The sequence below is a fragment of the Barbus barbus genome (assembly GCF_936440315.1).
Source record: "Barbus barbus genome assembly, chromosome: 10".
Classification (NCBI taxonomy): Eukaryota; Metazoa; Chordata; class Actinopteri; order Cypriniformes; family Cyprinidae; genus Barbus; species Barbus barbus.
In genome coordinates this window covers 22441636-22585814 of record NC_136738.1, presented here as the reverse complement: position 1 = coordinate 22585814, position 144179 = coordinate 22441636, and the positions used below count along the sequence as shown (strand labels likewise).

At 38.0% G+C, this 144179-nt stretch overlaps 4 protein-coding genes, 2 long non-coding RNA genes and 1 pseudogene across 9 annotated transcripts; 5 read left to right on the top strand and 2 right to left on the bottom strand.

The window, feature by feature from the left end:
• The first annotated feature begins 26518 nt into the window (after window positions 1-26518).
• Window positions 26519-31748, top strand: LOC306875778. Its single transcript, XR_013784765.1, has 3 exons — window positions 26519-26694; window positions 31007-31249; window positions 31340-31748. It is a non-coding gene; the product is annotated as an uncharacterized lncRNA (long non-coding RNA).
• Window positions 30863-32608, bottom strand: LOC306875779. Its single transcript, XR_013784766.1, has 5 exons — window positions 32553-32608; window positions 31785-31840; window positions 31618-31657; window positions 31335-31476; window positions 30863-31247 (listed from the first exon to the last, which is right to left on the bottom strand). It is a non-coding gene; the product is annotated as an uncharacterized lncRNA (long non-coding RNA).
• An 880-nt stretch (window positions 32609-33488) lies between these two features.
• On the top strand, window positions 33489-38494 carry LOC306876372 (divergent protein kinase domain 2B-like; annotated as a pseudogene). Its single transcript has 5 exons — window positions 33489-33672; window positions 34055-34308; window positions 34728-34901; window positions 37631-37916; window positions 38181-38494. The product of its transcript is annotated as a divergent protein kinase domain 2B-like (transcript).
• A 137-nt stretch (window positions 38495-38631) lies between these two features.
• Window positions 38632-99431, bottom strand: kdm6a (lysine (K)-specific demethylase 6A; the record flags this gene model as incomplete). Of its 3 annotated transcripts, XM_079427475.1 has the most annotated exons (31): window positions 98996-99431; window positions 98795-98858; window positions 95017-95125; window positions 94878-94927; window positions 89118-89176; window positions 87445-87489; window positions 80352-80472; window positions 69302-69356; window positions 68828-68862; window positions 65937-66030; window positions 64215-64341; window positions 63812-63910; window positions 63048-63267; window positions 62633-62767; window positions 61075-61215; window positions 60907-60984; window positions 59949-60053; window positions 59452-59835; window positions 56107-56876; window positions 54347-54476; window positions 53974-54079; window positions 52783-52988; window positions 50133-50194; window positions 49970-50044; window positions 47958-48106; window positions 47718-47832; window positions 47397-47584; window positions 42456-42597; window positions 42204-42330; window positions 40085-40255; window positions 38632-39974 (listed from the first exon to the last, which is right to left on the bottom strand). In XM_079427475.1, exons 1-31 carry the CDS (start codon window positions 99148-99150, stop codon window positions 39942-39944), a joined length of 4350 nt encoding a protein of 1449 aa, XP_079283601.1. In that variant the 5' UTR covers window positions 99151-99431. The 3 variants fall into 3 exon arrangements, with proteins under 3 accessions (XP_079283601.1, XP_079283602.1, XP_079283603.1); XM_079427476.1 differs by lacking the exon at window positions 87445-87489; XM_079427477.1 differs by lacking the exons at window positions 38632-39974; window positions 40085-40255; window positions 42204-42330 and having other exon boundaries at window positions 42452-42597.
• Window positions 99432-103210: 3779 nt separating this feature from the next.
• On the top strand, window positions 103211-105668 carry LOC306875707 (FUN14 domain-containing protein 1-like). The gene is made up of 5 exons (XM_079426411.1): window positions 103211-103286; window positions 103851-104013; window positions 104157-104232; window positions 104771-104899; window positions 105065-105668. The coding sequence occupies exons 1-5, from the start codon at window positions 103268-103270 to the stop codon at window positions 105140-105142; spliced, it is 465 nt and encodes a 154-aa protein (XP_079282537.1). The 5' UTR covers window positions 103211-103267; the 3' UTR covers window positions 105143-105668.
• A 419-nt stretch (window positions 105669-106087) lies between these two features.
• Window positions 106088-118472, top strand: efhc2 (EF-hand domain (C-terminal) containing 2). Its single transcript, XM_079426908.1, has 15 exons — window positions 106088-106238; window positions 106607-106795; window positions 106890-107040; window positions 107138-107361; window positions 107438-107689; window positions 108330-108437; window positions 108591-108729; window positions 109734-109899; window positions 111169-111311; window positions 111401-111597; window positions 111698-111831; window positions 112448-112642; window positions 116031-116123; window positions 116218-116320; window positions 118254-118472. Exons 1-15 carry the CDS (start codon window positions 106197-106199, stop codon window positions 118362-118364), a joined length of 2247 nt encoding a protein of 748 aa, XP_079283034.1. The 5' UTR covers window positions 106088-106196; the 3' UTR covers window positions 118365-118472.
• A 7170-nt stretch (window positions 118473-125642) lies between these two features.
• On the top strand, window positions 125643-138817 carry ndp (norrin cystine knot growth factor NDP). Its single transcript, XM_079426919.1, has 3 exons — window positions 125643-125782; window positions 132537-132892; window positions 137726-138817. Exons 2-3 carry the CDS (start codon window positions 132701-132703, stop codon window positions 137948-137950), a joined length of 417 nt encoding a protein of 138 aa, XP_079283045.1. The 5' UTR covers window positions 125643-125782; window positions 132537-132700; the 3' UTR covers window positions 137951-138817.
• The last annotated feature ends 5362 nt before the right edge of the window (window positions 138818-144179 follow it).

Below are 144179 nucleotides of genomic sequence, written 5' to 3'. Positions count from 1 at the left end.
TGCATTAAATAGATAAAAAACAGAGTAAAGAGTAAACAGTAAATATATTTGTAATGCTACAAAAGATTTCTGTTTCGATTAAATGCTATTTTTTTTTACATTTCTATTCATCAAATAATCCTGAAAATATTTATCAGCACCTCTGTTTTCAACATTTATGGTAATGAAAAGTTTTTACATGTTAGAATGATTTCTGAGGGATCATGTGACCTCTGAAGACTGGAGTAATGTCTGCTGAAAATTCACATTTTAAAATATAAAGCAGTTATTTGAACTTATATAATCATATTTTGCATTATTTAAAATATTGAATATATTATTTTTTATCAGTAAGCTAAACGTTTACAGGTAGGAGAAATAAAGATTTGATCTGTGAAAATTTTATTTTACACTCTCGACTTACATAGCATGCCACTAACTCTTTCTCCCAGTCTATCTAGTTTGCTGCAGACACAGGAAGTGCAGTTAAAATCCCTTAAATCGTACCCTCATACACTAACCTAATTATTTTTATTGCTGACTATACACAGGCGCCTTCCGGAAACTCCAGCAAAAAATAGCTACCCTAAAATTAAATTTCAAGGTTACCTGCCATCATGTAAGGCCCTGACAGGAAGTGAAGTCGAAGGATGTTAGGCGTTGGGTGTGGAGAGGGTGTGTGTGTGCATGCGAGACTGACGCCTCATACAGCTGAAGGAATGTGCCGGTCACACATTGACCCCCGTGCTTGCAGAAGGGTGCGGTGGTAGAACCTACGCCCACCAACGTGCTCACGCATCCTCCGTGTCTTTGTGTTCCTAAAACTATACAAAATCTACCACTCCCTCCAGTCCAGCTCACAACGGGCGAGTTCTCATGCCCACCCAAGGAAGTCTGGCTTAAAGGGATTGTTCACCTAAAAATGAAAATTATGGCATCGTTTACTCACTCTCATGTCATTCCAAACCTGTATGGCTTTCTTTTTTTCCTGCAGAACACAAAAGATGTTTTGAACAATGTTTTTGTCCATGTAGCCTAATGAAAGTCAGTGGGGTCAAACTAAGACATTTTTCAAAATATTTTATTTCGTTTGCATACAATGAATGCCATACAAGTCTGGAACATAAATGATGGCAGAATTTGATTTTTTTTTGGGTGAACTCTCCCTTTAAGCTTTATTATTACTTTTTAAAATTCTTCGCGAGGTAGGAATTTTGTCCTTGTATTCACCAGCATGATCCTCGTGAAAGACCTGGGTTTATCATATCACAGGGCTTCCGTTGTCTCTGAAATATGCATGATAGTGTAGTGCAATGCCCACAAGGTATTTAGATGAGATGATAAAGTGTTAGTTTATCAAGACGTCTTGCCGGCTTTTGCTCAAACGCTGTCTCAAGGCTGAAATTAACATGATGATGCTGCTCTGATTTCTAGGTCATGCTTTTTCAAACAGTTAGAGTTTCAGTGGCAGTTGTGAATCATCAGGTGGCTTTTTAGAGGAAGAATTGTCAGACTTACACTCCCTGTAGAGGGAGTGGTGGGAGTGTCTAGTGTGGGGAGCCGCTGGCACGTTCCACCCATGTAGAGTGCTTTCGTATCCATGGGTGTGTACCGGCAACATTTATGTCACCGTGAACGACACAACTTTGACATACCTGCCGTAAATGTGCCACAGGGTCAGTTTTGTCAGCTTACGTAAGCATTCTTACTCTACATACTCTCTTGCACTTATCTGTTTAAGCAACAGCACAATTCTCTGTCAAACTCAAAATCTGGTCTTCATAAGGCAGGCTTCCCGTAAGAGACTTGCTTTTGTTCCCAGCTCTGTCTCCATGCCTCCCTGCTCCTGATGTAATGAAAGTTGCAAAGAGACGCAATAGAGGGAGGCAGACAGAGAGAAGGTGTGTGAGTGACGTACACACTCAGGTAACGGCACAACACGCACGCCCAGCCCTTTGTATACCGTGCCCATATATGGGCAGTGTTTCCCCACCTGGGCAGAGTGCAGGCAATGCATTGAATTCCAATAAGCGACGAGCATAGGACATGCGGCAACACGTCATGGAAAATGAGAATCGATGACGATCACGGCGTTTCCTCTCTCTCTTTCTTGTTCGGTGTTTCCAGTGCCCAATCAAAGTAAATTATGAAGCAGGTAGAAGATTGTCCACAGCTAAATGCAAACCATTCTGTTAGCAAGGTTGTGCACCATTAAAGCAGCACTGAAAATTCTAGTTAAATCCTGAATACATATGACACATTGCACATTGTTTCTTTTCTTTAAAAAATTAAATCAAAATCTGTGTTGTATAATGAATTTTTAATAATATAAATGACCCATAATTACACAAAATGTTTATTTACAGAAACATTAGATGTTAACTAATAACTAATCATCGAAATGAAACAAAAAATGAAGTGTTAAATGTATATCTCATTATACTTAAGAAATTAACTTTAATTTCAGTAGACCACCATGGAACACCTCATTTTCTAATTTATTTCTAATTTAATTTACTCAATACATTATAGTATAAATGTAAAATAAATATAATAGATACAGTTTTATATATTTTTTTTTTTTTCAACAGCATGGTGGACATTTTGTGTTGCTGCATTGCAATATTCAAGTTTTCACTGTTTTGGCAGTATTGAACTTTCTGTCTGATCCTATTCTGCAACAGTTTTAATAACAAATTGTAGAAAAATAAGACCACTGGCAGCATGTAAAGCAGAAAAGCAGAGCAGCCCAGCTTCATGCCCTGGAAGACCTGGATCCAAACTCTTTATGGCCTCTGCGATCTGTGCTCCAGGGTTGAGGTGGTTCGCATATCAGCGGCAGGGTTAGTGCACTCTCAAACAGAGCGAGTATTATAGCTATTTTAAGAGCGTTGTGTTGCCTTAATGGAGAAGAATTTATCAGCCCTCATTTAGGTGTAATGCTATACGCTTCACTGTGCTTCGAGAGCGGGACCGGGCCCAGGGCAGCGCTGGGAGTTGTTCGCGTTGGGGAATAGAAGGCTTTTGCTCTCCAGGCCAGCGTGTGAGTGGGTGTGCTGTGGGCCAGACTTCTTCATTCTCTCTCGATCTTTCTCTCCCTTCTCGTTCGAGCCTGCGCTTCTGCCAAGGCCTTGTAAAGGGACTGTAGGTTCTGTTGTGTGCCAGCTCTTTCCCATCAATACAGCCCTCTGGAAACAGTCTCTCGCTTCTCCTTACCGAGAGTCCAGTGCAGAGCTTCCAGTAGCTGGTCTCCGAATGGCAGGAAAGCGTATGCATGCGGCTTTTCGTGCGTATGGTAGTTTGGCGTGAGACTTCACCATCCTCCTCAGAGTGCTAAGGGATCGCCTTTCACTTCAAACCTGACCCATCTGTAGGGCTTCACTCTAATGGGACCCACATTACAAGCCATAAAGCAAATGGACTTCCCGCCTCTGGAGTCGGTCAGGTCTTGGCAAAAAGGGAAACTCCCAGTGCAATGGCAGCATGGCAGAAACCTCTCACCTTCCCTGAACTCTTCAGGGAAATGAAGCCTCTTTCTCTGATCCAGTCTCTCACTGGTTAGCGATGATTTAGAAGCCAGTCGGAACCAATTACGCTCACTCTCCCGATGACAGATTGAGCGCCCTTATCTGATCTATCGTCAGGCTAATGGAATTACACGTTGATTCGTAGAAAGTTGGTAGAAAGCAGAGATCTGACTCTTCCCTCCCCCCGTAAGGGGCAAGTGGGCTTAGGGGAAATTAAATGAATCTCCCTTACACCTTTCACAGAGCCAGGGCCAAACTCTCCACGTACGATCGTATCACCGAAACCCTATCGAGGTTGATTATCAACACTAGGCTACCCAGACGCAATCCCTCATCAAGCCTGGTACGGCACAGTTACTTACTCTAAATCAAATTAGACTTTAAAACCAACCCTCCCGCTTTCTCAATGACAGGAGACCACCTCTTTGTGAAAGCGATATCTTTTTTGTTTTGAATGAAGCCGAGACCTGCTTGTTTTCAATACGACCACGTTCATAGCAAACAGCCGGTATTGACAGAAAGCAGTCCAGACTTCTTTAGAAGCATTGACCCGTGTAGGTAGGAAGTCAAAGGCGGCGAGGACTAAACACAGCCAGAGCCTTCAGTAGAAAATTTATTTTTGCCGTAAGCTATGAGCGCCGGCTGTTAGACAGATCACCTCGAAGATCGAAAATAGTTCTGCTAGTAAACTAGGCAGCCTTATAAGTGATACTGTGTACCTCAGAAATGTAAGGTTCAACAAAGTAGTCTTAAATGTTACAATGGTGATTCTAAGAGGTTTGAATCATTCATCACTTATTGATTCTCTTGTGCTCTCCTACAAACACACTGGTATGTACAAATATAAACACACACACACACACACACACCCCATCCAACACTTGCCTGGGTTCCCGTCCTTCCTCCTGTGCTCAGGGCTGCTGCGGGTAATGATTCAGTTCCTGTTTGGTTGTCGACCACGTTGACAGCATTCTGGTCAGGGGCTCGGCTGCTGCTCCTCTCAAAATCTGGATGTGGTCAGGCCAGTCATCTCCCAGGCAGCCAGGAGGAAACCCACATCAACTGAAACTCGCTGGAATAGCCCAGCTCAGGGAGGTTACCCTGGCAGCTTCCTCTCTTCCCTTTCTCCTCCCCTCCAATCTTCAGCCTCCCCCTAAAAAGACAGCCCTGGCCCACGTCTCGTAAATAGTGAGTAGTACAAGTAGAGGCTCATCAGTTCTGGTTTTGGACCTGCCCCGGTATCTGGATTTGCATCAATAAACACAAAGCCTGCTATGATCTGGGCTCTGCCTGCAGTGAAAGTCTTCATTAGAGATGATTGATCATTATCATTAACGTTGCTGAACATTTTTCATCAAAAGCGGCGCTTTATAAATCACATTCGCTATTTGATTTGGTTTTCATTATGGAGCCGAGAGAGACATGGCTCGCTCTCCTTGAAATATCACTCTGGAGTTCCCCTCAAGGCTTTGACGAGTTGTAACTTTGATGTCTGTTCATAAGGCCACCTAAAGGCCCTCACTTTTTAAGAAACATCATGAATTTTCCTGTCATGTTTTGTGCATTTCTCTCTTTGATCAATAGCAAAAATAATTCCAGTGCTGTTAGAGGGTGGCGTGTAGGAGTCAAAAGCAAGAGGTCTTTGGCTCAATCTACAGATGGGTTTTTATGGACATTTTACGTTAAGTGCAGTGACAAGGAAGGTGGTATCTCATCTTTTAGTGCTTTGGAAAAGCCTTTTGTTTGTGTGCTCAAAGAATAGCCAGTGTGGGGTAAAAAGTGGGCCTCACTCTTTCAGTAAGGGGCCTATGTTGGTTTGGGTCCCTCTGAAGATCCACTTTTGAGATTTCTTAGTGTTATTGATGTTAGAGGACTTGCATGGCATTTGAGATATGTTTAGCTATGTGGTTTTTAATTCAAATAATTTATTGTTTCTCTCTTTTTTCTTACAGGGCTATTCAGACAGGCTCAATCTATTCAGATCACATGATGCTCCATGTCTTCATTTCAATTTAGGTGAGCACATGCTTATATTTAATTTATATATCATTGAATATTGCAGCTAATTTTCTGCCTCACTGCATTTGCCAACTTCTTCAGTATCTTCAGTCTTGCGGACGCATAAATGTATAATGAAAAAAATGCAATAAAATAACAAATTCAGAGTGTTCGGATTGAATAGAAATTTTTCATAGACCGTCAGCTTTCACTTCAGTGTCTGCTGCAAAGCTATTACGCTTTAACTTGCCATCACATTTTATCTGAAATGTGCAGAAATGTCTGCTGCAGCACTTTGAAAAGAACCTTAGCTCAGAACTTTAGTATATACAATACAAGCCGTGTCTTATGTGCTGACTAGCAGGGCCCTGGGCTGAGCAGTGACTGTGGAAGGTTATGAATGGAATGTGGCGAAATTCTCCTAATGTTTACAGGTCATTCATGTGAAGTGGCGGGCTGGGGCTTCTCCTTGGGGGCAGACAATAGTGTTGCAGCAGGAAGCACATACTTCCCTTGAGAGCCTCACGGCACACTCCCCCACCCTGTTATAGTGCCATACACAAAAAAATTAAAAACGGAGCAAATTAGGAACGCTTAATGGGCCGGTAGATGCATGTATATTTGTAACTTCACCACATGAATTGTTTAGTTTGCTTAAAGCATGGCTTTTGTGATTCACATCTTTACAAAGTGTCTGTTCGTGCATTTAATTTTCAGAGCCTGTTGTTGGTGCTGCCAGAAAAAATACAATTGGAATGTAAATGGAACAGAATGAAACAATATAGCTGTCAACATCAGCTGTCACTCTGGAAATGAAACAGCAAATTTTGACAAAATTTTTAAACCCAAGAATCCAAAGCACTTTACGGTCAACAAGGCAGACAGTCAGTTTTTCATTTAAACCGCATAATCATAACTCTAGCATAGCATAAACTAAAAACCCACATTTACAAGACACAACAACACAGAGATCCATTCTACAAGCACCATTCTATTAAGGCCACTCTCACATGACAGTTCACTGCTCACTAAATGGCCTTAACTGTTTCATAAACACTCTCTTACAAAAGAGTACTGTGTCCGTACCATGGTACAGTGATAGTATCTTGTCGTACTTTGATATATGGGTCAATGGTGTGATGCTAAATTTTTGTTTTTATCTTTCATTTATCTTTTTGTCTATCTACTCTGCTGTTCAAAAGTTTGGGTTGGTAATATTTTTAATGTTTTTTAAAAAATCTATTTGTTATATGTTAATCAAGGCTGCATCTATATGATCAAGAAAATACAGTAAAACAGCAATATGAACATATTAGTGAAATAATAGTGAAATATGAATATATTTTAAAATGTAAATCATTCCTGTGATGGTAAAGCAGAATTTTAGCAGCTATTACTCCAGTCTTCAGTGCCACATGATCCTTCATAAATTATTGTAATATGCTGAATTGGTGCTCAAGAAACAGCTGTGCTGCTTAATATTTTTGTGGACACTGAAATAATTTTTTTTCCTTCTAGCATTTATTTGGAGCAGAAATCTTTTGTAACAACGTAATCGTCTTTGCTGTCACTTTTGATTTAATGCATCTTAGCTGAATAAATCAAATGCATCTTTGCTGAATAAAATTATTATTTTGCCGTTGAATTAAATTAATTTTGATATTTTGGTAACACTTTAGATTAGGGAACACATATTCACTTTTAACTAAGAGTTTTCCCTCAATAAACTCCTAATATGCTGCTTATTAATACTTAGTCAGGTAATTGTTAAGTTTAGGAATGGAGTCGGGTAAAAGGATTTAGAATATGGTCATGCAGAATAAAGCATTTATATGTGGCAAATAAGTACAAATATACAGCCAATATGCTAGTAATATGCACGCTAATAAGCTAGTTAATATTGAGAATTGGTCCTTAAATTAAAGTGTTACCGAATAGCCTATTTTTAGGGTTATTAAAACTTAACAATATTTATATTTTTGGGAAAGAAATTATGCTTTATTTGTTTGATTTTTTTTATGTGGGCAGAATTATTGGCATTCATTGACCCATATACCTTGATACTGCATGATTACCATATTAATTTACTATACCTTAAGGTACTTGATAGATAATTATTTGCAGGCAAGGTTCCCATTGCTCAAATTTACCCCTAAATGTCCATCCTTTTACCATTCTAGGATCAACCAGACACAATTAGTCAATCCATTGTCTCTTTTTCCATAAAAACCATCAGTAATTCTGTCACTGTCCCACAGTCAAATCAGACTGCTTATAGAAGGCCGAACGTTGACAGCGGGCAGGGACAGAGCACTGGAATTCAGGTTAGGAATGAACTCCCTAATGGAGAAAAATTGGAGTCAAGTGACCATCAGCTGGTCAAAGTATGTTTGATCAATACAGTCACAAGGTCTCAGGTATGCAGAGCTGGAGCCTTTACAGAAGGGGGAAAGAAAGCCTACAATCTCTGTGTGCTCCTGTCAGTCAAACGGCTTTATTGTTAACCAGTACAATAATCTTGTACACTCTCAGTATCCTTGCCAACAGGAAGTATTTAGCGCTATGTGAGTCACTCTCTTTTGTTTGCCTAGCTGAGGATGATTTAATTAGTCGACGACCCAATCAAAGTGCACCTTTGGCAGCTAACAAGCTCCCACTTCTAATTAATAAGACTTGAATTGAGCGCTCTGACTGATGTAGCCTAATGCGTGCCAAACCACTAAGTGGATTCGGGAAATAATAGTCGCAAAACCAGGCTTACATTTTCATGATATCTAACAGCCTTTACACAATGCTCAGGTCAAAGAAAAAGGTTTATGGTGCCGTCTGTTATGAGAAAAATGCCCAGCTCAGGTCTGGTTAGGTTAAAAGGGTGTGATGAGCACCTTTAAAACATGCCGGAGCCATGGCCTCGGTCTGCCTGCCTGCTGTCCTGCCTCCAGGCTAATGGGAAAGAATGAGAAATATTTGCGAGAGTGCTAACGCCATGCTTAAAAATGCCCATCGGGAGATTAGCTCCCCCTCCCTGGTGCTGCCTGTCTGTGTGCTGCGAGCAAAAAGGAGGGCGGTTGTTGTACTCTGGAGATGCAGACACTTTGATTTGGGGTTGTCTAACCATTGGCTTCTTTGTCTCTGTCTTCCTCAGGCACTGGGGACGGCTCAAGTGGACGAGTGCTGCCAGCGGTTTGTTAGGGTGCTCATGAGGTGCTCAGTAGTCAGTGTAGATCCTGTGTTGCAATCAGCAGCTACATCTGGCTACTGGGTCTCTGATGGCATTTTCTGCTTCCTGTTGGCACATTCCTTTCAGATTGTGTGGTATGTTATCACAATGTGTGCCTCATCCTGTCAGAATAGGACTCGCTCTTTCATGGATGTTAAAGAGGGTTCTTATCACAACAGCCTGTCTCTTCAACCAGAGCGATTTGGTGGTGCTTTTGCACTTTTAGCCTAGTTTATTGTGGGTTTTTCTTATTTTTTTTCCTCAAAAAATTTGATCAAGGTGAGTGAACTGTCAAAGTGTAGCTAAAAGTCTCGGGAACCCATTTCAGACGGCTTCGAAAGAAGGATTGAGACTGTTTCTCGTTTGACTGCTGAAGATTCAGTTTAAGTGATTAGGTAACAAAGGACAAGGCGACATGTGACATTCTCTTTGTGATTTGCCTGTCACAAGGGGCTGTCTTTGTGCAAATGTTTTTGAGTTGTTGAAGGCTGACAAATAATGAGAGTTAAACGAGCAGACATGCTGAATCGCACTGGTTTCAGAGAGCGAAGGATGAATTCTTTTGTGTTGTCGTGAACCTGGCATACAATGTAGATTTCTGTGTGGTACAATCTACAGCTACATTGTCTGCTGGGTTTCAGGCCAGCAGAAAAATCCTGCTCTGCTCAGAAATTGAAAAGGTGAGTCATTAAGTCGTTATGCATGCTTGAAAAAGACTTATTCCTACTATGAGAATAAAATACAATAAAAGTACTGAAAGTATAAAAACGGTGATGTGTCCAATTATTTCTCTTCGTTTTTATTCTTACCGTGGGTTCAGCTTGATATTTGTAGAGCTGCACGGATTCTGTCCAATGACAGACTGTCAAATTTCACCAGGGATTAAAAAGGCATCCAAGATATTTCAGCCGTACACCCAGAAGAGCTTCTTATCACTATTACCCATCTGCATCTGAATACACCCACCCACAACACACACACACACACACACACACACACACACACACAAGGAAAGTTAGAAGAAAAATTCAGCATTCATGCAATATAAAATCACATTCTGAAATCTACGTATATTGCATACTGTTATGTCTTTAGGGATTCGGTGCATAGAAAAACTAATGAAGAACTGAAAAAAGCCTGAAGCCTCCAGAGAACTAGGTTCATTAAGTCCTCACACAATCTTACTACGATATTGACAGAAATGCCTTGCAGGAACGCTGTAGCACATCTCTCACAGTCCTCACTTTGTGTTATGTGTCTTTTTGTAATGCATTCAAACAGCAGCGAATACCAGCATATTCTATATTACTGCATAATATAAAAGCAGTCCAGAGAATTTATGACACTGCAAGAAAATGCAATTTCATAAAACAAAATACCTCTTAAAGAGCACTTGTGGTTTGCTATGATTAGGTTCTTGTGAGTTTTTAAGAGAACCACATTCCAAAAGTTCCATTTGAAATTCCTTTTGTAGTCTCTGGGTGTTTCCTGCAACAAGCAATTCGTTTGTTCACACTGATGAAAATATGCCCAATCAGAACATATTTGATGTTAAATGTAGTTATGACATTGTCATTTAATCATTTAGTAAATGCTTTTATCAAAACAACTTGAGAAACATCTCAAACAATTTGTCATAGAAGAACTTAGTACATTCACAATGCCAAGTTTCCACAGTAAGCAGACATCAGAAGTGAGATTTTGGAGATGAGATTTCTACCAAGCATGACACATTTAACAAAATGTCCTGGCACTCGTCATTTTCGCACCTGTTTAGGTCACGGTGTTAAGGTGCAATCACACTTAGACTTTGAGCGCCATTGACTTCCATCCATATGTATGTGAGTGGGAAAGCGGAAACGCAAGCACATACAAAGAAGTTTTGCAAACTTGTACCAAAGTTCAAATTTGGTAAACTCTGACCTAGATATTTACATAAAGTTGTTTAACCAATAGCAGAGCTAAAAGTCACAGACTGACCTCTTGGGTGAAATAAAAAGAACAAATCTCAGAGCTGCATGCTGTTTGCAAAGTTCCGAAGTGTATTTAAAAAAAGTTTTAAAATTATTTTTATTTTACATTAATTTTTTTAAAAGTGCAACATTGCTATCGTGACATTCATCATGATGTAACGACACATGCTCAAAGCCTGAGCATGTACAAAAAAATGAACAGAGAAATGAAAGTGGAGGGGGGGTCTGAATGCAATGGGCCATTATGGCAGTCGGGCACAGGTGTTTCCAATGATGCCATTTCCCCTTGCACTACTGTTTGTACAACAGGAATATGGAGGCAGGTGGTCATGAGCCTCTGTATGCGCTCTATACTGCGAGCCACTGCTTAGCCAGCGGATACTGGAACCACTTCAATAAAACAACAGGAACAGGGAAAACACACCTGGGCTGCTCCAGGAACAGCCACTTCCCATCTGTCTGCTCACCCCAACAGACACAGCCGTCATGTGACTGTATTCCCTTCGTGAAGCACTAAATTCACACAACCTCAGACGAGGGACAAAACTGTTTCACAGTGATTAAAATGTCTGACAACTGTTACATTTTAATTGAAATACAAAATATGAATAATGACAAAAGCTGTTTTTTGCTTAAACTTATTTATGTTTTACATTAAATTCCTGCTATTGACAACCCATAAACTATGACTTTTGCCTCAATAAACTCCTGATTTGCTACTTATTAATACTTATGTAGCTAAGTTTAGGTATTATGGATGTAGAATATGGTCATGCAGCATATGTGCTTTATAAGTACTAATAAACACCCAGTACCGTATGTTAATAATAAGCAACTAGTTAATAGTGAGAATTGGTCCCTATACTAAAGTGTTATCTTTACATTTTCTGAATCAAACAGATGACGCTACATTGCTAACACCTGTTGCTCTACACAGGAAGTCTCATATCTGCTAACTAAATCACAAATCATAAATGGGCACCACTTTCTTTTCAGACAAGAACATTTCTGTTCTTTGTGAGCTAAAACTCTGACGTTGCAGTTATCCAACTGTCCGTAGCAACAAGTTTTTTCGCTCTAACATTCCCAGAGGGGAAAGTGTCCAGGGTGAAAGTATTCCAGTAATGTAAATCTCTGAATAGCATGTAATGGAAGTAAATCACTCCTTTGATATCTTGTGCAGCAAGAGCTGTGTGATGACATCAGCTGCGGTCCTCCGGGGCCATGGTTGGGCTTGTGTGGAATGCTAATTGATGCCCTGTCAGGACTTCCCTTGGGTAACTGCGAGGACTGATAGAGGCAGATTAACTGCAGAGAAACGTCCACGCATTTATCTGACCAGCGAGACACCTCTGACGTCATTTGTTCAGAATATCTGCACGGTGAGCTGCGCTGTTGTCAACACCGCATGCAGTTTTCCACCTCTTGCTTTATTTTCTCTCAGCATAAATCAGATACGAATGAAGTCATGGTCGCACAAAACACACACACACACACACACATGTTGGTTTTTGTGGTTTATGGGGACTCTCCATAGGCGTAATGGTTTTTATACTGAACAAACTGTGTGTGCTATTGCCCTACACCTAACTTAGCCCTCACAGGAGACTTTGTGCATTTTTAGATTTTCAAAAAAACACCAGTTAGTATGTTTTTTAAGCCTTTTGAATTATACGGGGACATAGGCAGTGTCCTCATAAACCACCTTCATATTGTAATACCTCTGTCATACCCATGTCATTATACAAATTTGTGTCCTCATAAACCACATAAACATGCACACACACACACACACACACACCGTAGTGTAGTTGGTTTGGATGTTGTGTAATACCCAGATAACCTGCAAAAGTCATATAGCGACATTAATCTCTGTCAGCCCTGACCTTTTCCCACCCCACACAAGACTAGATCTATTCAAATATATTATAGATATACTTTCTACCTCCTACAGTCCTTGTAGCACATTATAATATTGGACTGTAATGCAATACAATATGGAAACGCTGCATATAAAACACTAGGCAAAGCAGGGGATCCCGAGCATGCACTTTACATGTCTTTTATATGGGGCTATTAGTTTGCGTGCTTGGATGTGTCTTTGCATAAGGCATTAAAAGGCACTGTGGAAATTTTCTTTGGCGCATAAATGCATTTGATAATAAAACCCCACATTAAAAGAGTGCTCACAGGAGCATTGTATTTTCTCTTAATACCTGAGTGACTCATAGAGAATCTCTTAATATCAGCGCAGTTTACGTGGACCTCAGTGCCAAGGGCAGATTAAAAACTGACGAAAGTTTCTGCATTTCACTTAGCTGCATAGACTCCATTCCATCTGCTCGCTCGGGTACCATGGAGACGAGGCCTTGTCTCGACTGTGAAGATTTCTGGACGGAGAGCGCCTGGTGCGAAAACGGCCTCTGTCCAAATGCTCTGAAAGATGAGCCAATAATTATATAGGCAAATAAATCCTTTTTATTAAAAACTGCGTTAATAGTCCCAAACGTTGTTGTTCAAAAGCAAACAAGTTCCCTTAAGACACCACTAAAAGGTCTAAGAAAAACAATATGTATTTTGCATAATGCTCATTACATAAACTGAATCAGTAATACTTTAAAATAAGGTTCCATTTTTTTTAACAATATAGTTAATGCACTATATTCATAGTACATGTTCATAGTATCACGACCTAATAAAAGACAACATTTTACAGCATTTATTAATCTAGATTAATGTATTTTATAACTTAAAATGTTAAAAATGTATTATATGTACATATTACTGTATTTTTATAAACTATGAATTAACTGTAAACTAATAATATCAATCATTTATTCATATTATTAACATTATTATTAGTAGTAGTATCAGTATTTATTTATTTATGTTCTCCAGGTGCTTTTGGTATAGTTATACTTCATTTCCATGTCAAATTCTCGCTAATAACAAACCATTAACAATGACTTTTGCCTCAATAAACTCCTAATTTCCTGCTTATTAATATTAAGGTAGATGTTAAGTTTAGGTATTGGGTATGATTAAGGATGTAGAATATGGTCATGCAGAATATGTGCTTTATAAGTAGTAATAAACAGCCACATCCACATGTCTCACATCCGAACCCTGATATGACTCATAGCTGGGCCTAACGCCTGTGTTATGGGTTTGGTGTGACCATTTGGCTTCTCTTGGCTGCCCCCTGTGTGGGTGGGAATGCATTCTGTCTGCATTACTCAGTACTAAGTACCTGTGAAGCTTTAACAACATGATACACTTCATCAACATGCTGCAAGTCTTGTCCTGCTGTAGGGGTTCATACGTTTATCCTGTAGGTAACGCTGGCACAATACACATGTGCTGGTCTCATGACCACGGCAGACTGGGCGGGAAGACGGTGGAGGGTGGGAATGTGATAAGTGTATACATAGAGACCAAGGAGTTCAGGGTCATAACGGTGTGTGTGTGTGACATGACGTTGACCAGGAGCCACCTCAACGAGCAGATTATAGGAACATTTTGTTTGATGCTTCCAAGGTTATTGATACCAAAAAGCAGTAAAGTAATCTTTAATAAACTTAAAAATATGAGTTTGAAATTTAAATGCGCAATAAAAAATGACTAAAAACTAATTCGATGTTAGTTAGATGTTAACTGGGCTACTAGAAGTGAGTTAATCTGATCAAATCAAAGACCTAGATAACCAATAAAATGATGTACCATTAAACTAACTAAAACTTAACTGAGATTCAAAAACAACATAAAAAATTCAATTAAAAAAGTCGGTAACATTTTAAAATATGTATACATTAATAAAGTACTTAAAAATCATTTGCAAACTATTAGTTTAGTTCATTCATAGCTGTAGTTAATACATTAACAGACTTATAGAGAGTTATTCATTCGTTAGTACTGTGATTAACACAATTATTATTGAATTAAAAGATAAAGCCTATATTAACTACAGTTTATAAACTATGAATTAACTGTAAACTAATATTTGTAAGTACTTTATTAGTGTATACTTATTGTAAAGGGTCAACAATTAGTCAAATATGCTTCATGATTTTTGATGTGCTTGTGTTGGATATTAGTTAATGCATTACAATCATGAGCTAACAATAAACATTTTTTAAACAACATTTATTTATTTATTTAGTTATTGAAAATGTATACACTACAGTTCAAAAGTTTGGGGACGCATTTATTTATAATTTAAAATACAGTAAATCAATTTTAAATAAAAATATTTTAAATTGTAAAATGTTTTAAAATGTAATTTATTCATGTGGTGGCTGATTTGGATATCAAAAGCAATTATTATTTATTACAATTATTATGTTGTAACCCGTTATGCTGATTAATATTTTTTGTGGAAACCATAAAGCTTTTTTTCAGAATTATTTGATTATTTTATTTAATTCATTCTTTAATTAATTAAAAGTTTAAAAAATCACTTTTTTAAATAGAAAACGTTTAAATAGAAATATTTTGTAACATTTTAAATGTCCATAATCTCACTCAATTTACTTACTCTTTTTTGCTGAATAAAAACATTAATTTAAAAAAGAAAACATTTAAAAAAAATAGACAACTTACAGACCCCAAATTTTGAACAGTAGTGTACATAATACACTATTGTTCATTCATAAAACATTAACTATTAATTTGTCAAAAATGTATATGAAAAAATGAACCTTAACTATATTAACCATACTGTTAATTGTTATTTCATGCCAGCTATTGAGTTATCAGTTACATTAGATGAAAGATGAACAATATGTCCCACATGTAAAGTCAGAATCATAGGATTTTAATTAGGCCAATTCTGCAGCGTGATTCTTCAGTGAGCATCCTGGTCCTTTCTACATGTAGACCAGCAGCCAAGGAAGAGGATCCCCCTAAGCCCAGATGCATGCGGCGGATGTGCTTCACTTCCTCTTTCCCTCCCTTCCTTCCTTCTCTCTCTCTGTCATGATACAAGGTGTGCACATTCCACACTGCATCCTGCCACTGGAACAAGAGGAGGTTTAACAGACAAGCATAAATCACAAGAGACATGATCACTGCATGCATTCAAATATTTGGACTGCAGACAGTTCTGGGCATCCTTATCCTCTTTGTTGGCATAGTCGACTCCAGTATGTTCATACATTAATTTTACATCCAATAGTGGAAGAGGGGCCCATGCGTGATGATGATGGCAATCATCTTTCTAGAGAACATTTTTGAAATGGATTACTAAAAATACAAATGTTTCCACAAGCAGTAATCCATGACCCGGCAGGTTAGGGGTGATGGAAGCAAATATGTGTACAGACAGGACTAGCTGCTAGACATCTGAGAAGAGGTCAACAGTCAAGGGTTAATTGTCTCTTTCCACTTCTGAACTGTGACATCGCTGCCTTGCTATGCTGAGGCTAAACATGGTGCATCAGTTGACTGTGAATTAAACTCAATAAAAAGCATACAGTTTGATAGCTGACTTATCCTTTTGAGATTTGTTTATGCATATATTATATTTTTCTTATATTATTATTTTTGATGATTATAAAAGATGCTTATTTATAGCATTTGCATGCTATTTTCTATATGGATTAGCAGTGCCTGCATGTAATAGTTGTTTGCAACATTTACATAGTGTGTGTATTTTTACGTTAATATAGTTTTGGACAACTCATTAAAAAATGCAGTGCTGAGCGCATTAAATCATTTCATTTTCATAGAAATATCAGATATTTCATAGAGTTTTAAATTTTTCATTTTCCCATATTTGCCTGAAGTGTTTTCCCTACAAAACAGCAATATCTCACTAAACTAAGATCACACTTATAGAAGGTCACTGCAAAATTTCAGAAAATGTGTATTTACAAGAAACTCTATATTATAGTTACAAAAAAAAAGAAAGGAAGATAAAAAGGTGATGTCAGCCATTTTTAAAAACCAATAAGAGGAAGTTGCGAGTTCCTTATTAAAGGGTTAGTTCATTCAAAAATGAAAATGCTGTCATCATTTCCTCACTCTCAAATGCTGTTTTTCTGTATAACATTAAATGGTGAATTTCTATAATCTTTTAATCACACATTTTCTTGTTTCTATACATCAACAGTTCATTACCATGTTTGTCAGTCATCCATATGACCACTTGTATTTCTTATATTTATATTTTCAAAAATCTTGCCTTGCTTTTCAAATCAATATTTGTAATATGGCACCATGCAGGCATCATGAGTGATAATTATTACATTGTAAGCTCAAATTTGACTAACAAGAGTCATCCTGGATGTCTTGCCATTGACATCATGTTACATTTGACCCTGATGTAGCAGGATATAAACTGTCATTGCCTTGTTCTTTCATCAGATCCACTGCTCTTAAAGGGACAGTGCAACCAAATCTCTCATGTTGTTCCAACACAGTATGCTTTTAATTTTGAATAATGTACAACACAAACAACTCATACTGATTTGGACAATATGAGTCTAAATACAGTAAACAAGAACATTTGCATTTTTGTGGGAACTATTTCTTTAAATGGCTGACATTTTTGTGTCATGGTTCCACAGCAGCAGACTAAAGGCCATTGCACACTGAGTCCGAAATTTTCGCATGCGATTTTCCATTTTTTCGTATTCCCCATCCTTTCCTATCAAAATGCATGCTATGGATGCGAAAACGCAGAAAATCGAACCTGATCTGATTTTTTTCTTGACGGACGAAAATTTCAGACTGCGCAGAGACCTTAAGTAAAAAAGGTAATGTCTGGCTGTCAACTGTGCACTGCTGTTGCTCATTACTGTATCTGACCACATGACCCTGGTACAATCTCTGATGCCCTACAGAGCAGGACAGTAGCTTACAAAGTCTGGCGAGGCAGCACAACTCAGCAGTCAGGGAGCATCTGACCCTAGCCAGTGGCATGTGACATGGGTTAGATTTTCATTCATACCCTGAGCCCTGTAGAAAGGAAGCTGTTGTGCAATATGAGGAGGAGGGGAGAGAAGCCATCATTGATGGATGAAAAAGAGGAAGAAGGCATGACAGAAATGAACACCACATGACAGGAGGCCACTGTACAGAGATTACAAGTTTTCTCTCTCTCTCTCTCTCTCTCTCTGAAAGACTTTTTACCATCTATAGAGTTCATCTGGTAAATCTTTCCTTGTTGGTGCACTCGCTTATCTAATTATACTAAAAAGGCAGCTGATGGCAAAATTTAGACATCTCACTAAAAATGAGATGGTTCATCCAAAAATAAAATTTTGTCACTGTTTACTCACCCTTATATCGTTCCAAACCTGCATGATTTGATATGACCCGTATGAAGAGATATTCAGCACAGTGTACTTTTCCATACAATGAATCACTTTTTCCACATTCAGTGTATTAAAAACAGCAGTATGAACATTGTGATAAATATCTGCTGTTTCACAGTAATGTTGGGGAGTAACTAGTTACATGTAACTGACAAAATAATAAGGTTACCCTTTATTTGAAGGTTTCCTTGTTTCAGCGTAATTATACATTTAAGTACTGAGTAATATTATTTAACTACATGCACTAGGTTAGGATAAGGATTAGGGTTTGTCTTAGGGTTACTTGCAGGTAATTTTGCATAATTTATTGTTATTACAATAGTACGTACATGTAACATGTGTAACAAGGACACATTCAAATAAAATGTAACCCAAAATAAATGCAATGTAATCTGTTACAGTTACTGAGAAAAAAATGTGGGGGGTTACAAGGGGGTTACATTTAAATTTTCACACACATATTTGGTTGATTTCTTTCCCAAATTGCATTGCTCTGAAATATGAGAATAGGTACAGAATAGGACACATGATTATTTGATAACTGTTTTATCTCCTATTTGGATTTATGTATATGTTTTTTTTTATTTTTTTTTTATTTATCTGTTTTTTTCAAAAGAATTGTTAGATGGCAGTGTTTCCTGTCACAGCAATTTGATTTCAAAAACAGTATCTTAACTACTAAACTACATCATTTTAAATCTGTATTTAACCTCAGAACGATCTCAAAGTAAAAAGAGGTGCTAAAGTCTGATTTTGTGGCGGCTGTGCTTTAAAATTAAATTATTATAATCTTATGATAAAGAATTTGGAAAGTCTGATGCTAATCAGTGTTGAACACTACTGTAAGGTTTCAAATTGATTAAGAGTTCAACACATTCGTTAGAAATTTTAAAAGGTAATCACATGCAGTCAGTTACATTACATAGTTACACTACTTATTACATTTTAAATAGGGTAACTTGTACATTTCCAAAGTAACCTTCCCAGCACTGTTTCACAGTCAGCTGGGTTTGGAACATGATGAGGGCAAGTACATGACAGAATTTTCAGTAATGTTTTAGATTAGAGAACAAATATTCACTATATTCACCTCAATGAAGTCCTAATTTGCTGCTTATGGGTTGTAAGTAAGGTAATTTGGTTTCGGCATTGAGTAGGATTACAGAATAGACAATAGATTCCAGAATGCATTAATGTGCTTTATTCTGTAACTACTAATAAACAGCCAATATGCTAGTAATATGCATGCTAATAAGCAATTAGTTAATAGTGAATAGTGTTCCCTAATTTTAATTTTTGGAGGAACTATCCCTTTAATGGCTGCTCCAGTGACAGCTCTACAAAAGCTGAATCTGTGATTTCGAGCTTCTCACTCTCCTTTATTTGAAGATCCTCTACAACTCGACACACAGCAAGATTTTGAGTGTGTGCTTTTGTTTCGAGTAGCTTAAGAGTAAGACTGTTGCCTAGCGACTACCCTGCATTACAGCATTACAACACGTACTTCAGGGTATAAGTGTGTGCGTGTTTTTTGTGTGTGTATCAACTGAGAGCCTGTTTTCCAGTACAGGGGATATCCTAAGGGTTAATCTTTAGATAAAACATCTTCCCCCTCAACAAATGTATGGATGCCAGGCTCTGGGACAGTAAAACACATCCTAAAGGGAAGCATCATTCCATTGCTGAAATGATCTGTTGGAGGTTTTGGCTGTGTGAGATGAAACACTTTGAATGACTTACACACCCTGTAGCAGGTGCCTTCGGGATCAAGTATTGACAGTAAACTCTGCACATTAATATTTGATGTATTTTCTGTATTTTTACTGAATGCAATATTTTCTTTCTTTCTTTCTTTCTTTCTTTCTTTCTTTCTTTCTTATCTATCTATCTATCTATCTATCTATCTATCTATCTATCTATCTATCTATCTATCTATCTATCTATCTATCTATCTATCTATCTATCTATCTATCTATCTATCCATCCATCACACACAAGTACCAAGTCTGAGGTCAGCAAACTTTTTTTTTTTTTTTAAATAAGTCTCTTATGCTCACTATAGTTGTATTTATTTACAGTAATATTGTGAATTTTATTGTTAATATCATCATGTTTTTGTTACGTTTTTAAAATATTATTTATTCCTGATGGCAAAGCCATTACTTCAGACTTCACATGATACTTAAGAAATTATTTTAATATGTTGATCTGAAACATTTCTTATTATTATCAATGTTGAAGACCGTTGTGCTGCTTAATATTTTTTGTGGAAATGATACATGATACATTTTTTCAGGATTCTTTGATGAATAGAAAGTTCAAAAAATTATAGAAATGTCTTTACTGTCACTTTTGACAAATTTAAAGCATCCTTCCCGAATAAAAGTTAAGTTTCTTAAAAAAAAATCTTCCCTCAAACTTGGTAGAATGTTATAGTGTATATATACAATTATAACAAAATGAATAATATATAAATTCCAAGCTATTTCCTCACTTTCTCACCAATGAGATTTATTATGCTTCATATCACAAAGTTCTGGTTTAAGTGCAAGGGCTCTAAAGAGTTAAATGCAATGCTAAAGCACTGAAACACGAGAGCTGATGAGGAAGAGGAAAGCAAGAGAGGGCATGAGGGGAATTTCAGGGAACCAGGGTGAACAGTCGGAGAACGGTCTTTCTCCGTTTCTCTCGTCTCAGCGCAGACTTTCAGATGCTGAACTCCACAGAAGTGACAGCTCTGTTCCTTAGCAGCCATTAACAGCATCGCTGGACTGACGCTGCAACGGCTGCTATATGCCACCCGGCACAATGTGACCACAAAAGGGATTGGTGTCACTTTCTTGGCGCTCAAACTACTTTGAAGACCCCATTTCCTTGGCAAAGCTGAATCAGCCTCGAAAAATCCAACACGGCTGAGTCATACTTCCTCCTGGATATGACAGCACTTCCTCCACAAACTGATCTGTCCTCCCTCCCCTCCCCACATTTTAAAAACCGTTAAAGGGACGGAACATGGAAGAAGTGAGAAGGCAATGAGTCCACTCTGGTCTCAAACGTAATAAACCTACATGGAAATATAAGACAGGCAAGCTCAAAATAAATGACTCAGAATGCATGTGATATATATGGTCTTGATTTAAATCTGTTTATGTATTATACAGCTTTTTTTTCTCTTTTTTTAAGGAAATGTATAATTTTATTCAGCAAGGGTGATGATTCTGATCAAAAGTAACAGTAAAGACATTTGCATTACCAACTATTCTATATTTTATTTCTTTTGAGCTTTCTATTCATCAAAGAATCCTGAAAAAAATGTATCACAGTTTCCACAAAAATATTAAGCAGCACAAGTGTTTTCAACAATGACAATAAGAAATACTTCTAGAGATTTCTGAAGGATCTGAAGACTGGAGTAATGGCTGCTAAAAAAAATTGCTTTGCCATTACAGCAACAGATTAAACTATAAAATACACACATATATAAAATAGACAACAGCTGTTTTAAATTGCAATAATATTTCACAATATTTTACTGTATTTTTGATCAAAGAAATGCTTCCTTGGTGAGCATAAGACATTTTGCTCAAATCATACATAAATCTGTATAAATCTATACATAAAACTTCTAAACAGAGGTGTATAATATACACATTTTATGAGTAATTTATTAGCTTTGATTTTGTATTTTATTGACTTTTTAAAATCATTTCTACATTTATTATTATTTTGCAATTATAAATTTATATTAGAATATATTATATTATAAATACATATATCATATTAAAATAAATATATAAGAGTAAATAACACTTCTGTCCATATGTGATAGCCAGTGCAAGGGAAATTCCAGAGACTGGTGAAAAACCTGTTGCACTTCTGCAAATACAGCATCAAGCATGGCTACTGAACTACGAATAATCATTTAGGTGATTTGAGTAATTGCTTAAATTTAATATAAAACAAAGAAGGGAAAGTTTTGCTAACAACACGTATGTCACACGAGTGAACAAACACAGTCCCATACGCCTAACAAACACACACCCTGCTCAAATGGTACGTCATTTCTACAGGTGTCACTTGTTAGAAGCAGGATCTTTCCTCTCTGCTTTGTTGACACATAACAGCACAGCCATAAAAGACAACGACAATCGTCAGATGAGTGACGCCAACATAGGGAATCAACCTCTGCCAGATTGTCCCTGTGATGTCATTACCAGCTTGCTGCCTCAAACACGGACTGATTACTTAATAAATGATGTAGATAGAAAACATTTAGTTTTCCATTGACACAAGCATACAGGGTCACAGGTACCGGGACCATCATGAACACCACTAACTAAAGTCATAAAAGAATTCAGTCCTTTCAGTGTAAAACCTAAAGCTTTCGTTTTCCTTGAACTCTGTTGAGGGGGTATTCTAGACGGAGTGAAAAAGACGTGACTCAGAGGGAGTAAATGGTAGTAGGAAGAGAGCGGACAAATATGGGCTCTGTGCTCTACTTCACTGAAGACAGATCCGCCAGGGCTGGACGAAAGCGTGTGGACCGGATCGAGAGCGGTTGAAACCACACTGGAGCCCACAGGGACCCTGAAGGTGTTCTGTCAGCATGCCAGCATTGCCATGTGATTCATTCACCATGTAGCTACCGCAACCCAAACCCTCCTACAAGCCCCAGCATTTAACTCGTGGCGGCAGCCGTCACCCTACAGATCCGATTCCTCACAGCTGACAAATCAACCCAGAGAAACATAACAGATCTCAAAACTCTTCCTAAACATCACCTTATATTTGCAGTATGAATATGAGTTGAAATTGCACAAATGCTTCTTTTCTCCAGCAGTGGTTTAGTAAGTAGCTCTCAAATAAAAAATGTTCCAAAAGGGCTTTCGCAGAGAATGCCGTAGAAGAACCATTTTGTGTTTCTCAAATAATTTTTTTTCTAAGTCTGAAGGACATTCTAATAAACTAAAGAACCTTATTCCACTATAAAGTGGAATGGAAATGTGCCATGGATTTTTAAGGTTCTTCATGGAACTTTTATTTATAAGAGTGTGGTTAGTTCTCATATCCTTATTAAATTACAATATCTTTGTGATATCTTTATGGCCTTCAAACTAAAATTACAATGTTATCATATTTTACTACAGCTGTTGGGTAAACAAATGAACATTTTAAACATAAGATTGAACTGTGTTCTCAGTACAAGGGAGTTTTTCTAAATGTCAGGTTGGGAGAGTTGTCATGTGTTTTAGGTGTTCTACATTTGTACAGTTTATCAGTTGCAGTAATAGGCTATTTGTTGGGCAAAATAATTGTCTGATATTTCTGCATGCTATATTTCTGTTTCATTTTTGCTATTTTAAAAAGCAAACAAACAAATTAGCTATTTGTATTTACTAATGGACTGTTTAAAGAATATTTTCTGGACAATACCAATGGAAACGTTCAAGAGCACTTTATTTTAGCAACAGACTTTAGAACATGCTTTGAAAACTAATGCACTGAAAACTAACTCCGGTTTCCCTTTATTATTCTCTGAATACGAGTGCTACAAAAGTATTGAACTACCAGAGAGTCAATGTAGTAATTACAGTAAGAAGCTGTCATAAACAATTACAGCACTTTAAGTGTAAGATGCTTGAAAATATTCCTTCTCGTTAAACTTGACCATCCGCATCTTCCTGTCGGTTTACTCATGGATGACACATCGAAGAAATTATCAATAAATACATTAAACTATATATAGTTTATATAATTTAAAATGTTATTATATAATGTTTAAGGTAAAAAATATGGTATTTAATCTACTAACGTACTCTGCATCATTCTTAATTTGATCCAAACTATTAAATTGCAATATCATTGTGATGAATAAGCATCCAAATTTCCTCAAAGCCAGTTCGCATGCTGCTAGTTGTTTGTACAGCTGTCTAAATTCAGTTGGAGTTGTAAACACCGCCATCGCGTGGTTTTTATGTCGACAAACCCCAATGTTATCTTTACAGTGTCTGAAAGGCGAATAGCCTACTGAATTTAATTTAAATGTTAGATATTAGTTCATATTAGTAATGCATAACCCGTATCAAAGATTTGCATTAGGCCTACAATCCGTTTTGGTTTATGATAATATGTGCACTTTGTCATAATAGCGGAAATATAATGATGCCACACATGAGTAAGATCATCAGCATGAACACTAAAGCAATTGGTATTTGGGGGAATTTTGTGCTTAGGGCCATAACAACGGACCAGTCCATTTCCGAGGTCAGGGATGTAGGTCATTCTGCTTTAAAGGTGCATATTTACACAGTAAAAACACAGTAAAGTTGACCTTGGCATAGATTTATCAAGTATACCATCGCTATAGTGAATAATAATTAATATGGCAGCTAGTTCATATAGTTTGGACATTTTTTATTAGTGCTGATAATGCCACAGTCTCATTTATTAACAATAACCCTAGTGAGTACAGAATTATGACCTGGACTGATACAATGGGTTTGCAAAACTAGATTAAATATAGCCTACTATAGGCTAATAAATTATAATTAGGCCATTAAATTATTAAGAGTTTAACGTCTTTAATAGATACCATATTGTCTACAATAAATTTGGCACAGTCGTATGCAACCATGAGGTCTTTATTTGTCATAAGAAAGCTTGCAAGTGCAACCGTTTCATTTAGTGGGATTTGGATCAGTCACTTAGTCAATAAACTCAGTTTCCGCTCGTCCAGAGACTCGACTGAAACACTGATGATTAATACTAGAGGGTGACACGGGAGTGGATTTTCAAACCTCGCCCGTCCCACTCCCACAAAAAAAAAAAAAAAAAAAAAAAAAAATCTCGTCCAGTCCCAATCCCCGAAGAATGACTCCCATTGCCTCCCACTCCCGTGTTTTTTTGTTTTTTTTTTGTTTTGCCGGAATCTGTCAGTTACATTAAAAATACAGTAAGATAACAGCGTGCCCACCTTAGTTGAATACAAATCCAAAATGTAGTTTTTTGTTATTGAACAAAGCCAGTTTAAACAATGCACACAGACATTAAATTTCATGTAAATCATCCATGCTAACATACACGTTTTCTAGGCTATTTGATTTTTTTTTCATTTGAAAGTAGACATTTCACATTATTTTCCATACAGAGTTTCGCGCTCAAGTTCACAGAGACCTAGACGGTAGAAGCGCATCCTGTTTGCTTTAATTACTTTACAGAAGCGTTTCGAGTGCACACAAATAAACGTAGAGTCTTCACAGATTAGAAATATGTATTAGGCTACTTTTATCTGTATGACCAAAAATGTCGGAGATTTTAAGAGCAAGTGAGCGCACCGGCGCCTGTCCTGCAGTGAGCGCGCTATTCAGCTTCCACACACACACACACACACACACACACTTCAATAGCGCACATTTCTCTAGGTCAACATCATATTGAGCGGCCATGTAAAGTTACTACTACATACATCTTACAGATGAAAAGCCATAATATTTGAGGTCGATGAATGATAGGTGATCGTTTGGATATCCTGCCCACATAGATCACGGACTGCCACACCAAAGCAAACAGGAGGAGAGCATAAAGAGACAGGGCAACTAGAATTGAATTCAGAATTAAAATATACAGTTTATAGTTTATTTATATAAAAGGTATATTTGTGTATAAAGTTCGGTATCATTACTATTCCCGGTCCCGCCCACTCCTGCAGACATGAGGTGTGTTTGACTTCATGGGGCGCCGCACAGACCGATCGGCGACAGCAGCCGCTTGCAGTCGGACTCTTTCTGCTCCTGGCAGTCATGCTCTCGCGGTGTTTGGATACTGGTATCACAGATGAAGTAAATAGCATGCAATATTTGTCAAAGGCACGGACGTTTCAGAAATGTTTTCACGAGCAACAGAAACACTTTTTATATAGCTACTGCTTAATACAGGGCCATCTGTTCAAGAATAAAGTTCAACATAAACATATACTATTTACAATAAAGTGGGGGTATATTTGCTTTTATCAGTTTTTTTTTTTTTTTATTAACTGTAACTCAATATTACATTGTGACTATACAGTAAAAAAGCTTTTACTGTTCTAAAAATAGTATTTTTGTATTACTATGCAAAATTTATACAAGGGTTTGTACAAGCAAGTATACAAAAACAAATAAACATTCATAAGAATAAGTGAAACAATTCATGCCAGGGGTACAATTACAACAATTTTAACAAAAAGCTTGATAGGTCTTTCTTGCTTTTTTGTTCTTAATTTAATCAAATGTAGTACCATATTGTTTAATCTCTTTTATAAAATGTTCAAAGTTTGGTTTAGCTTTAGTCCATTTTTTCACATGAATGTGATATTTTCCAAGTAAAATAAGATTTGTGAGCTGTATTGGATTTGAAGATGTTAGAAACACACGTCATTGTTGTCATGTGGTGAGTTTGGCCAATCGTGAAACAGCTGTGTCGTCATCAGGGCTCTCTCGAAACGCTTTCGAGGTACTTTGATGCCACACGTGACAGTGACGTGGCGTCGGCGCCGGTTCAAGTCGGTCAAAGTTTCTAATCGGCATGCACTGCTTCAAGTCAGACGCCGATCGGTTTTTACGGCGCTGCATGAAGTCGAACACACATTTTGTTTCCCATCCCGCGGGATTCCCGAAAAAAAGTCAGCCTCTAATTAACAGACGGTGAGTCAAACGCGCAGCTAGTGGACTATTTATGTCCCCTATATATAGAGCCACGATCCGTTCACTCTCAGTGCAGTGCAGGTCACTGCTTTACTTCACTTCTAGGCACAAACAGACATTGTGTTTATATTCCATTTATTTTATTTTACTTTTTAAACTATGCCTTACAATAACGCTTAGCGGTAATTGATCGGGGTGGTACGTTTTAACACATATCATGAACTAACAGGAGATTGCTGTAGTGTAGCCTTATTGAACTGTATATCATTTTGGGTAAAAATGTCAGTTATATGACTGTAATGAATAGCATCCAATACAACAACAAAAAAAGAAGAAATAAAATCCCGAAAATGGAGAAGGAAAAACCTAAGTATATAGAATTATATTCAACATTTTAACAACGTATGTCTGATAAGACATGGGCTGTGTTCGAAATGCCATACTATCATACTACTCTTACTATTTCTGCAGTATGTATGCTGCGCATAGTATGCACATTTTCTGTATGCAAGAAATATAACTCAAATACACTGAAATCAGTAAGCTATGTTCCAAATGGCATACTATCATACAACTCCGGCTGCATCCGAAAACTTAGGCAGCTGACTTGCTGCCTCGATGCCTTATTAGGCAATGACTTTGAAGGCAGGGTTTTTGCACGAAGGCACCTCACGAAATTGATTTCGGACATATAGGCTTCTGGGGCAGCGTAATGGTTTAATGATCTACAACAAAATAGAACGAGTTTTGGTGATAACTAAAGGCAGCATTTTTCAGTTTTCGGATGCAGCCTCTTACTATACTGCAGTATGCTGTGTGTATACTGTGAATTTTCTGTATGCATGGAATGCCCGGATAACCTGCTACGTTTGGCTGAAATTTGATGTATGCATCTGAAGACTCTGCATGGGATACTGTTTCCCAGAACGCAACGCGCTACATGTAACGTTTCATCTTCAAACGTGTGAGTGAACTGGAGGCGGGGAATAATAATTATAAATGTTACACTTGTATATTACGTATATGCATATACATGTAAACTACAAACTATCGCTGTGCATCTAAAAACTATCATTATTGGGACATAAATTCTACTTTAATCTCTACGGCACTTTTCCGATCGAGTCAAATGACGTCACCTTTATCTCTATAGCGCTTTATACATTGTTTCAAAGATATTACATAATAATATTAATATTGCAGTAATATATAAATAAAATATACAAATAGAATTAATATTTCAATTAAGCAAACAGAATTCAATTCCGATGTCAAGCAGCTCTAAAAAGAAACAGAGTGTATTGTTACTCTAAGGACAAATAGATCAATTTGTTAGAAAAGGCTATTTAGGTTAACTCTGCCCATCGATGCCTGGCTACGTATTTCTGTGGAGCCAGTGGCGCAGTGAGTTAAAGACGCGAGATGCGTGCTGTTGATACGAGCGATCCGAGTTCGACTCCGGCTTTTGTCAAACTCGTGCAACTCCTTTTTCCATCACATACCAGATCAGAAAGGCATTCATTTTCAATAAAAAAATAAGTAAATATTTGAAAAATGGAGATTAGACGCCTTATTAATAATGCAGTGTGTTTAGCTGTAGGTAGGTTTTTGTCCCAATAAAGTGGCGTTCATTAAATACAATTTAGGGTAATTTACACTCAAATATGTTACTGTTTTATAATGTACTACAGTATAAATATCTGCCACCTAACTACTATTTACACACCTGTTGCTAAAGAAAATGCTGCTATTTTAGTGTAAACATAATTTATCATTATTTGCACTTAGTGTAACTAGAATATATCACTTCTTCCACTTAGTGTAACTGCCAAAAATATTGTTCAGTTATAGACAGCTCATTCAGTTCAGTCCAATAGCCTATGTAAAGTTCTTTAATTATGAAATTAGTTCAATTGGCCAATATTGCTTACTAGAATGAAGCCTTATTAACAAACCTTTGTAAAAAGAATAGTTAGCACATTTGTTTGTAAGGTAACAGCCTTCATAGCTGTGCTGAATTAATATTTGTGTTTGTCATGTGACAATTAAGCATACTACTCTGAAACGTTGCTTATTGTATACTGTTTCACACACTATTCTTTAAAAAAATAGTAGGCAGTATGCACTGTGAACTGGGCAGTAAGCAAGTATGCCGTTTCGAACACAGCCATAGTTTATTTTGAAGGGCCAAAATTCATGGCTATTCATGTTTTTCAGAAAATGATTCATCGTTGACACACAGCCTCGAATAGGAGACTGTGTTACTCCACTTCCTACAATATTTTAACGTTGTTTTCCTGTGGTCGGATGACTAGACCAAAGAAAACTTCCAGAATTCACCCCCACACATTAATATTTTCCTTTTATCTTAAATAATCTCCTGTGTTCTCCATCCAGTGAATCAGCGCGAGTAAAAACACAAGCATGTTTAACGTGGACTGTGAATCACTATGACTAACAGCTTGACAGGAATAAACAAGTAGGGCTCGCTGCAGTCCACAAGATCCAGGGGGCGTGGTTGGATCCACATCTAGTGGGTGGAGATTGGTAGGTTTAGGGATGGAGATGGGTAGGTTTAGGGGTGGAGATTGGTAGGTTTAGGGGTGGAGATGGGGTGGGTTTAGGGATCAGGGGGTGGAGATGGGTAGGTTTAGGTATATGTAAGGTGGGAGGAATCGGATCTGGGTCCAACCTCGCCCCCTGGATCTTGTGGGCTGCAGCGAGATGCCCCTCGGAATAAACTTTTCAGCTTCAAACGCAGCTGAAGTCAGGAGAGGGGTCTGTCTGCGGACTGCAAGAAGGGGGCGTAACTTGAAGTTGTCCAAATCACACAGAACCACACGAGATGTCAAAACGAGATGTTGTCGGGCTGCGTCCGAAACCGCATAGACTCTGAGTAGGTACTTAATTTAGGTACTTACTTAATGAGTGCTAAAATAGTACTCTACAGCCTGAATGCGTTAAGTATGAAAGCGATTTGGATAACATCCGCCATGTTTACGTTATCATGTGACCTACGACGTTATTTCAAGCGCTACAACTTAAAAGATATGAGAGGTGACAGGTGACTATACTATGACAGGTTTAATTAATCCATCCGTAGTATCTTGATATTGATGAAACTTGCCCATGTTGTGGTCTTGTTGAAGAAACAGCTGTGCATTTATTTTGTGATTGTAGTATAGCCAATATTTTGGGTTGATTTAAGTTCTTATATTTTTAAACCCACTAATGCGATCCAGTTTTATCGTTAACCTCTTGAGATCCGAGAAAAAAAGTATTAAGCGCATTTAGAATAATGTAGTAAATAAATAAATAAATAACTCATGAATGAAATATTTATGTCATCATGACATCGGGACTCAATTTCTTTAAAAAAAAATAAAAAGACAAATGAACATGAATAGGCAAAACAATAATTTTTTTAAATAATCCAATGTATTTTTATTTTAAGATTTTATTTTACCAAACTTTGTATAATGATTCTCAACTATGTTCTAACAGAATGATTCGATATCCATTTTTTCTTTATGCAAAATGTGTGTAAAATGGCAATGGTAAAATCTCATGTTAGGCAATAAAAAAAAAGAAAAAAAGAGGGACAGGTGCACTAACACAGGGGTGTCCAAACGTGGCCCTGGAAGGCCGGTGTCCTGCAGAGTTTAGCTCCAACCCCAATTAAACACACCTGAAGCAGCTAATCAAGGTCTTACTAGGCATACTAGAAATTTCCAGGCAGGTGTACAGAGGCAAGCTGGAGCTAAACTCTGCAGGACACCGGCCCTCCAGGAGCACTAACACCTCATGGCATCACTAACTCAACAACCCTACCTAGTACAGTTTTCTTCAGCGTTTGCAATGTCTGCACAAAGTTGACGTTGGGCAACTGCTTGAAGATCTCGCCTTTGGAGAAGACTGTTGATTTTACTCTATAAATGTAAATATTAAAACTTTAAAATTAAGATTACCCCAGAATGAATTGCATCGCTAGCCAACCTCAACACTTACACGCATTAATAATGATAACCAATAATTAATTACATTACTTTTTTTTCCTAAAAATGACACATTTTAGTAAAATAAGCTAATTTTGTCATGCGACATACTATACGTGAATGTACACTAGTTGCAGTCGATGTGAATACATACATTTTCAGTCAAGCAATTAATGAATGAATAAAATATTTTATTTACTGACAACAATAAGAAACATGAATAAAAGCATCACAATAAATACATACATATACAAGTCAACAACAGATAAAACAAAGCTTCGTTCAAACTTACCGTTTTAACAATCATGTATTTATAGACAGTGAACCCACATCCTACTGCCATCTCAACACAGCTGTGCCAGTTCTGCTGCTGCACTGTGCTTCACAATCTTGCTCTTCTCAATGGGGACATCGTTGAGCCAGAGGATGAGGAAGACCATGATGACACCCCTGAACCACACAACTTTGAGGCAAGAGCAGGAGAAAACATGCGGGACATTCTGGATGCCACTGTCTGCTCCAAACATTCATGTGCCTGTTCTCCATTAACACGACTACCTGTAAAACATTTAAACATTTTACAATTCATGTTGTCAGCTTTCCATTTCTTGCCAAATTTAATTTCATGTTTACAATTACATATACCACAGCAACATCTGGCTCAGATGAGGCGGTAAAGGCAGATGGAGTGATGGCGCGTCTCATCCATGGCACTGGACCATTTCTAGGATGCTGCTGCGGACTCTCCGTCCTTGCTGCACACACCAGTCTGTGGACATTTCAGATCCTACAAAAATGCACAAACACGATACAAAAGCAGCCATTTTAACAGCACAGTGTCATTTGATTTCTATATTAGAAGTAACAAAATTATCATATTTTATATTTTTGTTTCAGGTTTTCCTCCTTTTTCTCTCACAAATGCTACCGTCACATTGTCTTGCAGGTCCTGCTCCACCACAGAAGATCTGCAGCAAAGGCACAGGAATCAAGAATAAGAAAAGTGCTGTAATAACTCTTTGAAATTACAATAATTAAAATAACCTACAACTTAAGATTTAAAAGATGTTTAATTCATTTCATTAGTATACTCACGGAGAGCCTTTGATGGCAGCATGCCTTCATCAGATAAACACACGTCTCATCTGTCCCTGTAACATCCAGACAAGAGTCAGTCACCTCTGTGATTTATCTGATCAATACTGCATTTACATGTTGAGGTAGATGCTGATTTAACTCGCATTTTATCCAAAACAAATGCTCCTCAGTTTATCAACAATACTAATAGGCAAATAAAAGAGATAACTTATGTTTATATTTACATTACTTGCATTCATATAAAGCACTGTTGACAAACAGTGAATTTTACATAATAACAAATACATCACTCACTCAGATGTCTGATTCATGTCTATTAGATGTGCTCATATGCAATATTTATTAAAAGTTTTTCCTAGTTTTCCTAGCAATCGTCTTTAAGATGAATATATGGTTTATGTAAATCCACTTTGGAGACAGTTACTGGAGCTCCCCTGTTAGCTATACATAATAAAACGTGTTTTTATAGCAAAACCACACAAAAAAAAAAAAACTATTTAGGCCTGGCTTCACAGACCAGGTCAGTTCAATTAGGCCATTTAAGTAGCTTTTATAAACTTGCCTTGGATAAAAACACTACTGATGTAAGTTATATCTTGAGAAAAAACAATCAGTCAGTCCAAGTTTCTTTCAGTTAAAACAACCCAGACATGCATTTTAGCCTTGTCTTTACACCTTAGTTTTAATAGATTATTAACTACAGAAACAATACTACAGTTTGAAAACACTTCAATTTAAACAGTTATTTAGGAAAAATATTCTCACCGTTGTCTCTGCACAAGCAGCCATCTTGCCAACAACATCTCGTTTTGACATCTCGCGTGGTTCTGTGTGATTTGGACAACGTCAAGTTACGCCCCCTGCTACAAATTACGCCCCCTTCTTGCAGTCCGCAGACAGACCTACAAGTCTCACGACTGACATCTATTGCCCGTTTTGTGTATTGCACAGCTTGTCTAAGAAAAAAGTGCAATATTAAACGGCAACAACACAATACCAACACTTGGGGTATTTTCAGAGGTGAATACTTACTGCCTACTGCACAGCCCACTATTTATTAAAATTATTATATGCCTATTATTATATACCTATTATATGTCACATAATCTTATTGCATTGCAATAAGATCTTTAGACATGATTTTAGGGCTGGAAGCCTGTTTGAAACATTTGTTTAGTACCTTACAAAAACAATGTCTGTCATACTGTGGACAGTGTACATACTGCAGACGTAGTAAGCATAATATAGTGGTACATTATTCTGAACAATGACCCAACAGTCAATTATGCTTCAGTTTTTTTAATATTAAACATTATAATGCTTTTTTTTGCAATCATTTTATATTATATATTTTTTTCTCAAATCAATTTATCCTAACTTCAAAATAAAATTTTTAAAATGTAATATTGCATTATTCAAGTTGTGCATGTGGAATCAATAATTTAGAAAAACTTTGCCTTTGCGTGTGCAGCTTTGAAATTAGGCTGTATGCAGGAGGAAGTATCACCATGACGACAAGGGTTATCTTTGTTCACCATGTGTTTCCTGTCTAAGTGAGGTGTTTAGTGCAGGGGATATAACAGATCTACTATAGTTAACACTCAGGAGGTGCCACTTCATTGTTTAATGTGCTCATGTTAAGTGTGGAGGGCTTTGGGGCTGCCACTATGCTGCTGTGATTCTGTTATTTAGGATACAGTGATGGCAGGGATATGGTCAGAGGTCTGGACATTGTACCTCATATTGGCATTTGGTACTCCAGTCCCCTCCCCTCAACAGCACCCCAAGAGAAACTTGACTTCAGAAGAGTCTTCTTGGGTTTGGATAAATGCAACGCCTGCATTGGAACATCCATTTGCAAGAAGTTTTTCAAGGATGAAATAAGGTAAACTATAGGACATTTACTATTAATACAGAAAATATTTTCTCTTTGTCCTTATGGAGAGGTTTTAAAGATATTCATACTAGGATCTCTGGAACAAGGTATCCAAATGTCCAAATATTGAAGTAAAGATGTTCTGTTTTTTTTCATATGCATACTTTCACTGACCTATACTGTATTCAGGGTTAAATAACCTTCTGCTTGTATATATAAAGTTATTCAAATAAGAACACTGCATGCCATCGGAAAACAAAACAACAATAGAAAGCTACCTTTTTCTACAACAAAATGTGCAGCTCACAATATCTAATCATTGATCTGAATGAGCATGAGCAATGAAAGCAAAAACAGGAAGCTAATGTGGACACTGATTATTTCACTGCAGGTTTGAAAGATGGCTGACTGCTCAGTCTAATCTCTCCTCAGCAGTTGTGCGCTCATATGAGGGAAACTATACAGACAGCACAGCGGGCTGGAGACCTGTGATGCTGTCCTACGTGATGTCTCCTTACCTGCACCAGATCTCAGACAATAGCATTTGCACCTCAGCAGGCAAAGGGAAATCCTGCAGCATTGAGGCTGTCCTCAGGGCCTCAGAGTTGGGTCCGCTTCAACCTACTGCTTCCCAGCACGGTGAAGGTCTGCATTCGATCTCTGTAATATATCGATGTCTATTTGAGATCAGCAGTGATTCAGGATTTAAGGTCTGAACAATTACATTTCAAAGGGTTATTCATCTGAAAACTAGAAGGTGCCAATTTAGCACTTACAATGTGGCAAATTATGTCTAAATTATCAATGGTTCTTAAAGCAAAGCTTTGGTGAAGATGAAAGTAACAAGTGTATTTCTCCCTTTGTAGCCAAACTTTAAACAGATTATGTTTTACGGGTGTTTCTTCAACTTTGGGCTCTTTTATGTTTATGTTCCATTTCTAAATTACAGCTGTAATTTTCCCCCACAACAAACCATTTTGCTTTAAATAAAGGTCAAAATGAACGAACCCACGGTTGAAGAAACACATCACATTTGAAAACTTAAATCAAAACTCCTTTTCTAGGGTCTGGTCACCCCGATGCTGCGCTGTCCATCTCAGAGGCTGCTGGACCGCATTGTGCGACGTTATTTTGAAGTGACTGATGTGGGAAGCATGCAGATGAAGCACTTCAGTGAAAAGGACAAACTCAGACTTCTTTATACCCTGGCTGTCAATCAACAACCTCTCATATTGCAGGTATAACAATAAGTGGTTGTGGCTAGAATAAAAAATACAATACACCATACAATTGTACCATACATTAAAACATACAAAACAAAAAACAAAGTCAGGATAACACAATAAAGCCCTAGGGCTTATTTCCATTGTGGTCCCATAGGGAAAAGGGAAGGGAACAAAACAAAAACCAGAAAAACAGATCAAACATCAATCATCACATCCATATATATATATATATATATATTACATAGATCTATCAAAACAAAACAATAAAAAAAACATTATCATACTAATATTGGCATCTAAGCCATTTTTTCAATGCCTTCTTAAAGCCTCCTAAACTTATAATCATCTTTAAATTTCCTGGCAACCAGTTCCACAAGCTTGTTGCTACATACATAAAGGACTCTTTGCCTAGATTACTCTTAACTCTAGGAAGTACAAAATCAGTAAGGCTGCCCCTTGTGGAGTAACTGTGAACATCTCTCACTCTATTAAAATAATTAATCAAATATTTAGGGACAACCCCATACACAGTCCTATGTACCATGCACAGGCACAACAGCGCCTACACTTTCTCCGCCGGCTGAAAAGAGCAAGTCTCCCTCCATCCATCCTCACTACATTCTGCAGAGGCACCATTGAGAGTGTGCTGACCAGCTGCATCACTGTCTGGTACGGGAACTGCAGTGCTACTGACCGCAAGACCCTCCAGCGGACAGTGAACACAGCTGCAAAGATCATCGGTGCTCCTCTCCTCTCCATCCTGGACATCTTCCTTACACGATGCTCCAGCAAAACCAACAGCATCGTGAAGGACTCCACCCATCCCTCCCACAGTCTCTTCCAGCTCCTACCATCAGGAAGATGGTACCGGAGCATCAGAGCCCGCTCCGCCAGACTGCTCAACAGCTTTTTCCCCCAGGCTGTGAGAGCCCTGAACTCAAACCACCCCTCCCCCCTCTGAAACCCCATGCAAACCCCTACCTCCTGAAACATGGACCACCCCCCACCCCAAACCTTACCACACCAAAGAAAAAACTGTATGGAACGTTTTTGTGCAATTCGAAGTGTGCTACACACAGGTGAGTGGGCCTGTACAAACCACCTGTAGTAACACACTCTCCTCTATGTGCACTAGACACTTTACACTATGTGCACTTACACACACTGCTGCGTGTATACAATCCCACAAAAGACTCAGCAATATATGTATGTTTACATGCTCAAGCACTACAAATCATCCTGCTCTGTTCCCCAACCAGCTGCTGACTCAAAATGTTCTCTTTGCACATGTACAGTATTTATGTGAAGCATTCGTATAGTTTGTATTTTTTTTAATCTTTTATTTTTTTTTAGTTTGTATAGGGTAAATATTTATGTGACGCATTCGTATAGTTTGTATTTTTTATAGATTTTTTTTTTAGTTTGTATAGGGTAAATATTTATATATAGTTTACTTATGACTAAATTTATATATAGTTTACTTAATGACTAAAATCTGTCATTAGGTTAGTTGTGTATAGGTTTATAGTGTTTTTTTACTTCATTGTTGTATGTCTGTATTTATGTAGCACCGTGGTCCTGCGAGGCACGACATTTCATTCCACTGTATGTCCCCACATGTAGCGGAATGACAATAAAGCTCAACTTGAACTTGAACTTGAATCTGAGAAACTCGATCTTCTACTTTTAACCACCCAATAGTCTCAAAATGAGAAGTATCAAGATGAGATCTCATGGGGAGGTTCAAAATAAGCCTTATAGCCCCATTTTGAGCAGTCTGAAGCCTATGTTTCAGGTGCTTTAAGACACCATTATACCAAGAGCAACATGCATAGTCAAAATATGGTTGAATTAAAGCATTTGCCAGAGTTAACATCGCTTTCTTGTCCAGAAACCTTGAGATTCTGGCCAAGAAACGTACTCTTTGATTTACCTTGGTAATAACCTTTTGCGCTTGGCCCACTCCAGACAAGTGGCAATCCAACAAACAACCAAGGTAACTAACTGATTCCTTTACATTAATCTCATTATCTCCAACTAAAACCTCTGTAAATCTAACATGACCATACCACAAAAATAACCTTTATCTACCTCCCTCCTAATATGATCAGTTAGATACAGTACACAGGTGTCAGTAGAATGAGATTTACGAAAGCCAGACTGAAACTCATATAATAGATTGCGTGATGCTAAATATTTATCAATCTGTTCAAAGATAATCTTTGACAGACTACACAGAATAGAAACAGGTCTGTAATTTCCATATTCTAATTTACTCCCTTTCTTATATAAAGGAATTACTCTGGCAAATTTAAAATCATCGGGGCAATGTCCTTGCTCAATAGACATGTTTATAATATGGGTAATACATGGGGTGATTTGTATGCCTAATATGTCCAAAACATAAGAGTGGCATGATTGGAAACATTATTATTTCCATTAATTAGTTAATTAATTCTTCTTGACAGATTAAAAACTCAGAAATAAACTTAGAATTGCAAAACTGCGATTCTTGAAAAAGTCAGAGAACTGCGAGACAAACTCGAAAACAAGTTGCAATTACTTTTTTACGAGTCCGTGAAGGAAATATCAATACTAGCTCTATTTATAAAGAACATGAAAATGTACACACTGGCATCAAAGACTATAGAAATACCCTTGAAAGGGACTTTGCTGGCATTGCCTGCTCGAGCTCCCTCGCTTCCTGTTTTCAGCCCTACTTTTGACTTTTCTGCCTACAGATGTTTCCAGGCACAGAGGGTTGGCCCTTCCTCCGCTACCATGCCTCCTGTGGAAGGTTGATGGTCTGGGCAGGGACCAAACCCCTCAGGAGCCTGTTTTCCTCTCTGCTGGAGCGCCGCACAGACATTGCCTACCAGCTTCTTCACATCACCCAGAGCTTGATCTCCAACAGCCTCCAGTTCAGACTCTACACCAGCCTCTCAGAAGACATGTTTGGTACCTTGGATGATAACAGGGTCTTCATTGTGGATGCTAGTACCATAGGGATTATTGACTTGCAGGAAGGTCAGTTTTGGCTTAGTCCCATATGCAGCAACCTGTAAACAGTTTTTAATGGTAAAATATTGCTTTTACCATGTACACAGACAAACTTGCTTCGCCATGTTTTCAGTGTAATTCAAGTCTTCTGTTCATCAAAGAATCCTGGAGAATTGAACTGTTTTCAACAGTGATCTTTTTAGCTTTTTAACTTTAGCTTTACTGGACACCGGTGCTATGTGTCATGCTGCATGTATTATACCTAATTCATTACACTCCTCCTTTCTGCAGGATATCCTCCTGATGAAGACTTGCAACCAGCACACCTCAATGTCTTCTCCTGTCTCAGTGGATCTTGTGAGATACCCCCTCCATGCAAGACTGTTCGAGCCGCAGAGTTTTATCTTAATTTGCAAACATGTCATTAACAATCTGCTCGTGCCTAATGATGTGCAGTCAGGTCTTCTTCCCAAAGAAGCCGTCAGTCTAACCAAAGAATAATTGCTGCCATCCAAACCTTAAAAGACATTTTACAGACATTAAGGCCATGCAGCGCTCTCTATGGATACAGGTATCCTGAATGCCTCTATAGTGACAGGTTCTAGAAAAACTACCCACCTAAAGGGATAGTTCACCCAGAAATGAAAATGGTCAACTTTTACACATCCTCACATCATTTCTAAACTTGTATGACTTTGTGTGGAACATAGAAAATATTGAAATTATTATTTTTTTCTTTCTCGTCCATCCGTTGGAAATCAATGGTCTCCATTTGTTTGCTTCTTCAAAATATATTTTGTGTTCAACAGGTGGTCGTACAGGTTTGGAATAAAAAAAGTGAGTAAATGACAGAATTTTATTCTTTAGGTGGACCAACCCTTTTAAGGCCCTTTACTGTCTCCATAAAGGTATGAACCTGGCAGCATGGCAATATGGAATACAGCACTTAAGTTTTCTGCTGGACAATCTTGACATGAAATGGACTATGTAATCTCATCAGTATATATCCAGTGAAGGATCTTTATGTTATCAAAGCACAGCTGGCAAACAAACCTTGAGACATATGCAAAAAAGTAAAAATAAATTAGTCTATTCTAATTGCAAAAATATTATAATTCACAGACGAGACAAGGAATTTCATCACAAAAGAAGAATATTTTAATTACAAAGACAACTCTGATTAGTAACCCATAAACCATATCAATCTTCATGTTTCTGTACAATGCTTGCTAAGCAGTTTTAATAATGTATAGAAAATGTAAAAAGAGAAATGTTCAAAATGACATTACTCGATAAAATTTAATGGCAGGAACTCTGAAAAAAATAACAGCATTCCATCAACAAATATTTTCAAGCAATAAATATTTATAAATAGTGTAAATTTACAAGATTAGAAATAACAAAAAACACAAATTAAAGTTTCTTCCTTAGTCTATGTGCAACCCATTTTTCTTTGTGACTTGGCTACCCCCCCCCCCCCACTTAACGTTTTCCTTTAAAAAAAAGACAAAAGTATAAAAAAAAAAAAAAAAAAAAAAAAAATTCACATTACAAGTCTCTCTTTTTTGTTACCTAAAGACAATGTTGAACAAAAAAGCCCAGCTACGGTAGTACTTAAAGGAAATGAGATTGAAAGAAAATCATGTATTAGCTTGTACATGAAGTACAGAAGACGACAAAAGAAAAACCAAAAAAGAGGATTAAAGCAACAGTAAAATAAAAAGGAAGAGTCAGTAGTTTTGAGTGATTTTGCCATTTGTGGTATATACACAAAACCATTTTTCCTCAGCAATTAGTCTATTTGTAGTTTGTGTTTCAAAGAAAAGTGGTGCTGAACAAGCTGAAACAGTCCTGAAGGAGACGATCCCACTTCACTCCAGTGGGCCAGAACTCCATACTTGGCAAGGTTGCATAGACAAACAGCTTAGAACCAGCAGCCTTGTGGGGTTTGCTACAGAAACCAGTGGTGTAGAACTGGGTCAGGTCTCCTGAATATCAGAAAGAGATGTGTTGCGTTCCAGGGTGTTATCCGAAGAACCGTTAATGTTAACGTCAAGTTGAGGAGGAGGAGGGCAGGGGTGGGGCCTGTGGAAACAGCCAGAGGATATTAAGCATGCCCATTTCTTGCCACCTGAGACCATATGAATATGTAAATGAGATCTAGAGAAGGTCAGCGTAAGGGCTTTGAGACTTACTAATGTGAACTGGTCATACACGTGCATGAGGTCCTCTATTCTGTACTGCTCTAAAACCACAAAGTTCTCAAGGTTAGGGCTGCATCTCCGAGCACAGCCCTGGCACTGGACCACGTATGTCTTACGTGAGTTACTCTCACTGGTGACAAACAGCAGATCAAAGACCTCCACCTGCAATAACAAAAACAAACAAACAAAAAAATTCAATAAAGTATATATATATATATATATATATATATATATATATATATATATATATATATATATATATATATATATATATATATATATATATATATATATATATATATATATATATATATATAGAGAGAAAAATTGAAAAATATTAAAATGAACTGAAACATAAACTAATAAAAACCCTTAAAATGTAGTTATGTTTTTGGTAAAACCAGGTTAAGGTTAAAAATGTAAAAATATTTTATTTATAACATGAATTACCTAATGAATAATATTAATTACCTAATGGTAAACAAAGTGTCAAGAAAAACTTGGAACGTTGACTTCGCAAAGCCTTGTATAAAATTTCTAGGACAGAAATTCTAGAATCTAAAAATTTATATATTTCAACATTCAACATCACATGCATATTTCATCCAGGGTCAATGCGATCTCAACATGATGGTTATGATGAGTGGGATGTAGAACAAACACAGAGGTCTTCTCCAACCACTTTTTTTTTATGATGCTTCCAACTGTTTGTGATTAAATGATAAGAATGTTCAAAAATCACTTTAAATAGACATCACATTTGCAAAGTCAAATTTCAAGCCAAATAAATATTTGAAAGATGAGCATATAACTAGAAATATTTTAAATAATACACTTGAATACTTGACATTTTCATGATTTTTCCCATGCATTTAAAGAATTTAATTACTTTTTAATAAAGTTTTTAGGTTTGACAAAGTCCATTTTAAACATTCCCTAATATGTCAATTATAGGGCTGTCCTCGAGTCATTAAATGGTTAAAATAATCATTAGTCATTAAATAGAGTCATTCATTTTGAGCATTAGTAGACTAATCGCACGTTTATTAATAAACTATTTAAATCATTATTATGAGCCTTTAATTGCCTACATAGTCTAATAAGCGCTCAAACACACACAAAGCTTGCCACAGCGCACCGGCAGAAGTAATGATTATGAATATGTCAGTGAAAAACACTTAGGAGACTTCCTTAATATTTTAAGATTTTGATAAACTAGTGCTTTCTTTGTTCTCGGTTGAAGAGATGAAGTCGGCGACACTGACTTGTCATCTCCGCAGTAGTGATGCGCCTCTATGCATGTTTCATACAGATTACATAATCGGAGAATATTTGTTTTCCATTTGAATTGGTTCATTTGAAAGTAGACGTGTCACTTTCTATGGATATATTTTTTATGTCTGTAAGGTAAAGATATAGCCTGCACGGTGTTTCATGCTCAAGTTCACAGACCGAGATGGTAGAAAGCACATCCTGTTTACTTTATTTCACAAAAGCGCGAAATGTTTTTATTGTGAGTGCACACAAATAACAGTCTTTACAGATTCAAAAGATTTACTCTTTACTCTTATCTGTATGACCAAAAATGACCATTATTTTAAGAGCAAGTGAGCACACTGGTGCCTCCATCTGTCCTGCAGCGAGTGTGCTTACTCTTCACACTCCGTACAGACACTGTAAAGTTGCTAATACAGATTTCAGATGATAAGCCATATTTGAGGTCGATGAATGATAGGCGAGTGTTTGGATGTCCTGCCTGGTGTAGGCTACTGTATTACCATAGACTAGCCGTTAACGATCTGTTAGTCACGGACTGTGTGACTTCGCCTGTGGATTTTTTTTCTTCTCTTTTCTGCGACTAATAACATTTTGGTCGACCAAGCCTAGTTATTAATTGACTATTAGGGGGCAGCCCTAGTCAATTATGAAAATGTAAAAAGAGCTTTTTCTAGACCACTGATATGACTGAAGTCTTCAACTCGTGATGATTATGTAATTTCAAAAATATGTACCAAAGCAAACATTTAATTCTCGAGTGTAAAACTATTGTCTATTATTTACAACTCACAGACAATTCAAATCTAAAGAACCTTCGGTGAAGAATACACACCTCACAGATACTACAGTAGTGAGCAGGTTCGTCCTTGGTCCTTCCATGCCAAACTAGTTCTTTTCCAGCAGCTATAAGTGCCTCCCTCAACGTCTGACACTGCTTTAGTGTCCTCAACAAACAATACCTGAGGGGGAGGAACAGACCTTATTAAACACTTTCATTAATCTGCTTGAAATTTCAGTCACGCTAAACTTCATCCTTTTGACCTCTCAAAGAACCGCAATCATAAATGTCGTGAAGTAGACTCACTTGATCATCTCAAAGAGTTTGTGGTCTGACACTTTGATGTTCCTGGCCATGTTCCAAGAGAGGTGAATCATGGGAACGATGGATTTGACACACTGGAGTTTGTTCCACTCATAGCGTTCCACAGCTAACTTGTACTGATGCACTGAGGAAGAACAGATAAGAATGAAACACTCTGAACAGTTAAAGAGATAAACAACATTTTAACTTAAGGTTTAAGGCTTTATCAAATATACTGATATTATGTTTCACTTTTATTATTTTACTTTATAAGACTGCAAAACATCACCTTCTTCAAAACTGATATGCATAACAGTTTAAACCAAGTGAGCTGCCTACCAAGACAGCATTTTGTTGTCGTTTTATTCATGGCCTTTTAAAAACAGCCAGAGACTCAGCGCGCCTTCAAAACAATCCAACAGATGTGCGTAGACCAAAAAAAGTTTCCCAAAGAGTAAAATACTTGAAAAAAGCCCACTCTCAAAAATCAAAAGTCACAAGCGAGATGAAAGCAGTGCAAGCAATTTACTGAAAACAAGGCAAACTCCTCCTTGAACTGCCACCTTAACGTGGTGGAGGGGTTTGAGTACCCGAATGAACCTAGGAGCCATGTTGTCCGGGGCTATATCCCCCTGGTAGGGTCTCCCAAGGCAAACAGGTCCTAGGCGACGGGTCAGACTAAGAGCGGTTCAAAAAGCCCTTTATGATGGACAATATTCAGAGGACCGTGACGTCGCCCGGTATGGCGCAGCCGGGGCCCCACCCTGGAGCCAGGCCCGGGGTTGGGGATCGTATGCGAGCGCCTGGTGGCCGGGCCTCCCCCCATGGGGTCCGGCCGGGCTCAGCCCGAAGGAGCGACGTGGGGCCGCCTTCCCGTGGGCTCACCACCTACAGGAGGGACCGTAAGGGGCCGGTGCAAAGAGGATCGGGCAGCAGTCGAAGGCGGGGGCCTCGACGACCCGATCCCTGGACACAGAAGCTAGCTCTAGGGACGTGGAATGTCACCTCGCTGGCGGGGAAGGAGCCTGAGATTGTGCGTGAGGTTGAGAGGTTCCGACTAGAGATAGTCGGGATCACCTCTACGCACGGCTTGGGCTCTGGAACCACACTCCTCGAGAGAGGATGGACTCTTCACCACTCTGGAGTTGCCCATGGTGAGAGGCGGCGGGCTGGTGTGGGTTTGCTTATAGCCCCCCAGCTCAGCCGCCATGTGTTGGAGTTCACCCCGGTGAACGAGAGGGTCGTTTCCCTGCGCCTACGGGTAGGGGGATCTCCTCAATCCCGCCGTCACGTCTTCCATTGAGGAACCCGAGTGGTGTTCAGTTATTGGACTTCTGTGCTAGTTACAGTTTGTCCATAACGAACACCATGTTCAAGCATAAGGGTGTCCATCAGTGCACGTGGCACCAGGACACCCTAGGCCGTAGGTCGATGATCGACTTTGTGGTCGTTTCATCTGACCTGCGGCCGTATGTCTTGGACACTCGGGTAAAGAGAGGGGCGGAGCTGTCAACTGATCACCACCTGGTGGTGAGTTGGATCCGATGGCGGGGGAGGAAGCTGGACAGACTTGGCAGACCCAAGCGTACTGTGAGGGTCTGCTGGGAACGTTTGGCCGAGTCTCCTGTCAGAGAGATCTTCAACTCCCACCTCCGGCAGAGCTTCGACCGGATCCCGAGGGAGGCTGGAGATATTGAGTCCGAGTGGACCATGTTCTCCACCTCCATTGTCGAAGCGGCCGCTCGGAGCTGTGGTCGTAAGGTCTCCGGTGCCTGTCGAGGCGGCAATCCCCGAACCAGGTGGTGGACACCGGAAGTAAGGGATGCCGTCAAGCTGAAGAAGGAGTCCTATCGGGCCTGGCTGGCTTGTGGGATTCCTGAGGCAGCTGACGGGTACCGACAGGCCAAGCGAACTGCAGCCCGGGTGGTTGTGGGGGCAAAAACTCGGGCCTGGGAGGAGTTCGGTGAGGCCATGGAGAAGGACTATCGGCTGGCCTCGAAGAGATTCTGGCAAACCGTCCGGCGCCTCAGGAGAGGGAAGCAGTGCCCTACCAACGCTGTTTACAGTAGAGGTGGGGAGCTGCTGACCTCGACTGGGGATATCGTTGGACGGTGGAAGGAATACTTTGAGGATCTCCTCAATCCCGCCGTCACGTCTTCCATTGAGGAAGCAGAGGCTGAGGGCTCAGAGGTGGACTCGTCCATCACCCAAGCTGAAGTCACCGAGGTAGTCAAGAAACTCCTCGGTGGCAGGGCACCGGGGTTGGATGAGATCCGCCCTGAGTACCTCAAGTCTATGGATGTTGTGGGGCTGTCTTGGATGACACGCCTCTGCAGCATCGCGTGGCGGTCGGGGACAGTGCCTCTGGGGTGGCAGACCGGGGTGGTGGTCCCTCTTTTTAAGAAGGGGGACCGGAGGGTGTGTTCCAACTACAGGGGGATCACACTTCTCAGCCTCCCTGGGAAAGTCTATGCCAGGGTACTGGAGAGGAGAATACGGCCGATAGCAGAACCTCGGATTCAGGAGGAACAGTGTGGTTTTCGTCCGGGCCGTGGAACACTGGACCAGCTCTATACCCTCTACAGGGTGCTGGAGGGTTCATGGGAGTTTGCCCAACCAGTCCACATGTGTTTTGTGGATTTGGAGAAGGCATTCGACTGTGTCCCTCGCGGCGGCCTGTGGAGGGTGCTCCGGGAGTATGGGGTCCGGGGTCCTTTACTAAGGGCTGTCCGGTCCCTGTATGACCGAAGCAGGAGCTTGGTTCGCATTGCCGGCAGTAAGTCAGACTTGTTCCCGGTGCATGTTGGACTCCGGCAGGGCTGCCCTTTGTCGCCGGTTCTGTTCATAAGTTTTATGGACAGAATTTCTAGGCGCAGCCAGGGGCCGGAGGGTGTCAGGTTTGGTGACCACACGATTTCGTCTCTGCTTTTTGCAGATGACGTTGTCGTGTTGGCTTCATCAAGCCAGGACCTTCAGTAGGCACTGGGACGGTTTGCAGCCGAGTGTGAAGCGGCTGGGATGAGAATCAGCACCTCCAAATCCGAGGCCATGGTCCTCAGTCGGAAAAGGGTGGTTTGCCCACTTCAGGTTGGTGGAGAGTTCCTGCCTCAAGTGGAGGAGTTTAAGTATCTTGGGGTTTTGTTCACGAGTGAGGGAAGGATGGAACGGGAGATTGACAGACGGATCGGTGCATCTTCTGCAGTAATGCGGTCGATGTACCGGTCTGTCGTGGTGAAGAAAGAGCTGAGCCGCAAGGCGAAGCTCTCGATTTACCGGTCAATCTACGTTCCTACTCTCACCTATGGTCATGAGCTTTGGGTCATGACCGAAAGGACAAGATCCCGGATACAGGCGGCTGAAATGAGCTTTCTCCGCAGGGTGGCTGGGCGATCCCTTAGAGATAGGGTGAGAAGCTCGGTCACTCGGGAGGAGCTCAGAGTAGAGCCGCTGCTCCTTCACATTGAGAGGGGTCAGCTGAGGTGGCTCGGGCATCTGTTCCGGATGCCTCCTGGACGCCTTCCCGGGAAGGTGTTCCGGGCGCGTCCCACTGGGAGGAGACCCCGGGGAAGACCTAGGACACGCTGGAGAGACTATGCTGGCCTGGGAACGCCTCGGGACACCGGAAGAGCTGGAGGAAGTGTCTAGGGAGAGAGAAGTCTGGGCATCCCTGCTTAGACTGCTGTCCCCGCGACCCGGCCCCGGATAAGCGGAAGAAGATGGATGGATGGACAAGGCAAACGTTTCGGTCACATGTTGACCATTTTCAATGCCAAGTTAACAATTATTGAGTGTGCGGGCTTTTTTCAAGTATTTTATTCATGGCCTTTTAAAATTAAATGTATGTATCCTTCTTTGATAAAATGGTCTCAAAATACAAAATAATTAAATAATTAACTGGCAGACTCCGGTCCGAATACGGACTGCAAGATGCGTCCATGCAGACCGTGAAGGCTTTTGACAATTAAATAAATGCTAAATGCTAATTTCTAATAAATCAAATATATATGAAGCACATTAAGGTGAGCTCAGTGGAGCCGTTTGGGTGCAGTCGTGCATGCAGTGATGAGAGAGGAGAGCAGCTCGCTGCGTGCAGAAAATTTCAGTGAGTGAAAAACAATGGCATTTTCAAAATTTAGGAAAGTTGACAGGTCCTTAAAAAGTCTTAAAATGGTACAAGAAAGTCTTAATTAGGATTTCAGGAGGGGGACAGAAAGACAACAATTGCGATTTAACTTCAAAAGGCTATTCATTGTATAAATATGAGCGTTGCAAGTTTCAACGTCAGCTGCTGTGCTGCTTTATGTACTGCCGTTCCAAAAGCGCCACCTGCTGGAAGAGAATGATTTTCCATTTTCAATTAGCTCTTCTGCTGTTTTCAAAGACCAATGTGAAAATTAACCTATGTTTTTAAGCAGCAAAAACACAAGAGTTGTAATTGTGAACTGGTGGATCGACAAGATAAAGTAGCCTATTATAAAAATGTAAACAATTAAGACTGTAAAATATATTTATGTTACACTTAATACTTGATAATAATTGTTTAAATTATATGAATTGATTCTTTTGACTCTTAAAGGCTGAAATGTGAAGTTTATCATTTTATAAAACCTTTTGTTTTTGTGAAAACCTGCATCTGAACTGTAAATCATGCTTTTTACAGTCTTTTTTTTTTTTATTTGTGCAGGTCTTGAAAAGGTCTTTAAAAGTCTTGAATTTAAGCTTAAATATCCTGCAGATACCCTGGTCTGGCAAAAACCATCAATTGTTTTTATATATAACTTTCCGGACCTCGGCTGGTGAGGAGAGTTCATTACTGGCCCTCAAGCAATTTTAGTTGAAGACCCCTGGTCTAGAGTGTCCGTACGGTGTGCACCTATTTTCATTTCTAGGCCCTTTTGGCCCCTGGTGGTGCAATATCAGTAATAAGCAATTTGACATATTTACCAGTGAGTGGTCCTACATTCCAGGCAATGTTGTTGCACCAGCCAATAGCCTGAACCCAATGCACAGTGCCTGTATTGAGCCAGACCAGATCACCTGGTCGTTGGATAAAGCGATACACTGGAACATTGGCCTCATACAAGTCCTCTAGATTTGGCCACCATGAGCCCATTAGGTAATTTATATTATTCCTGCATAAAGAATGTTTCAGTCAGTAAGACATAGACTTACAAACATGCTTAAATTCCTATTTTATACTAAACTTACTTTAAAACACAAAATAGGGTGTTTCAGCAGAAGTAAAGTATTTTTGATTGTGCTTACTTTTCACAGAAGTCATTCATGACACCCCAGTACGGCTCAGGAACAGCAAACCATTCACAATCTCCAGGGCCGATGTTAATGTTCACAGAGCAGAAGTTGTTATTTTCTTGATGCCCTGAATGGAAAAAAGAAATAGTTTTTATTAACATTCCGACTTTCAACTCTGTAACGTCTGTATTTGAATAATGTCTCGGTAAAGCACGGTGAGATGTGCATCTGCTTGCATGCCATTAAGCTGACCTGGTGTCCTGCTGCCTGGGACCTTCATATAGAGCTGGACTGTGTTCATGCCGAGAATGGTGTGGCCCACATGACTGAGCAGATTCCCTGCAGACACCACCCGCACGAAGGCAGGCAGCTTACTCAACTCAGCCATCTGCAGCTTCCACCTGCAAGGCCAAAGAGCGATGAGGTCAGATGCAGCGACCTAACATGTCCCCTGTTCCATCATAACTCTAGGAGTCTGTCTGAACACTGCAAGAGGTCTGAAAAGGACCCATTTAACACTCGCAATCCTCTTTTAGACATCAATTAAACTCTCTAGAGCATCTTGATTAAGCACTAAACCACATGAGGCATGCATTAAAGTGATTTTATTATCGTTAAAGGTTATTAAGCACAACGTGAAGTGGAGTGCCTTTTCACCATGGTAAAAAACTCTTCATGAACTCAAGTGGCTTACTTCTTTTATAAAAAGACATTTGACCATTAAAGAAACAAGTGTTTAAAAGATTACAGTTATTTCAGATTCTGCTAGGTGACAATTATCCTAGAATTCATCAAATTGAGCAAGAATTATTGTTAAGACATTTGTTACAAATTATTGTAACTACTTCTATTATAAAAGACAAAAAACAAGTTACAAGAAATAAAAGTGAAATCAACACTTCAGAAAAAGAAAACGGCACTGTAGCTGTTCCACACTTCTTGAAGCTGCAATCATTTTCTACTAAGAAAGATTTCTCATATTTACCAAGAAAAGTAATAAGAAACTTTCTCAATAACAAAATGAGCACATTAGGAAGCTCTCTTCAACACTAACAGTCTACTATCACAGCTAAAATGTTAAATTTTCAAATGTCTAAAAATAGAAAAAGCCTATTTTAACCTTTGTGCTGAAAATCCTTTACCCAATTTAGCGTTACTGGTCAAAAATTACAGGCCTTTTAAAAATTGCTTGTTTTCTTTCAAATAGTCGTGGGCCTCACTGATCTAAGCTTATTCACCTCAGAGTCGGCAAGTTTAGACCAACGTGTTAACAATGACTAGAATTTTTAGGAAAATTAAAATCTAAAGTGGGTCAAAACGACAGGAACAACATGAAGGTTAAACAGTAATAATTTACATTGTTACTGTTTTTGATAGTATTCGGCTTAATTTAATTATCTGGTTGAATGGCAGAGTCTGTACACTGTCATACTGGCCTTACTGATGCTTTATCACAGTTACCCCACCTACAATCCCTGCTAGCCCGAGACTTGAACCCACAACCTTTGGATTACGAGTCCGACTCTCTAACCATTAGGCCACGACTGCCAATTGTGCCTATATCTGCAATTTTACGAACAAATGTTGTGCCTGCAAATGCATTTTTTTCATAAAAAAAGTTGCGACTGAGGAAAATGACAGGATTTTTCTTATAAGCTCCAAATTGCAGGTTCAACGCAGCTTCAAAGGGCACTACACAATCCCAGTCGAGGAATAAGGGTCTTATCTAATGAAACATTCAGCAATTTTCTGAATAAAAAAATATGTTTACACTTTTTTTTTTTTAACCGCTATGAAAAATTATGACCTTTCCAACGTGATTATGTAATGTGTGAAGTTGTGGACGTGCATCGCAGAGCTAGTCCAAGACTAGCATTTGTGATTAAAAAAGTATATAAATGTTTATTTATTTTAGAAAATGTCAGCTCGTTTCACTAGATAAGCCTTTTATTCCTCGGCTGGGATCGTGTAGAGCACTTTGAAGCTGCATCGAAACTGCATTCTGGACCTTCAACCCATTGGCCACCATTAGAGTCCACTATATGGAGAAAAATCCTGGAACATTCTCCTCAAAAACCTTTATTTCTTTTTGACTGAAGAACGAAAGACATTAACATCTTGGATGACATGGGGGTCAAAATTAGAAGTTGAAATTATCAAAAATTTTATTCTGAAGTGAACTAATCCTTTAATGCGCAAGCAGATCCGCAACTTTGTATTCCGCTTGAATGCTTAGAAGGGGAACAAAGCCAGTGAGCACTTACTTTTTCTCATCTGACAAGTCAATGTTGGTCCCAAACTTGATGTGCTTAAAGGGACCTCTTCTTCTGTGGACCACACTGAAACAAAACACAGGCTCCAGTTACAGACTATGGTTCTGTCAAAAGTCTCTAAAACATTTAAGACTTTAATTGAACATGGACTTACTTTTCTGATGGAGCAGATTCTGTGTCTGAGTGGTCTTTCTGCCCTTTCTTTTCATTTTCCTCCTGTTAGATAAAAAAAGTGAAAAAGCAACCATTAGAATCCAAGCACCAATCATGAAGTGTTTCACAGCATCAACAGCATTCAATGTCTGTCTGTATCTCCTAACACAGCTGGCTGAGAGTAAACGCTTCAAGTTTTTGGATTGCTTCAGAAACTGCTAATGCATCTTTGTCAAAAATCTCAGTGAAAAAACAACAACTCCCAAATGGCATGACAGTCACACAAAAACATGCATACACCCAGGGCTTGCAAAATCGCTAGCCCGACGTCCCGGGGCTACTGTGTTTTCCAGTCGGGCTACCAAAATGTATCACTGCCCTGCCCGATGGGCTACCTTAAATACAGGGCTCCCATGCAGTGTTCCCTCTAAGCGGAGCGCGGCCGCGCAGAACAAATAATGTGCCTCGCGTGCACAAAAATGAGTTGGGAAGCCATTTGATTGAATGCCGCCAGTAAAAGGGAAAGAATAGCAATGCTCGGGCAAACCGCTATAGAGCTGATGTCACGACAGAGTTAGAACCGGTTTTATAGAAAGAACGATATGCACCAAATGAGTCGCTGTAGAAACTGAATACTTCAATAGTTGCAGTGCGCTCAACACGAGAGACAACGCAAACACAATGACGTGTGAAATAAAACGTCCTCATGTATTAAAGAAGAGTGGCTTGATTAAGTGCTGGAAATAGCGGAGGATGGGCAAAGAACGGTAACAAAGACATGTACAGTCACACACAAGAGTATTGTACAAACTGTACTTCATAACGATGTTTAGACAGCTATAGAAGAATTCATATGTTCACGTTTTTTTATATTTAACTTACAGATCTCAGCTTAAGTTTTGCTTCAGTTTCTATTCTATCAGTTTAAATAGTTTGTTTTGATAATATATTATGATAGGGCTATATTATAAACCTGATAAATAATTGACCTTGTTTTTGAGTCTTTGACTTGGAGTCTCTTGCTCATCAAGGCTGTATTCATTTCAAAAATACAGAAAAAACTGTGATAAAGTGAAATATTGCAATTTCTAATATTGGTTTCCTATTTTAATACCTATACTTTAAAATAGTATTCCTGTGATCAAAGCTGAATTTTCAGCATCATTACTCTTCAGAGTCACATGATCCTTCAGAAATCATTCTAATATGTTGATTTATTATCAGTGTTGAAACTGTTGTGCTGCTTAATATTTTTTTGTAACCTGTTACTTTTTTCTTTGATTAATAAAAAGTTTAGAAGAACAGCATTTATTCAAAATATAAATATTTTCTTACAATATAAAAGTCTTTGCTATCAATTTTATCCATTTAACACATCCTTGCTGAATAAAGTTAATTTAACTTTCTTTAAACTTTTTTGAAGTATCTTTAAAAAAGAAAAAAAAATTCTGACCCCAAACTTTTGAATAGTTTATATTGTAACTCACAATCTCTATTTTGACTAAACACTGTTCTTTTTAACTTTTTATTTAAAAAAATAAATAAATAAATAAAAAAAAAAAAAAAAAAATCACAGGTCCCAAAAAATACAGTATAAAAAAATAAAAAAGCAGTACAACTCTTTCCAACACTGATTAAAAATCAGCATATTAGAATCATTTCTAAAGGATCATGTGACACTAAAATTTTATTTATTCCTGTGAAGCAAAGCAGTATTTTCAAAGTATATTAAAATAGAAAACATTTTTCAAATTGCAATAATATTTCACAATATTATTTTGTGAAATAATATTCAGTATTTTTTATCAAATAGATACAGCCTTGATGAGCATAAGAAACTTCTTTAAAAAACTTTATTGATCCAAACTTTTGAACAGCAGTGTATTGTACAGTAAAAATGTTTTCTCAGGTAACCTAAAATGTTCATCATTTAGTTACATCAATCAGTATTTAGTTACATCAAGGGTCAAATCAAATATAAATAGCACATTGAAGTTCAAAGTTACACACTTTTTTGTGTGCATGCTGTACAGGTCTGGTATAAAGAATGCTTTTGCTCAGGTGCCCGAAATGTCCGCCCAATAGAGAAAAGTTTTGCTCAGCAAGAAAAACAATTAGAGGGAACATTGCTCCCACGGGTCCTTAAATTTGATACAACTAAATTGAAGAGTTTAAGGTTTTTAAATGCGTTAAAATGGTATAAGAAATAATTTTTCAAATTGCCTTAGATTAAGAATTCTGCAAATACCTTGTAAATAGTCAAATAAAACTCTTTCCTTGATATTCGTTGATATTTGTGTATTGAAAATGTTTTTGATTGACATTTATGGTCTTTATTTTATTTGGGCTAGTTAAATTATTTTCGGGCTACCAAAATCTAAAGAGCACCTGCCCGAAGGGCTACCAGGGATTTAGAAATTTTGCGACCCCTGCTTACACCCGAATGCTTGGCATGAGGAGGAAATGTACTGAGCCAATGGACAATCAAGAGTTGAAAATTGTGGCAATTATTTTTAAGTAGAGAGTTGAATTTTTTTTGTTCCAAACAAAATATCCACATTAAACTGAATCCACTAATAAAATATTAAGCTAATCTCCCGACATCTTGGGATTGCATGTTTTTCCTTAATGTGGGAATTATGACGACTCACCCGCAACGATTCCTGGAAAGACGAGGCCTGGTACTGAGCGTATCTGGCGATGGTGGTGTGAGACCGGCTGCTTTCAAAACGCCACATCTTTCTGCTTCCCGTCACATCCCAGTTCTCATCAGTGGGCTGAGATAACTGAGTCCTCACCTCCACCAGGTGCTCTGGGTTGGCCTCCACCAGAGTCTTGGTAGAGAACAATCCTAGATCTGACATGAAGAGAAAGACACCAAAATGTCAACTGATGAAAACAAAGCGTGAAAACAGAAATAAATATTAATTAAATATCTAATTATTAACTACAATAATAATCATTTCAAAAGGTGATTACTTTTTTTGCATGTTTAAGGTATGGTTTTGGAGAGAATGTTTTTATAAAAAAAAATTAATTGGCAAAAAAAAAAAAGTGCTGGAATCCAAGCCACACCTGCATATAAACCTTCATTACACTGAAGAATGCAACCAAACTGCCACAACCATTTATACAACTCGAACATGAATATGAGGTTAACATATCAAACCCTTACACAAAGATTGAGGCCATATGTAGAAAAATATGGACAAACAACACTTTATTTTTGCCATTTGACATCACAGGCAGTATACACATTTTGTCCAAATGGCCCAAATTTCCCAAATAGCAACTTGCCAGACAGTAATGATGAAATATATATATATATATATATATATATATATATATAATATATCTAACATTGATAGTCCATGACAACACAATAACAAGCATACAATATCAGTCAGAATCAAAATTAAAAATTTTAATGTCAATTTCCCCTAAAATACTTCTACTTTCTGTAGAAAGGTGACCATTAGAGCCCATTTGAAAGCAAAAGTATATATTCTATCATGTCATTTATGAGGTTTGAAGAGCAGGTACATAAAAACTCCATTTAAGAAGAACCCTGCTGGAGTTTTTTTTTTGTGGTGGGGATGCTCCCATGTAATGCCACTTTCAACATGCAGATGGTGCTGTTGTCATTTATACCCAAGTCATCCTGAAACGTGTGCCAAAACTCACTTTTTGCTATTTAAATGTCTCCTGACCGATTGCTAATATGCAACAAAACCCATAAAAGGGTAAATCAAAATAATACAGACCACAGATCATCGCTCATACATACACAGTGCTTTGGCAAGCACTCAAATGCGCACAAGCGCCCAGAAACGCACTCTCACCTAGCTTGAGTGCTCCAGCCAGGCCACGGATCACTGTAACGGGGTTGGATGTGTTTGTGCAGAACTGGTGTAGCGGCGGAAAGAAAGCATCCCTCTTGTTCTCCAACTGCCAAGGATTAAAAAAAAAAGAAAAAAGGTTTATTTGACTGAAGAAACTAAAAGCTTGGAATTAAAAATAAATAAATGTGCAAGCATAAATTAAGGTCAAACAAAATTGACTTCTTTTCCATGGCAACAAATGTCTTTAATCGGTGCAACTGGAACTTTGTGCCTTGTATTTTGACTTGTAAATAGTATGACGGCAGTAATACTAGAAAGAGTAGATAAAGAGCAACCAGGCTGCACTGTGTAAGATGATGGATGTTTTACTCACATAAATACTAGGGGTGGGAGGATTGAGCTTGTCCTTTGGCAGAGGAGGGAAGGGTGCAGGTGGTAACCGTGGAGGGGGACACTTGTCCAGCAAGATGCTGTTACTGGACAAACCATTCTTCATCAGGTTTCTGCAAAATAATTTTCATGAAATATTCATTAGCACGTCCAAATGGCTGTTTGTAACATTAGAATAGAATAGAATACAATACAATTTATTTGATCAAAAACTCATTTTAATTGACTGCATGCTACGGTGAAGACTGTCATCTCTGATGTATTCTCATCAGCATGACAGGGACATTGAGGGTCAGTACATGTGCCGTTGCTTTCTAGACACAGGTGGAGCCATAAGCCAGATCACTAGAGACGGAGAGACATACTGGCAATGCCCTTCCCCATCAAAACAAAACAAACAGTGCAATGAAACTGTAAGCACTGAAGAAATGTCCCACATTAAACAACACGGCAGAGGGTCAAAAGTTCAGTAACTAAAATTTCTCTAAATAATTACAGCTGTGAGGCTGAAGCGTAGTCATGCAGGCTTTTGTTTGGAAGCAGAACCTTGCTGATTGTGAAAACTGACAACTTGGACACTGCCTGACATTTTCTGCAGCTTAGTCTCTGTGTTGTTGGGTAGTGTGGCACTTTCGCTGTCATTTTTAATGATGCAATAGCTTTTTTTTAACATGCTGCGGCATAAAATATTTTGCAAGCAGGGATTTATCCGTTTTGCTTACTACTAGGCACTAGATGGGTTAACAAATGCATATGAAATTAGCACTCCAATACACACACAAAAAAATCTGTGCATATGAAATCAGCACTCCAATTAAAAAAAAATAAAAATAAATAAACCTGTGCATATACTGCTGTTTAAAAGTTTAGGATCTCCAAGTTTTTTTCGGGCTCTTAAGGCTACATTTACTTGATCAAAAATAAAATAAATGCATTAATATTGTAAAATACTGTTGTTTTAAATGTAGTGTCACAAAACATTTCTAATAATTACCAATTTTGAAAACTTGCACTGCATAATATTTTTGTGGAAACCTTGATACATTTTTTCTCCAAGATTCTTTGAATAGAAAGTTCAAAAGAACGTTCAAATAGAAACGTTTGCAATATTATAAATGTCTTTACTGTTACTTTTGCTCAATTTAGTGCGTCCTCACTGAATACATTTTTGCAAACCAAAAAACATACTGACCCCAAACTTTTAAACAGTAGTGTACATATAACTATATTGACAGTGTATTGAAAGCAATCAAAGACCATCTTGAAGAGAACCACACACAGCTGTATATTTTACATACACATCCCTAACATAATTAGAAGACACATCCCCATGACGTTTCCCCATCAATGCTTGTACAATGACAAAATATATATAACACTAATCAACAAGTATTTAGCTTCCAATAATCAACAAGTAACTACCTTCCAAATAATTAACAGCTCAACAGCTCACCCCTGCAAAACATTTTCTAGCACAAATCAAAACAATACATCAAATCATCAGCCTAAACCATTTTACAGCAGATTGAAACCAAATCAACTAGGATGGATTTGTATTATAACCGAAAAGGTGATAATATGGTCTAGCTACGTAATCTATATGCACACACAAAAAAAAGCTTATAATCCTGTTAAGGTAGCTTGGTATAACCCAACCAAAAAAAACAGCACAAAACCCATCAAGAAATCTGTTTGGAATTTTGCACAACTAGGCCCAAATGCATACAAGAATGAGTAACTCACCTGCATGCTTTGAGCACATCACTGGAGCTGGGGTAGATGGAGACAGAAGACCAGGGGGCGAAAGAGGGAGGCTTGGGTTTATGACAAATCAGTGGAGATGCCACCTTCAAGGGGCTCTGAGAGTCCTCCAGGCCTTTGCCATTGAGCGTAGGGCTGTTAAGGCTGTTAACACTGTTCTGAGTGCTGTGATGGTCTGCTGATTTGGGTGAGGATGTAGCCGTGGACATGGCAGAACATGGGGAGGAGGCCACCGAGTTCTCCTGCGCCTTAAGCCCCTGGTGCAAACTCGAGTGAACGTTGTTAACCTTTGTGTCGGCAGCCGTCAACCCACTGCCATTACTATTATTACTATCATTGGCTTTTCCAATCAAGGCAGAGAGCTGAGGATTGTCTGAACTAAGTACACCTGGTGAGCAGGGTTTCGCTCCAGCAGCGTCTGCCTGGCCCTGATGGACGTGATTAGGCAGTCCTTCTGCAGTGGCAGTGCTGTTAGGCGTCCCTGCGGAATGCCCGTTTCCTGAAGGCTTGCTCTCTTTGGTGTGCACCGTGTCTTTCTGTCCACCTGAGGTAGCAGAGTGAGGGGAGCTAGGGGAGGGGAGGTGATTGTGACTGGCCTCCTGCGCTAACGTGTCGCTGGCTGTGGCCGAACATCCGACCTGATTTGGAACGCCAGTGCCGGCTGCCGGGGTAGGCTGGGACGTCCCAGCGGAAGAGAAAGGCTGCTTGCCATTGGGACCTGCTGAATATGAACCTGGACTCTTCTGAAGCCCCTGCAATAAAGATAAAGTGCAAGGAATGCAGGGTTAAGCAGTGAAATTGTTATTCTTTCATCCTAACTTAAAGCTGCAGTCCGTAACTTTTTTTGGTTAAAAATGATCTGAAATCAATATTTGAGCAACCACGTAGTGTTCAAAACTATCGCCTTACTTTAGCCCGATTCACAACAGTTAGCATATAATGTTTTCAAATTTGAGTGGTACAGGTAGGTTTTCATGGGAAATTCGAACATGGCACTGCATCATTACGTCACGTCTGTAAACATAGAAGTTGTCCCGGCTACTAGGCTACCGCATGTGAGGATGCTGCAGGTGGCGGATTGTTTATAGCCTTTTCTCACAGCAGCTAGAATAATTAAATGAATCATTTTGATGGCGGATTGTAATCCAGAGAGGATTGTGTGTTTATGAAACACGTTAATAATTTAAAACTGGAATATAATTTAATTTAAATTAAAAAAAAAAAACACTAGCTTTTCTAATCTTTTTATATTTTATCTATTTGTTTTCTTTTTATATATTATACAATTAACAAAAGCAAAACACTAGTTTGCTCTATTCTTTTTCTATAATTTTTTTAATTTTTTTAAACTTGCTACGTATAATGCATTAAGCTAATTTAAGAGACTTGTTGTAGCACTTGCATATTATTGCTCTTTTGTTGATTTTGATTGCTTCCATTGTCTTCATTTGTTTGTCGCTTCGGATAAAAGCATCTGCTAAATGACTAAATGTGCTTCTGATTACAGATAGCCCTATTACACAAGATTTGTATTTATATAGATAGATCTATCTATCTATATCTATCTATCTATCTATCGGATGGACGAAATAAAAAAATCTATCATTTCATATTATGCTCTATCGTTTGTTTCGTGGTGTCGCAAAATACATTGTTTACGGTAATACATTTTCATCATTTTGATGACTGCAATCTTACACGCCACCACAGGCGTGAAGTGGAGACAGAAGGTGGCTCCGAGCAGGAGAAAGTCCAGCCAGGACAAAATGATCGAGGAGCTCGTTTCTAAACGAGGGACTACGTCTGTAGCATGGACACAGCATGGATGTTTTGAAGCACTGTTTTAAAACAACCGATTTTAAGCCGTTGAAACACAAACAACAAAGCTATATGCGTGCGCCGTCTTGGTTTCTGTGAGAGGAGCGTGCATTTTTTGCCACTTTATTGGCTTTGAACATTACAAACCCTTATATGCGTCATAATCCCCATCTTTGCAAGTATCCTCATAAACACAGTAATTTAGGTCTTAAAGAGAGAGAGAGTAAACAGCTGAAAAAAGATCCAAAGTATCAAAGATTTTAATAAGCCTATCATAAAAACCTTTTTAAAAGAAAAAAATAACTAAATCGTGATATCGTTATCGTGAAATAAAATTACTTACCTCAGAAAAGATTTTTATTTCTTCATTTTATTTTTCCTAAGAGGTGGTGGGGAGAAGTTAGCGCTTTGTAATTTCAACAGATGTATAGGTGTGGTCGCGAGAGTGATTCGAAAGCACGCGGAGCGTCTGCTCTCTGTAGCTCTCGCGGTGCTGCATTAGATGACGTCATATACGGTTAAAGCCGGAGCAAGAAGCAAAACCATGACGGAGGCAGAGGATCAAACCTCTCCCAGAATTCGTTCTGCATCTTCACGTTTTGAATCCAAAGTGGAAACACTTTGGATTTCACACACTGCCGGGAAGACATGACTAAAACGGTATGCAAAGTAACATAGCATTTTATTTTATTTCAGAAAGGACTTTTTCTGCTCATTTTGTTGAACATTTGACTACCATATTAATGTGCAAGTTCAGGGTTTTGGTACTTTAAAGTTTCATGGTTGAAGGTACTTTAAATATCCACTGTGAATGTGTATGATCCTGAAATAAAAGTTTAGAAAAATGTGATGCGTTGTTTTTGTTAATATGACTCATCATATACAGTCTCTTTTAAGGGTATAATCAACTATTTTCCATTGTCTAGTCTTTAAACAAAAATCACAATAAATTGAAATATCGAATCACAATAGTGACTGCTAAGATGTGTTTTTTTTTTTATTGAGACTTATACCCCCGGTTTCACAGACAAGGCTTAAACCTAGTCCTAGACTAAAATGTAAATCTGAGCTGTTTCAACTGAAAGAAATTTGCACTGACTGATCTTAAAACATGTCAGTGTCTTTGTTTTGTCTTAAGATGCACACCAGTAATGTTTTTTTCTAAGGCATGTTTATAAACATTACTTAAATGTCCTAATTGAACTATGGCCTAATCCTGGTTTAGGCTAAGCCCTGTCTATGAAACTGGGCCATAGTCTTATATTAAGTGTATCATTCAACTTTTTCCACATGGTCTAAAGTTGAAAACAAAAAACAAAATCGCAATACTGGTAAAATCGAAATTCTTAAAAAAAATATATATATATATAAAAATTCCCAATACAGAACGTATCGGCACCCAAGTATCGTGATAGTATCGAATCGGGAGGTAGGTGTATCGTCCCATCCTGATCATACATAACATGATAATTATGATCTTATCATATTGGCCAGGACATTTAATCTCACCTGAGTGGAGTTGATGTGTTGGCTTTTCCACGGTTCATCATCCATGCTGCTGCTGGTGGGGGTTGTGCAGTTATGAGGTAGTGCGTTTTGCCGCAAGTAAGGCACGTTTCCGTTGCTCCCCGATCCTGGGGGATGATTATTACCCACAGAGACGGCACCTGTGTTACCCAGGGTTCCAGCCGTGCATGGGGCGGGGCTTGCAGGGACAGGTCCGTTGGTTATTGGCTGAGCAGCGCATCGTGAGTGGGCAGAGGGTGTGCGGGAAAGAGCGATGTGTGGATGGTGAGAGGAGGATGTGGAATTAGAGTTCACAGGCAGTGAGGGGTCGGCTGTAGGACCGTTGGACACACTGGGTCGTATCTGACTCATAGCATTCAGCCTCATCTGTTGGGGAAAACAAGACCATCGGTATCAAAAACTCAGTAAGTTAATTTAGGCTACCTCTGGCCTGTCTAAAAGTTTGCAGTCTGTTATGCACAACTATACATGACACATACCTGCTGATTCTGTTGCATTAGACTGAGCTGCTTTTCCAACTGTTCCAGCATCTGCAGCTGCACTGGCTTCAGATTAGACCTGTTGGTCCGTAACTGTTCCAGAAGCTGAGTTAAAAAAAAAAAAAAAAAAAATACATCACAAAACCAGAATAGCAGAATAGTTTGCTTTGCACCAACTCCAGTACAATATCTGGATAAAAATGCACTACTAGTCAAAAGTTCAAATTAAGATTTTCTTTTTAAGTTTTTGAAAGAATTCTCTCAGGCTCACCAAGGCTGCTTGTATGCAATCAAAAATACAGTAAAAACCGTAATATTGTGAAATACTATTGCAATTTAAAACAATGGTTATCTGTTGTCATATATTTTAAAAAACTATTTATTTCTATGATAACACAGCTGATTTTCAGCAGCCATTACTTCAGCCTTCAGTGTCACATGATCTTTGACGTTCTAAAAGAACAGCATTTATTTGAAATATAAATATTTTGTAACAAATTCCTATACTGTGACTTCTGATGATTTTAATGCATCGCAAATTAATTTTAATCTAGAAATGGTAGTGTATCACAGTTTCAAAAAAGCAAATACCGTTTTCATCATTGATAATAGCAAACACTTCTATTTCCACACCTATAGCAAATAATTCACATATTAGAATTATTTCTGAAAATCATTAGACACTGACAAATGGCATAATGACTGCTGAAAATTCAGCTGTCATCACAGGAATAAATAATGTTTTAAAATATATAAAATAGAAAATGAATTTTTAATTATAATATTTCACAATATTAGTGTTTTTATCATACTTTTTGGTCAAATAAATGCAGCCTTGGTAAAACTGAGAAACTTATTTCAAAAACAAAAGGAAAAAGTTGCCTGTTAGTGTACATAAATCATTAATATTCAACAATTTACAGATGTGGAAACCACCATAAAAATTGAATCTACCAACCTGAAGCTTCTGTGGGGTTAAACTCCAGTTGGGGACTTGATGATGACCTGGATCATTTTCCCAGGAATCTGGTGAATTCTGATGGGGAGATGAGAAACCAGTAAATAAAACAAACATTGCTTGATAGTTGTAACAGATTAAACAAACTAAAATGCTGTCCTTCAGTACCCTGGTTGGACTTGCGGTCCTCTTCCTTTTGGCTGCGCTGGACTGGTCATCAGTCTGGCCAGAGACCATATGAAGGGGAAGAGACTGGCCTGGGATTTGGGACTGGGCTTCATTGCTCTGATGAGCTTTGCAGGTGGTCTGCTATTGGCAACAAATACAAAATTGCAGCTAGGACAGTTGCATGAACATTTCACTAAAGTAACCAAAAGTGCATTTATGCACCACTGATTGACAAAATCAATACTGACGTTTCAGTGTCAAACTGCTCCCTTACACAATAAGCAAAAGGATTATGTTTATGCCAACTTTCTTGCTCTTAATTTTATCAATTAAATATATGAAAAATATATAATAATTTGCAGATTTAAATGGTTCCCCAAAATTAGTGACCAATATGTTGAAACAAAGGATGATGTGTGCTGATGAGTGCTATGGTCTAATGAACTAGAGGAAATAACTTTAAACCTTAGCAGTTTAAGATTATTCTCCAGAATCAATGTTAACAACAACATTGTTCTGTATGACTGGAAATTAAGGACCATTTAGTGGCACTTAATCATGAAGTCAGGCCTTACCACACACTTTGATGTTTCGTTAAAGGAATGTCACAAGTTCAATACAGGCTAAGCTCATTCGACAGCATTTGTTATACAAGAATCTGTGGTTATGGGGCTTCTGCTGATTCAAAACAACATGCGGATATACTGCAAGATTTTATGTTTTTAAGAGAAGTCTCTTTTGCTCACCAAGGTGTCATTTATTTGACCAAAAATACAGTAAAAACAGTATAACTGTAAAATTGTTATAATATAAAAAAAAGTTTTTCATTATATTATAAAATCCAATAACTTCATTTCAGTTTCACATAATCCTTCATAAATCATTCTAATAAGCTGATATAGTGGCTCAAGAAACATTTTTGAATATAAACGCTGACAGTTGTGCTATTTAATATTCTTTTGGAAACTGTGATAATTTTTTTTCTCCAGGACTCTGATAAATTTTTAAATAAATTAATTAATTAGTGACCCCAAACTTTTTATGATAGTATGCATGTATAATATGGTGTTGTCAAAAGTACCGACTTCAGTACCAGTCAAGATTCAAGAGATTCAGTCGGTACTGTAATTTTAAAAACGTCAATTTCCCGCTAACGTTTGAGCACTGTTGAGCTGATTCTTAAACACTGCTGATTGGCCAATGTGTTCACGCACTCAACAGATATGACTTTGATTAGCTACAATGACCAATCAACATTTTGCATTGCATGCATTTTAAATGTTTATTTCCTGACTCAGTTTACTTTCATTGTACAGTAAATACTTTATTGTAACTAACATTTACTTAAAAAAATAAATAAAATAAAGGGTCAAGTTCAAATTGTTTTCTGTAGTAAACCACAATGCCAGCAATAGCATCAAGCTCAACCTGTACTGAACCCAAAACATTTCTTTAAAGTCACAATGTCCAAGCTACCACTACCAAATCATTTTTTAGAGTCTTAACCATCAGATGGTGTAAGAGTTTCTACTGGCTTGTCTAGCTGATCTGTTCTCACCTGTTGTGTTGTGTTGAGCGCTCCCTGTCTGGAGGTGAGCTCTGCTGGGATTGGTAGGCTCCATGCCTCCTCAATACTAGGGAGCATTTTACTTTTACTTGGTAAACTACCTTGCTGAAGATTACACAACTCAGCCTAGAAAAAGATTGCGCAGAAAACATGTTCAGTGCCGGATTCAGCTAAGCTTGAGTCAATGCAATGGTGGTATGCATCAAGTCACAGATGAAAATGACACTCATATCATCCTCAGTGTATAGTATGTCAGACAAGGGGACGTGATTCAACTCAAACAGGAAGGAACTCAAAAACGAACAATGTTTACAATCATCCCAAAAGAAAAACACAATGATAGGCACATTAAAATGAAACATGTACACTTCCTCTCCCGATAACGCCATGCGCAAGCACTCTCTACCTGGAGGCATTTAATTCGAGCGGTTAGAGCTGGGATGTTACTGCAGGACTTGCTGCACGTGGCATTGATGTAGCACTTGATGGCATCCTGCGGCTGGTTGCAGGACTCGTAGAGTGTGCCCAGGTCCATCCAGGCGGCCGCATGGCTGTGGTCCAGTTGCACTGCACAGATATATGCTTGCAGTGCATCCATTGGCTGGTTCTGCTGCTGATACAACACACTGGAGAAGCAAGCACAGCAGAGAGGAGTGGTTTAAAAAGGGAAAGCTAAATAAACAGACGGATAATATCTAGCTACCACAGGTTAAAGCATCAAGAAACTATTCATATCTTGCACATAAAATTGTGCGATGACAACCCATGGATGACAAACATTTCAAAACATTTCATAACTATATACAAATGTACCATTTTTTTTTTTCATGATTAGATTTGCTGACATTTTGGGAGGTTCCTTGTGGTCTAATTAGATAAAAGGGTTTCCACAACTTGTGATAGTACAAAAGTTGTTTGTAAATGGTTTCTTTCAGTGTTAGGATGGTGACAAGAAGGTGATTACACAGATCTGAGGTGAATGCTATAGCGTAAATGTCTTGAGCATTTCTGTCTCCCCCCTGAGAGCAATATAGATCAAACCTAAGGCAACATCAGTCCCAAATGACCCGATTTACACCCAGCTACCAAAAAAACAAAAAAGAATGTCTCATTTTAATGTGCAAGACCTTACAAACCTAACCTCACAAACAACGATCATTAAGAGCTTACCCAATTGAGCACCATGTATCTGCACTGGCCTCAGACTTATCAATAGACTGTCGGTAAGATATGAAGGCATCTTGGACCTTCCCAATGCTTGAGTAGCACCTGCATGACAAGTGAAACCACATCAAATCCAGACACTTTCAAGCACGAGTTGTATAGCTTAAATGTGAAAATTATTCTCATATGATTCTACATTTTTACAGACACTTTCAACAAATTACAGTGGATTCAAGATACATTTCAGTCCATGCATCACTCAAAAGTTTGAGCTACACAAACTAAAAAGAAACTCAGGGTTAAGAAAAAAAAAAAAAAAAAAAGTCAAATATATATTCAAACATAATATAAAATAAAATAAAAAAGTGGAAGAGGAATTTGATTTAAAGTGGGGTAAATTTTTGCTTACCTGCCCAAGAAATACCAAGACTGTCCTGAATTGGGGTCTGCTTCTAGGGACTTCTGCAGACATTGAATAGCATAGCTGTTCTTGTTGGCTTTATCTCCCAACTGTTCAACCGTGTGATGCATCCAGCCTGAGGGAGCGATGGGAAACATGAGGAATAAATAAGAAACTGCATTCTCAACAAAACAACTAGAACAATCTCTGCCACAACACTAAGTCATGGTGTGCACTGTGGAGGCTGTTACACTGGTACTCGTAAAGGGAGCAAATGGTTCGCTCTTGTTATCTTCAGGGTAGGGTGGGGAGATGAGGTGGAGTGGGGGGGGGGGGGGGGGGGGGGGGTTCTACTACCACCAGCAGCTTCAAAAGGTCCCAGCAGAGATGGCTGTGTCCAAACAGCCCCTCTCCTCTCCATTCCCAGCCAGCCAGAAGTTGTTAAGGAGAACGAGACAGTGTGCAGACAAAGAACTTCCCCCCATGTGGCCTGGCTTCTCCTAGGCACTGATCCCAGCCGAGCTCTTAACACCTGTGGCAAGCGCCTGCACCCGGGACACGTTACTACAGCAACCACACCATTGCCGACAATTGCAGGGGAAACGTGGCAATGGTTTTATGGTAGCTGCTTTTTTTGCGCTTTCTTTTTGGACTAGAAGCTTGGTGTGAGGAAGAGCTGGGGTTTGAGGATTCAAAATTCATAACTGTGTCAATTATTCAAATGATTTCATTACTTATTGATGCTTTAAACCCAAAGTACCTTGCAGACAGCTCCATCCTGGAGTGCTTTGCTCTGGTGCCACTTTCCCAGTTTATGAATTGCCCTTTGCTCAGATTTCGAACCACTCCAAAGTATCCCATTAGCAATCTGCACATTTATTAACAATCGCATCTGGCAAAATTGCAAACCCTAGAGAACTGGAACATATCTTAGAAAACCTAGACTGTACATTCGAGGATGCTGTTTTTAAGAATCCTACTAACATTATTTGGGGATATGGCATGATGCAATATATTAGTGAGGACTGTCTGAATGCTGAATGGATGAATGATGATGAACAATTACCTAATCTGAAAAAATAAAAAAAAATAAAAAATAAAAAAATGACTGAAAAACCTAAATTAAATATTTCTTAAAGTATTTCAAAATACACCGCAGTACACATCTGTGGAATTTGTGGCAGTAGAATTCCAAACAGCTGTGCAGAATTCCAAACATTTAAATGCCAGTCAACATTAACAACCCCACCCTCTTGCAAGCTCTTTTTCACCCCAACAAGACTGAAATATTTACTATATTTTGCCACATATTCCTTATTACCACATTGAGATCCATATCTTGTATGCAAAATCTTTGCAGAAAGTGTGCAGATTCCATTCTTTGACTACTCAAGATTAAAATCGCACAGCAAACAATCATCTATATAGGAACACCATTTAAAATAAAGCCCGGTTTCCCACACATTTTGACCAATTAATTTTCATAACTTCTTCCAGCTGGTTGCGATTACTGGATGGATTTTTCAGATCATTTTATGAACACTGTACTGCAGTTGATGAAATATTTAATAGCTGAGCATAACTAGACATATCTGATGACAGAAATCAGGATTTTCCATGACTTGTTTTATTAACTTCCATGACTTTTCCAAGCAGACATCACAAATTCTGATATTTCCAGGTTTTTCATGACTGTGGGAAGCAGGAAGCAAGTAAAACACACACACTCACCTAATTGTTGGAGCGTAGTTGCCTTCACCTGTGCAGGGAGATTCTCTGTTTGTAACAGACTCTCGTAAGCTTCCTTTGCGATGCGGTATTTCTTCTGCAGACAGACAGAGAAGGGGAGAGATGTTTTAACAGACAAAAGGGTCAGCGCTTTTACGGCCCCTCCGGGTGGACACAAAGGGCCTCGTCAGACAGACCACAATGTACGGTCTCAGGAAGAGAGGAAACACACTGGACACTGACCAGGCCAGACACAGGGACGCAGGAGGAGACAGACAAACACACAGACAGACGCAGGGGGAGGGTCAGTCTAGACCAGACTAGACTTAACAAGTCAGACAAACAGAGACATGCTCTGTATCAGTGTAACTTGAGAAGCCCTCTCAGAATAAGTATTTGTTTTTCTTAGTGACCTTGACACAGATCTGTTGGAGCTGATGGCTGACCACCATAGCTGACCAACCAGAGCAACACGACTCCAAACACACTTAAAAGCAATCTCATCTGTGTGTGGTGGACAATAAAATTGACCTATTGTAAAACTTTGTTGGCTGATTAGCGGCAGTCATCATTCCTTACAGCAAAGTTTTGATAGAAAGGGTATGGAAATTTGTATGAGATTTAATACAACTGCATTCAATTTTAATTTAATATAATGCGAGGTAGATAAGAACTATGTTTGTTGAACAGAAAAGACTGACTTAGTAACAAGAGTCTATCGCTCATCACAAAGACTAAATAAAGGTAAGTTGAAGCAAAACCAAGAGGGCAAGAGATCGGTTGGTTGAACACACACAACATCAAGGAGGCGCCCCAGAAACACATCCATCAATCAAGAGTGTATGTTTGAGCAGGAGCAGTAAACTGTGAGCAAAAGAAACTCCACGACCAACAACACTGCCCTGTAACCTCTAGAATCTGCTTCCTTTACAAACAGTCATTGCAATGCCAATAGAACACAACAGTAGGGTTTTGGCCGTTTTTAAAATCACTTTAAGTACTAGTGAAATTACAAGATTCACCCATCAGAAAAGCTGATGGTAGCATGAAAATGATGATCGTGGCAAGTAGTAACTGCAGTTTCTGCAGGGTATTGGAGGTATTGAAAGTAATGGCAAGTAGTGTTCCCTAAAACTAATAGCGTCTCATTTGAAAACACAAACACAGCGCAAAGCACTGCTAATGTAGTCAATAAAAAAAAAAAAACCGCTGTGAAATACCTAAAACTATTTAAATTAATGCATTGTTAAATTGATAGTTAATCAAAAATTATTTTATTCACCCTCATGTTGTACCTGCAGGAGTTTCTTTCTTCTGTTGAACACAAAAGAATATGAAGAATGATGCTAACCAAACAGTTGCTGGTACTCATTGACTTCCATAGTAAGGAAAACAAAAAACAAATACAATGGCAACCAGTATCTATTTGGTTACCAACATTCTTCAATATCTTCTTTTGTGTTCAACAGAGGAAAGAAATGCATACAGGTTTGGAACAACAAGCAAAGTTTCATTTTGGGGGGAACTACTCCTTTAATAGATTAAAAATAACTACATTTAAATACTAAAAGCACACACATGCACACACACAGAAAATAATACTTCTGCAATTCTTCCCCTTCCCCCTTACTCAAAACTGTACTCAATACAATACTGAACGTATGGTTCTTAAATTCTGGAATCATGTAACGAATCATGTTTAAAGTGTCATAACCCCCCGTTTCAGCACTGGTCTTTTACACCTTAGAGCTGAAAAAGACTACAGAAATGGGCGTGTAAAACTGGAAAAGTGGGAGAGATGAGCGCAGAAAAACAGACAAATGATATACAGACAATATTAAAATATCTTTAAAACAGAAAGAATAAAGGCAGTTACTTTGTTTACTCTTCTTTGAATTTTCGTTCTGTATTGTTTCCTGTGTATCACAATAATCTGTCGTGTCATCGCGTTCATGAGCGCACTTATTTGCACATATTTCATTTGAAGATGATGTGAAATGTGCGCATACACAGTGTTGGTTCATGTTCGGAGCACAAGTGAATATGAAATATGTTGACAAACTTGAAACACGCTTGCTCCGGTCCGGATATTAACTATGATCCGCCCAGCGAGTGTTGTTAAACTCCGCGTTCCTCGCAGAAACCGCTCTCTCATGCGCGCTCCACGTGTTGTTACATTAAATACTGTAACAGTTGTGTTTACAGAAATAACTGACAGCTCTGAAGCGCTTTCATCTGATTTGAATCTTCCGCTGTAAGATGACCTCATGCATAATACAGCACAGTGATTGGATCATAAGACTTCATTCTCATGAATAATACTTAGAAAAGCTCGGAAAACTAATGACTGACATGTACTCTTCAGCCACCACTGCAAATTATCGCATATACATCACTTTGTGACGTTGGTTCAACTTTGCTTTTTCAACCGGAAGAACGAAATTGCTCCAAAAAATGAAAAAAAAATAACCACTTATCTTGATAATATACATAATGAGTGCTAAAGTTGTTTTCACTGATGTGCAACCTGTTCGTATATGTTAACCTCTCAAAAAATGTGTTTTAGGGTTTCATGACACTTTAAGTTAATGTATCAATACCATTTCTACTAATAAAAAAAGTTTCAGATTTATCATCTAAATGTTTGACATCACGGATTCAACATCCTTTGTCTATCCCACATAGCCTTATCTTCATTGCATCAAATTAAACTGAATATTTATGATGATTATCTATGTATGGATTGGAATTTACTTCAAGAACCAAGGCCTGTGTAAAAGCAAACAGTCACTGTTGTCGTCTATATCATCCAGAACATTATACCCCAAAACATGAGTATCAGCGAAGCACTTCATATTCTGATATAATGTTACAAAAAAAAGGGGAGCACTCACCTGAATTTCATATACATGAGCGATGTGGAACTGAACTGTAGAGGCAAAAAGAGGAACTGATCAACACTGGAAAACCTTTTCTAATGGAAACACTGCATTCAAATCTGTTATCAGGCCAAATATTAAACCAGCGTTCTTTGTTTTCACTGTTTCAGCTTGAGCGTTAATAAGCTTATGGGTGTACAGACACCAGGAAGAAAGAATATTAGCTTGCCCTTTGTGCACTTCAAGCATGTCATTATTCGGTCATGCAGTTTCCCTGGCAACTGGAGTCTCAGGCAGGATGGAAATGGTAAGAGGAAAAATCTAATTGAGGAAATACTCCTTTTTCCTATAAAAACCTCTCTCAAGGAAACAAAAAACATTGCCGTTTACTGCTAAAAAAAAAAAACTACTTGTGCATAATGTGACTGAATGCAGTTTCCTAATAAACAGAAGTGTAATAAAAATGTACATGCATTGGAGGGTACTTACTTTCAGCTTTGGACAAAGTGCAGGGTGTGGAGTCAATCAATGCCAGCTGAAAATGCTGCAAGACAAGGTGAAATTTGATTAGACTGGATATAGTTAGTAACAGAAACAGGGTATTTTTTATTGCCTAAATTGTCATTCTGAAATTAGATCTGCCCAAATGATTTTGGCATCAAATAACCATACCGACATAATCATCCATCTAAAGAAATTGGTTATGGCGAAAGGACCATTTCTTCTCCAACCAATGCATTTATGTCCAAAAATAAATCTGTTTCCTCTAATAATATGCAACGAGCCATATGGGACTAATAACACAAACTTCCATTGTTACAACACCATTAAAAACAGATTCATCTAAATTCTAAACTATATCCTAATAAAATGTAATTATGAAAAAGAGACAGAAATTTAGGAAATGCATATGTTTTCCCAAAACAACCTCAACCACAATTCCATCCATCAAACTATCCCATGACTCCATATCTGTTGAGACACTGATCACTGGACATTTGGATGTTGACCACAGACTTTTATGAACCCCAGCTGTGTTAAATAAGTGCAATTTGTAACCATTCAGAAAATGCACAAGTACTACGCATTCACCAGCTGCCAAGGTCCTATTAATTTTTATGAGTGAATCTAATGAAGCCTGTCATACTTCTGCAGGCTATGATACAATGTTATGCAATACTGGCCAAAACAATCATGCAGTCACTAATTCTTTCCAATCAAATCCCAGTGTACACTTTTCAATCACTTAAACTTAGAAAGACAAATGAAGTAAAACAGAAAAAGCAATTCTTGCTTCATTCATTCCTTCTATAATTGCCTTTAGTAAATATGTCTACACGTATACAGCTACTAAATGATTCTGATTCATTGAGAGATGAAACACAGCAAGGTCATGAGGATGCAGTCAGACACAGCTAGTTTTGTACATGTTGTGCGCAGGGCATAGAAACACTAATCACAAACCTTTTAATAACCCCAGACATAAAGAACCACCAGCTGCTCAGGTTACCAAGAAACCAGTCCAAAAGCAAAGCCTTTAATAAAGCACTGAACCTTACCCAGCATAGAGGTACTATCGAGAAAACCCATCCACCTGCATAGCAACAACTGAGGAACATGGCCATGCATTACAATGTCCTGATGACCAGCGTACAGAACTCAAAGATACGACTTTAAATATAATACTATCACTGGAGTCAAATCAACAGACAATACCCAAAATGGATACCGAATTCATATATCTTAGAATAATGGAAATATAAAATGGTGTGCAACCAAGAATTAATTTAGCCACGAACTTGCATTAAAAGTCAAACATTTAAAAATCTCAGCACTTGCACGCCAACAAATCATCACTACCTTCTGCCAAAACAAGAAAACATACAAACACACACCTATCTGCTTCATATAGATATCCTCCAACAAACAGAAACATGGATTACTAACCATAGAAAGCTCTTTGTGCTGAGCTGATCTCCACTGACCAACTGCTTCCTACATGCTCGCCTGCTCTCTATTGCTCTCGACTGGCAAGTAGATAATGCAGCAGGATTACCAGTGTCTCTCTCTCTCTAATACTGATTACTATTCAAGAGAGAGCAGCGGCAGCAGCAGCTGAGAGATGACACGCTGCTCTCTCCTCTCTCTCTCGCTCTCACTCCATACCTCCAGGCATTTTTCATCACGCACACAACATACGGCTGCCGTAAGCTTTCACTCGCTCACTCTCTGCAGGAAATCAGGACAGAGGGATAGTAGAGAGAACAGGGAAATAACAAGATGAGAAAAGCAGGAGGCGGCAGGCTATTCAGTGCATCATATCAGCAGGCAATACAACAGTTCTAATAATGGAACCAACACACTTTCAGGAAGCGTTCTTCATAAAAATTAAAATAATAAAAAAAGGCTAGATGGAGCATAATAGAAAGCAACACAGCTTCCACAAGACACATTTCTGAGCCATATTTAACTCATATTTATATGCTATCAGCGAAATAACAGAAACCTACCCTACAGCGCCCTACACTAGACAATTTTTTAAAATATATACATCTAGACATACAGTCATAAATACATAATTGTAAAAACAAAAATGGAGGTCAGTAAGTTTCGGGTGCATGAGGATGCATTAATTGATGAAATGATGCATTAACTTAATCATAAGTGACTGTAAAAACACTTGTTACAAAAGATAATGTTTCAAATAAATGCTGTTCTTTTGAGCTTGCTTTTCAAAGAATTCTGAAAGAAAAGGTTTCTTAATTTCCATAAAAAAATAACAAGCAGCAAAACTGTTCTTAAGATAAAAGATTCATCACAATTTCACTATCCAGTTAAGCACATCAACCATAACTCCTTAAAAAAAAAAACAGCCAGAAACCTTGGAGTTATTATTGATGATCAGCTGACTTTCTCTGACCACACTGCTAAAAGTCCCCGGTCCTGCAGATTTGCTTTATTCAACATCAAGAAGATCAGGCCCTTTCTCTCGGAACATGCTTCACAACTCCTTGTTCAGGCTCTTGTTCTGTCCAGGCTGGACTACTGCAATGCTCTCTTGGCAGGTCTTCCGGCCAATTCCATCAAACCTCTATAACTAATCCAGAACGCACCAGCAAGATTCATTTTTAATGAGCCAAAAAGAATGCACGTCACACCTCTGTTTATCAATTTGCACTGGCCATCAATGGCTGCTCGCATAAAAATCAAGGCATTAATATTTGCCTACAAAACCACCACTGGCTCTGCTCCCCTTTACCTAAATTCTTTACTTCAGACGTATGTGCCATCTAGAAGCTTACGTTCTGCAAGTGAACATCGCTTTATTTTGCCATCCCAAAGAGGCACAAAATCACTTTCACAGACTTTTAAATAAAATGTTCCCTCCTGGTGGAATGACCTGCCCAGCTCAATTTGAACAGTCCATCTTCAAGAATCGGCTAAAAACACATCTCTTCCATCTTTGTTTGACCCTCTAGCTCTAGCAATCTCTCTTCTAATTCTATACAAAAAAAAAAAAAAGTATAGAAAAAATACTAACAATAGCTTTTCTAATCTTTTTGTATTCTATCTATTGGTTTTCTTTTTATTTATTATATTAACAAAAGCAAAAAAGGCCTCTAACACTAGCTTGCTCTGTACTTTTTCTATTCTGTTGTCTTATTACATAATTAAAAAAAACTTGCTACATGCACTGCATTAAGCTAACTGAGGCTTGTTATAGCACTTGCATATTATTGCTCTTTTGTTGATTTTGATTGCTTCCATTGTGCTCATTTGTCAGTCGCTTTGGATAAAAGCATCTGCTAAATGACTAAATGTAAATGACTTTTGATGTTTCTCTGAAAATTACATTAAAGGAATAAATTACACCTTAAAATATATTAAAATTAGGGCTGTCAACGTTAACGCATGCGATTAATTTGCGTTTTTTTTTTTTTGATTAATCGTTTGATAAGGTTTGACCCCAACTTTTTGCCGTCATCACAGCGCGGAAGGTAATATTGCCTGCGTCCCAATGTGCACACTATCCATCCTAAATTGTATGTGATCTTAGTAATTTTCAATACTATTTAGGGCAGACAGGGTGAATAGTATGCACATTGGGACGCAGGGATTGTGTGATTATGAGGCGCTGGGCTAGACGAAAGTGAAGAAAACGCGGAGAGAGAGAGAGAGAGAGAGAGAGAGAGAGAGAGAATTCCTCACCGAATGCACAAAATATAAAGATATCAGAGACCACTACTACCCCAAATTTAACAAACAGCCAATAAACACACACCCATTAGATCTACACACATATGTATACAATGTTCAAATTTCAAAGTTCAGTTGTTACATGATGTCTGTAGTATAATTTTATTATAATTCTTTATTTTATTAATATTTTATTAACACTATTTTATTTATTTATTAGTATTATTATTTTTCGCTATATCTAGCCATGTGTTTATATAACAATGCCTTTATTTAGTTTCATTATTGCTATTATTTTCAATTCAATTCAACTGGAACAATCAGCAGCACCTGGCCTCACACTACATGACTCCAACATTAAGTTCTTGCTGTTTGCAGATGATCTGGTTCTGCTGTCTCCAACAGAAGAGGGTCTACAGCAGAACCTGGACATCCTGCACAAGTTCTGTCAGACCTGGGCCCTGACTATTAATCCTAACAAAACCAAAGTACTAACATTTCAGAAAAGACCCAGACTTCAGGGAAAGAGACACAATTTCACCCTTGGTACGACCAATATTGAACATGCCACAAACTACACATACCTCGGGCTGAAGATAAATGCAACTGGTAAACTAAATTTGGCTGTGAATGAACTGAACGAGAAAGCAAGAAGGGCCTTTTACGCCATCAAAAAATCTATCCAAATTCAAATACCAATTAGAATCTGGCTCAAAATATTCCAATCAGTCATAGAACCTATTGCATTATATGGCAGTGTGGGGTCCTCTCCTAAATCACCAATTTGAAAAATGGGACAAAAATCCGCTTGAAGCCCTGCATGTTGAGTTCTGTAAGAGTATCCTCGGAGTACAGAGGAGCACACCCAACAACGCATGCAGGGCAGAATTAGGCCAATACCCTCTACTAATGCACATTGAGAAACGAGCAATCAAATTCTGGAAACACTTAAAAATGAGCGACCCCAACTCTTATCATTTTAAAGCCCTTAAAAACCATGAAGTGAACCCTGAAAAAAGTCCCCTGATTCAGATGGTCCTGAAGCTGCAAACACAGACTAACATGACTAACATCCAGCAGCAGGACACTGAAATAATCATCCACAACATTTGGCCCAACCAAATTATAAAAGAACAAAAAGAAAATTATCTAACCTATTGGAAAGAAACAACAGAAAAACAAAGTAAACTTGAATGTTATTTGGCCCTAAATAGAGATTACACAACTGCAGAATATCTGAGTACAGTGAAAGACTGTAAACTAAGAAGACAGATGACGAGGTACAGACTGAGCGGTCATACTCTGACTATAGAGACGGGCAGATATCGACAGCACTGGCTGCCCAGAGAGAGCCGCATCTGTCCATACTGTACTCATGGAGAAGTGGAGACAGAGCAACACTTCCTCACCAGCTGTCCTAACTATCAACACATTAGAGAGGCATTTTATCCCAAATTTGAAACACTTTACCCTGACTTCAAAATGTTAAACAAGAAAACACAACTTCAATATTTATTAGGTGAAAAACAAGATTGTATCTCACTAGCAGCAAGATACATTGATGCCCGTCACAAAAAGAGGGAGGAGTCAACAAATCAGTGATGCGCCCACACACACACACACTTTTAAACTGTTCACAGAATTCTAGAATTGATTTGTTCTATTTTGTTTAATTATATATACACATGCATGTATTTTTTTATTTTTATTTAAATTTTTTTTTTTTACATACTTGTTCTATATTTAATAGGGCTGGGTATTGTGACCAATTCTGCGATTCGATTCTTATTTTTATGGTTTCGATTTCGATTCGATATCGATTAGCTATCAATATTTCATTTAAAATGTTAGTTTTGCAGACATGGGATCCATATTTTGATATAAATGCTGGTAACTGAAACTCTCCTACTTAAGTTTATTACTGAAATACACATCTACATTAATAATAGGGTGCACACAGTTGTTTTTTTTTAGTGGAGCAATTCGAAAGATGGTGACACCTTCAGGATGAGAGGTGAATATTCATATCCTCTTACGTGAAGCACGCGCATTAAAAATCGATTCGGGGATTTCCCGAATCGATATCGTTGCGTTAAACTGAAGATCGATTAAAATTTTATTATTAAAATTATTTTTAACCCAGCCCTAATATTTAATGTAAACACTATGCTTTGGCAATACATTGTAACAATTGTCATGCCAATAAAGCACTAATTCAATTAGTGTGAGAGAGAGAGAGAGAGAGAGAGAGAGAGAGAGAGAGAGAGAGAGAGAGAGAGAGAGAGAGAGAGAGAGAGAGAGAGAGCGAGAGCGAGAGCGAGAGCGAGAGCGAGAGCGAGAGCGAGAGAGAGAGAGAGAGAGAGAGAGAGAGAGAGCCGCACAAAGTGTATACACGTGATCGCAAAAGGAAGTTATTACAAACACTCGATGGTGGTTTAAAGTTACTTCTTTAAGTAAAAGTGAGTTCTTTGAGTAAAAGTGTACTATTAATCTCATAAATTGTCTTATGTAGCATGATGCTAATGTTAGCCTCTTATGCACCTGCAGAACAGGTCCAATTCATCTACATAATGCATTTTGTCATAATACTTCATTTAAGGTCGCAAGAAAATGTTTTGTATTTATTTAGAAATACTTTTGATAATAGTTGGGTAAATGTGTACTGGGATTGAAGCGATGTGGCTTGGTAAATGTTTTATTGCCAGTGTAAAGGCTGATAATGGCTGAATTAAAACAAAATAATAAGAAGGATTATGTCTCATACCTGGCGGAGATGTGAAAGGTTCTGTGGATTAACGCGGAAGTCCAGGACTGTGATTAATGCAATTAATTTTTTTTAATCGATTGACAGCACAAATTAAAATATTAAATAATTTTAATTTGTAAAAATATTTCACAATATTACTTTACACATACATATATTTATTTATTTTTTAAATCAAAATGTATTCTTGGTGAGTATAAGAGACTTCTTTCTAAAAATATTAAATACATACATAAAAATTGACCCAAACATTTGAACAGTACCACAGTTTTTATACTGATAATGGGCATAAAAGTACAGCTCCTATTAGCTTATAAATAAATATTTTTTAACTTGGTCTAGTCAGTCAATGTGCATACTTGAGCTGAGTGAATGGATTACCAAACTATCAAAAAGACTATTAGCCCTTTTAACTAGAAATTCTTACAGTGGCCATATACAGTGTTGTAAATTCTTCCCATTAATATTTCTACAACAGATTGGTCGCCTTTCCGTTATGCTGTAGCTGCAGTAACAATATGAATAAGGTCAGTATGCTACGCAACTAGGGATAAACAAATTTAGAAACCACTAGGGCTTATAATCATATTTATGCTATGGCTGATAAACAATATTATTTATGGTCAGTTGATTTATGGCCAACATACAGGGTATGCTTTTGTCACAGGTAAATATTAAGCTTAATATCACCTGGGATTAGTTAATAAACACTATAAACAAAAACACCGGTATATATCACGTATCTCTAAATGCAACTATGATTGAGCAAAAAATAAAAATCACACAAATGACTATGCATAAATATAAAACACAGATTCAAATACACACTACACTCCTGAACAGAGATAAAAAAATTTAAATGCAGATAGCAAAGTATAAATGTATCATTCTATATGTCAATGCGATGTCAGAAAGCATGACACCGCAAATAGGCCTAAAGCATGGCGTTTTTGCAACATTTACGACACATATCGCTACAGATGCATTGTTTTAGAATGCAGATATAATACGATCACCCCCCGTTGTCTTCTATGGCAGACACTTACCAGAGGGTTATGTTTGAGTACAGGGTTGTATGGGAGAGATTCACAGAACGCAGGGAGAGTAAAGAGAGCACTGCTGCCTGCCCTCAGAGCTGCCGCTTTGTTCCCGTAAGTGGGACACACAGGGAGCCGGTGAGCATTCAGCTGGCTGCCAACCAGCCCCTGCCACCCCTTCCCAAAAGCAGAGAGAGGACGTGCTGCACGTGCAGATCTCGCGACTTATTAGCACCCATTAAAAATACTAATATTTGTTTTCCGGGGATTCATTTTACATGTGCAAAAAGCAGCAAACAACAGAATATGAAGATTCACATGGTCATATAATCACATCATGCGCCGCGGCGCTTCTGCGTGCGGAGAAAAATATAATAATAGTATGCAGAGTTTCGGTTCATTTTTGTGCTGCGTGAAAGGAAACCAAGACGGTAGAAAGCATCCTATTTTTCTTTAGGCCTATTTTACAATAGCACATAGATCTGTTTTTATTGTGAATGTACACAAATAAAAGCAACCCTTTTACAATCCCGATTATCTTTATGACTAAAAGGAGTAATTGCTTCCACTGTTAGAGGGAAAAAAATTCAAGTGATTGCACATGCACGCACACAGTTAAGCATTGCTACCTTGACAATGCAGCCTGTTCATTATCATTATAAAATACATTCAGTCCAACATATGAAAAAAAGAAGCCGTTAAGCTTTATCACCATACCGCCGTAATGTAATGCAAAACATTTTGTTTTACGTGGATATTGTAATGCGAGTGAAGCACATAAATAATATTTTGGCAAATACGTCGCGAATATGGAACCATTTGATTTTGTGTCGAATGAGAGACCAAACGTTGGTTTCAGTTTCGTTTTAACCTTAATGAATTCGTTTTGGCTTGACGTTTGTATAGCTATAGCTTCTTATATTTTTAATTCTTGTTCTTTTCTAAATGCTGTTAAATTGATAGGATTTGTTGTCGAGTGAGGGGAACTAAAATAGCCTAGCTATGTTTACAGTATTTATTATAATGTTTGTAAATATTTTGCATCGGCATTATGTCTATATTTCTGAATTAAATAAAATGTGACTTGTTTTTTTGACCATTTTTTTTATACACGTACTGCATTTTAACCATAAACCATTCTTATGGTCGATTAATGGTTATCCGGTTAAAATGAGTATCCCTAGTTGAGGATGTTGAATGCACTGCATTCACACGTTTAGACGGTTTCATAAGAACCACCCACTCAGGAAGAGACTATCTGACTGACAAGTAAAACAACCATTCACAGCCTATTTTATGTAGTTTACATAGCTATATATCTGTACAGCTGAGGATCTGATGCCATAAACATCATGAACAAAATCAGTAAGCCCACTGGTGCTTAAGACCAGCGGTGTTGGGGAGTAACTAGTTACATATAACGGAATTGCGTAATTTAACTTCAAAATAAAATTAATTGTAATTAGTTACAGTCACTAAGAAAAAATGTGTAATTAAATTAGTTATGAAAATGTTAAAGATTAAAAAGGGGGTTACATCTGATTTTTTTCACATACACTCCCACATACAGATTTAATTGATTTCTGCAGTGACTGCTCTAAAATATGAAACAACGTTTCAGAAGTTTATACTGGAACATGCTTATCTGATAACTCTTATATTTCCTATATGGGTTTATGTATATGCTTTATTTTTTTAAGATTAACAGTTGGTTTTTTTTCTAAGGCAATGTTAGATTAACTTAATGAATTGATATAACTATATACATTTTCTGCCCCCTTATCTTGAATTGTGATCATTACTAATGCATATTAATAGACTGAATGCAGTAAAAGAACGCACTCTAAATGCGCGCATATATATATATATATATATATATATATATATATATATATATGGCCTAATTGTTAGAGAGTTGGACTCGTAACCCAAAGGTTGCGAGTTTGAGTCTCAGGTCCCGCAGGAATTGTAGATGGGGGGAGTGAATGTCCAGTGCTCTCTCCTCACCCTCAATACCACGACTGAGGTGAGACCCTTAAGCAAGACACCGAACCCCCAACTGCTCCACGGGCGCCGCAGCATAAATGCCTGCCCATTGCTCCAGGTGTGTGTTCACTGCTGTGTGTGTGCACTTTGGATGGGTTAAATACAGAGCACAAATTCCAAGTATGGGTCACCATACTTGGTCGTTTGTCACGTCACTTTCTAAAAAAAAAAAAAAAAAAAAAAAAAAAAAAATATATATATATATTATAATAATAATAATATTATTATTAATAATAATATATATATATATATATATATATATATATATATATATATATATATATATATATATATATATATATATATATATATATATATATATATATATATATATATATATATATATATATATATATATATATATAACAAAAATGATATATATAAAACACTCTCCTCTGTCCTCAAAGGCCTCAATAATAGGACAGAGATTCAGAAAAGGACAGTAAAGTTTATCCAAAACGCACTCGAAAAGCAATAAAATGTAAGCGTTTAAAAAGACTATACCAGTGGATTTACTGACAAGACTGTAAAGCTGAACAAAATCACTTGACGGAGGTCAAGAATCACTGTTGATTCACTGACCTACAAAACAGTTACGGTTTGCCAAAAACAGCCTGCAGCACTGTAATCCCTGACCAGAGTAGAAGCCAAAAGACTGGAGGAGCTTATAAGCCAGCTAATCAACCTACTACAAACAAACAAAAAAGATTTCTACAATATTGAAATGCGCAAATAAATGTTAAATGAATACCTATGACCAATAAGCTAAAATAAACATAGCGTCATGGCATGTTAACAATTAGAAGGAAATTAGATCAACTTGTTCCTTAGTTTGTAAAAAAAACTAAGGCCCTTCAGTTTAAAGTTATATTTCAAATGCTGTCACAAACATGTAAAGCTGATAAACTCTAACATTTGCATTATAAGCATTACCACTCTTTGGATAACAGAAAAAAACATCTGCCCACAGAAATGACACCTGTAATCTATATCCAAGTTAATCTACAGGTATCATACTGCTAAAAAGGCAAACTGTAAAAGGTGAGCTTCAAATAGGACATATTATGTGGCCTGCTGTTTCAAAAAGAAAACTTCTCCATTACTATCCTTGACCAATGACCTGACGACAATGCCAACAGTCTGAACTAAACTACTGACACCAGCATCACAATATTTAATAATAAACTAATTTCAAAAGGGTCCTCGCACCATCAGTGCTTGGTACCTAAAAAACATTCAGAAGGCCAATGTCTTGTATTAAGTTACATTTAATCAACATTTAAGCATTTAAGAACATTATAGAGCATGCAGCTACTGTAGCTCCAAGAATAGAGCATGGGACTAGCAATGCCAAGAATTTTAGTTCAAGGGTTTGATTCCCAGGGAATACACAAATTCAAAAATGTTATGCTAGAATGCAATGCTAGTCACATGCCAGAAGCATAAATGTTTAAATGTAATGTAGAAAAAGAGACTTAGCCGTTAAAAACCATACCTTGAGGCTCGACTCGTAGTCTGTGCTGACTTTAAACATCAGGCCGAGTCGCAGATGGATCTCCTTGGCTCTTGAGAAACTAGGGTCAATGTAAAGCACCTCCTGAAATGCTTTAATTGCCCTGTGGAAGAAAAGAAACAACAACAAAAAATCTTAAGGATAAGACATACTCATTTATAGATACAATGCGATTAATAAATAATGATTAACTTATAATTAATCAAAAATTAAACTAAATTAAATAAAAATTTGGGAAATGAATGATTTGAAGCAACAAATAGTAAAATTGTTTGGCGCATGTGATGCAAAAGCAGAAGCATTATGCATTGGAATGCAATGGAACTACAAGTGAAACTTGTGCTGCGTGGTTGATTCTGTTGTAACGCATCTATTTATATTACATATACATGCATGACATTCAAATTTATAACAGATCGAGTACCACACACACAATGGACTGTTACACTTGATCTCCACCTCTGACAGAGATTGCAACACGTGGTCGGCTCACAGCAGTGGGTTTTGCTTGCTTGCACAATGTTCGCTTATACAAACAGAGGGTGTTTTTGCTGAGCCACCGCCCACTGAACTCAATGGCCCCGATCCCCCTCCGCTCCCCTCCAAACAGTCTTTTCTGCTCTCTCTGCAGAGCACTGCAGAGAGTGCGAGCTCTGCATGACAGAACGCAAAGCTTTATCATAATTTCTTCATTCTCTGTAAATCACATTACTCTCACAAGAGCCAAAGCTATATGACACTATATAAAGGGAAATTGAAAATATCAATAAATACGCGAATGTTCATTAGATCAATTAGCATGGTGACTGGCATTATAATTCAATTTAATTCATTTTTTATTATGAATTTTAAAGGGGAAAACACAAAAGATATTGTGGCCATGAATTAGAAGTCCGTTCTAATGACTTGACTTAACTTGTTCCCTCACTTTAGTTAAATCATAGGTTAACAAGGGAACAAATGAATCAATCATGAGCAGTAGCCACAAATTAATTAGTCGTAGTAATGAATTTACAAGCTGAATGAATACATTTTTTATATCTATTTTTTCAGCAGAACACAGGAGTATTTCACATGCGCCAGTATTCAGTTTCTCTTTTCCCGGAGCTCAACATCCAATATAAATACCTCACTCATGCTGAAAATATTATTTGCTTTTCTGCCCATTTACAAATGGTGTGCGAGTTGCTGTGGAATATTAGGAGAAAACGAAGATATGGAGACAAGAGATGGGATACAACCTGCTCCCAATATTTGATGTTCAAGGACTCTGCATTGTTTATATTTTACTGTAAGTTTAAAGATTGAATCACATTAAAAGTATAATTTGTACATTGTGAATTATTTGTGCAAATGATCCAGCCCCATCAGTCACTCACAGCCCTAACGACTCGCTCGCTTCTTTAAATCTGCTGCACGTGTTTTGCACATAAGATGCACGTACCCCCAAGACTATGCACCTTCCTTAATCGACCATCAATTAGTTTTATCAATTCAATTTATCAACAATTAATCTATCGCTGATTAAGGTAAACGCACCTGCTGTAATTTTTTAAGATTTCATATTATTTTAAGGCGAGCTTAAAGGGTGCACTACAATGAAAATCACACAGCTTCAATGTGACATCAATAAGAAAAAGTATAATTTCTTAGATATTGTTAATAATAGTTGTTCATATTCACATCTTAATAAATATTACATGAAATGTATTAAAAATTGTTGCTGCTCAAATTAAGCTCAGTGTGCTCTCTTCCACATCGAACATCTATGTAAATACTTCATAAACAGACTTTAAATATTAACTGATGGTTAAGTTAATCGATTTTCTATGGATTCTGTCAACTCAAATCCACAGACTGGCTCTGATCTTTGGCAAATAGCATCAACTTCTCCAGATTGTAAATCTGTGGAAAATCAGGGCAAAAATCATGTAGTGTATTCCAGCCAAAAGAGACTATTGATAAGTTGATATACATTTAAAAAGAGGTTTCACAATGAGGCTAGTTTCTGTGTTTTATTGGTTTGTTTTATCTGATTTTTGAATACTTAGCTGAACGTGGACTAGTCTAGATGTTGCAATGTGCTTAGATGACACTTCATTAAGAATATATAAGTGATCGACTTGAATGCCTTGTTGCTTGATTTTAGTGTTGTTTTTTTGTGATTGACTTTGTACAGTCAAAAAAATATCTCCTTAAAATAAACAAGATTTTTTTTTTTTATATATATAAAAAATGATGTGAGCTTAATGGGAACAGTGTTGTGCTTACAGGGTATAAAAATGTACCCATTACACAGAGCCAAACTTATTTCCTATTTAATACTGCATCAACATCCCACTAGGGCTGGGCGATATGTCAAAAATATATTATCGATAATCGCCGTAAAAAATATTGCGATATCCGATAATATAGTCTACCCAAGCTCCACCTCCACCACGCCCCGCCCCAGCCGAGACAACATTGCCGACATGCACCATAAACACAGTTCAGTTCAGTCTTAATTATTGCCACATTAAAGTTTCGTTTTTACTTTTTCATAGTTTGTGTTTAAACTAACAGAAAACATTAGCTTTACTGTTATATTGGTGTTGCTAATAATTTCCATTCTGTTCTTATCAAGTTTGAAAAGAATTTAGTTTTTTGAGGAGAACTGTTGAGGAAAAATAATAGAACCCAATTTTAAGTTCATCATGGTGAAGTTGGACATGATAAATGCATGTTGATGTCATTAATAAATGCCTCCATTCATTCATTAATTTAATATCTTGAATAAAATGTGCCTATTTTCCGATGTCTCTCTTTCTTTTTGGCACTGTGTAGACATTTCATGATGGTAAGTATAATGTCCTTGAATACAACAATTGTTGCGTTGTTTTAAAACTTGTAGTCAAGCTATAACGTAGGCTGTTTGATATTTATCATGTATGACTAAAATCATGCAAGGATTAAAAACGAATTCTGAGCAAAAACGTTGAGGGTTTTTCTTTCTTTTCCGGTAGCCTAGTTCAGGGGTCTCTTTTGGCCCGTTTTTAACGAAATAAAAATAACTACTTTTTATTTAGAAGTGGGGTAATTTTTAAATTTAATTTTTGTATTTAAAATTTTATAATTTTTGTTTTATTATTCAAAATACAATGCCCACAATATAATTTTCAGTGTTGGGCTGCCGAAACTCCGAACGCGTGCATGCTGAGATTGGCCTAGGCTAGAACTATAATGCCTTAATCTGTTTGCAACAAAACTTTATAGTTTTGTTGCAAATGAATTAAGAATTTAAAGTGCTATATCTCAGCTTAATTATACTGTATACACCGTTTAAAAAAATCTGTAAAAATGTGCGTTGTGAAGGAATTTGCGTATTTTAATTATAACCGTCATGTTTGTGGTTTTTCATCGTTATACATCGTTTAAATAAGTATTCAGAAACACATGCAGTGCTACTATTTTTCTTTTTTCTGTTTAACTTTTATTAAACAGCAGATCAAAATAGAATAGGTCTATACCCTAAATAAGGATAGTAAATAGGATTGGAACTCATCTCCAAAATCGCATACACAGATGCACGTTGCCATGGTAGTCAGCGCTGAAAAACAACAAATAAAATATAAACCGAGGTTACAAAAGTGATTCAGTCAAGATCAGTGAGGGATTTTCTTTTCTTTTGTTCTTTGATTAACATTAATGACTGGCGGCTGCGGCTGCTGTCAATGCACGGATCCAATGCAGCCTTGTATTCTTTCTCAACTCTTTAAGTTCACTTAAGACATAACCGATTGTATTTATGGGATATTTTGATATCATTCTGTGTGTATTTGTCCATTCAAATGTGTAAGAATGCGCGAAAGAGAGCTGAGTCCAGTGTTCGTGTATATAAGAGGCGGTGTGTGTGTGTGTGTGTGTGCGCGTGGAGCACGGAAAACAGCGCCCGAGTGCAGAAGCGAGTTCTATTTCTTTGTCTTCTTGTAGTTGAATCTTTTGAAATCACAATAAAATGCGCATACAGAAATCGAGAAGCAGAATCGAAATTTAATTTTATAACAGGTAATTCGGTTCCTGACCTTCCATCTGATCTGATTTCATAAATTGGAATAGCTTTTCGATTCCCAACCCTCCTACTAAATTATTTAATTCTTGCATGCAAAAAGACCTGTATGGTAACTATGGGGCTGTGTAAAATATTTTTTGCAACCTACTAGGTTTATCATTTGTCATTTTTTTCCTGATAATGTCGATAATCGTCTGTTACCTGACTGTTGACATCAACATCGCGATACTTACGAGACATCGTCGATATACGATAATATCGTCATATCGCCCAGCCCTACATCCCACTCACTTGTTCTGCCAGTACCCCTTACACAACACATAAACCAAAAATCTAGGCAAGCCAGGACAACTGATTTGTTAAAAGGACTGGAAGCCAGTAAAGTAAATATCATAAGTTATATGTAGTACAAAACCCATGCCACAACCAAACAAGCATGTAAACACATAGCTAATCAAAAAAAACACCTGTTTTCTCTATTTCAAGACTCCACAAATAAAAAAGTTGAAATGCAAATAAGATTAAACTTTAGGATTACAAACTAGAAACAAAATCTGGCTAGATCATCCTGTTATATTATGGAAAATCGTTACATAACTGCCTGGCTATAGGCTACATCTCTTTGTCTCTCAACCTTGCTGGCTTTGAAGATCCCTGAATTACAGCGATTGGCAAGTGAGTGAACAAGAATAAGAGAGAGAATGAGAGAGAGAAAATGGGAAGCAAGGTCATCTCAGTTTCCTGAGTGTCAAACCGGAAATGTCAATTAGCTCTTCCGCATGACAACGCGTCACATGAATTTTCTGCTCAAGCTGAAATTTTTCAACTTGTGCGGAAGACGCAATTAAGGTGTATATCACATTTGTGGCAATTGCAAAGCCTGCCGCAAATTCATGTCTTTGCATTAGGGATGGTAAGATTCACTGATTCGCATTGGTGCATCGGCATAAAAGTTAACAACGTGATACATCAATTTAAAGCGTTTGCAATGGATACAAGCTGGCATTTGCATCTGTAGTTTCTAACATATTTGCATTGGTAAAAAAACATTTATACACAATTATTATAAGATGTGCTATACTTCTCTTATTTAGAAAGTGACCAATAACGTTCTCCTCTCTAAACGGTTTCTTAAGCGTGTTCTCTTATCACCACTGCAGCTACATGAGTATAATGCATACGGAGGCCATGGCATGTCCTGAGAGTCCCATAGAATATAGATTAACATGGCTGTCTGTCTGAAGCAAAGAAATAAGTTAACCATCTTTACCATATTGAATTGCATAGCATCATATTTTGTCCCATTGCATCGTTTTGCATTGAATCGCACTGTGTTGAATCGATTCAAAATCCGATCACACTGCATCGTAGTAGGGGTGAATCGTATCGCATCTCATCAGTAGCTGCTTCATATGTATCTTTAATGTATCGTATCGTTAGCTATGCATCAAGATGCGCATTGCATCGGCCTCAGTTATGAAGATGCACTCCCCTACTTTGCATTGACTTTATATGTAATCTACTCGCGTGAATAATTAAATTCGCTTTTGGTGTGCACACTATATCAACAGCATCTGTGACATTGTAAATCACCATAGGAAAAAAAAAAAAAAAAGACTCAAAAACATGCCTTTGCCGTAGTTCTCAAAAGGGAAAGACAATGTCCCAGAAAAAGTTCAAATATACAGTTTTAAAATTACAAAACTTAAAATCATATGCTTTAGCATGACGCTATGTGATAGAATTGCTAACCAACCTTCACCTTGCCTGTGCAATGATATAAATTATCCATTAGGCACTTATTACATGACGCAAACTGCCTGCAGGCATTAGAAGAATAACCATTTCATCCACCTAAACAGTAAACACTAATCAAAAGGACGATTTACAAAAGAATTTCTTTAAAAGAAGAAAAAATTTACATTTCACATATTAATGTAAGAGCTTTAACAAATACGAGCATTTGTGCCTTCAACTCCAGCTATTTATAACTGCAGCATACATTCACTTAGCAACTGTTTAACAATGCAGATGGTTTATTTCAGCTATCAACATGTCATTCTATTTTATCCATTTTACACATCAATGTACTTCTAAATGTGCCAAGTTAAAGTCCCCCTGTACTGAAAATCACGTTTTTTGTTGTTTATTTGTCTATGTGGTGTTTTTAATATGCTTTTAGACAAACCATGTGCCGATCCATTAATCAACACCATTGTTGAGTATTTTCTCCTTAAAACTGTAGTTTCCCAATGGCAATCACAGAAATGCAGTTTGAAACAGCCCTCGGGTTGCAGCGTCACAAACCAATAACCAATTACGTCAAAGGATCGATCCCTATCACTAGCATGAAAAATATACCAATACCAGCATAAAACCAAACATAAATTAGAGCAAAAAACCAATGAAGCCGTGGTTTAATGTGAATTTAAAACCGCTAACTTGCATTATAACCCACGGCAACAGTGTAAAAGTAGCCCGGAGTCAGACCCTCCTGTCCCGCATCGGCGCCTGCACTTCACACGCGTTGCTCATGCACGCGAATTAGAATCACGAACGGCTGCATTCAGTCTTAAAGGCATTTTGAGGACACAACATCGTCAAGTAAGTAACTTTAACAAATGTTACAGTATTCACTGTAGTTGTCCGCTAGTAAAAACAGTTTTATCAGTCATTATCCGTGTATCCCATTGTTTTACGTTTACTACAGTTCAGTGGATCAGGAGGCGCTGGCTGCTGCGACTGAGTGGAGGTGGGGCTAATTTGCATATTCGTAAATCCACGTATAGTAAATGAGGCAAGGGTGCGGAGTTAATTCAAGCTATTTTAAGGCATGAGAAAATTATTTTCACAAGAAAAAAAACATTTAAATGTGTCATTTTGATGATCAAAGATAAGTTTTAAGGGATAAAATATTTGATTACAGGGGGACTTTAAGGCAAATATTCTTGCTGCTTGAGCAAGCTGAACACATCTAACAGAGCATGTCTGAGGCATACCCTTACAAAACCAACATGGTATGCCTACCTTCTCTGTCCAGAATGGGCATCTGAGGGGGTGCGCTGCACTGCCCTAAGACAAGGAAAGAGGGGACCTCCAGTAGTAAATATCACAATTGCCAAATCAATACCAATATCCTATAAAAAAAATTGCGCTATGCATTAAAATATAAAATTGACCTTAAAACACTATTGGGGAGGAAAAAATTTGACTGATTCATGAATGAGGGAATGTGATGCTTTTCCCATAATCCTTTAAGACCCGACCACCATTCTGTGATGGTACAAGATAACCAACTGAACACAATATTGGTCTTTGGGAGATTTTGAATGTTAAATGTAATCTAATGTAACCTGATTAGAGATCGTATAATCCTATACATTGAAGTGAATCCTTATGAATCATCAATGTTCTGGGGGGGAAAAACCCTGTAGGCCTATAAACTAGTAAAGACAACTACACTGACCAAAAACATGACATAAAAACCTCATTCAATAAAGAAACTGTGTTCAAAATTTACAGTGACCAATTATCCCAAGCACTGTGTCAATGCTGAGAGAGACAGATATTACATGTGTCCATGTAATATATACCTAATCCATGTGTAATAAATATTGAATATTTTAAACAAATTTGACCCCGTTTTACCACTTTAGATCAAACAACATCTTTCAACTCATAACTGGACTATGTTGAACATAAATCAAATTGATGTATTTTTTATCACATCTTGCAGTAATCACCTAGTGCCAGAATGTTGCATTTTTAAGCTTCTAATGAAACAAGTGAGGACAGAGAAGGCCATTATCCGTAAATTAATCAAGTGATCCAAAAACGTTCTTTATCATTTTTTATCCATGTACCATATCAAAGAACAACAGAAATGTAAAACTGAATTTCACAATGTTCATTAAATGCTTTTGCAACAAAAGTGGATGTCTATTTGTCAACATTGTCGCCATTTCTCCAGCAGTGTTTTCTGCTTGCGCTTTGCTGCTGTAGCCAGCATTGCCAACTACCATTTTGGCTATATACTTGTAGAATGATGCAGACACACCAATACAGAACTAGGAACTACAACCACGCTCTAGGTTAATTATAACGGGCCCAGTGAACCAAATTCATATCACCTCCTGAGTGAAAGTTTGTGGATCATGTACAAATTGGAAGGCACTCTAACAACAGCCCACACACACACACACAGTAGACTACAAACAAAAGGAGAATGAAGAGTCCCTTTACTTTGAACCACACAGTGCATGCAGACCGTATATTTAACTGTCATCATTCTGTGGTTTCATCGCATCTCGCAACAATTTTAATTCAATTAATTGATCAGCCATACTTTAGACAAAGCCACCAAAAGATACAGTCTCCAAAACAACACTTCAGTTATTCATCGACAGAAAGTGGACAAAAAATAATGCACATACTTTCTGCAGTCTTTAACAACAACAACAACAACAAAGACTGAACGTAAAAAAGGGGAAAAAATAAATAAATACGAACAAGAGAATAAAATACAGAATTTCTAATTAGTCTGTAAGCTGAGAAAGCATCAACATCACGCTTCAGGTCATGAAAAATGCTATTAGGGATGATATTTCAACAATGTTACTTTACAGATGAAAAAAGAAAAAGAAACTAGAATGCATGAGAAAACAAATGCATCACAGAACACACAGTAATTGTGTACTTACCAGTGAAAAGCATTGTAATGGAAGTAAGCCAAACCAAGGCCGTATAAAAAGGCAGCATTCTGGAAAAAAAAATAAAGCTGAGAGTTAGAAACATGAGAAGAAACTATTCATTAATTCACCATAGTTGAATTAATCAGCAAAATGGCTAATAAAGGATGGCACCGTAAGCATGATGAGTAAGGATGGTTTACCCTAGGGGTGGGCGATATGGAAAAAATATAATATCACGATTTTTTTTTTAGAAATATCACGATTCTATCACGATTCTTTGTCATGTTGGTTTTAGGGCTGCCCCCAAATAGTCGACTAAACGTTAGTCGATATGAAGAGGGCTTGGTCGAATACATTTTCATTAGTCGGTTAGTCGCAAAAAAAAAAAATCACGTGAAATTACGCATTCAGGGGCTGCGCAGTTGGTGTATGACATCAAAGCAACGAGAGATCAACGCGATCTCGTGCCTCGCGGTATACCAAAGTGCACTTGTGGGAGAGGTGTCTGGCTCCATCACTCCATCAGAGCGCATCTTTTCAAAGGCCGGCTTCATTGTGAACAAGTCGAGAAGCTCCCTTCTTCCCAACAATGTGGACAAGCTGGTGTTCCTCTCACATAATATGAAAAAAAATTCAATCGAATTGAAAGCTTAGGTAAGAATGCTTAATTTCCTTTTTGTAGTGTTTCTGTTTGCTATCCGTTAGGCTATAAAAAAAAAAAAAAAAAAAAAAAAAAACGGGTATTTTTATAATGGGTAGGCTATACAAATAAATAAATACATATTTTTATTTATTCGTTTTTATATAATGCAGAAGTTGTTTTTTATTCTGTTAGAAAAATTAGTCTGATGTTTGCAATTTGTTGTTTCAGGTCAAGACTCATCCGTCGTCTTAATGACAGTTTGATATTTTTGATTTGTATTAGTGTTCTTTAAATTATTTGTTCCACATTTTGTCTTAAATATAGTTGTTCTAAACAATTTAATCAAATACTTAGGCTGTTAATTTGTTTGCCTTCTTTTTTATATAAAATATAATATAAAACAATATAAAATTATATAAATTTTCCACTGTATTTTTATACCAAACAGCGTTTTTGCTACAGTATTTATTTGTTTTTTGCCTTGTTTTGTACTAGGCCTAAGTTACTAATAAGTTTATTTGATTTATTTTAAAGAACGAATTTTAGTTTAGTTTGTTTTATTTCAAAACTGTTTTTGTTTTGTTTTGTTTGACATGTAACTGTTACAGTTTGTATTTTTTATAATAAATTATTAAAATGCACAGGCAATCTGATTGCTGTTTTTATGTTATAATTAGCCTATAACATTCTGGCCACTGATTTTTGTGTCTGTAAGCGCTGTATACTTTAAACGCTTTACTATTCTGTTTTAAGCGCTTAATTTTCATTTTGAACGCGCTAATATCATGCTTTAGCATTTTCTGTCATATGGAAGTGTTAAACTTCAACTTGGACTGTACCTTTCCTTGTATATACGCACGTTATTATATTAATATCATAAATTAGCGATTATTCGACTAATCGCTAAAATGCAGGAGTGTTAGTCGACTAGGAATATCTTTAGTCGGGGGCAGCCCTAGTTGGTTTTACTATTTTGGTTTTACAAGTTGTCTGAGCATTACAGCCAAACTAGAAAGACGAAGCCTTTCAAGGTAACAAAAAAAAAAAAAAAAAAAAAAAAAAAGACATGGCAGATATTTAGGCCAAAGTGGGCGAAGATAAAATAATGACAAATATTTTTATCTTTCTTATTAAAAAATAAGAACAAAGATACACATTACAAATACACATACAAATAAAACAAACAGTGCTTTATTTCCAGGTACAATAGGTGTATTTAGCAGAGCATTCAATGAAATTGAATGAACAAGTATAAAAATAAAACACTACATAGACTGATTCCTAAAGCAACTCTATTAAAGTTTTTCAGTCAAGAATAGGGAGTGATTTTTCTCTTTGCGTTTTGTTGTTTTGTTAACGTTAAATGAATAGTTCCCCCAAAAATAAAAATTCTGTCATAATGTTTTATTTTTATACCATCATTTACTCAAAAGTTGTTTTAAACCTGAATGAGTTTCTTTCTTCTGCTGAACATAAATGCTATTTTGAAGGTGGTGTAAAACCAAACAGTTGCTGGTCGACTTCCATAGGATTTTTTCCTGCTATCAAAGTCAATGTGGATCAGCAACTGTTTGGTGACCCTCATTCTTCAAAATATCTTCTTTTGGGTTCAGCACAAGAAATTAATAGAGGTTTGGGACAACATGTGAGTGAGTAAATAATGACAAATTTAATTTTAGGGTGAACTATCCCTTTAATGACAGTCGACAGCATGTTTAGTGTCCTGTCCCTTTAAGAGCTGCACGCATCTAATATACAGGCTCCCATCTGTTTCTCTCTTAACTATTTACTTTTATTTTAGAGATAACCAACTGAGTCTGTATGTAAACCTTGTGTGTTTTGACAGTATTAGTGCAAAAGATAAGTTAGTTGAGTAATCAGGTGCTGTTAGACAGGCTATTTAGTAGGGCTGGGTATCGTTCAAAACTTTTCGATATCGATACCGATACCTTGAGTTCGATACCGGTTCCTGAACGATACTTTTTACGATACCATTAATAAGATTACATTATCTTAAAAACTATTTTTTTTAGCTTGTTGATATTTATACAGACTCAAAGCCTCATCTCCTGAGCCACTGCACAAAGGAACAAAATATATCCAACACAATAAATAAATAAATAATTTTAATAAAGTTCAAATTGTTTTCAGTTTAACCATCTGTTAGGCTACGTTTACATTAGTGCGTGTTCATTTTAAAACACATAGCTCAGACAGAATCATCATTTCTAGGTTGTTAAAGAAATTTAAAATCTTCATCCACTTTCATAAGTGGGTGTTTTATTTTCTTTCACCACATGTTTTATTGTTATTAAATTCTGGTGTAGTATGTCTAATTATTTGAATGCATAAAAACAACCAAGTTTATTTAAATTTATTCTTAAAATAGCCTTATGAAATGTTTTATTTTTCCTCAGAAATTCTGTGTTCTGTATCTGGTTTTCAAATGAAGACATAAAACATTAATTTAATTTATCTTTAAATGATTGAAAATCAAAGTTTATTTATTTTGGCAAACAAAGGGGGGTTACTATTAAAATTAAAACATGGAATAACTGTTGTGTGATCATTACTAAAAAAAAAAATAAAGTTTTAATCATTTTAATAGTAGCCTAGTAGTAGCAGTATGTACTGTCTGCTGAACAATATTAATATATTTCTGCCGCAGTGTCTTCCGAGTTAAACCGAACTTTTATTTTGACGGGTTTCCGGGAATACCTTTACAGTTCTGTGTGTATATGATATGACGCTAGTTTTCCTGTCAGAGTAACTCTACCGCTGTATGTCGTGTTGTACAGTATATATAGAGATGGAGGTCAGAACTATATTTGACAATGTGTGCTGTAGCACGATACTACGATATTTCTTCAAAAGCAGATCGTTGAGACATTTTTATCGTCCACGATCAAAAATCGACATATCGCACACCCCTAGTTTACCCTCACAGTGGGTCGGACACATCTGCACTCAGCAGGGGACAGAAACGTCCACGGCTAATGAGCATGTGTTAAACTAAAAAAGTGCCAAAGTCTTCGTCTCCAGCAACCACAAAAATTTATATTTACATAACGGAATGTGCAAGACAATATGGATCAATGAAACATTAACGTGTCTGAACCTCTTATCTGTGCTAACAGAGGCAAAGCACGACTCAAACGGAAAGCCACTGCGGCTTGTCTTCCCCACAAATGTACTTTCGTTAGATGATAAAACTAGATGGTAAGTTGACGAAGCGAATAATTTAAGAATTAAACTAGAATTGGCCTATATGGTCAAACAAATACAAACCCCAGTCACCATTTTCATATAGACAAGGTGAGTTTCATGACAGCTTGTATGTACACCGCAAACCACAAAATTTGTAACCAATTTGAATTTTCAGTGAGTTTTCTAATTTAAAGCACTGGAAGAAAAGTCAAATAGCTAAGGTAGACAGCCAAAATATTATGAATCACTTAAATAATCAAAGATAATGTAAATATCCAATATGCAATCATAAAATGCAAGAAGGGCAAGGCGGCAGGATTATCAGTGAATAACATTTTATATTTCAGGCTGTTGCATTTTAACCAGAGTAGACCTACAGGAAAAAGTATAAATAAAGCAAGAAAAAATTTTGGATTTGCATTTATGTGACAGCCATTGCATTCAAAGTACACATTTTAGCAGTTCATGCATTCCAATGCACTCAAATGACAAGACTGTCTTAAAAGTGCAAACCAGGTTTCATAATTTAAATGAGCGCAGCTCTGTTCCAATGCAATCAGGAAGTTAACAATGATATGGGCTTACAACGACCGGCATGACAGCGCATGCTACTTATTTACAATCTAAAAAGGATGACCGTCTCACAAGCACTCGGACAGCAGTGTGAAGTCAGGACAGGCGCAGAATAAAGTGTGCAAGAGAAGCCCTAACTGCAAAGTACATGGCGCATCACTCTGACAGTTTGACGTTATGCACACGGGCCGCTCATCACACCCACACAAAGCTGTCCGAGTGCTGAGACAGCACCCTTTAACCCCTTCAGTGCAGGCACAAATTTAAAACATGCCCTGACTCTGAGAACAAAAAATAAAATCAGGGAGGGAAAAAAAAAAAACCTAAGCTTTGGCGAAAGTATGAAATCTTCAACTTCCACAGCTGCGGTCTGCAATGTTTCCATTGGCAAATTTTCCATTCAGGCATCCAAACTAAATAGTGCCAATGCAAAAATGTAATTTATAGTACGAACGGTTAGAAACTACCTAATAACTCACATAAGAACGTTTAGTCCATCTGTGCTGGAGATCAGTTTCTATTAGCTGTATACTGAGGCTTAGCGCCGGATATGTGAGAGATAACACTTCTATAGTTGACAGCCATATCTGAAGTCAAATCACATTGAAAGTTTACTCTGAAATTTCACAGTCAAAAGCGTCACTCTTGCTCTAGGAGAGAACCCAGAACTGTCAGAGGCCATTACTGACACTACTACAGGATCTCATTTCACATTCAAAAACGTTCTTACAGACAGCTACACCTAGCCAGACACATCAAACTCAACTGTTTTCACTAATAACAGACACATGGAATTACGCCTGTTACAGGCGATCCAAATGCAAGTAGCCATACTACAAATAGTCCACTGAGTTTTGTGCATGTACATTTGTTCAGTTATTATTGTATCACTATTGCTTAGCAGACTTTCAGTTTAAAACTCTTGTTTTAATGCAATGATTACACCACCTTTTGATATTTTCTATGATGCATTAGACCAGTGGTGCCCAATCCTGTTCCTGGAGATCTCAGTTCCAAACCTGCTTCAACACAACTGTCTGTAATTATAAAGTGTTCCTGAAGATCTTAATTGGCTGGTTCAGTTGTGTTTGATCAGGGTGGAGCTGAAATTTGCAGGAAGGTAAATCTCTAGGAACAGAATTGGGCACCGCTGCATTAGACAAATGAAATATTGCCACATGCATCTACAAGCACCTCCAAAAGTGGGCGTGGTCTTATCACAATGAACTCCTAAAACACACTGGACACTGTTAACACCTGTATTTAACACTGCCTATACACTGGAAGGATTTAACAACAAGAGTAAACTGCAAGTGCACAAACAATGAGAATCAAGCATCCCTCACCTTCCAGTAGTCTGACTGTAAACTGTAGTATCTCTGGTATGCAGATAATGCTGAGAAGAAAACAAAAGAAACTTATTAAGACTGATTGTGATATTTTTTAAATGAAAATAAAATAAATATTCCTTGGGTCAGAAATCACCTTTAGGATAATCTTCCAGTAAAAGGTTGAAGTGACCTAACTGGCAAAAAACCTCTGGCTCCACTTTCCCTTCAGCTTTTAAGATGTAGACGTCATAGCAGCGAACAGCCTGTGAAGCAAACGGTAAATAAAGTTAGCATGCCCACCTGGAGAAAGCAACCAGTTTGTCTTGAACTTGATAAATCATTTTCCATGACAAACCAATTGTGACTGTTACATAATTTTCCTCAATCAACAAGCATTCAATTCAACCAATTATATTGTAATTTCCCATAAAATACAGAGGTGAAGATATATAATGCAAAGAGATCTTCGTTTTATATTTCTAATGTATATAAATCATGTCTCTCAGCACTCACCAAGCATTATGAAATATTTTGTAACCTAATGACTGCATTCTATAACATCGTTGCCTAATTAAACAGCAGCCATACGCTAAAAGTTTGGGGGTCAAATTTTCTCGAAAGAAATTAACACTTTTATTTAGCAAGGGCACATTAAATTGACCAAAAGTGACAGCAAAGACTAGTATAACATTGCAAAAGATTTTTATTTCAGATGAACGTTGTTGTTTTGAACTTTCTATGCATCAAAAAATCCTGAAAAAAAAACAGTGTTTCCACAAAAATATTGATTATTATAGCAAATGTATTTTCCATCAAATAAATGCAGACCTGCTGAAAATAACAATATATATCATATATTTTGAACTGTAGTGTATATGTCGGAAATGAGTGCGTTTTCAAAGTTCAACATTAATGTTCATATACGTGCTTTATAAAACATATTACATTTACTTAACCGCAAATTAAATGTGGCAAACGAATTACTAATGCACCATTAAAGACCTCTTTTAACTGCTCTGGTAGAATGTTGGAGACAAAATAACACAGAAGTACATAAGAACCCATCAGTGTAAATATACTAATGAAGCACCCAATATCCAACCAGTAGTCTCGTTTGTTTGTCCCATCAGTACTCTTTAAAGCTCTGATACACCTACTAAGTCACCCGAGTTGAACAGAGCTGAAGGTCATAGAAAAGGTTATTTTATTTGACAAGAAGTTCAGAACACTGAGATGTGTTTTGGTTTATTTCACTTGGTGTTTTAAATTGCTAAAACATGCAAGAATATGAAATTGCAACTCATACAAGCGAAACATTCAGACTGACCAATGCAAACTTTGATATATTGAATAATCGGTTCTTGTTTATAAAGCTCAATCTACGTGAGAACTTCGTTCATTTAAATAATAAACACATATTGTAACATATCTTGCATGAACATTTTCTTTTTAGACAATATCTAGGAACCAAAATAACTTCAGAATAGTCAGTGATAAACAGATTAATACATGTTCTAGTTAAACTCATTTGCTCATTTAACCGCTGTGTTCACAGGGTATTTAAAGAGATGCTGCCTGTTTCTAGGACACTGAACGTTTTGACAGACATGGTTTGTGGGAAGAGATGCAGAGCGGCAGACAGACAGCAAGCAGCGCTCACCGACAGCACAACAGCACTGAGCAGAGCGATTGAGGGATGCGCACGTATATTTCTAAATGAATCATCTCATTCTTGCCACAGCCTCTAAATGTCTGGCCCATAACAGAGATGGTAATTAAACATTCCACAGGTTTATCTTCACTGTCTATCTACCACTGTTAAGGCCCGTTCACACTATAAAGATAATGGTAACTATAGCATCCACACTAATGCTCAATAATGTTCTGTTCATTTAAACCCTGAAAACTGAACTTTAAATGCTTTGGCTCCTTAAAATGTGTTCGATTCTGTTTGGCAAAGATTTTATCATTCATCCAATTGAAATAATGGTTCTGAAAGTTATTTTAATTATATCGTTCCTGCGTTATCGTTATAGCTTTGTTGTGGACTTCCTTATTCCGTTTTAAGCCTTGATTATAGCCAAGTACACACCACAGCCATAACAATAAGGACACAGAAGAACGATATTGTTGGAATCGCTCAAGATTTTTTTTTTTTTGCAGCTGATGAACAACAAAAACACTGACAACCAATCAGAATCCACCCAACTTTAAAGACCTTGAGACAAACCTACAGCTAGAGCTTATAATATCCAGAACATTATTGTATGTTGGTGTGGATGCAAATATACAAGTAGTTATCTTTCTTCATGTAAACAGGCCTTTAGAACAATTATTACAGCTCTATAGTTAAAATTATCGTTCTTGGTATGAGCTGTCACTATATTTTAAGACGCATCAATTATTTATGGCATTTATTGTGGCAAATTAATGTCTACGAACAATAATTCCAAGCTATTAATATAATTATTGTTCAGTATAGTTGTCCACAAGCTTACATTTAAACTTTAGATAAAAAAAAAAAATCTAAACTTTTTCTGGTACATGGACTTTTTAATCTTTTATCTTTATCACTTTACTTACTTAATGGGTCCTACAATGACAATACATTTTTAAAAACACAAATATATGCTTTCCTTATGTTATAAACAACAGACATATGTTTAAATAAAATATACAGCACTGACGTACTGTAACAAATGCTGCTGGCAAAGTCAGCTTGCTTGGCCATAATGACAAACCCCTTCAGAAGTATTCAAATCTGCAAAATGCAATGTTAAACCTCACAAGTTCTCATAAGCAACTTGATTACTGATTTACTTAAAGCCAGGATGTTGAGATGGGACTGAAAAGCGCCCAGACTCTCCTCACATGCAGTTACAGTTGGTTAGCATCATGCTAACTAGCTAACATGTAACCACTGCCTTGAGATCAGAGCTTTAACCTTCCCAGTTCATCTTGAAACACTAAAATAGCCTACAGTCTGGTCTAAGATCGGCAAAATAAGTTCAATAATTCACAAATTTGGCCTAACCAAGTATGAACAGCTCGACTAGCTAAACTTATACACTGAGAAGGTTTATCAACATCATACGACAGATGCACCTTTTGGCTCAATTTAAAAAAAACAACAAAGATATTAAGACACGTTTCTCTATAATAAAGATAATTAATTAAATCAAACAACCTTCAACTGCTTAATTGATATTCAAATGGTGGCAAACGAATAAAAACAACACCCTCGTGACCCTAAACTCATTACAGAGTCGCAGTGACAATGTGTGAACGAGGTCTTAATAGGCGAAAATGGCTTTATACAAAATAGATGTACTTCACAAAATGAAGTCTGACTGCTGTTTACATGCGCAAGAACTCGACAAAGCCAGCGCCCAAACTAATATAACACTCAGTTTAATAACTTTCAAAGCAGGCTAATATTTAAAATAATCACCGCAGAGCAACTACAAATCCCCGTCACTGACATGTCAGTTTAATGAAAAGTTAATATTTATAATATCTCCATGCAGTCGCATTTAGTGGATTAGAGCTGGCCGATAATATAGTTTAAATTTGCGACGATAAACAATCAGGCACATGTGCTATTTATTGCTTTACGTGAGTATATGTATGCGGATGAAGTTAGATGCACCATATCCAACTTTTAATATGTCGTTTTAAGTTTATCAAAGCGATATAGTACAATATAAATTTATTATTGTGCGTCTTTTTGCATTTTATAGAATGCATACGTTTACAGCATTATAAAAGTGTCACGCACACGGCATTATTCTGTACAATTGCAGCTGATTACACAGACCCCCTTGAGTGTCACTGCATATTGTGTTTTATATGCATTTTTTTCTGTGCAATGATGTTATATGATTTGCAGAGTGATGTGTCTATCTGTCTCCAGACATCCATCAGTGTCATACCTTTAACAGCAAGGCCTTCGTTCTGGCGCCATCTTCATGAAGCCTCTGAAATCCAAACAGTGTGCTGCAAATAGAGGACAACACAGGCGGTTCCGTGTTACTTCACCTGCACCGCATTCATTTGCACCGCTTTAACATGCAGGGAAGGCTCGTAAAAATGCACGGAGGGTCATCGGTGCAAGTAAAGGGGCTTTAACTGACCTGTCTATGCTGGCTACGCGCTCCCTTTCTTGCGGCGTAAGCTTCGGAAAGTCCTCCTCGGTTTCACTCGCTTTTCCCGCCGCCATTTTCTTTTCCTCATCACCAGCAGCAGCAGCGCGAGCTACAGCGGCCACTGACACTCCGCACGATTTCATAGACAAAAAACTCCAGCGAAAATATTCACGCACCGCAAGCCGAGCACCTTTTTGCGTAGATCTAAACGCAAAAAAGAATAGACGGAAAATAATTTCCTCTGAACACCCCCTTTTTCACATTGTCCTCGACATAAATGGTAGCAGGTACACTAAAATGCATGCAGAACGAGCAATGCAGGTTTTAACGGTAAATTGTTATTTAGTAATATCACAAACTTCCCCCTAGTCGCCAGCTCAAACTTGTTATAATTGTGACACTCAAGCGAACCCACGCCGCCGCCGTCGGAACGCCTTCTCTGCGGTTTTGGCCAATGGCTGCGTTCGGTGGGGACCACGTGATCGGCCTTGTCTTGGGATCCTTTTTTTCATATAAACTTTCAAGGGGGAGGATAAATAACAAACCCCTCAACTTTACGCCGCATCTTTGCCTGCTGCGATTGGCTCACCTGGATTTATTATGATTACGCAACACCAACATAAAACGGCTCATTGGCTCAAGCATCTGTCTGTTTGAAAACTCAGGGATTTGAGCATAAACATAATAAATACCTAGACGCCTCATTGGCCGCTGGACCGCACGTCAACCTCGCCGCCATATTGGTCCGGGCAACTCTCCATAAAGCTAATATCGGGACAGAAGAAAACATACCTAACTCGTCGGCAGTTTGGGGATCTACAGACCGTCGCACATGAATAAAAACAGAACTCGGGGTATTATTTTTCACAGGTAAGAATGATCAGTTGTTGCTGGATGTTTTTTTTTTACATTATTTTGGCAGTTAATTACCCACCAGTGTCAGACGATTAATAGCTAACGTTAGCGACTTTATAAGAAATCAAAGTTTTAATGAATTCTTAAGTTTTAACTTATATTGTAGCTTATATCATAAAGTAAATGAGCACAATATGTAGGCTACAGTGAGCACTTTGACGAGACAGTGTCAGACTGTCAGGATTAGAGATGGAGCTAAAGCATCTGTTTAATTTCACTACTCATGTACAGAGTAAGTTTATCATCACTAGATTATAAGGATTCAATAGCTTATCATAAAACTGTGGACTGATTATATATTTTCCCTTTCAGCCAATTGCAAACAGGACAACACAAGCCTCAAAGAAATCTGAAGAAAGCCTGTTCTCTGCATTTCCAAGAGACTAAACCTCCACAGCCTAATGTTGTATTTATACTAGTTAAAGTACAGAACAGCCCTGAATGAATGGCCAGAATGACCCCGATCATATTCATACTTCTCTCGCTCTCTCTGTCTCTCAATTTCTGCCGGGGTCAGACATGAACTTTTCCATTGTGGGGCAATATTTGCCCCCGGAATAGACTTCCAGGAGCATTGTTTACCTTTGTAAGGGCAATTTCTATAATAACATTATGTAATATAATTAAGCTTATTAAATGTTTCTGTAATTTTTGTCAAATATTTAAATATAACCAGTTTCTTCAATCACAATACTATAGACTACATTTAAAATGATTTACACATTCTGTTTAATGCTGATCGTGTACTGTAAACTGCATAATGTAAGTGAAGTGAAGTGACATACTGCCAAGTATGGTGACCCATACTCGGAATTCGTGCTCTGCATTTATCCCATCCAACGTGCACACACACAGCAGTGAACACACACACACCGTGAACACACACCCGAAGCAGTGGGCAACCATTTATGCTGCGGCGCCCGGGGAGCAGTTGGGGGTTCGGTGCCTTGCTCAAGGGCACCTCAGTCGTGGTATTGAGGGTGGAGAGAGCGCTGGACATTCACTCCCCCCACCTACAATCCCTGCCAGCCCGAGACTCGAACCCGCAACCTTTGGATTACGTGTCCTTCTCTCTAACCATTAGGCCACGACTTCCCCAGCACGACTTCCCTGGCTATGTAAATAGCCTAGCAAGGAAAAACACAGGAACTCCTTAGTGAGTGAAGCTGCAATATCATGGCAAAATCATAGTTGATTATTGCTCTTGATGCTGTAATTAATGATTATAAATTTTGATTAATAGAACGTTTTTTTTTTTGGGGGGGGGGGGGGGGGGCATCTCATATTCTGGTCTGTGTTAAACATAACTATACTTTGGCATTTTGTCCAACTTAAACTGCACACACTCACACCCCAAACATTCCTATGTAGTAACATATATCAAAAAATAAACAACATTTTCAAAATGTGTGTTTTCTGCATGGGTGAGTGTAATTTGCATTATATAGCAAAATGCCAAGCTTTGTCAAGTTGTTTACCACAGATCTTATTTTACTCATTAATTTAAAAAACCCATTATAGAATATAGGAAAATCTTGAGGGAAGCATTGGAGAATTAGTCTTTATTAGTCAGGTTTTGAAGTCACAACTAAACCACTCTATTCCCAGGGAAAGCTAGAACTGAAAACTGAAATAAAATGTCCTTGAGCTGCAGATTGATTCAGAGGATTTTATATCTATCTGTATCTGTGTGTGTGTGTGTGTGTGTGTGTGTATATATATATATATATATATATAAATATATATATATATAAAATCCTCTGAATCAATCTCAGCTCATATATTTTATGTTTTACTAAAGGAACACATTAATTAAACACAATTTGGAATTGACAACCATACATTTTTGCTTGTCTTCAGTTGTGTCTTACTTTGTTTAATAATTATTACACAAATCCTATTATAAAACTGTAGTTTTCACTATTATTTAATTTACAATTAATTTATTCTTCATTATTGTCTATTCTGTATTATTCTTGCTACTTGCTATTATTCATCTATTGTTATTCATTTATTATGGTAGTATACATATAATTGTTGCTATTATAAATCTATATAACTTATGTTATTGTACTGTTGTACTCGCTATTTCATTATATTATTCACTTTACTACAACTTGTACTACATATAATTTTTAATATTACATATCACTTTTACTTTATTTTTACTGTGCACTGTATCGGTGCATAATATTTTACCACTGTAACTGTATAGTTTTACTGGATCCATAAAGGATTATCAGTTACAATTGTTAATGTTTGTTGTGGAGTTTTTATCTGTATAGAGTGCTATGAAAATAGGAAGCAGACTACCAGTCTGTCACTTTTTGATTTGTATTTGAAAATTTACCATTTTCTCTATTATGGTAAATTATTAGTACTTAAAGATGTATTATTTTGAATTTTGTCCCCCTGTATTTCAAAGGGAATGAGCTGTGTTCTGACTGAGGCACAAGAAAAGCTAAATGTTGGGGTAGAAGACAGAGAAAGCCATGAAAAAAAACTGAATTTGATTGAATGTACATTAAAATTACATTACATGTATATATCACAGTTATACTACATTAATATTAGAATTGTTAACAGAAACAGCAGCAACGGCATGAGGCGTCTGGGTATTTTATGTGTCTATGGTTTTGAGGATGTAAGGAAAACGTTGCCTGATTTCTACAATTATTAGACAGTTTGTTAGTTACATGAACCAGTATGATTTTCATTCCTCCAGATTGTGTGGTAAATTCTTATTCTAGATTATAGAACATTTCTTTCTGTCTTTTGTTCTGTAATTTGTATTATTGTATGGTAGTGTATTGTACTGTACCGTTATGTATCTGATTTTAATGTGTTTTTCTAATGATGTAAATAATAATATCATTCTATTCTATCATATCCCATAAAGTATCATCCTGTCTTATCCTATCTTATCATATCATGCTCTTTCTTTCTTTCTTTCTTCCACTATTCTCTTTGAAGTTATTAGAGATTTCTCTGCATCCTTCAGCATATTAAGCAAGAAAGTAATAAAGAGAGAAAGATAGAAATAATCCGAATTCTTTCTTTCTCTTCTTCACTTGCTTAACCATTATTATTATGCAACTACTACAGTGTTTCTTATTATATGAAATTTAGACAGTTTCAGGCAGTATGTGTAAAGACGTCTGATATTTAAGTAAACAATATTTTTTTAAATGTTAAATTACACTTGAAATAATTTGTAGAGTGTTTTGTGAATAACGCATGGACGCGATTGTAGGAGTCTGTGGACAGTGATCGCACGTAAATTACGCAGGATTTTGCGTAGAGCTGCAAGCGGTTTTGAGCATTGTGTGAATACAGCCTCATAAAATGGCGGATCGCAGTGAAGGTAAATAAATAGGCCAACCAAACATTTGAATAAATAGCTTTGATTGACAACGTGTTTATTTAACCATATAGGTTATATGCAACGAGATTCCAATGTAGAGCAGCATAGTGATCGATTATTATAATGTCAGACTGTACAGATGTCATGTGGCTAAATCTCGGAAAATCTACTCATATTGTTTTAATTCTCATTCCTGTCTTTGTAACTGTATGTCGGTGAATACATTCTAAACATCCTCTGAAGTGCCTTGCTCTCAGTTTAATATTTCAGTGTAAGGTGCGATGGTGAGGTTTGATGATCTTATTATCAGTGTTAATATACCTAATTAACTTTCTTTGTTTTTAAATCAGATCATAAATGGGTTCATCTAAAATATTAAAGAATGTAAAACAGGGTTTGGTCCTACAGTTGGTTCTTGGGTGGAAATACAGGAATAATGTGTATACCATTTGTTTAATAATGCAAAACATCCTAATGAATTATATAAGGGTGTATTTTCAGTTGCATCCATACTTTGTGATTTTGGACGCTGTTAATATGTCTAACACTTACTTTTGTTTTCAGATGTGGATGCAGAGAGTCAAGATGAATTATATGAGGTGGTTAACATCACAGATTACGCCAGGAGGCATCAGTGGTGGAGTCGTGTTTTTGGGAACAGTACAGGACCCATTGCAGAAAAGTACTCTGTGACTTCACAGATCATGATGGGTGGAGTGACAGGATGGTTAGTGTTAATAGAGATTAAGAAACCTATGCTATTTCGTATGTGCTGTAATATTTGATTCACCAACTTCAGTATTCTATTCTACATGTATGAAATAATGCATACTAATAAATGCATGAATTAATTTGTCCTTTGTCCTCCAGGTGTGCTGGTTATCTTTTTCAGAGAGTTGGAAAAATTGTGGCTACTGCTGTTGGAGGGGGATTTCTTTTGCTACAAGTATGGATTATTAAATCGTAGCCAATACTCAAAAATTTTAATTTGCTAAATGTTTACTCGCTCTCAGGCTGTTCATGTAGATGTGAAATTTAGCATTACTTGACATGTTCACCAGTGGATCCTCAGCTGTTGTGTGCCGAAAGAAGTTCAAACAGCTGATAAAAACATGACAATAATAACAATAAAACACAACTTCAGTTCATCATTAACATCTTGTGAATTAAAAATCTGTGCGCTTGTAATAAACAAATCCATCATTATTTTATATTATTTTATTTATTCCTTCCGGCTAAAATACAAGGCCTCTATCCATATTATTGCCTTTTCATTCTGACGGCACCCATTCACTGCAGAGAATCCACTGGTAAGCAAGTGATGTAATGCTAAATTTCTCCAAATCTGTTCCAGTGATTGTTTCTCAAACTCATTGGATGGCCTGAGGGTGAGTAAATTTTCATTTTTAAGTGAACTATTCCTTTAAGGGTTTATTATGCTTCTATGTCATCTTAAGTGGGAAAAAAATCTTACTTCATTTCAGATTGCCAACCACAGTGGCTATGTGCAGGTTGACTGGAGGAAAGTGGAAAAGGATGTCAATAAAGCAAAAAAGCATTTGAAGAAAAAGGCAAACAAAGCAGCCCCTGAGCTCAATTCCTTTATAGAAGAAGTGGGTATTCTTTCATACATTCATCATAACTTCATAGTCTACTAGCTATTTTGAGCTCCCATAGTTCTATAAAGCATTTTGTATTATTATTTAGTGTGTGCACATAACAGTTTAGAAAGTTGGTACTTATCCTACATTCTATAAAATGGTGTATTTTTCTTACAGTCGACAGAATTTGTGAAGAGGAATATTGTCATCTCGGGTGGATTTGTTGGAGGATTTCTGCTGGGACTGGCATCCTAAATGAAACCTGGATCTACTGTATTGTCACTGATATAAGTAGTTTGCACATTAATATTCTCCCTAATGTCGGTATCACAGCGATACAACACTGAAACTTGATCTATTGTCTGAAGCAGTGCAATGGCCATTTGCTGAACTGTTGTTCTAAATATATTCCTCTACAATGCTGTTCTTAACTGTACATAGCTTAATCATCCTGATGAAGAGAGAGATATTGTGCCAATAACTTTATAGAAAATTATTGGTGTGGTTTTATGTTATTTTTAATTTTATTAAATCAGTAAGACATCGACATGAGGTCTGTTACATATACAACTAAAGTGTTTCTTATTGTACTTTGTTTCTGACAATACATTATTTGAGTTAGTTGTATAATTTCCATAATATTTACTTGTCCAGAAGCATGTATTGTTTTTTTGAGTGTTTTACTTTGTGATGGATTTTTTTTTAAATGTACAGAATCACCCACCAATAACATATTTGTGGAAATAATACAAAATGTTGTCTTTCTGGTTGTTTATGATCTATTCATGTTGTTTTGATTTTTGTTTTGTTTTTTACAAGGGAGAAAAAAAAAACCTCAAAACTTAATGAAGGTTTAAAAACATCTTTATATAGTTTATGGTAGACAAAAGCATGGACTTCTTTAAATGCAGTTAAAAGTGCTTTTATAAGAATTTGGCCATCCAGTCAATATTAATAGATCATGCAGTTTAAAGTAACACAACTTGGCTGAAGAGATTCAGAAATAACTTAGGTCCTACAGTATGTTCATAAGTAGTTTATAGTAATGAAACAGAGATATTAAAAACTGGCCAAAACAAGAACTTATTATTGAGATACCTGAAATATGATGTATGCATTTCAAGCGAAATCAAATTTGATTTACTGCAAACAAACAGTTGAACTGAAGACCAATGAATGTACCATCACGTGATCTGTGTTCCGTTGCCTAGCAATAATATTTGCAAACAAGTAGTTATCTTGGCAACCAGTTCTCAGCAGTCTGGGGTCGTCCTGCACTGAGAAAATCCTACATCGCTTGCTACTAATAATGGCTTTACCAATGTTGCCTGGAAATTCAGTCAATAGAAATGTAAGTGATACCAAAATTATCTATAGAACTGTGCTGTCTGTGTTGAGGAAAAATAACTTTATGTGAATAAGGGCTCTTTAAGTATCGCTAGCTATGTTAGTAGAGCGGTCTGCTAATATTTACTTATAAAAATGAAAATATTAAAGTGTGTGTGTAATTTTCTATTTAGTTAAGTAACGTTAGCGAGTTCATTTATGTGCTGCCAAATTCACAACCTTCAGTGAAGTTATGCTTTCAACCATAAATTACTGACGAAGAAAACCTAAAACACATAAAATGGATACAGATGATAGACAAGTTAAGATTCTGTCATAAAATTATGAAAAGAGTTTACAGTGTCATTTTATTGTCTCTTCATTATTTTCCAGCTTGGAAAAGACAAATTTCATAAATCCCAGCATTTTGATTATTCAAATGGAGTAGCCATGATGGTTGGGTCTGAGAAACCAGGCATTGGAGGAGAACTTCTCCTGGGGCAGAGAGCAAGACCCAAGTATTCACTTTTTCCAAAGGGAGAGGGCAGCGATGCTCCGGCATGGATTGCTTTTGACAAACAGGTTTGTCATTATTATGCGGGAACATAATATAGCCATTTTACCTATAGTGCTGTGCAAAGTATATTCATTTTCCATGCTATTTTCTTACTTGAAGGTCCTGTGTTTTGATGCTTATTTCCAAGAAGCTGTACCTCAGAGGAGGGAAGAAAAATATAGAGTGCGAAAGTGCAAGATTTACTTCTATCTGGAGGATGATACCATACAAGTAGTGGAGCCAGAGCTCAAAAACAGTGGGATCCCACAGGGTAAACCATCAGAATCAAATCTATAGCATCCTGATTAATGACAAACCAAACCAGTAAAAACATCCTGTTTAAATCCATCTGTTCTACTCCTATGTAGGAACCCTGATTCGGAGGCACCGCATTTCTCTCCCAGCTCCTAAAGATGATTGCTTTTACAATGTGCACCATTTTAACATCAATCAGGAAATAGTGTTCTATAACAGAACCTTTATTATTACGGATTGTGACCCCTTCACACGCAACTTCTTGATAAAAATGGGGGTGCGCCAAAACCCCCCTGCTTCTACGCCAGCAGATCCCTATTCCACCCATCGACAAGAAGTAAGAAAGCACCATGTGTCTGTCTATATAGCAATATCAATACTTCAATATTATACTGTTTCTTTCCCTCTCACAGATGGAGGAGAGCATGAAGCCGCTACGGCCGTATGAAAGAATAGATACCCTGAAGCAGTTTTTGGAACATGACTGCAAAGTCTTGCGCTTCTACTGCTACTGGGATGATACTGAGAGCATGTTTGGAGACTCCAGAGAGCTGATCTTGCATTACTTCCTGGCAGATGACACAATGGAAATTTACGAAGTTGTCCTTCCAAACTCTGGTCGAGATACTATCCCTAAATTTCTGCACAGGGGCAAGCTTCCCAAGGTCTGTAAAAAACAGCACTGCAAAAAAAAAAAAAAAAAAAAACATTAACATATCCATAATTTATTAACAGATCTTGATAATAAGAAGAAATGTTTCTTGAGCACTAAATTCAGCTTTGCTATCACATTTTAAAATATATTCAAATATAAAATAGTTATTTTATATTATTATAATATTTCACAATATTACTGTTTGTACTGTATTTTGATCAAATATTTACAGAGGTCATGAATTCGATGAATGTGTTTGAAAGATCTGAAATTAAATGGTTACTGTTCAATCCAGTTTAGTGGTTATCAGTTCCTCTCTACTCTTTTGCTTGGACAAATTTCTCCATTCTCCATGCCAAGCTTTTATCCAGACTGACAGGGCTGAAAGAACATCCAACTTCCCTAAAGCACTTTACAGTTTCCTCCCTGCTTGTTTTGCAGTCTAAATTCATTATGAAGGAAGTTCAGGTTTTTTATTCTGTTGTCATGTAGTCTTGTCACTTATTCTGTTGCCTTTCACTAAATGTCATCTAAAATGGTTTTGTGGGAATCACCCAGTGAGAAAATAATTATGAAACCATTAGCAAATTTCACTTGTCCTTCAAGTTATGAAAAATTTTAATTATTTTGCTCTTGATTGTGTCAAACAGCATGCCCCTATTCCCAAACGTCAGCCTGGAGAAGTAACGGACCGCACAGTCCTCAATGTATTTGGACCAGTCGGACAAGGAGGACGCTACATTTTGGATAGCCTCAAGGTAAGTACTGACTAAAATATGGTCCATTATCAATGCCCTTAGGAATTTCATAACAATTGTTTATTGTTATAAATACAATTTTTAATTAGTTAAGAAGCCAATTCTATCAGTTTTAATGGACTAGTATGTCAATGTTTCCTTAACATTTTACAGACTGGATCAGTAGAAGAAGAATTCTACAAAGACTGTGACCTGACCATTGGAGGCATCATTAATGTGTGGGGTCGTAGGATGTTGATATGTGACTGCGACAACTTCACTAAAGAGTATTATCGCTCTAAATATGGTGTTGGTGAGTTACATCATGACTCAAAGGGAGGAAGAAGTATTTATGTTTTTATCGGTGATAACATTATATTTGATTAATATGTTCTAATTCATGCTCTGTGTGAATGAAAACAATTTAATTCCAGCCAAAAGAGAGTATAACCATTATTTTCGTATTATTATTTATGTGTACTATTATTAAATTATTAGAATATTTATAGTATAAAATAGAACAAGAGAATAGGTTATTTTTATTATTATGTGGTTTAAAAAAAATTGGAGGGAGGGGTTTGGCACCACTATCAATGACCACATGATGTCAGTATTGAGTTTCACCTGTGACTTTAGGACTATGTCATGAACTCATATTTGTTTTGATTGCTACAAACAAACTCTCTACAGCATGTGCAATCTTATGCTCTAACTGCTTTTTGTAGTAAACTGTGAAAAGACAATTTACATACAACCCCTCATTCTCAGTACACATTGCATCTGTGTGGCCTGACAAGCTGTTCATAATTTTCGGTATTCCTGTCGTAAATCCCACGTCTCTATGAGAGCCTAATGTTCCCTAGTATGCTTTCATCTCTGTGAATAACTGTCGGAATAGCACGCATTGAACGACAGAAGACTAAAGGAGCAGAACTGATTGACACCTCAAGGTGACTCAGTTTTTGGACAGCAGATATGAGCAATGACCGGCCTGGCCTCTTTATCTTCAAAAGCCTGGACATGAGAAGCACACGAGCTCCATGCCAGCGGTAACACAATACGGGTGCGCGTGCATCTGTCTGCTGCGGCATTATGCCGGTCGAAGAGATCATAGCATTAGTTACACATGAGCCTAATGGAGCTGGGGTTGACACATGCTCTGATGAAGCACTTATCCGTTTCTCAGAGGTTAAGAGGTTGCAGATTGAATTCATATGGGTAAATGCAACCTGTCTGGCCTCACTTCCGGTTTTCCATGCATATGTCTGCTTAAATGTGTGTGTGGTTTTGATGTTTTCTTCCTATGTGGCTTCACAGAGGACTTCACACCTGTCTCATACCGGGCCTCGCTCCCTCCTAAAACAGCCAGACAACTGCCACCCTACAATGGATTTGGATCTGAGGAAGATTCGATGTGCTCCTGTCAGGGTTTGCTGCTTAAACCTCCACAGAAGGATTTCAAGAAGCTTATGGAAAAAGACAGGTAACCAGTGGAGCTAATCTCCCTTAGGACATCCAGAGTGTATGCTTCCCTTTAATTTAAAACCATTAATATTAGATCAAAACAACATGTCAGACCTTACTGGCTTTCTGATCATTTTGACAGAAGACATTAGAACCTTGTCTGTCCTACTAAATCATGCTTCATCAGTTAAGTGCAGCTCTTTGCAATACAGCACATGGATGAACACATGCCCCTTATAAATAATCAGAAGCTCAAATGCAAATCTCACCATACTTCCGATGTAAAACACACTTTCAGTCAGTTTATTATTATACATTGTTTTAACAGTGCTTTGCTTCCAAATATAATCCCAGAACCAGTATCACACTGCAGATTGCTGTCTCGCTCAGTTTGCTTTGAACAATACATGTCAGACATTGGCAGGCTTAAAGTTTGAAGGGAAAAAGAATGCTCTTCTAAGTGAAGGGTTCTTTTATAGATAGCAATAACCTCAAAGCAGCTAAGTGACAGGACTAATAAGCAAGGACCCATCCTGATCTTGTCAGTCCAGTGAACTAAATAAATATTTATAGAATAGTCACTGTAAGTTGGAAAGAGAAAAACAAACTTTCTAGCAAAGTTAGGGAGTCCATTAGTATAGTGAGCATATAAGAAAACTTGGCACAATTGTGTCACATCCAATTGGTCTGTTCAGTCTATGAGGCTGTCTCACGTCGGAATTTTAAACAGCCATTACGTGTCTGCAGTGTCACATGACCCTTCAAAATCTTTATTTCATGCTGATTTGTGCACAAATTTGTATTTTGAAGAAGAAAGTAAGTCACACAGGTTGGGAACATCTTGAGAGAAAGTATGACAGAATTACAGAATTTTTAGGTTTGGGTGAACTATCTCTTCAAAATAACCATTTTAAAGCTGCAGTCCGTAAGTCTTGCCTCTTTGTCGCCATCTCTGTTGAAAACCTGGTATTGCAGTCAGGTGCGGAATTATCTTTATTACGTGGGCTGTACTCTGGCACGGCTTCAGCGTGGATGAATCTAATGTTTTGAGGTGAATGTGTACAAATGTCTTTTATTCAGTGTACAAATAGTATAGGATAAATAAATACTTGTTAAAATTAGAATAGCTATTTTGTTATTTAGTTGGCAAAAACGTGGTGCGTCTACATGATTAGTTTGATTTTAAAGTGCCAAATCAATGATACATTTTTTATTCTATTCATTCCTGTCTATTGTAACAAAACATTCCTCAGCCAGATGATGAATTAAACTTTTTTCTCAACTTTAGGCAAGGTCTGGTTAGCAATGTGTTGAGATTTGTGGCGAAAATGCTGACAGACAGTCCTATCGACAAGGGACGTGTTTTTATCATATATGTCTACCTCAGTGATGACACCATAGCAGTCTTTGAACCTCCTCAGAGAAACTCAGGTACTGCCATCCTGTTCCTTTAAATTCAGATCAGATAAAAACATAATTAAGATTCTACCTAATGTTATTCCATTGTTCTTGTGTTTAAGGTGTGATTGGGGGTACGTTTTTCAAGAGAGGTCGAGTGAAAAAGCCAGGACAGGAGCTGTTTAAGAGTGAGCTGTCCGAGTATTTCACAGCTCAGGATTTGTATGTGGGAGCTCGGCTGGATCTGAACAATCAGCCCTTCCAGCTGCTGGAAGCTGATGAATTTACATTCAACTACATGGAGCAGCATGCAGATGAGGTAACATACAAAAATCCTAAAGTCTCTTATGTTTTGATTAAAATTGTTTTAAACAGAAACTTCAATTAACTCCCTTCACTTGTGTTTCTCAATTACTTAGTTCCCCAAGGCCAATATTGGCACCATTATTAGCAAGGTAAAATCCATCAGTGAGGAAGAGCAGAAGAAAGTAAAACAGTTCTTCACCATGAGTGACCCAAGCAACACTGGCTTCATTCCATATGAGTCATTTAGGTAAGAAGGCAGCCAAAAATACACAAATAAAAGGTACATAACACCTTGTTCTAGCCTGCCACATAATTTATTTTGAGTGCAATTTTGGCTTAGACTCACTGAATTTGAGATTTTATTGTGGGTGGGATTACCTACAGAAATAGAACTGACTGGCAAAATGTCCTGTCGCAGTTGTGGTTGATTGGGGACAAAACTTGGAGTTCTTTTGGTTGCTGTGCCTAGTGCAAACTGTACTAAATTCTAATTCCTAACATACACATCACGGTTGTGTTATAAAAAAACACATTGTCAAATAAAAGGAGTAAAAGCCCTGTTAAAAACAAAACACAGCATATGCTGGTATTTAGGTATGTTTTGAAGCATGGCAGCTGCTTTGAGCTGGTCCTTAGTTGGTCATGAGCTGGTTTATGCTGGTCATGTACTGGTCCTAAACTGTTCCTAAGCAACTAGCTCCTGCTCAGGACCAGCTCATAACCAGTTTATAACCAGCTCAGGGCCAGCTTAAACTAGCTCATTACCAAATAAGGGCCAGCTGCTAAGCTTGAAAATACATACCCAGTACACTATTTAGTTTGACAGTGCACAAGCAATCAGTAAATGGTTGTGCTCTTCACAGGACTCTGTTGGCTGAAATGGACGTTCGGTTGTCTGAACATGAGATCATAACGCTGGGTCGCAATTATTCATCGCGGGAACAGCCAGAGGTGGACTTGGGCCTCATGCTTGCTGTGGCTCAGGATCAGCTAAAGAAGAAAAACTTTGAGAACTTCACGGATATGATTCGAGCTTTCACACATGAGGACCGGGACAGGTAGCACTCAAGCAGGGTTCACTTTCTGTCTCAAATATAACTTTTTAAAATAGATTTTCTTGTATTTAATTAATTGTGCACATAGGGCTGTCAGTATATACAAATACTTCAAATATTTATTCTTATGATTTATTTGTGAGTCGCGTTACAAATTTCACATTTAGAATTTGCTGCTTATGTTTAGTTTCAAAATGGCATAATTTTTTGTGCATTCAGTTCCTCTTGGAAAGGAAATAAAATATCAAACATTTTGCTACTATTTAGTATACATTTTACTTTGTAATATTGTTTTGGTTTACATGTTTCCAGATTTTAATTCAATTTTGAAAACCATATTTGTTTTGATATGGTCTTGGACCCCCATTTGGACCCCACTGAATTTAAACATAATTGTTCTCATAAACGTTGTCCTAATATATACACTATATTGCCAAAAGTATTGGGCCACCCCCTTCTAATGAACATGTTTGACTACTTTAGTTATTTCTATGAGTACAAATCTTAATGTTAAAGCATATAATGATATTCTAGGGAATTGCGTGCTTCTAATTTTATAGCAACAGTTTGGACAGGACCCTTTTTTATTCTAACATGACAGTGTCTCTGTGTATAAGGCACGGTTCAAAAAGACATGATTGATTCAGTCAGTGTGGAAGAACTTGACTGGTCTGCAGAAAGCCAAGTCCTAATCCCAGCTGAACACCTCTGGTGTGACTTTATATGCAGACCTTGAGCCAAAAACTCATCACCAAACACCAATGACTTGTACATAAGGGTGCTGTCATTTTAGACACGTCCAAAACTGTTGCAACAGAGATGGAAATACAATTTTTAAATAAATGAATTATGTTTCCATCTTTGTTGCCACAGTTTTGTTAGTGGCTTTTTCTGTTCTAAAGAAGGGGGTGTCCCAACACTTTTGTCCTTATAGTGTCTATACAAGTCATTGGTGTTTGGTGATGAGTTTTTGGCTCAAGGTCTGCATATAAAGTCACACCAGAGGTGTTCAGCTGGGATTAGGACTTGGCTTTCTGCAGACCAGTCAAGTTCTTCCACACTGACTGAATCAATCATGTCTTTTTGAACTGTGTTTTCTTCAATCTGTTACTTGTAAGCACCCTGTCGCAGTATATGCACATGACTAAATGTATATAATAAGAAATCAACATTGACATAAACAGGCATTCATACAGAACCACAAAATCATTCCCGGTTGTTCCGTAAGGACACCCTATCTCAGCTATTCAGAGTCACGCAGGCACTGATGTGGACCACTAACAATCACGGTGAGGTAGAATAACCATCAATCTGCTTTAGATTGAGGGGGAGCGATTAGTTCCAGCGGTTCAAGTGAAGCATTGGAAACAGATGAAGACCTGTGGCATGTTGCAGGCAGGGGAAATAGATGAGGAAGAATGCCAACAGGTCAACGTGCTTGTCCTGTTTTGTGGTCCTGTGGAAAGTTTAGTTATTTTACGATGTTCTGAAAATAATGAACCAGGAATGTCTGCAGCTGTCCGTCATGAACTCCATAAGAAAATTGAACATGATAATAATTTTTGAATAGATTATTTTCTAATGTATTTTTTAATTTGTACCATTCAAAAGTTTGGGGTCAATACTTTATAAAGAAATTAACTTTTTTATTCAGCAAGGATGCATTACATTGCTTAAAAGTAACAGTGAAGCCATTTGTATTACAAATTGTTAATTGTAATTCAAATAAATACTTTGAACATTTTTGAAAAGAGACACTCAAAAAAACATCATTCAAAAACAATAAATTCTACAGATTATATAGCTTGATTTATGTTCTTTTGATTTAGTTAATATAAGGTAATTGATAAAGAAAATCTATTTATGGCATATTTTTGACAGCATCCTCATTTTACAGCATTTTTACACAAGTGCCTTGCAGGTAGGTTTCTTGAAGCATCTTGGAGATGTTGCCACAGTTCTTCTGGATTTAGTCTGTCTCAGTTTGTTCTGTTTCTTCATGTCATTCCAGACAGACTGGATGATGATAGTGAGATCAGATCTCTGTGTGGAGCACTGGCTGTTGTCAGACTTCAAACAAAAATCTCACTGGATTACTCCAATTAATAGCAAAATTAATGTTTGGAAATGTATACTGATATTTCCTACTGACAATAACGCAAAAGATAGAAATAAGTGACTTAAAGGGTTACTCCACCCCAAAATGAAAATTTTGTCATTGATCACTTACCCCCATGTCATTCCAAACCCGTAAAAGCTTTGTTCATCTTCGGAACACAATTTAAGATATTTTAGATGAAAACCGGGAGGCTTGTGACTGTCCCATTGACTGCCAAACAATTAACACTGTCGAGGCAGAAATGTGGCAGAAAAGTATAAAAAACATCATCAGAATAGTCCATCTGCCATCAGTGGTTCAACCATAATGTTACGAAGCAACGAGAATACTTTTTGTACGCAAAGAAAACAAAAACAAAAAAAAACTACTTTATTCAACAATTTGTCTCCTCTTGTGTCAGTGTAGTGCCGTTTTTGGATAATATATTAAATTGTGTTCCGAAGATGAACAAAGCTTTTACGGGTTTGGAACAACTTGAGGGTGATTAATGACAACATTTTCATTCTGGGGTGGAGCAACCCTTTAAAACCATTTTTCAGCTGGTGAAAATACTAGTGTTCTAATAATTTTGGTCACCACTGTGTATGTGTATGTATATATATATATATATATATATATATATGTGTGTGTAAATATATATGTGTATTAGAGCTGAACGATTAATCGTTAAAAGATCGCGATCTCAATTCAAACACTCACGTGATTTCATTTCTCAATATCAACGATTCAAAATATAGCAAATCACCTTTTAAAAGTAATTCGCGCTTCAAATAACGTTTGTGTAGTTTACAATGTTTAGACACTAGGTGGAGAGTGACTGTTAAAAATGTATTTATTGAATCATTAATTTAAGAGATTTGTTAAAAAAATGCTGATTCATCCAGTAATGAAACAAGTGAAGTATTTAAGTGAGTCATTGAATCATTCATTCAAACCAATTTTTCATAATTTTAATATTAAAAATTGGTTTAGTTAAATATTTTATATATTTAAATTAACAATTAAAAATGAATTAAACACTCTTAAACTGACTGCAGCAATTAATATTTTGTCTCAACCTTTTGTAAATGATGTGTTAATTTAAGTTCAGAATCGTGGGAATATCTTGATCACAATTTGAGACAAAAAAAAAATTGTGATTCACAATTTATTCAGAATCATGCAGCTCTAATGTGTACAGTATATATATATATATATTACAGAATGTGTTGACGTGAGTTACTTATTCTTCTTTCTGTCTTATTTCTGTCTACTCAAATGGTGCTGCTGTAGATCTGGACACCTCTCTTCTAAAGAGGCACAGATCATCTTTAAAGCCTTCCGACTGCCCCTGTCTGATGACCTACAACGAGCCCTCCTCGAAAAGTAGGGTCAACAGAGCAAAACTCCCATTTATTATCCAAGAAACATTTCACCACAACACATCCTTATTGTTTGCATCTCTCATGCTCGCATCCAGGTTTCAAGATGAGTCTGAGAAGATTGACTATCATGCCTTCCTCTCCAGTATCAACTGGAGAGAAAACCCCGCCCCTGCAGTGCTTCCAGATGTCACCGTGAAGGTGAGTTTAAAATCGGTCTGGATGACATGTCATTTGTTCTATCACCAAACACATATTTTGAGATGTCATTCTATGTCTTTTGCTAAAGCGGCCACATGTACATGAGAGTGTTTGTGTCAGGGTCCAGGCCCTGGTAACCTGTGGGCCCCACAAGCTTTGAGCACCTCCAAGCCTCATCTCAAGTAAATCAGCCTTGGGAAAAACCCATTCAACAACTACTCTGAAGTGGAGCTTTTATTACAACGCAGTAATTTAGCATGCCTCCTTGGAGCCTAAGCAGAACCATCTGCTCACTGACTCACAGCCTTCCAGTTGTGCTGGGTCTTAACAATCCAGCAGGGGGAACCAGCAGTCGATTTGTCTGTATAGTTTCTCACCGCTGTCTTTTCAATGTAATCAAGGCTTTTAGGACCATACATAGCGATTCCAAGATGGATCTATAAGAAGCAAGCCAGGCTGTGTGATTCTGTGTTTTTTTGCTTTGCTTACTCATTTCTCATAGCTCATTTCACTGTGTTTATTGACTGCTAAATTTGCCAGTTTCCAGCCATTTCCTGTGGCCCTCACTGAACCTAATCTAGCAGCCATTACAATGGTGAATTGCCCTGCATTTATCAAATACTTCTCAGTATGAAAGAAAGAAGAATAAGACCACAAGACCACACTGAAACTGTAAGGATCGACCGGTCGGTCTAATCGGTCTAGTCTAGTGACTTGAGCCATGTTTCATAAAAACCACATGAAGCTCTGTGCATAAAAAGTATGTATACTTGCTATATGTTACATATGTGACAGGATAACCAGATGCCTTGGATTTCCAGGGACGTCAATATGCACTGATATCCAGTGTTATGTTAGATTTATTTATATTATAGTATTTATTCATATCATTATAGTGTACGATTATAGTATTTATTCATATTTTGAATTAGCTTCAGCTTTGTATTTTTAGTTTTATATATCATTTTAGTCATTTTGTTGTCTTTGTCATTTTAAATTAAATTTAGATTTTTTTAAAATATTTATATTTAGCTTTCATTTATTTTTGTTTACGTTTTAGTCATTTTTGTACTTCAGTTTAAGTTTTTTTTTATGTCTATTTAATTAACAAAAAGATTTTTAATCATTTTAGGTTTAGTTAACATTGTTTTTCGACAAACATTAGTTTAAGGAAAGCGAGTTACGGTCCTTGCACACTCCAGTCCGAAAATTTCGCACACTAAAAAAATTAATGCAACTTCACGTAGTGTCAATAACGCTTACACTCTGCCTCCGAAACTTTCGCCCGTCATAAAAAATTTGATCTGGTTCGATTTTCTGCATTTTTCACATCCATAGCAAGCATTTTGAGAGGTGTTTTGACACATCTGACTGTGTGCAAAGTTTGGATGATGAATATGAAAAAACGCATATGAAAATTAAGGACCTTTACTCTGAACAGTTTTTACAGTTCGTAAGTGTTGATGACCACTAATTTACAGTATTAGAGTAAGATATACAATAACTCATCACAGTTCTACATTTACCATGTTCAAATCACACAAAACTGTCCCCCTTTTTGAATTCATAGATAATAACATTGAATATTTTAGTGATATATAGACTGTTGAACTAAAAATGTTCCCAGTTTCATTTGAGAAATCTGGTCACCTTAACATTTTGAGCAATAAAAAATCTTATCTGCAGCAATTCTTTTAAAAAGATTATTACATGTCTGATTTACTGAACCACGCAGTCGTTAAACATTTGTCATATATTTTTAAATAGCAAGTACAAGACATTTACCATGTGCTAAAGTCAATCCGGCCTGATAAATCTATGTCTTGGTTCACCTTAATTTGCAGAGACATGAAATGAGAGTGCCAGCTAAACATGTGTGCTCCAGGAACCTCTGAGAGCTGTTTCTCAAACCCTGTCGTGCTGTTGTTTTCAGTTTGACGCAGACTGGAGAGGAGACGCTGCAGACCCTGCAGTTAAAACCATCAACTACTCGCTCCTTCTGGAGGACGTCTTTGGCAGCGCCACGAACATTAATGACAGCTGAGAACATAACATGAGAAAGTAAAGAAATCTGCTCGACTTTTGTGTATTGCGCTGATTAAATTCACATTGTTGCACATCGTTGTTTCTGATGTGCTGCATGTATGTCATAATACCGTTTATGTGTATTTTTTATTCAACATAAAATCAAAAACATGCTGGAATGAGAGAGCTGTTTGGAAGGGCCTTATGTGCCTTGGGACCAAGCGTGGAGCAGTTAAAAACATGAGCCGCTAAATCAAACCATATTTCATATACAGGCAGACAGACATGCACATTTGCCATGATTATGTGGATAAAGCTGTCAATATAATACAACAACATGCCATAGGCATTTGAGAGAAAATAACTGCCCTCTATACAGTACCCAAACTCAGATTTCCCAAAGGTCTTTTCATGGTTTAGTTAAAGGAAACAAGCGTTTTTTTTCCCATAGTAAAATGGAAAGGTCCGACATCCTCATTTTATAACCTACATTAGCTGTTCACGCTCTGATCTGGCACATTATGCAACTGATAAATGCTGATGCTGTATATAAAAAGAGAGGTTGAGCGTGTCTGTAATCAGAGCTTTAGCGATCAAGGCCTCAGTTCCTGGCCAAGACAAAAGAAGTGCATTACATCACACCGGTATTATCAAGTCTTCATTCCTAGCCTTCACACTTACTAAAATATTAGCCTCATGAGTTAGCAGGCTTCTGTCCGAAACAAAGGCTGACGGATCTAGGACATTTTTAGCCTGTCTCCAGTGAATGGGGAATTAGGACACACTTTAACATCCCAGAATGCAACAACGACCCTGGTTACATCTGGTATTAACATCCATCTAAATAGCCTACAAGAACAAAATCTGTGCAAAAAACTGTTTTGGAATCGGATGATCGCTCAAACCACATTTTGAAATATTCAAAAATCATGTGATCACATTGTATTTGTAGTGTAAATACTAATGTGTCACAGGCAATAATAAGGAACATATATTTTCTGCAAAACAAAGTCTGCTCAATTAATAAATATAGATTATATTTAAGCATGTACATTCTCATTTAATAAAGGTACTCAATTAGTTAACTATAAAAGCATGAAGCTTAAAATTTTCAGATCAACAAGATGTTAATGTCAGGTGTAAACATTACCTTAACATTATCAGTACTGTTTTAATGTATGTCTGGAGCACATTAATGGCACAGAGGTGAAATCCTAAAAATAACGTACTGTATAAACAATAATCAGGGGTGCAAACTTATCACCTTTCGGCGAAATTCGCCGTTTTCATCTTGAAATAGGTCATTCACGTGAATCGTGTAGATCTGTAAAAAAAGAAAAAAAAAAAAAAAAAGAAAATGGTGGTGGGTCGGGGTCGGGGTCGGGGTCGTCTTCGTTGTATCTGTGAGTCATCTGTCACGTCACCTGTAGCGTTTTTTCCCCTGTTGGCAAAGGAATGGACCCGCCCTACTCTGCCTCTGATTGGCTTACCTTAATATTCTTTCCCTCATCCACCCAATTTCACTCGTGAAGCCTAATTTTAGACGCTGCAGGCAACTGTCTGTATTTCCAGAGGCTACGTAAAACGTGAAGGAACAGGCTAACGGCAAGCAACTTATTTTTTGAAGTAATTAGCCTGTTTGTAGCTAGCAAAATTAAGTTCGCTGTAGAGCAGGACGGAATGCATTTGTATCTGCTGTAAATTATGGTGGTCCAGTATAAATTGTGTTTTTTTTGCTTGAGGCTACTGTTGCGATCGATATGAAGATTGTAAGTTACGTAATCGCTACATTAGAAGTCGATTTGAGAACTGTTCGACCTACAAGTAAAGCATACCGTTTAATGAACAGTAATATTAGTATCACTCAGCTGAAGTGGAGGCAGCGCTAACGTTACCTGAGCCTGTAACAGCCTGTTTCAAGACGGAGAAACACCTCGCGTTTACTCAGCTGCTGCAAAAAGTGCTGAAATGAAGATTTACAGTGGTTTATTTGCCCTCACTAAGTTCATGTAACATCTTAACAACAATCCTTGTTGATTGTAGACCGTAGTTGTCGCTCAAACGTCTTTTAATCATATAAAGGTGTTTATCCTTGAATGGTGCACTGCAAAAAATGCTTTCCTACTTAAGAGTTTTTGTCTTGTTTCTAGTCCAAATATCTACAAATTCTTAAATCAAGAAGCATTTTCTTGACAAAGAAAAATGATTGTCTTGTTTTCAGAATGTCAAAATTCAAAAAGTCAAAATTTAGTTTTTCCTTACAAAAACGAGCAAAATAATCTGCCAATGGGGTAAGAAAATTTAAACCAAAAACAAGATTATTTTGACTCTTGATTTATTTTTTTCTGAATTTTTTATTTAAGATAAGATTTTTTTTTATTAGATATCTGGACTGGAAACAAGGGGAAAAAAGGTAAGAAAAGCATTTTTTGCAGTGTGTAACATTTTCTCCCTATAAAGCAGTTTGACTTGCCATTGTGTGTGAAATGTGCTATGTGAATTAACCTGCCTTTACTTTTAACTTTTGTCCTGTGTTTGTGTTTGTGTGTGTGGTGTGGGGTGGGGGTTAGTTTGTCACCTTTTTCACACCTGACGAGTTTGCACCCCTGAATAATAATGTAAGGCCTGATATCAAACATGCATCTGATCTCCACTGCCAGTATATTCCATATAGGAATATCACCTGCGGTCATATTAGCAATAGGCCTAATGTTAGTTCAGAGAATTTTTGCAGGCAAAAAAGGTTGTCAATAGTGTGCAGAAATGTATAAGCACAGTAATTTCTGTTGCTTAATACACTCTATATTCGACTACAAATTATTGATATAGACAGCATAAATTGTTAAAGGATTAGTTCACTTTTAAAAAAAACTTTTGCTGATAATTTACTCACCCCCATGTCATCCAAGATGTCCATGTCTTTCTTTCTTCAGTCGAAAAGAAATTAAGGTTTTTGATGAAAACATTTCTCCATAAAATGGAGTTCATTGGGACCCAAACGGTGATGTACACTCGGTACTTCCGCCTACCTCAACCGTGACCTTTTCCACGTAATTGCGTATTACGTGACGTCACGAACGCGCATCACAGAACAGAGCAAGGCGAGCATTTGTGCTTATAAAACTTAAACTTTTTTATTTATTTTTGAAATGACCGATCGTTTCGCTAGATAAGACCCTTATTCATCGTCTGGTATCGTTTAAAGCCCTTTGAAGCTGCACTGAAACTGTCATTTGGACCTTGAACCGTTTGGGTCCCATTGAAGTCCATTATATGGAGAAATGTTTTCATCAAAAACCTTAATTTCTTTTCGACTGAAGAAAGAAAGACATGGACATCTTGGATGATATGGGGGTGAGTAAATTATCAGCAAAAGTTTTTTTAAAAGTGAACTAATCCTTTAAGAGACTTAGAGCGGTCAATTTAGCTCAATTTTGCAGACATAAAAGGTCCATTGTCCATTCTAGTGTAGCAATGCAAGAAACACTCAGACAGCAGTCACATTTTACACAAAGACGCTGGTTGGTCAAAGTGGGGACTTTTTGTGACCAACTTGAACACGAGCGAACACGATTTTTTTCGCCCTCAGGTAAAACTGTCGAATGCACTTATTCTGAAATGACTGGATTTCGCCCGCGAACCCTCACAGGTCAACAGTAAATGCACTGTACCTTCAGAGGGCCAGTCCACCTAAAGAAAACTGAGATAAGTGGCTTGCTTCAGAGTGGTAAGAACTCATGGATCACCCGTTACAGAGTTTAAACCTACAGCTTATCAGAACAATAAACAATAGCGTTTTCATCGTTTTAATATTTCCTGGCTCTTGTTTAACTTATGTTTATTCAGTCTCCAGTCGAGTCTCCTTAAGTTTCTGAACAGGAAAATGTAATGAAAGTCTCTAGTGCAAAATATCTCCAATGAATTTTTTAAAGGTCTATTGGTGGTTGCTAAACGTTTCAATTATAGAGTTATAGTCTAAACCAATCGTACTGCTTTAGTTTTTAATTCTTTAGCAAATACCTTCTTAGCCAAACTGATTTACTACAATAGACACAGACCTGAAGTTTTGAACCAAAAAAATATTTAAGCACTAAACCGCCACCAAACCACGGTAGACAGAGTTTGAATCGTAAAAGAGGAGAGAACTGTTCCCTTAAAGGTTAAGTGTGGCATTTTTCTGCAGAGAAAACTAGAGGTAAACAATTTGCGGGTTGGTTGGTTTCACCGAAACATGTAAAAAAAATATGGTAGCTCTGGAGTGCCATCAAAACATTGTTGTTTGCAGGAGCAGCAAGATAGCCAATGGCATGTTTTTGGATGGGGCTACCTGTTTAGCTAACCAATGGCAGACAGGAGAGAAACCTGTTTGAAACAGTCGTAAGTTTTGCATTTGGTGACTAGTGATCCACAAATTCCACACTTCAAGCTTTAGGAACTATATAAAATTTCAAAGACTTCCAACGAAAATTAAATTCAGCTTTTTCTTTTTGTCATTTCATATTCAAATCTTGTGAATTCATGAATAACATAACTGAAAACATAAATGAAAATTCCTAATGATAATTTTAATTATCGCCTAGTAAAAACTGCAACCCTAGACCTCAATACTTTGAAAAAGTCTGAAACTGAATGGCAGTAGATAAAATTAACCTTTTAAACAGCATCTATTACTTATATTATTCAGGTTTGTTTAATCTAATAGAAGACACCACTTACAGAAACTGCCTAAACACACAATTAAACCAGATTGTCCTCCTTATTTTGTTTGAGTTTTAATGTAATAGGAAAAGCTACTGGAACTTAGTGGATGGTCATTCTGCCTTGTCCTTTTCCCAGCTACAAACTTGACAATGCCTACAGGAACTGGCACACCGATAGTAAACAGGCAGTTAAGTCCTTTTAGGAGGCCAGTCATAGCCTCAGGTACACATGGGGAAACAGTTACATTCCCCTCAGTTTTGCCTTTAGATGTTCATGTTTTTTTGTTTTTTTTACTGCACCGTCATAGTTGACTCCACTCTCAAAAACTAATTCACACAGAAATCAAATAATATATATGTACTTTTCTGTTATTTCCTTGCAAAGCACTTATTTTAGTAGGTATGTGTTTTTGCCTGCTAGACCTGGTACAGTGATCAATGCAAAGTTGTCTTTGGCGAGTATTATTTCAAATAGCTAGAGGAAGAAAAGTTTTTCTACACCGGCTGTAAATTTGGACTATGGACTATTTTCATCCAGGTCTGCGTTCCCAGAGGAGCTCGTTTCTGGAAGACGGTGCGACAGCATGCATTGTTTTAATATAAATCACCCAAAATTATGACACTTTTTGTCATGTAGCTTGAAATGAGACTTCATGATCAAATCCCGAGTTTGAAAACTTTGGCTCACTTCATGTTCTTTGCTTGACAAGCTGCTTTGCAACCCTCAGTCTGTTGTGGCTAAAAATAAAAGCCAAATTCAGTTGACGGGAGGACAGATATGAATCTGTGGATAAAATGCATGGATAAATACTGTCGTGTAAGAAGATATCAAGGCAAACAAAATACTTTTGAAAATACTCACCCCCTTTATCCTCATTGAAAATGGGTCTTTCATAAAAAGGTTTGAATGCACTGTAACAAATAATGGATGGATAGACAAATGCAGACTGTACATCACTTGATCTAATGCTTGTGCCACATCAGATTGCAAAACGGAAGTTGAAAGAATAGCCGAGTGTTGAAAGACTGCAGATGCTCCTGGATACAATAAAAATATAATGGACAGGCATGAGAAGGGCTCATTTCCAGAACGGGAAGCTTTCGGAGGAAATCTCTGCTAAGGCTATTTTGCTCTCGCTGACATTCCAGGTCAACTGCAGTCTTCATTTGTCTCGTAGTCGTAGAAAGGATTCAGAGAAATTATTTATTTTTACTCGTAGCCTATGTGTACACCTCACTAAAATACCTCGCTAGTGGCCATGTAACATAACCCTGTTGTCACGATCAGCCCACTTTGAATTAGCATTGCGCTAATCTACTTCAATTCAGATTTGCAGTGTGTGAACAGGAGTTGCAGCTTGTTAATTATGGTGCTGTCAAGGGGTCGAGAGATAGAAGGTGAGAACATTTGTGAGGTCACACCAAGCCTTGCAGGTAATTTATGCCGAGTAAACTTTTGACCTCCTGAGCTTTTAGCACAGACTTTATTTCTCAAGGGGCTTCTAACTTAGCACGATGCCTTATGTGTGCCATCTGATCACATTTTGCGCTGCATTTCTTTTGTAAAATTACGTTAGTCAATATTTGCAGTTAAGTTAGTCTATTTTGGCATTTTCTTTTCTATAAGAAGCTACAAACTAAGTCATTTTTATTTTTTTTGGCAGACTTAGCAAGCATCAAGGAAACTGCTGAATAAAGTTGGTATATCTGACAATCAGATATTTTGAAGCCACAAACCTTCAGTCTGCTTTCAGATGAAGTCCATATCTCGCATTTTTCTCCCTCTAGTGCCAATATTTGCAGTAATTTAATTTCAACTGCCTCCTCGACCATGATGTTTAAAGGACATTTTTTGGCCACAGAAGGACAAACTTTGAGAAAAACAGAAATGCTTGCTGGATTCTCTCCATGTCGGAGATGTGAAATAGTAATTATGCGTTCATTGGGAACTCATAATTGCACATCTGTTTTTTATTTTATATTCCAAGAATGCAGTTATGTGCTTTGCATTTGAATGCAATTTCTTCGTATTTTGTAAGAATTTCAAAACCCGTGCTAGCGTATGAAGACGTGAATTTAATACAGCTATTGTCATTCCCCCTTTGTACTTGTTCTTGAGGTAGAAAAAAAAATCATTTTTTTCCCATTATCCTACAACATATAACTACATACATACTTCAAAATAGCTTCCAGCTGAATTGAGTTACACCTCCCAAGTCTCGTGGAAGACCGCAACAAAACCCAGCAGACCAATTGTTTTTAAGTAAACTCCGCTAACAGTTTTATAATCTGGACCTCGTAAAAGAGGGCCAGACTTTTGGTCAGTCCTCTTAATTTGGCTGGAATCCCCATTTGCTTGTCGGTGTGGCAGCTGGGGGCGAGTATGTGTGTGTCCCTAAGGTGATATACGACTGCTGTGTCACGTTTCACATCTGACAACCATTCCAAGATGTACATCATCCATCCTTTTCCCTTTTCCATGTGATTCCTCAATAAAAGAGGGGGTGTGAATGTCAAAGCGGAGGGGAGGGGAGCCGAGAGGGAGGGGAAGGAGTCAGAGCTCACACACAATCGGCATGCGTGAGAGAGAATAAAACAGAAACAGAGAGAGGGGAGAGAGCAAGTGGATGAGGGAGAAGGAGAGATCTAAAGGCAATTGTTGCTTAAAAAAATAATTTCTGTCCTAGAGGAGCCAGCTGGGATTGGATATTTCAGGTTAAACGGCACCAGGCAGAAGGTAAGACCACCAGCGTTGTAAAGGTGACCAGGACATCAGAGTTACTTTTCATTGGCTGCAAGGTTATCGCTATACATTTGTGTTTTACTGTTTCCTTGTTTCGGCAGCTCATACCTTTCTAAATGAATGCTAAAAATAAATACAAAATTGAATATAGAAATATTTACATAAATATTCATTAGATATTTTTATGTGTATATATATATATATATATATATATATATATATATATATATATTAGTCTCTCTCTCTCTCTCTCTCTATATATATATATATATATATATATATATATATATATATATATATTATTATTAAATTTCTAAATTCTTAGATTTTCTTTTAATATAATGGATTGCCAGAAGTGACAAGCTAATTATGGTCGATTGACCTCACAATTTAAGAATCCAATTTTTGAGAGAGACTGCATATTAATAACATTAAGATCAGACACATAGTGATTTTGCTCCGAAATGACTCATAACCGAAGGAAAATGTCTGTTATAAATGACGAGCTTCACATAATGTGTGCTGTGGGAGGTCGGTTGCTAAGGTAAGCCATCAGCTGCTTGTCTAGCACAGACAGGCACTGAATACTCAATTTAATGCTAAGCCAGAGGTCATTAGCCAAGCGCACCAGATGAGAAATCATAGATATTCTGAGGATTGTTTATGGAGCTTGAGGAAGAGGTGAACTAGAACACACTTTCCTCCAGATGTTAAATATAAAATCAGACAATGTCAACCAGTGTGCAACTCATTCATAATCAGTACTACATAGTACATAACACAGTCCTCTGACTACTCTTCAAGCGCTTTACAAAGATATTAAAGCCTGAGGTATTTTCAGAAGATGACGACAGCCATCAATTTGCACGTCACATTAAAGCGGGAAGGTTAACGGGACAACATAACAGGGTCTCTAATTAATTTAACTGGAAACCCCGCCATGGATTTACTGTGCACAGACCCTTTCATCCTTTAGCATTCCAATCAGACCGGCGCTTTTCTGAGAAGTTAAATGTAAAGCTAACATTAGTTTAGCATTGGCTCACGTGGTGCCCTGGCTATTGGCAACAAGCTACTTTCAAATCCACTGTGTTTGTCTTATCTTTATCACAGGGGATATATTTAGTGTGGGCTTTAGTGTGGAGACGTGGGTTACTGGCGTCGGCGTGTGGTGGCAGTGCCCCTGGCATGCTGCTTGGGTTGCAGATGGGCATGGGAGGAGGGCTGCGGGGTGATCCCGGCAGGAATCTGTCCTTTGGTTTATTAAAAGCCGGTCAAACAATAGGGTGCTAAACATGCAGAAAACAGTGACGTAAACCCTTCACCGGAGGAGGGGGTTTGGGCATGTCAATGTGACTGAGAAGACAATCCTGCTTATTGGCAAATACTAGATGACCACACGCCTCACTCAACAACTGTGGCCTCAGCTACTGTCAGACCCATCAAGAGCGCCCTTTTGAAGTTTTGATATCCTTGTTAGAGTACTCAAACGATGAAATGAAATCTGAGGGATTCATAGGAAACATGGTACGATTCATTTCAATTTTCTTGTATAATCAAGAAATATAGTTTATATTATACAACAGTAAAGCTGTGGAGATTTTTAGTGACTCTTTCCTTACGCCAGTAGGTGGCGACAAGGTGACAATTAAGTATTCATAAAACAATAGGCAAAAAGTACCCAGATAACCTACTACTTCTGCCAAGATTCTGAATTGCGCATCTGATGGACACTTTACTATCCCATGAGGCCATGGTAGTTGCAAATGGCATTGAAGCCATGCAATTAACGCTAAGTCACATGACAGTGACAAAATGGCAGATGTAGTATGTCTACATTTCATTCATACTACATGTTCAATCTATACAGAATATCATTTTTTTAACAGTTAAAAAGTGTTTTAATTCAAATGTAGTACCTACTTAATAATTCATTTGGTAACACTATTTCGATAGTCCACTTTAGACATTCTACTAACAGTAAGTAACTTTGCAACTACATGTCTACTAGCAGTCATTAGAGTATTAGTAGACCGTCTGCTTCATATCTGCTAACACTTTATTTTGATGGGTCCACAACATACAACATACTGAGTATTAGAAACTTTGCAAGTATATGTCAACTTATTCTACTAACCCTAAACCTACCCTACTGAGAATTAGTAGACATGTAGTTGCAAATTAATGAGAATTAGTTGACATGTAGTTGACACGTAGTTACAAAGTTACTTATAGTTAGCAGAATGTCTAAAGTGGACTATCGAAATAAAGTGTAACCATTCGTTACATTTATATAGCTCTTTTCTGAGCACTCAAAGCACTTTACCTAGAAGGGGGGAATCTCCTCATCCACCTCCAGTGTGCAGCATCCACCTGGATGATGCAACGGCAGCCATAGTGCGCCAGAACGCCCACCACACACCAGCTTACTGGTGGAGAGGAGACAGAGTAATAAAGCCAGTCAGTGTGTGGGGATGGTTAGGAGGCCATGATGGTCAGAGGCCAATGGGCAAATTTGGCCAGGATGCCGAGGTCACACCTCTACTCTTTTCAAAAGACATCCTGGGAGTTTTAATGATTTTTAATGAGTCAGGTCCTCAGTTTAATGTCTCATCCGAAGGACGGTGCTTTTTGACAGTATAGTGTCCCCATGACTATACTGGGGCGTTAGGACCTACACAGACCACAAGGTGAGCACTCCCTGCTGGCCTCACTAACACCTCTTCCAGCAGCAACCTAGTTTTCCCAGGAGGTCTCCCATCCAGGTACTGACCAGGCTCAACCCTACTTAACTTCAGTGGGCAACCAGTCATGGGATACAGGGTGGTATGGCTGCTGGTTAGTAATTAGTATGCAAACCCAGCCAGTGTCTTTAAAAACAGGACAAATAATCTTTTTCTCCAATGATTCAATCAAAAAAACTGAATCATTCAGGAAAAAGACTACTGTGTATTGCTCAAAGATTCACAAAAGTTTTCACAACCATTTTTGTTGACTGCAAAAATAAACATACCAACATCCAATATTGTCTAAAATTTACTCCACATTGTGTTTGCTCAATACCATGATTCCTTTTATACAACATTATTGTGCAGTCTTTTTGATCCAGATTAAATGTTCTTCCAATTTTATTATTTTCTCAGCATAGTTTGGTTTGAAGGCATTAGGTGACTTTGAGATGGATTACCTCAGAAATTGAGCTCTATCTTCAAATAAGCCCATTTCTGCACAGCAATGTTGAGGAAACTATAACTAATAATGTGGATTCAGTTGTCTCAATCCACATAATCCAACCCCTTAGGTGGTTTTGAGTAGAAAATTCTCCTTAAAATGTCTGTGCTTTATCTTAAGCAGAAAGAGCAGCAAGGGTTAGAACAGGAGACAGAGACTGAGATATCAAGAGCCTACTCATGATCCCCTTGAGTCCTTGCAGTGTCTGCCATGAAAAACCACCATGTGAAGATGCCTTGACAGGAAAAGCTTGCTGTTCCCACGTTTGATACCCTCTAAATCAAATAGACACTATGATTTTAACGGTATCTCAACACAGAAGCCTGAGTGAGGTGAGAAGCAGCACTGAATTGTGTACAACGACTCCTGCCATACGGCCTCTAAACTGTGGCTGCTTTTGAATGTCAGGAATTTCACAGTCCTAACGGTGCAGACGGCGAGGCCCCTCTCAGCCTTGCCACGGCCTTAGAGGATCAGCCACTATCAAAAGATCCATACTCTATTTCCACAACCACCAGTGCCACGCCTAGGGACAGTTCATTCCAGGGATCCGCTCCCTAAGTCGCGTTATAGCTGCTGACGGGACTCCCGGCTAAGACCCGGTCCCTAAGAGAGCTGTCTGGGCCTGGGAGTTCAGTGCAGTGGGCTTCTGGCATGTCTCACCCAGCCCTGGCTCCTGCCTTCCTCTTAAACTTATTTATTGTTTTTTTTTTTTCTTCCTGTGGGATAAAACTTGGCAGTTAGTAAATATAAAAGATACCCTGTTTTGCATCTTGCAACTTGGAAATATTATAAGGATAGCTCACTTTTACTCACCCTCATGTCGCTCCAATGACTTTGTTTCTTCTGTGGGACACAAAAGATGATATTTTCAAGAATGTTTCAACTTTTTATGCAACCAATAAAAATTCTGAAACAACACTGACTACACTGCATGGACAAAAATGTTTTTTTCCACAGAATAATAAAGTAATAATATAATAAAGGGAACACTTTATTTTAAGGATCAATTCCCACTATTAACTAGTTTCTTATTAGCATGCATATTACTAGCTGTTTTTTAGTATTAATAAAGCACATATTAATTCTTTATTCTGCATAACCGTATTCAAGACCTTTTAATCCACCCCCTACCTAAACTTAACTATTACTAACCATTAATAAGCAGTAAATTAGGAGTTATTGAGGGAAAACTCCTGTTTTTAAACTCCTAGTTATTAGTGAACATGTGTTCCCTATTCTTGTGTTACCATAATAATATATATATAATAAAGTAAAAAGAATAAAGAGAATCATACAGGCTTAGAATGATATGAGAGTGAGTAAATGCAAAGACTGTATATCAAAATGGTTTACTTACATTTTTTATGCATGGAAGAAACTGCAAGATGAAATATGTCAGAATAAGTCCCACCTTCTAAATTAAAAGGTTAATCACCAATTTGTAAAGAAATTGTGTCACTGCAACCACTGTTAGAGGCTTCAGTTACCATAGAAACAGTCATAGGCTCACACTTAGGACTGCATAAACACATTGGCTGGACCAACCTCAAGTATACACCATATAAACCATTTGAGTGTAAAAAAACAAAAACTCATAACATGAGACAACATAATGAAAACAACATCATGTCAGATTTTGCAGCTGATTTGAAATATGTTATTAAATTTTGAGATTTCGGTATTTCCCCAATTTAAGTTGATAGGAGTTGGTCCTGCATGCCTGAAATAGCTTCCCGGAGGCGTTGCAAATATGGCCACCGAGTGAACTGACTTTGGTAAATGATGATAGAATTTTCATTTTTAGAAGTTTTACAATGTATCACACTGCAGAGGTAAACATATTCGGGATAAACACTGGTTTAGACACCTCTAAAAATGTCCATGCTGAGAAAAACAAGTTCTTGTCTCTGTCTCTGATTGTACTGTGAGAACTAATTAAAGGAAACATTCGAGTACAGCTTGCATCAGATAGTTGTTATGGTAAGATTCTAGCACGTCAAAGCTAATTTTCCTAGTCCATAAACTCAAAACTTTAAGTTTACAAAGTGAATAGGGAGATATGAAGCCAGAGAGGGAAACAATTCCTCTGCTCAGAGGTGGACAGATGTGGTGGACGCCATCTCAGATGGAGATTGTAACTCCTTCTGCTGTTTGTAGACACACTGGGCTTTATAAATCTGCAGGCTGAAGCAGGTGTGGATGCTGTGGTGGTCAACATTACCTTGCATTGAATTCTGGTAAGAAGCAACACACCCACAACTGTCCTAACAGCACTAGAAGTTTTTGAGCGATGAAGCTGCCATGAATGGTTGCGGCATGAGGTCACTGTCTCATTGTTTATGAACTAAATTGGATCTGTAGTTATCTTTTGAGCTAGGGTGTCTACACTGCACTGTAAATGCCCATTACGGTGCCTTCAGTTCAGTTCGGCAGACGCCCTCAACCAGGTTTGAATGTCAACAGTCTTGTCTGGGCACGATGATGATGGTGAAGATGGCAGCTGGTATGCCCAATATTAAATAAATGACGACACAAGTGCGTCCTGTATTTAAAGCATCCGAGTTAAGAACAGACTGTGATGTGTGCTTTTGTAAACCCAGCAACACATGCTCTCCGGTGCAGTTAAACATTTCAGGGAGTATTTATTTAAACAGGCAAATTGATACCAAAAATCCTTACTCAAGGAATGCTAAAGTTAAATGAGTCGCTCCGGTAAGAAAAACACAAGGAGAAAGCTTTAAATTAGTCTGATGTGTTTGTGATTTCGGAGCAATTGCGGGTTTCGAATTAAAATTGGAAAGAGGTTTAAACATAATGCAAGGCATTGTTTTAGTGAATGATAATTTCCTCTCTGTCTGATCCAGGTTTGCGGAGTCGGTTACCCTCAGGGCTCTGCTACTCATTCACCCCCTCATTACACCAAACCTTTTAGCAGTTGTGGTGAATTTAACTGCCGTGCACAAAACATTGTCATGAGGACTGTAAAGCACTAAGCTCATTAAAAAATAAGTGTATGTATAAATATGTACCTAAGTAGACAGTTGTTTTGCTGTCATGAGAGAACTTGCATGGAGACTTATTTCTTTTTATGAAAAATTCATTTCTGGGGAAATTCACTCCAGGCTGTTTATTAATATATTAGGTTTCTTCGCTGTGTAATAAAAACACCATGTTTTCAGTGTTGAGATTGTTAGAATAACACTACAGCGGTCTGCCAGCACTCCTCATACATCACAGCCTACTTATTCCTGGCTGCAGCAATCACCTTAACCAGCTGGCAAAGGCACAACAGACGTCTGTCTCGGGTCATCTGTCACTGCCGGGTTCTCACGCAGACAAACTCCCACTCTCCCTTACACTGCACCTTACCTGCCCAGTCCCTCCACTAACAACTTAAACAGCTCTGCTAACTGGGCGTAACGTGCAAAACATTACCTGATATCACGCTCTCAGGTGGGTGTCTTTACTGGAGCTTGCATCCTGGACTAACCGTGGTTCCTTTCTTTATCCACAGATACATCCAGACCACTCAAGAGGATGGCTGAGTTTAAAGAGAACGCTCACTACATGTTTTGGTTCACATATGCAGCATCAAAGTCACAGTGGAGAGCTCTTTGTTGTCTTCTGTAGGAGACGGACAAGCTTTCTTTTGTTTTACCTGTGGAAGTTGTGGACAATATGAGGAACTCAGTCGCTCTGAGCCAGCCTGGGATTCTACTTCTTCTGGTCACATGTCCTCTGCTGACAATCCTGAATGGTGTAACCTGTAAGGCAGAGAGTGGACACTTAGGGGACAATGATCCTGACAGGTGTATGAGACATCATTTTGTTGAGACCATCACACATCCTATCTACAAGTGCAATTCAAAGGTAAGAAGACAAAATGTTGATGCCATATATGTTAAAAATCCTTAAACTAGTTTCATATTTCTGCTTTTTCATGTTTGTTCCAAAATATCAGTTAAATTAAGTTTTAATCATATAATTGAAACGATAAATAAAACAAAAATGTAACTTTTTTTTTTTTATTTGTACCATTTCCATTTTATAACATTCAATCAGTAAATATATTTCTGTAAGTCTCACATGTATGTATGAGTTTCCAGTTCAGCATTTAGAATATGAAAACTAACTTAATTTAACAATGACTTATAGTTCAGCTAGGGAGTCATTTGTGAACAATTAATTGACTTGGCAAACTGATTCGAACTGCTAACACACCAATGAGTTACAGGATGTCAATTTTTTTGACTGACTTATTAAAATGAATCATAAGAGTCAAGAATAAAAAGTCATAAGAATTAAGACTAAAACTATTAAAAATCATTTTTTGTAATTGAAATACATTTTAAATGAAGTAAAACCTAAATATTAGATGAAAAACTTAAACTTAAAAAATAGATGTTGTCTTGGGAAATAACTGAAATTGAAGTACTAGAATTACTCAAACTAAAAAAAAAAGCCATACAGACATTTCTTGCATCTCACCAATGTCAATTTGATTTTAAATTACTGGCACACATTTTTATTTTTGCCGCGTGTCGGTGTGGAGGAGTTCTTGTGGTCTTATTTTTAAAAAAGAAAGTCTTATTAGCATCCAAGTGAAAGTCACACAAAATCGAGTTCCCACGATTCTTACTGAATTACAAAAATGGTCTGGGAGGTCAGATCCTCTTGTAAGACAATACGCTCTCTACACCCACAACTTTCCTGCTAACAAGCTGCTTAAAAACAAATCAAGTCTCCTGGTGTTTAAAAGGTTTTACATTTAAATACTGACCCCAGGGATGTCGCTCATAATTAGAACCCAAGGCTGAGAAGAAGCTGTGTTTTCATTTATTGAATCAGATAGCATGGCTTGTCTAATGACCTCTACCTTTAGTTACTTTGACACCTTGGCAAGGAACACTGCAAACAGCCTGCCTGTGCGGCCCAAAGCCTCGCCAGAAATAAGCACTCATGGGGTGCATAAAATGTCTGGGAGATGGCACAGTTCCAGGGCTCCACACAGTGCTGTGCCGGACTCATTTTTTGGTGAGTGAGTGCCTCAGATACATCCCCTCAAAATAAAGCCATCGATAATAAACACTCTGGGATGAGTTCCAGATGCTCTGATTCACCTGTACCCCTCAGAAGGGCAGCCTCTTATATCATGAATTAAGATTCTCAGGCTCTCGTTCTTACAAACCCAGCTGGGCTGTGTCAACAAATATCCATCTTCCAATAAACTAAAGATGAGCTAGTCAGCCACCTGTGCTGGAGCAGAAAATCTTCATTCTGCAAGCATTATACACTGTATTTTCTAATTATGAGACAAACAACCTCGATAATTCAAAAGCAGTGGGTAAAAAAAGGAAAACATAGTCGGTTAAACATTCATTCAAGGATCTGAATGAGGCAGCTGAGTCTGTCTATTAGTGAATGGGGTTGGGGGAAAATACTGATATTACAATTAATCGTAATTTTCTCTACTTCAAATCCAAAGAACTAGGCCTATCCTTTATGTTGCCTGCACAGTTTTCAGTATCGCACTTTGCTCAATCAGTCATTAATGAATGCAATGAATTTACCATCTTGATCTTTGAATCTCATTCAGCAAAATGTGCTAATCTTTATTCAAATCATTTTGTTCATTGCGAAAAGGTTACATTTCATGATAAAATGTTAACATTTTCAACAGGAAACTTTGCAGAACAAGCAGTCATACCAACATATATGTAATTTTTTGATTCTGAATTAGGAAAATTATTATAATGCAGCCAAAGATCCATTACAAGACAAATAACCTCTAGAGTCCTGAGTTTTTCATTCATTTGTCATTTGATAAATGCAATGAACAGATGTTCAAGAAGGACCCAACATGTTTTATGTGAGCTCCAGTTCAAATTGAAATAAGATATAACAAATGCATGATACCACATTTTTATCAAATTCTCCTTGCGGACTGCAGGCAATTGTATACATAAGATGAGTATGATTCACAAATGCCCTTTTTAGCAAATCACAAACATTTAGTGCAACCATTGTAGTCAGATTCAAAAACAAATTACTCCTATAAAACGGTTTGTTTTAGTGAATTAAAAACATTCAGTGCAACTGGTGTAGTACTACTGACAAACAAATGACTCTTATGAGACGGTTCTTTTTAGTCAATCAATGGCGCAACTGCAAATGTGATATTGTTTTACACAACAGTTCAATAACCAAGAAGTTAATATTTCCAAAGAAAACCACAAAGGAATAATGTCAAGTTCCAGTCAACACCCAGTGGTAAGATTCCTGAATGAATCAACATTATGTTAAAAAAAAATCTATTCAGCGATGCACTCGTAAAGACAATCACTTGTCACCAACTGGCTTAATGTAATCTTCTGATAGAGTCCTCACAAACTAATGCACAGACTGAAGCCTGAGTCTGTCTGGAATGGCAAACACATACAAGAGGAGTGATACAAGCAGTGAAAAATCCCAGAAATCTTAACAGCTTTCTGGAAGAAAAGCAATTAAAAGTTTACTTCATCCAAAAAATATTTAACAGCTTTATTTTTAAAATTCATATTTTTATAATGTACCAAGAAGGTTCCCTGTATAATTAACAAAGATAATTTATTGGCTATGTAAGCAGAATGGACATTATAGACTATCTGAAATACATTTCCACTCTGGAAATAAATCAGAATAAAAATGTGTATTATGCAATGAACTACCAGTTAAAATGTCCTGTCTCAAAAACAGTTTCTGATTGACAGGCAAGTACACAGGCCCATTGTCTAAAAGCAGCACAATGGATTAAGCTCAACCCAGTCACCTTTAAAGAAGCTTATTACACATTGCATTAGTTATGAGGATGGCTGTTGCTTCCATGCAAATTTCAGCAGTGCGACACAATAGGATCCACCTGCGCAGTCACTCTGAGATAAATATAGAGGGGAAGAAGAGCTTACATCTGCTGCCCAGCTTTTGTCACCTTGCCATGTTTCCTTGGATATCCATCTTCCGTTGGCCTCCACACACCTCCACTGCACCTCCCTCTGAAATCCCCCACATCTCTCCACCGATTGTTTTACGAACATGGCCGTATGCCTACAGTTTCAGGTGACATTAAATAATGACATCAGCTAAAACCAGCAAGCAAATGCCGCTTCATTCATGGACGTTGGACCATGAGTGATGCATATCGGGTGCTTTTTGGCTTCAGACAGGCTAGTGTTCCTTATAATGGGGGTGACACTCTGCTAACACTATGCAGCTGAAAGACAACATGACATAGGAGTCCATTTACGTAGTGTTCAGGAATGTGGCGGCCCGTGGTCTGGCCAGCATCTCATATTCCGAATCAGTAGACCATTGAACTGGGTCACGTTTGTGTCTATCATTGCAGATGAGCATCACTTTAATTACCAGAGAACTCTTATAGAGGACAGAGCTTTTTTGATGAGCGAATCCCTCTTTATAACCTAGTAACTTCAGCGATAGCCAGGTGGATCACTGACCCCCATAAATCGGTCCCACAAAGTGCAAAGCCTTTCATCTGTCACACAACAATCCTCACAAAGCAGACGAGGCAAATTTGTGAGATTGAGGTATTTGGGGGAGTCAAGTAGCTTGAGCATCCAGGTCTGGGAGAGATCAACCACACTCCCATCAATATGCAGGTGCAAGGTCAAAGTGAGAAAGTACACAAGATTTCTTTGTTCAACACAAACTTTCTCAGGAAGCTTATCTTAGTCCTGACACAGGGTTCTAATTAGGGATGGCACAGGACTCTTGCTTTATAATAGCTAAACATGTTTGTGCACAAGTTCCACTGGTGAAACTACTAAAGAAAATAATGTCTTTAACACACATTCCACGGTTTATTTCTTTAGTTTCTTTAAAAAATAAATCAATTAAAGGGACAGTTCACCCAAACATGAAAATTCTGGCATTAAAAATTCTGGGGAAGTCGTGGCCTAATGGTTAGAGAGTCGGACTCATAATCCAAAGGTTGTGGGTTCGAGTCTCGGGCCGGCAGGGATTGTAGGTGGGGGGAGTGAATGTCCAGCGCTCTCTCCACCCTCAATACCACGACTGAGGTGCCCTTGAGCAAGGCACCGAACCCCCAACTGCTCCCCGGGCGCTGCAGCATAAATGGCTGCCCACTGCTTCGGGTGTGTGTTCACGGTGTGTGTGTGTTCACTGCTGTGTGTGTGCACGTTGGATGGGTTAAATGCAGAGCACGAATTCCGAGTATGGGTCACCATACTTGGCAGTATGTCACTTCATTAATTACTCACCCTCAAGATATTTTTGATTAAATCCAAGAGTTTTCTGACCCGGAACAGACAGCAATGCAACTGCCGCATTCAAAGCATAGAAAGGACATTGTTAAAATAGTCCATGTGACAACAGTGATTCAACTGTAATTTTATGAAGCATGGCTTCATACTACATTTCTGTGCTTTGAACGTGGTAGTTGTGTTGCTGTTTATTCAGGGTCAGAAAGCTCTCAGATTTCATCAAAAATATCTTAATTTGTGTTCTGAAGATGAACAAAGGTCTTACGGTTTTGGAATGACATAAGGACTATTCTTGAACTATTCGTTTAAACAAATTGGGCTCAGATCTATTCTTTGTAGATATATTGATTGATAGATAGATGGATAGATAGACATACAGATAGCTTACTCAAACAAGGAACTAATGAACCTTTTTTCTTTACAGATGGTTCTCCTGGCTCGATGTGAGGGTCACTGCAGCCACACGTCCCGTTCAGACCCGCTGATCTCTTTCAGCTCCGTCCTGAAGCAGCCTTTCAAAAGCACATGTTTCTGCTGCCGTCCACATACCTCCAAACTGAAGGCGGTACGTCTGCGATGCTCGGGCGGGACACGGATAACCGCTACTTACCGTTACATCCTTGCGTGCAGCTGCGAGGAGTGCAGCTGAATAAATTTGTCATGGAGAAAGACCCTCTGGCTGAAACACATTATAAAAAAGTTGAAGGTACACTTTATTGCTGATGATTCAGAGCAAGCATTTTACGATTCATTAGCACTGCCGCAATGTTGCCAACAACCCATCAAGACTTCAAGAAGAATCACGTCACGTGTAAAGCGGCGCATGCACTCGGATTTCCAGATGTCGGCCCACCCGTCGCACCTGCGCATGCGCTCAGCTGGTCAATTGACTTTTATTGCATTCCATTGTTTTGATCACTGCGTGTGTAAAATAGCGGATGCCGACAACAAAATCGTAAATCTTGAAGGAAATTGGATGAAGCTGAAGGGGAGTCACTTTGGCGGACTATGTTTTACAATATCTGAGAGACACACAGACCAGAACAGAAATGTTTGGATAGACAATGTAAGTGGTGAACTATAAAAGTTTGAGTTATGTCTAGAATAGAAATCGATAGTTCACTCCACTAAAGTCTGGTTTGGAATCACATGACAACATGCCGGGCTGTTTTGTCCCTTTATGGTTTCTGGATTTGCTCACGTTCCAGCATACATTTTTGCTTCATTATACTGGCTTAATATTTAAACAATGAAACATACTCTTGTAATGATCATATTGCCAATTTTAGACTTTTTAAACCTCCTACAGCTTTTTTACTGTGGAGTTCACAGCAATCTACCATGCCAGACAGTATGTGGAAAATGTCAGTGTTAAGTCTGTTTATTTCATCATCAAAGTCTTGTAATGGCTCATGACACATAATAGCAGCAGGTTGTCAAGCTAATCACGTACAGTTATGATAACTATGATGTTTGCATTGTGGTATTGTACAGTAAATGACGAGTACCATATATATGTATTAAAAAAAATGAAAGAAAATGTATTGTTCCTCAAATTTCTCTTGTCTGTGGAAATAAATTAACCTTCTGCAAATTGCTGAAAATGTACCACTGGGAAATTATGACAGTTTGCTTGCTGGACAGGTTTGTACTCCACTACAAACCTGACAGCTTTTTGGGCTCTGCACATGAATCTAATAAACAGTGCCCTTTTGTTTTTAAAGACTGACTGGCTGCCTTGTGCTAGCTGTCTTGTTACACATACTTTGGCTCCTGGATACAATGTGACTTTCAGTGGGGCTATAATTAACTTAATGGCTAATTTGACAGCATGACAGACAGTCCACATAATAGCTGTCAGTTGAGTTCTCTGTAATTTTTATGACTGCCCCAAGACATCTCCCCATACGATCGGCTGCAAGACCGAGGCACCCGGTTAAATGTCATATCACATTGTTCTCTGACCTTGCATTAATTCTAACAGAATGTTCCAGGTGTTGTACACGTGTGCTTCTTTATTCCATTTCTAACAAGTGATAATTCAAGCAAAACTGACAAGTAATTTAAACAGTACGGGGTCATGTATTTCACCTGATTACTGCTAACTGAAGCCAGTCCCGATTTTGGCCCAAAAGTGTGACTTTTCCTTTTTCTGTGATGTCCACTTGAGTGAAGATGGTGTTTAACCATCTAAAACAAAAAAGGTATGTAATTTTCTCCCAGAAATCGTACAGAGATCCCATGATTCTGGAATAAAAGACAAAGGAATTGTGATCATTGAATCGACACATGACTGCAATATCCTTTTGATCTCTCATATGATAGCAATATGAGGCAGTGTAGTATTCTGTCCTCTCACGTTATTAGACTGAAACCAATATCATCTGGAATGTTTCATTACTTAAATTGAAATGATTCACTTGTGCCTTTTTATTACTCACGCTTTTCTTTGAGACAGTCCTCCTTTACTGAGCTTGCACACACAGCTACTTGCAATAAAATCTGTTGCAAGAAAAAACAGATAATTAATAAAAAAGCTAAAACATTGTATATGTTTTACACATTGTAAAAGGATGTAACTAATTCCGCTAAAAATATGTTTTTACATTCAATCAATGATAATACAAGGAGTATGAAGAGGTATATGCTAAAGTAACACCAAATGAATCAACATCTTGATCTAGGTGCTATTGCTGCTTGAGTTGAGTTTCCATGTTGCACACTTACGTAGCAATTATGCCCTCTTGTGGCCGAGATAGTAGCTGGACTGATCGGTCTGGATCTTTTATTTTTTTCATTATATTGAAAGAAATATTTCAACCAAAGTTCTGTCATTAATTACTCGGTTTAATGTAATTTTACTTCTTCCTGGGATCACTACAAGAGATACCATTAAGAATGTTCAAGCAAGTTCCCAAAAGTCAAAGTATATATAAGAGCTATCAAACTCCAAAAATGTCTATACAACCCTACACTATATCCCAAGTCTTCAGTTAAAGCATTCCAGCCACAGCCAAAAGAAAATCTTATCAGTGAGTATCTCACTCTCAAGCGAAATAACTGAAAATGTAGACATTCATTGATGCACAGCTACTTATTCTAAATGTGGGTATTATTGCATATTGTTATTTGTAATATTTCATATGAAATTCATGCATTATTAAGATTTATCTATCATAATATTGCATATGTATGTACTATGTATGCATGACGTTTTTATATAACATTTGTGTCAAGGTTGGGTGCAGGGAGAGAGCGAGGACTCAAATGCAGGAGGAAAATCGGGCTTTATTAATTAAAAAATAAAATAAACAAACAAACAAAAACTACCCCGTAGGGGAAAACACACTGGCAAGACAAGGCAAGGCAAGGCAGGACAGGACAGGACTTCATGAGGGTAGGGTCGACGACGAACCAGCACGGGACTGCAAACACAAGGAGATTATAAAGGGAGCAAATGAGGAGGGTAATGAGGTAAACACAGGTGGGGAAATTTAACCAATAATTAGGAAACAAGGTGGGTGGGGTCAAGACAATTGACATGAGCACATGGCACATAGAACCAAACAAGACAAGCCATGTGCTCACACAAAACAAAAACACAAGCACATGGCCAGCAAAACAAATCACTAGCCATGTGCAAGACAGGACACGAACACGCAGCTAACGAGGAGACTCATAAGCTGCATGTTCACAAAACATGACAAACATGAAAGCACAGATCAAAACAAAACAAGAAAAAGCACGCGGCCGAAACCGAACCGCGTGCCGAACAAAACGCACACACACAGAGACAGAGGACAGAGGAGCGCACGACCCGAGCAAACTCGAAATCGCACGCTCCCCAGCAAGAACAAACCTGGAGCGTGAGTGTCCGAACCCCGACACGAAACCAGAACAGAGTCTGAACAAGACAGGAGTGCCGGGATCCGAACACCACGCCCCAACATGAAACAGAGCACGCAGACAAGAGAGCGCGCAGCTCGAGCACACTCGAAGCCACGCGCTCACCAAAAAACAAGACAAGAAGGGAGTGTCAGGGCTCCGTCACAAAACCATGAATAAACTAGACCGAAGTGACAGAACCCTGACACTACCCCTCCCCAAAGGGACGCCGCCTGGCGTCCCTAAGGAGGACATCAAAAACAAGACAGAAACATGACAAAAGACAAGACTAGTACAAACCTGAGAACACAAGACAGACAGGGGTCAACACACAGAGACAAGGAAGGGTGGGAGGGGGGGAAGCCAAGTCAGTGCCAGAAACTAAGCCCAGGAAGTCTTTAGGATGGTCCAGGGTGGGACGGGAGGGTTGAGCCAGGGAGGCTCCAACAGTTCTGGAGTCCTGGCTGAGGGCCAGGGTGGAGCTGGAGGGACGGACCAGTGGGGCTCCAGCCTTTCAGGAGTCCTGGCTGCGGGCCAGGGTGGAGCAGGAGGGACGGACCAGGCGGGCTCCAGCAGTCCAGGAGTCCTGGCTGAGGGCCAGGGTGGAGCTGGAGGGACAGACCAGACGGGCTCCAGCAGTCCAGGAGTTCTGGCTGAGGGCCAGGGTGGAGCTGGAGGGACGGACCAGGCGGGCTCCAGCAGTCCAGGAGTCCTGGGTGAGGGCCAGGGAGGAGCTGGAGGGACGGACCAGACGGGCTCCAGCAGTCCAGGAGTCCTGGCTGGGGACCAGGGTGGAGCTGGAGGGACGGACCAGGCGGGCTCTTGCGCCTCTGGAACCCCGGCAGGAGGCCAGAGCAGGACCAGCAACTTGGCAGCCGACAAGGCCATCAGAGAAAGGAGCTTGGGCGGCGCTGGCAGGCCAAGGAGGTTGAGCGGAGCCGGCAGGGCAAGGAGCTTGAGTCTGGGCAGAGACTGCAGGGAAAGGAGCTTGGGCGGCGCCGGCAGGGCAAGGAGCTCGGGCGGCGCTGGCATCAGGGCAAGCCGCTCGGGTGGGGCCGGCAGGGCAAGAAGTTCTGGTGGGGCCGGCAGGGCAAGAAGCTTGGGCGGGGCCGGCAGGGCAAGGGGCTTGAGTCTGGGCAGAGACTGCAGGGCAAGGAGCTTGGGCGGCGCCGGCAGGGCAAGGAGCTCGGGTGGCGCCGGCATCAGGGCAAGCCGCTCGGGTGGGGCCGGCAGGGCAAGCAGCTTGGGCGGGGCCGGCAGGGCAAGCAGCTTGGGCGGGGCCGGCAGGGCAAGCAGCTTGGGTGGGGCCGGCAGGGCAAGGAGCTTGGGTGACTCAGAGATGGCCTCCTGGCCAGCAGAGGGCTCTGGAACGGCCTCCAGGCCTTGAAGGGTGGAAGAAGCCTTCCTCCTGTTCCTCCTCCTCCTCCTCCGTCTCTGAGAGTGGGGAACTGCTGCATCGCCGTCGGGCGATGCTGGGGGCTCTGCAGCTTCATCAGCCGCCGCTGGGGGCGCTGCAGCTCCGTCGGTCGCCCCTGGGGACGCTGCAGCTTCATCAGCCGCCACTGGGGAAGCTGCAGCTTCGTTGACCACCACCTGAGGTACACCAGCCTCCTTAGCTTGGGAACGGGCCAGGAACTCCACCCATTCCCAAAAAGTCAGGTGGTCCAGCCCCCTCATCCTCCACCAGTTGAGGGGCTCGTCAAGGGCACTGTTGAAAAGATCCTTGAGGGCCGGATCATTGAACCCCAACCCCTCTGCAGCACCACTGAACTCCAGGGCGAACCTCCTGACATCAGTGCCCTGTTGACGGAGGGAGCTCAGGGCCTTGAACTGGAGGATGCGTTGGTAGAGGGGGCTGGAGAGAGTGGAGGGTGGTGGATGGCGCAAGCCCTTCCTCCGCTGAGTCCTCATCTGGCTGGTTCGTTCTGTCAAGGTTGGGTGCAGGGAGAGAGCGAGGACTCAAATGCAGGAGGAAAATCGGGCTTTATTAATTAAAAAATAAAATAAACAAACAAACAAAAACTACCCCGTAGGGGAAAACACACTGGCAAGACAAGGCAAGGCAAGGCAGGACAGGACAGGACTTCATGAGGGTAGGGTCGACGACGAACCAGCACGGGACTGCAAACACAAGGAGATTATAAAGGGAGCAAATGAGGAGGGTAATGAGGTAAACACAGGTGGGGAAATTTAACCAATAATTAGGAAACAAGGTGGGTGGGGTCAAGACAATTGACATGAGCACATGGCACATAGAACCAAACAAGACAAGCCATGTGCTCACACAAAACAAAAACACAAGCACATGGCCAGCAAAACAAATCACTAGCCATGTGCAAGACAGGACACGAACACGCAGCTAACGAGGAGACTCATAAGCTGCATGTTCACAAAACATGACAAACATGAAAGCACAGATCAAAACAAAACAAGAAAAAGCACGCGGCCGAAACCGAACCGCGTGCCGAACAAAACGCACACACACAGAGACAGAGGACAGAGGAGCGCACGACCCGAGCAAACTCGAAATCGCACGCTCCCCAGCAAGAACAAACCTGGAGCGTGAGTGTCCGAACCCCGACACGAAACCAGAACAGAGTCTGAACAAGACAGGAGTGCCGGGATCCGAACACCACGCCCCAACATGAAACAGAGCACGCAGACAAGAGAGCGCGCAGCTCGAGCACACTCGAAGCCACGCGCTCACCAAAAAACAAGACAAGAAGGGAGTGTCAGGGCTCCGTCACAAAACCATGAATAAACTAGACCGAAGTGACAGAACCCTGACAATTTGTTGCTTGAATCCTGGCAAAAAAGATGTTAAAAGATTCATCTTACTGAAGGCCAGTTGTCTGACATATAAACTTGCCTGCACCATAAATGACTATCTCATGCTTCAATGATTTTCTGACTAAGATTTTAGTAATCTGCCAGCAGAAATTGGATATAGGGCACCAATATCTTTATATCTTACTAAGGGCAAAGAGATGTTC

Coding starts and splice junctions, on each gene's coding strand:
- LOC306875707 (XM_079426411.1), top strand. Junction 104,233..104,770: donor GGGGATTTCTTTTGCTACAA/GTATGGATTATT, acceptor ACTTCATTTCAG/ATTGCCAACCACAGTGGCTA. Junction 104,900..105,064: donor TCAATTCCTTTATAGAAGAA/GTGGGTATTCTT, acceptor TTTTTCTTACAG/TCGACAGAATTTGTGAAGAG.
- efhc2 (XM_079426908.1), top strand. CDS start 106,197: ATGGCTTTACCAATGTTGCCTGGAAATTCAGTCAATAGAAAT. Junction 107,690..108,329: donor ACAGGGGCAAGCTTCCCAAG/GTCTGTAAAAAA, acceptor TGTGTCAAACAG/CATGCCCCTATTCCCAAACG. Junction 111,832..112,447: donor ATTCCATATGAGTCATTTAG/GTAAGAAGGCAG, acceptor TGCTCTTCACAG/GACTCTGTTGGCTGAAATGG.
- ndp (XM_079426919.1), top strand. CDS start 132,701: ATGAGGAACTCAGTCGCTCTGAGCCAGCCTGGGATTCTACTTCTTCTG. Junction 132,893..137,725: donor TCTACAAGTGCAATTCAAAG/GTAAGAAGACAA, acceptor TTTTCTTTACAG/ATGGTTCTCCTGGCTCGATG.